The 144179-nt window shown below is 38.8% G+C and overlaps 2 protein-coding genes across 5 annotated transcripts; both read right to left on the bottom strand.

Moving 5' to 3' along the window:
- Positions 1-55910: 55910 nt before the first annotated feature.
- On the bottom strand, positions 55911-56117 carry LOC129067082 (40S ribosomal protein S27-like). Its single transcript, XM_054568812.1, has one exon. The coding sequence runs from the start codon at positions 56115-56117 to the stop codon at positions 55911-55913; it is 207 nt and encodes a 68-aa protein (XP_054424787.1).
- Positions 56118-77306: 21189 nt separating this feature from the next.
- TFAP2B (transcription factor AP-2 beta) lies at positions 77307-104244 on the bottom strand. 4 transcript variants are annotated; one of them, XM_054568809.1, is made up of 8 exons: positions 104164-104244; positions 99448-99906; positions 94608-94668; positions 86963-87182; positions 85177-85295; positions 82858-82999; positions 79634-79893; positions 77307-77329 (listed from the first exon to the last, which is right to left on the bottom strand). In XM_054568809.1, exons 1-8 carry the CDS (start codon positions 104242-104244, stop codon positions 77307-77309), a joined length of 1365 nt encoding a protein of 454 aa, XP_054424784.1. The 4 variants fall into 4 exon arrangements, with proteins under 4 accessions (XP_054424784.1, XP_054424785.1, XP_054424786.1 ...); XM_054568810.1 differs by lacking the exon at positions 77307-77329 and adding an exon at positions 93659-93673 and having other exon boundaries at positions 79411-79893; positions 104164-104211; XM_054568811.1 differs by lacking the exons at positions 77307-77329; positions 104164-104244 and adding exons at positions 93659-93673; positions 101142-101168 and having other exon boundaries at positions 79411-79893.
- Positions 104245-144179: the final 39935 nt, after the last annotated feature.

Raw genomic sequence — 144179 nt, 5'->3', positions numbered from 1 at the left:
TACAGTCTTTGTTCTGCATTATGTTTTCCAGATCCATGCCAAGTACTTAGTAGGCCGAATCCAAGTCAATTACCATCTCTGATTATGATTAAATAGATCCAACACACTGATTAGGGTTTCTTCCTATACTGCCTGCCAAGCTTGATAATTTTCTCTTGTCAATATTCCCCTTTACCTTTCATGGCTTGATCCTAATTGGGCATCATTTAGATTTACTAATGATGCCTCATATTATGGTGGTAATCTTTTCCCAAGTAACATAAACAGAAAAATTCAACTAGAAAAAAAAGATAGTGAGGGGACACAAGTGTGTTGAAACCCAGGGGTACACCTGCATTCTCCAGTCTGAGATCCAACAGATGAGACAAATTTCATAAAAATAAACTAGTTTTCTCCATGAATAATGTATTTTATGGTTTATAAGAAAACTCAAGTGAGATGTACTATTGCAGTTCTTTTTAGCAAATGGTCTGCATGCTGCCATTCTGTAGACACAGATAAAGTTAGACATTATGTCTGTGCCAGTGAGTTACAAGCACAGTTATTGTGCTAAAAGACATTAACTGTCACACTTTTTTATTTCCATTGGGGGTAAAAACTGTTCTAGCTTTATTTTAATGATGAAAATTGAAAAAAAAAACTGGAAAAATCATAGTTCTAAATGGTAATGCTAATAGTAAACATAACATCTAAATAATTATTCTAAAGTAAATAAAGGAAAAAATCCTAAGCCATTATGTAGCTTTTAAAATAAATTCAAGTAAAGACTCAAAAATTAGACCACTTCTTCAGACTACTAGAGCAAATAAACTTTGTTTCTAGTCACAGTACCTTTGATTGGCTAACTGTGGGCCTTTGTTTCCACTTCAGTTCAAGAAGACTATGTATTCTTTACCTGAGAGAGAAAAAGATAGCAATTCATTAATTAAATAGAACTTCTCACCAATACATGTATATACCAATCTCAGTATCCTGGGCTTCATACCATGGGTTATAATTACAGGAAGTCCTATACACCTAAGCTCACCAAACTTCACATAAACCTAAAAGCAAATCAATCTTATCTTGCTCTTAAGCAAAATATAATAATAATAATGTTTTATCTTTTATATGGTGTCTTGTATAATAAATCACCATCTTGATATGATATACTATACTTATCACAATCAAGATTTTAGAGAATTTTTTGGCCTGGAATGGCCTGACTTCAGGAAAGGATTTTTGGGGGGGTGGGGGGGTGGGAAGAAGGGTGGATGCTGCTTATTTTGTTCAATCCCAGACACTAAGGCTGTGTAATTATACAAAAAGTCTTCTTGGAAATTTGGGAGAACCTTTAATGGTTCCAAATTGACTTATTATTTTAACATGGATTGACATGTTTTATTCATATGTGTATATATATATTTTATACAAAGAAATTAAGCATGGAAATGGCTAGGCAGAGTCTACACAGACCAGAAGTCAATTTAAAACCATGGTCTGTGTAGTAAGAATGAATCAAGTTCAGTCAGGACACTGAAAGAATTAATGCCAGCAAAACTTTGACATATTTGCCTGACCCAATGGAAAACCTAAATTATTGGTACAGGACAAGTGGTTTGAGATGCAGGGATCCATTGACAAAGTAAAACAGAAATCGTTGCATATAGGTAAGTAACCTACATATAAAAGAAAGTGAGATTTAAAAGATGGGGTTTTGTCTTAATTATTTGAATGACTACCTCACACTTTAATTTCTATGTGCAGATCTAAATTTAGAGTGGGTTCAAATGATTTGTTTAAAAATGTGACTGTGTCAATGTTGATTCATGAAATCTTGTGGCATTTAAAAATTATATGTATGTATATATATTGATAAATAATATATATTATGTGTGTGTATGCATGTATATATATATTTAGATCAAGCACCATATCGTAGATGTAAGTAACATGTTAAAATACCTGGCAGATCCCCTTAAAGGGCCCTTGCACAGACTTAACTCAGACTTGCTCCCAATGAGCTCCAGGGCTGGGGCAGCATATTGAAAAGTGTCAGAGACATACAGGGAGGAAGTGAACTGTCCAGTATTGGGGTGAGAGCTTGGGGGCAGCTTTCTCCCAGAGACAAGCACTGGCAGATGCCATCATTCCTTTCTTGAACCCTTCCCCCATAGAGCCAGCAGGCAGGACCCATACTTGAGACTCCATCAGTACGGCTGTTTGCCCCACATTAGTGACTCCCTGAGGTCCTGCCCCATTCAACTTTTGGGACCACCCAAGCTGATTCCGATAAATTTTCCATATGAATAGCTTATCTTGGCCAATGCCTCAGATTTTCTTAAATTTGCTCAAACAAGCAGCATCTGGGACAACTTCAAGCACACCAACATTCACATCAATGGGGATACCAGAAAGAGAAGAGAGAGTGCAAGAAATTGGAAACCTATTGGAAAAAAATGACAGAGAACTTCTGTAATTTGGTGAAGGAAACAGACATACAAGTCCAGGAACTGCAGAGTCCCAAACAAGATGAACTCAAAGAGGCCCATGTGAAGACACATAATTAAAATGCCAAAGGTTAAATACAAAGAATCTTAAAAGCAGCAAGGAAAAACAGTTAGTGACCTACAAGGGAGCTCCCATAAGACTGTCAGATGATTTCTCAAAAGAAACTTTGCAGGCTAGAAGGAAGTGGCAAGAAATACTTAAAGTGAGGAAAAGCAAGGACCTACAACCAAGATTACTATACACAGGAAAACAGTCATTTAGAATCAAGGGATAGATAAAGTTCTTCCCAAACAAACAAAAAAGCTAAAGGAGTTCATCACTACAAAACCAGAATTATATGAAAAGGTAAAGGGTCTTTTTTAAGAAGATGAGCCCTGGCTGGTGTGGCTCAGTGGATTGAGCATTGGCCTGTGAACCTAAAGGTCACTGGTTTGATTCCCAGTCAGGGCACATGCTTGGGTTGAGGGCCATGTTGCTGGTTGGGGGCATGTAAGAGGCAGCCAACTGATGTTTCTCTCTCACATTGATGTTCCTCCCCCTCTCTTTCTCCCTCCTTTCCCCTCTCTCTGAAAATAAATAAAATCTTTAAAAATATCAAAAATATGAACAATAAAATGACAACAAACACATATCAATTAACAATTGATTTAAAAAAAAAATAAGCAAGCAGAACAGAAACAAAATCACAGGTACAGAAAAAATTTTTACGGTTACCAGATGGGAGGCAGGGTCAGAAGGATGGGTGAAAAAAGTAAAGGGATTAAGAAGTACAAATTGGTAGTTACAGAATAGTCATAGGGATGTAAAGTAAAGGATAGGAAATAGAGTGGCCAAACAACATGCATGCAGGATCCATCGGCATAGACAAAGATGTAGAGATTGCCTAAAGGAGTAGGGGGAGCTTGGTGGAGAAGAACAAAGGAGGAAAGTTTGGGACAGCTGTAACAGCATGAACAATAAAATAGAATTAAAAACAAAAAAATTATGCCTGGACTTCCATGTACAGCATTTATGGAGAGAAAAGATTCAATCTCCTGCCTGAAACAATCAAAATAGATCAAATAAGGTTTTCAAAATATGGAAAGGAAAGTTTTCAAAACACTGGACATCAAGCAATGGTGAACATTGACCCCTAAAAAGCAGGAAACACAGTGAGCCCTAGAAACTCTACAGCTTACGGCATTGAGAGACTTTCCAGGCTCCAGACAGGGAGGTATAATCCAGAACCGAGGATCTGGGTAGACCAAGGCAGCTAGAATTCATAGGACAGTCATAAAGAGGAGATAGATGCACAGAGAGAGAACCATGAATATCTATAGAAACAAAAACCTTTAGTATTCAACTAAGTACTGATAAGCACATGCATGTAAGAAACCAACAGGGAAAATAACCACAGGAAAGAGTAAGAAACAACAGTACCCAAAACCCACACAAAGTCAGGTGTAGTTCCCAGCAAACCTTAAAACTCAAAGGGCCTTAGGTAGGGAATACAGTAGTGTCTTGCCTCAACAGCAGAGAATAATTAACCCTTGAGTGAGCACTACTCCATTCATACCCTTTAAATCTTTAAAGACCTGAAAGAACCAATATATTTTCAAATAACTGCACTCCAGAAAAAAGCTCAAGAATATTTATAGGAATATAAAAATATCTAGTAACAAACAATGTGAAATTCACTGTCTGTCAAGCAATCAAAGATTATTAGACAGAAGCAGGAAAACAAGACTCATAATGAGAAGAAAAATAAATCAATTAAATTTGGTCCAGAACTGACACAGGTGTTGGAACTAGTAGAGAAGAACATTAAAATGGTCCTGATAACTGTATCCCATATATTCCAAAAGTGAAGTAGAGACATGGAAAAATTTTTAAGACTCAAATTGAATTCTCAGAGATAAAAACTACAGTATGTGAGAACAAAAATGTACTAGTTAGGATTAATGACAGATTAGACATTGCATAAAAAAAGATGTTTGAACTTAAAGACATAACAAAGAAAACTATCCAAATGAGTCACAGAAGGAAAGAAGAAAGAAAGAAGGAAGACGGAAGGAAGGAAGGGAGGGAGGGAGGGAGGGAGGGAGGGAGGAAAACGGGAGAGGGAAGGAGGAAGGGAGGGAGAAGGGAAGGAAAGAAGAAAAAAATAACATTAGTTAACTAGAAAACATCAAGCAGCCTAATGTGCATGTAATTGGAGCTACTGAATTGAGAAAGAGAGTAAGGTAAAGAAAGTTCCTGAAATTATCCAAACTTGAGGAAAATTATAAACCCATGGATTCAAGTTACATGAATCACAAAATACAAGAAACTTGAAGAAAACCATACAGAGGTATATTGTAATCAAACATTTTTAACCAGGAATAATAAAAATATCTCAAAACTATCAAGGAAAAAAAGACTGCCTATATGGATATACAAAACTACACAAAAGAATGAATATCAGAAATGGTAACTACATCAGTAAGCACATTACTTTTTCTCTTGTTACTTAAATGTTGCAGAAGAGAATCTGCTCTTTAAATAATAATAACAATCTAGTGTTAAATTTATAATATGTTTAGAAGTAAAACATATGAAAAATAGCACAAAGTTGGAGAAAAAGGATGTAAATATGCTATTTTAAGGCTGTTAAACTAATATAAAGTAGTATAGTATTAGTTGAAGGTAGTCAAAATATATCAAATATATTATAAACACTAAAGCAATCATTAAAATAGCAAAATAGTAAAATATAGTTAATAGGCCCCAAAAAAGAGATAAAATGGAATCCTTAAAAAATACAAATAAATCAAATTGACAGGAAAATGGGAAAAGGGTAATTATGAACAGATGGGACAATTATAAAATAAATAGTTAATTGACAAACAAATATAACCATATCAATAATCACATTAAATATAAATGGTATTAATACCCAATTTAAAAAGCATATTTTCAAATATAGGCTATGGCAAAAGTAGGTTTACAGTTGTGAGCATGCCAAAGAGTTTATTCTTGTATTATTATTTATTAATTGTTGCATTATTTTCCATTGGAACAACTGTAAACATATTTTTGCCCACCCCCTGTAAATAAAGACAAAAAAAGTCAACACCTAACTACAAAAATCACACTTGAAATATAAATACACAAATAAAAAGTAAAAGTGAAAGAATGGTAAAAGATTATACGTACTAATGCTAATTTAAAAAATGGCCATACCTGACAAAGAAAATTTCAGAGCAGAGAATACTGCTACAATAAAGACAATATTTTGATAATGATTAAGGGGTCAGTTCATCAAAAAGATATAAAAATCCTAAATCTAATAACAAAGTTCAAGTAAATGAAGAAAAAACAAAAAGGATAAATAAGCAAATCCCTCTCTCAATAAATGGCAGAGCAATCAGATTAAAAACCAGTAAGGGTACAGAAGATTTGAACAACACTAAAAATCAACTTGACCTAAACCACTCCGCCCTACTGCTGAATACATACACATTCTTTTGAAGTGCACAAAGACTATCTACCAAAACAGACCATATTTTTGGCCATAAAATAAGTATCAATAAATATGAAAGTACTCAGATCATACAAAATTCATTCTCTGAATAAAAATAATAAAATTAGAAATCAATAACAGATATCTGAAAAAATTCCTCCAAATAATTGGAAAATATGTATATGTGGATCAAAGAAAAATTCAAAAGAGAAATTTTGAACTGAATAAAATTTAAAGGATATGTCAAAATTTGTGAGATAACACTAAAGTAGTTCTTAGGGAGAAACTTATATTATTGTACTAATGCCTATATTAGAAAAAGAAGCTCTCAAATCAATAACCTAAATTTCCAACTTAAGAAACTAGAAAAGAACAATTAAACCCAGAGTTAGTAGAATAGAAGATATTACAATAATAATAAAGAGCAGAAATCAATGAAAGTCAAATAGAATAAAACAATAAGACAAAAATCTCATTCTTTGAAAAAAAAGAATGAATAAAACTGAAGAAACTCTAACCAGACTAAGAGAAAAAAGAGAGAAGAAACAAGGAAATAAGAGATATGATGATATAATAATATCAAGAATAAGAAAAAAGATATATTCTACAGATATTAAAATGAAAATGAAATATTATGAACTACGTTATGCCAATATATTTCACCACTTAGAAGAAAAGGATACATTTCTTTTTTTTAATAGTTTACTTTTATTGTATTCTTTCCATTACCATTTATCCCCCTTATACCCTCTCCCACCTCCACCTACCTCTTCCCCGCTGCTATCACCACATTATTGTCCATGTCCATGAGTTCTTTTCCTTTTTTTCTCTATCTCTTCACTCCCCAACCCTGCCTTCAGAACTGTCAGCCTGCTCTCTATCTATGAGTCTGTCTCTATTTTGCTTGCTGGTTCAGTTTTTCATTTGATTCCAAATATGAGTGAAATCATATAGTATTTGTCTTTCTCTGACTGGCTTATTTCACTTAGCATCATGTTCTCCAAGTCCATGTTTACTGTTGCAAAAAGTAAGATTTTCTTCTTTTTTATAGCCAAGTAGTATTCCATTGTGTAAATGTTCCATTGTTGTTTTATCTACTTGTCTACTGATGGACACTTGGGTGGCTTCCAAATCTTGGCTATTGTAAGTAATGCTGTAATGAATATAGGGGTGCATATATTCTTTCAAATTAGTGTTTTGAATTTATTTGAATAAATTTCCAGAAATGGAATTGCTGGATCATAAGGCAGTTCCACTTCTAATTTTTTGAGGTACCTCCATGGTGCTTTCCACAGTGGCTGCACTAATCTGCATTCCCACTGGCAGTACAAAAGGGTTCCCCTTTTTCTACATCCTCACCAGCATGTGTTTGTTGATTTATTGACACTAGCCATTCTGAGAGGTGTGAAGTGATATTTCATTGCGGTTTTAACTTCCATTTTTCTGATGATTAGTGACATTGAGTATCTGGAAAAGGTTACATTTCTTAAAAGATACAAATTATCAAAACTCACTTAAGAAGTAAGCAATTTCAATAATCTTTCATCTATTAAATTGGATTTTTAGTCAAAAACCTTACCACAAAGAAAACTCTAGAATTGGTGAATTCTACTAGACACTTAAGAAAAAATACCAATTCTACACAAATTCTTCCAGAAAACTGAAAAGGGAAGGGTATATGCTAATTCTTTGAGGACATCATTATGCTATACCAATTCTAGACAAAGTTATTACAAAAAAAGAAAAAGAAGACTAGAGACGAGTAACATCCATTAACCTAGGTGCAAAAACTCTAAACACAATTTTTAGTAAATATAATCCAGTAATGTATAATAAGGATATTGCATCATGACAAAGTGGTGTTTATATCAATAATACCAGGTTAGTTTAACATTTATAAATGAGTCAGTATAATTCAACATACTAACACTCAAAAAAAGAAAACACATGGTCATCTCAATGACACACAAACAGAAGTATTTGACAAAACCATATATACATATCTGATAAAACTCTCCACAAACTAGAAATAGAAGAGAATTCTCTTCAACTTAATAAAAGGTATCTACAAAAAAACTACAGTTAAAATTATACTTACTGATGAAAGTTTGAAAATCTTCCCCCAAAAATCAGAAAAAAAGACATTATGCCTGTTATCATCATTACAATTCAATATTGTATTGATGCTACAGCTTCTACCCAGAGCAAATAAGCAAGAAAATAAATAAAACCATAATAAAGAAGTGAACTTTTATTTGTAAAAATCATGATTCACAAAAATATATGTAGAAAATCTCATGAAATATACAAAGAAAACTATGGAACTTATAACAGTTTAGGGAAGGTCTCAGGACACAAGATCAAAACATAAAAATCAATTGTATTTTTATAAACTATCAATGAACACTCACATATTGAAGCTTTAAAATAATATCATTTGCAATGGTATCAAAAACAATGAAATAATAAGGAATAAATCTGACAAAACATGTAATGTTATATACACTGAAAGTATTAAAACATTGCTGAGATAAGACCTAAGTAAATCAAGATATAGACCATATTCATGAGTCAAATGACTCAATACTGTAAAGATATGATTTCTCCCAAAAATGATCTACAAATAAAATGAATTCCCATTGAAAATCACAGCAGTCTTTAAGAGAAAATGACAAACTGATTCTAAATTATAAAGAAAGGAAAAGAACCAGTAATAGCCTAAACATCTTCGAAAAAGAAAAAAATTATAGGACTAACACCACCTGATTTTAAGGCTCATTATAAATTTACAGCAATCAAAACATTGTAGCATGCCATAAAGCTAAACATTTGATCAATGGAAAAGAATAGAGTTCAAAAATGGATACACACAAACAACTGGTTTTAACAAAGGTACAAATGCAATTTTATGCAAATAGGAAAATATTTTTCAAAAAATGATGGTGGAACAACTAGACATCTTTAGGCAAAAACCAAACTTTAACCTATATTTCACATCTCATACTATACAAAATTTCTTTTAAAATGGGTCATAGGCCTAAATACAAAATTTAAAATTGTGAAATTTCTGGAAGAAAAAAAACTTTTACAAATTTGGATTGGGCAAAAATTTCTTAGCAACAACACCAAAAGAATGAATGAATTGATAAATTTAACTTCATCAAAATTAAAATATTCTTCAAGGGTGTCTTTGAAAGACACTATTAAGGAATGAAAATAAAAACTATATACTGTGATAAACATTTGTAATCACATATATGTTATAGGACTTGAATCCAGAATATATAAAGAATTCTTAAAACTCAGTAATAAGGAAAGAAACAATAAAGATAGGAAAACTATAAATAAAAGATATGAATAGATACCACCAAATACAATGGAAAATAAGCAGAGAAAAACACACTCGATATCAATCATTAGGGAAATACACCACAATGCTGTGGAGGCACTGCTACACATCCATTAGAGTAGCTAAAGTTTTAAAAATTGTTCAGACAAAGTTTTAGCAAAGAAGTGGAGGAACTAGAACTCTCATACATTAACTGATGGAAATATAAAATGTCACAACCACTTTGAAAACAGTCTAACAATTTCTTTAAAAGTTAAGCATATGCCTACTATATAATCCAGTCATTTTGCTATTACAAATTTACCCAAGAAAAATGAAGGTATATATCCATATAAACACTTGTACATAAAGGAGCATAGTAGCAGCTCTATTTATAATAGTCAAAACCTGAAACAATCAAATGCCTATCAACAGGTGAATGGATAACTTTCTAAGAAATGAAAACTAACCAACAGTGAGAGAAATATGGTTGCCTGGGTAGGACAGTGTAGGAAAGCATAGGGAAGAGAGATTACAAAGGAAAACAAGGTAGCTTGTGGGAGTGACACTTATTTTCATTACAGTCATAGGTCCCCACGTGGGATTGGTTCCCAAATCGCCCATGGATACCAAAATCCAAGAATGCTCAAGTCTCTTATATGAAATGGCATACTATTTGCATATAACCTACGTATATCCTTCCATATTCTTTAAATCATCTCCAGATTATTTATAATACCTAATACAATGTAAGTTCTATGTAATAGTTGTTATACTATATTGTTTGGAAACTATGACAAGAAGTGTCTGTGTATGTTCAATACAGATGCAGCCATTTGTAGTACTAACTACATACATAGTACATGTCAACAACAATGTTAACATCTTTTAAAAAATATTTTTGATCCAGGGGTGGTTGAATCACAGAATCAGAACTTGTGAATACAGAGGGCTGACTGCATCTTATTTTGGGCAGTGATTTCATGTGTTCTATGTGTCAAAATTTACCAGTTGTACACCTTATATATGTACAGTTTACTGTATGTCAATCATATCTCAATAAAGCTACCTTTTAAAAAGTGATCTGACTTCAAATCTCATTCTTTTCTCCACTGCCCCCCTACATTTGGCAAGTATGTATTCAATTCAATAAGTATTTATTCACCTTGCTATGTGCTCTGACCTGGCACTAAAACGGTGGCAGGAAAATGGAGACAAATGTCTTTGAACAATAATAAATACATACATACATACATACATACATACATACATACACAAAAAATAGTAATAATAATGTGAACTACTAGAAAGTTTATTTTCAAAATAAATAAACTTATATGTCGATCATATGGTAAACATTGTTAAACTCCTTTTTGTGGTTCCGCTTTATGCTCCTGTTTTTTTTCTTATTCTACCTAATTATGTTTTCTGTATCCTGGCTCCTCTTTGAAATCTCTCTAAAACGGGGGAGATATGAATAAATATAAATAATTAAGACATGATATTTGCCCTCTAAGAGTTTTCAGCAAAGAATAATCAGTCCCTCTCTTCAGGTACTTTAGTCCTAGTGAAGGGGGCATACATGTACACTAATAGTTATGCTACGATTTAATTTGTGAGTACTACAATATCATCAATACATTTAAACTTAACATAAATTTTATGAGGGGGAAGCACTGGAGAGGGAATGTTTATTCTGATAAGGCCAATAGAAGTTCATAAAGAAGAGATAGCTTTCAGTTGGACTTGAAGGATGTGTTGATTTTTAATGGGCAGAGGTGGAGGAGGAACAGTCTAGGCAAAGAAACATCATCAACAGAGAAGTGTGTGTGAGGTCAGCATGTATCCTTGGGCTAAAGGGTAGTCTAATGAAATGAGATAAACAACCGCAATACTGATCACAACTGCTTAGTATTTGGAGTTATTCAGCCTCTCCAGGTATAGTGCTCTCAACTATGAACTGGGGTTCTTAAAAGAACTAAAAGGGAACTAGTGAACATAAAGCTCTCAGCCCTGTGCCTGGCATATGCCAAATGTTTACAAAACCGGTAGCAGTTACTATTAGTGTGAGGTTAGAGTCCAGAGAGGCAAAGAGGTAGAAAAAAATGTATCTCATTTATATTTTTATAGTGACAAGTCGTTTCCCCCAATAGTTTTCTGGTTTCACCTGGTTTATCAAATAATTATTTAAAATGTGAGGAGTTGAGGGAGAAGGGAAAGGGGATTGCAATTTCATGCTTGAGAATTCAGTCCTTCTCATTTGAGTTGAGAAAATAAAACAGACTCTATGGATTCTCCCCACCCCACCAATGTGTCTTTGACTATTTAAAAATGCATGTAATAGTTTCATCAGGATTTAAAGTTTTATGATTTTACAGAATTCATTTGTAAGTTACATAGAAGCACGTTTCTGGAAAGAATCATCTGGCTAAACCTCATATTGTCGTGGGGAATGCTCCTGGATCTGAGGGTTACTGTCAGGAGCCAGCTGAGGAGGGAGTGGGGCTCTGAATCCTGCAGAGCCTGTCCTGGGGGTGTCACGGATGGGGGAATAAACATGAGTGGTCGCAAACACTTCTCTGTCTGCCAGGAGAGGGGACATGGCTGTTCCCTGTAGTGAAGAAGGCCCCGAGCCTTCTAAAAAGCCTTCTAAAGGCTTTTATAAAGAACCATATGCACAGGGGTATGGATACAAAGCTCATCAATCAATGAGCTTTGATCCAGTTTAGGGCTCTACTTACCTTTAGTATTGTTTCAAGCCTGAACCAGGTGGTCAGGGCAGAGCCACCAAGAAATAAGGAGACTTATTTCAGACAGAATGAGGACCCCAGCCATGTCCAAGCTGAGCCAAGCAGTGCAGGCCTTTTTGCTCTTTCTCCGTATTCCCAAGTCCTTGTCTGCTGCCCATAGCAGTTGTGTCTGTCTTAGGTCGTCCCTCCTTGTGAGAGATCTTACCTGTCTTTGACTAACGAACCATCAAAGGGCCAAGCAGGGGGATGTGAGGGAGGCAGGGGCTGCACCCTTGCCAGGGGGACAGGTTTCACCTCCTCAATGGCCTGTTTTCCCACGTCCTCCTTGATTATTTCCAGCCTTGGGGCTCTCTCGCCTGTCATCAGGGCTGCAGTCCCTGAAACCAGACAGGGCATTTCTCAACATCGTATTTTTAGGCCAATAATACCATAAAGAAAAAATCCCTTGTACAAACCACCCAAACAGCAAATAAAAATCTATTTGCAACTTGTCACACACAACTTGTGATTTCATTTCTAGGAGTATCAAGCAGAGAAGATAGCCATACCTCCCCAAACCATTGTGTTGTTGAAAACTAAACATAAATTGAGAATGGCCACAACAAAAACTGAACAGACGTTCATGTGCTTGGAATAATGAATTACAACATAGCCAGAAAGCAGGGATATTGAGGAGATCAAAAAAGTAATGGAATTTATTTGCTCTGCGAAGGCTGACTACCAGTATATGCCTAGTAAGCAACTCATATGTTGTTAAACATTTACATGTTCACAGAACTAGAAGTTACTACAGCCATGTTAATGTATGTTTTTCTCCCAGTTCTATCTTTGCATCCCTATTCCTACTCTATATGATGCCCTGGAAGCCCTGCTGATCAAATATTTTAGGACTGGCCATCCAGAGACTATCAATTATCAATTATTAGTCAAAAATTAGCAGAAGCAAATTTTTCTTAAAAGAACAGTAAGTGACATACATCCTTTTAATATGTGAAAGGGGGTATTTTATTTTACATGAGACATTGTATAGATAGACTTGAAATTTTTAAATTATGAAGAAGGCAACAGGCAAGTAAAAATGTGTTAATAATTCAGAAAACTGATTATCATGATTAGCTTTAAGGTACCCAGAAGAGGACATGAGAAAATGAAGAAAGAGTTCCAAACATAAGTGAAGGCTTTGTTTCCAATGACATTTGTTTTCCCAAATGGAATACCTAATGTAGATAGACATAGATACAGATTTTTTCCTCATTAGGAAGTTTAAGGAATCTCTCTGGGACTTCCCATATTAGTAATTAGGCTGAGAGACTGTAGAACTTAGTGAAGTGAACAAAATTCCTATATCCCCTTATACACACAATCTATTTCACTGAAGACTTGAAAGATGGGTGGGATGTAGGTTCTATTCAAAGCGGGATAAGCAGAAGAATCGACAAACTATTTTTTAAAACAATACATAATAATGTATACATATCAGGCATAGTAACAAGCATTTTACCAATACTATCATTTAAATTAATCCTTAAAATGACCTTATGATGAAGATTCTGCTATTGCATTCAATTAATTGTCAAGAAGACAGAGACGCAGCAAGGTTAAAAGACTTGCCCAGGTTCACACAACTGTCAAGTGGCAGACTGAGCTTTGAATCTGGCCTGCTTGACTCCAAAACTCATGATTGTAATCCCTTCACAATGTTGCATATTTTTCGTTGAAGGATCTTCTATTTGGGTAAATTTAATTTTTAATATTTCTGGGTTTTTTATGGAGCCCTAAAAAAATTGTTGCTGTGTTGTAGAGACCATTCCACAGGAAAAATCAATATTTTTATGGAATAATGTCCCTGAGAAAAAAATGTTACCTGTGTAATACGGTCCAATCCACAGGAAAAAATCAGTATTTTTATGGATTTTTAGAGTCTCTAAAAACTACTTTAACATATCATTTTAATAACTAATAACTTTAGAATGACTGAAGAATTAATAATCCCATACTTCCTTTTAGGAGGGATAGGTGTAAACTTCAAGTATATGACCTCATCGATTTAATAAACGTTTCTTGGAGCCAAGAGACAGGTGAAAACATAGACAGAGCTGTTTGGTACCTTCTGTGTGGCAAATAGATCCCTTTACAGACAGATCCTAGAAAGGGCAATCAGAACTCAGTGTAATGAATGAAGCAGTTGGTGAGACTTCTCTTCTTCATCCATCCTATTCCTGTGGAAGAAAGCCTGGTATAGTCTATGATTCTTCACAAATAAGACTTTCTGAAGTAGAACCATCATCAGCAATAAGACCATGAACAGCAAGAAAAAAAAATAGCTTTCTCTACGAAAGCTGGTCCCATCAGCAAAATGAATGATTGTGGACTAGACAGAGTTGAATGTAATTGGCTTCTTCTTCTTGGTGAAGGTCAATGCAGTCCTCAAAATGACTGCACTATTCAGGTTTTTTATACTAAATTGAAAAATATGACTCAGATAAACACCCAGAAAGACTTGGACCCTAATTTCCTAGGTTTCCTTAAGGTTCCTAGAAAGCAGTACTCTAGTTTTTCCCAAGTGGTTTTTTTTTGTGTTTTTTTATTTTGTTTTGTTTTGTTTTCTTTGCCTTTCTTATCTTTCAACCCAAGAGAATAATATGTTCTCCTGTGAGTAACTGTGTATTTGTGTACACATCTGTAGATTTATATAGTCACCCCACTTTCCAGACATCAAAAATAAATTGACTGCTAAAAAACAAAAACTAAGCAAAATCAGGCACGTGAGATTCCACTCAAGTATCATTGCACTTTGAGATGAATGTGAAAGTTATCAGTCTCTCCTGATTGCTCGTCTTTGCACTAATATTCCTAACTAAATGAACATCCAGAGGATGGTGCTTACTCAGGATTCCACTTCAGATTCTAGCATTGAGCTATCTATATGAAGTATGAGTAGTCATTTTTGCCCTAGGCTTATTATTCCTAGTTGTATTCTTTGGTTGCTCTGCTTGATTCAGTAAGCTGATGCATTAATTGTGTAGCAGCATAGAAAAGAAAATTTTAAAACATGTAAGTTTAAGCAACAGCTTCTTGACTTCTGTCCCTGAACATCTCCAGAGATGGAGGTCGGTTGAAATGAGTGGCAAAGATAATGCAATTTTCAGTGAGGTGAGGGTGATCTTCTCCAGGTTTCACTTATCCTGATTTCATTCCATAGCAAAAACTGCAATGTGGTCATCGTTTTTAGGTTTCTGATCACATTTGGGCCTTAGTTTCACTTTGATTATAGATTTACTTGGAAGCAGTATTCAAAAGTTTGGAAACTGTTAAATAGTCAATCTAGTGAGAAGTCTTAGAATAAATGGACTCCCATTACTTTCTGGATAAAACTGGAACTGCCATTTAAGGCTCTTGATAATATGGCCACTGGTTAGCTGTCCAGCCTCAACATTAACATACTCTCTTCTCTTTCAACTCAACCCAAGCCCAACTAAATATGGAGTCATTTTGCCAACTGGGACAAATTATGTAACAACTATAACCACAATAAATTGTACTTACACATGCTGTTTGAATTAGTGATAGTAGGCTAACTGACATAACAAACAATCCCAACATTTTGGTCACTAACACATCAAGGATTATTTCTCAAGTAACAATCCAATGCAGCGGTTTTCTGCTCCATTCGGTTATTCAGAGACCCAAGGCCTTTTCTACAGTAGGTCCAATATCCTCTAGGGCAGCCTTTCTCAACTGGTGTTCCATGACACACTTGAGCCCTAATCCCCTTAGGCATCCACTGTATACGATGAATTAACCTTCTCCTACAGATTGATAATTATGATAGCTAAGTACCATCCTTGCAAGAATTGAGAAAATAATCACTAAATCATTTTTCTACAAGGTTTAATTCTCTACGAATCCTTTAAGAAAGGCTGTTCCAGCTCAACATTGGCTTAATGTTGGAATCACCTCAGAGCTAAAGCTGAGAGCCACTGATCTGAGGCCTCAGAATTTTTAGTTAGATCATCTATACCCAGCCCACCAAAGACACAAGAGAGAGAGAATGAAAAATGAATGCATAGAAGATCATTCAGGAATTTTTCTTACGGGATGCACCTGGAAATATGTGAATCGCTTCTGTCCACAGTCCATTGGTGAGAACACAATCACATAGCCCAATGTAACTGCCATGAGGTAGGAAATGTAGTTTCCTCTCTGTGCCCAGAAGGAAAAGGAAGTGAGGCTTGATATACCCTTAGCAGTATCTGCCATGCTCTTTCCTTTACCCAAAGAGACATCTCCTTTCCCTTCCCCCAGCTCTCCCCAGTTATTCCACTTGGTAGCTAGCTCTTTTTGTCCTCTGAAACCATAGTAACCTGCTCTAGAGAAACTTCTCCTTCCATGCACCCAAATCTCCTAGGATACAACCTGTGAACCCTGAGAAAGAAGATACCTACAAAGAAGAGCTCCTGATATCTAGTTACCGGTAAGCTCAAATTTAAAAGGAGGGCCTAGCAGCCATCCCTAAACAGGGGTCTCTCACTCAAACCAATGCTTAGGGAGAAGCCTGCACTGAACTACACAACTCCCATACTGAACTGCCTGCCTGCACTGTGTTCCTGTCTTCTGAGCCAGCCCTCATAAAGGAGTTCCTGAAATTCTATTTCAGCCAATAGGACTAAGGATTTCCCCATCCAATCAGAGCTTAGCAGCTACATCAACAACATCACCATTGTCATTGACCAATCAGTGTGGCTCCATTCTGAGTGCCTTTTGCACCAATCAGACTGTAAGGATTTGAAGTCTCTATTTGCATGAGGATAGACCAATCAGGGGCCAGGGGCTGGGACTTTATTCTATGTAAGTCAGCTCCACTCTATCTTGGGGAGTGCACTTTCCCTTTCCATTGAAGACTGAAGGAAACTTTCTCCCAATTGGAGATGAAACATAAAAAAATGAAACACCAAAGACATCTCATGGTGCACAGCAGGTAGAACAGAAGAGGGCAGGGTAGAGCAAAGCAGAGTTGTCTAGTTGGAAAGGGGCCTCATGCCAGGGCCACCTTGTCCCAGGACCACCTCATAGCCATGCTATTCCACAGCCTTGCCACTTCATAATTGAGTGTAAACCTAGTAATCTGTTTCACACCCATGCTGTTCTCACAGCCCTGCTGTATCACAACTAAGCTGTTTACACTGAATAAAATTTCTTTCTTCACCACACCAAATTGGGGATTCCTGTTAGCATTGAATTGGTGCCAAGAACTATCGGTTGACAACCTTCATAAGAGCTCTTACCACACTGAACTATCCTCATTTAGCTTTTGTGTACTGCAGTTTCATCTGTGTATACTGGTGCCTGTTACAGGTGAAGATACACAATATATTTCAAGAATGAATGGATGAAAGCAGCAAAAGTAATTCACAGACATGTGCTTCATATTCTTAACAAACTCTTCATATCCTTCATATGTCTTAGATTTAGGAAACTTAGCAGCCTTACAAGTAAAAGACTTGTTCAAAAGGACAAAATGACAGAGATAGAGGTGGTTTTATACCTAACTACATAACGATTATTTAATTGTGCCTTTTGTGTTTTATTCTTCCTCTTCAACTTTAAAATAAAATTGAATGATAGACATATTAGGAAAAATACTCTATTCCTTTTTATGCCACAAAAAAAACTCTTCTTGTTAAAAAAGTAAGAATACATTTTCTCTTTTCCAAAGCTCAATAAAACACTGGACAAGCTATGAAGAGGAAACTCAGTTCCATAGCAATGCTTATATCTTTTCCATTTTGAAAGTTCCATTCCAATGCCTGGACAGAATTGTAGCATCCCTAGGTTTATCAAAACTATCTACCATTTCTAAAAGAACATTCTTACATCAGATATAACCAAGAATAATCAAGTTTCATAACAGCATAAATGGGATTTTACACAGTGAGTCTTTCCTCCCTTCCTTTATTTCTTTCCAGTACCATTGCCTACTCTTCTGTGACAGCTCAAGTAAAACGCTACATTAAAAAATCAATCTGCTTCAGAAGGTAACTGACAATACCTAGTTCTCAGTCTCCAGATTCAGAAAACCTGTGGAGATTTTGTTTCGATGAAAAGGTTGATGTTAAAATAAGTAAATAAAAATAAATGTTAAGCCAAAACAAAGAAGCTGGTGTTAGGCACACACAAAGATTATGGCAGCCAGCTGCAGGTGCCTGTGTAGGAGGAGTTGGTTGCAGACACACTCAGGGGCAGGGGTGAAAGCAAGCAGCAAGGGCTGGGGCCAGCTGCGGCTGTACTTGCAACTGCACCTGCCCTAGCCGTTGGTGTGCACTGCCATGCTGCTGGGTCTTGTCATGGGCGTTATGCCATCCAGTTCTTGAGCTACATATGGTTTATTGGTACTCAGAATTTCTTCCCATCTTCTTCTGTTGTCCCGTACTTTATTACAAAAGCTGGAAAGTAAAAAGTTATACTCCTAGGTTCCCCTTTCAACTGGGAAAGCATATCTGCAAATTAGGTTCCACCAATTAGAAGTACTCCCTGAAATTTAGAAAGTGAAAGTAATATCTAGAGCACATTCCCGTGGCTTGCAGCGTATTTTCTTCTGACAAGCAAGCCTGTGAAACGACTGCCCATGGCTTTGCAGATAATGATAAAGAGCAGGAGCACCAGTATCTGGGCTCAGTTTCCCAATGCTCAAGCAGTTACAGATATACAGTAGTAGTGACAGTGACAGTAGCAATGACAGGCTTCATTCAGCAAGTTACTGACTCATGGTTCCAGTGACAGCCTCTTGAATCTCTGCCTTCCCAAGTGTGACAGAGACAGCAGTTCTCCTGGAAGGCCAATTCAATAAATAACCTAATTCTAAGAGGCTTTATTAGAGGTCCAACCTAGTTTTTGCTCCCCGACCTTCCAATTTTATAAGCACAGAACTAATCGGTATTAAATATCTTACTATTTAAAATACACAAAGTGGTTTTTGTTTAAAGCATGACTCTTAATTGATATGAACCTCAAAATAACCCTGTGGGATTCTATTATTGTACCTCTTTTCCATATGAGAAAACTGAGGAACCAAAATATTAAATAAAAAATAAATTATATGGAAAGACAAGTCACAGACTAGGAGAAAATATTTGCAAAACACATATGTGATGAATGAACTGTATCCAAAATTTACAAAGAATTCTTAAAATGCAATAATAAGAAAACAACCAATCTAACTAAAAAGTAGGCAAAATATTAGAGCAGAAACCTTCCTAAAGATGCTATAAAGAAAGCAAATAAGCATATAAAAAAGATGTTTCACAATATGCCATCAGGAAATTACAAAATAATAATGATGATATGCTACTACGTGTCTATTAGAATGGCTAAAATCCAAAACACTGACAGCAAATGCTGGTGAGGATATATAGTAGCATGAATTCTCATTCATTATTGGTGTGAATGTAGAATGATACAGCCATGTGGGAAGACAGTTTTGTAATTTCTAACAAAACTAAACATACCATTACCATTTAATCCAACATTCTTTGTCCTTAATATTTACACAAAATTATTGAAAACTTAGGACCCCACAAAAATCTGCACATGGATAATTATGGTATCTTTATTCATAATATCCAAAACTTAGAAGCAACCAAAATGTCCTTTGATAGATGAATGGATAAATAAACTGTGGTACAACCATATAATGGACTAGTATTCAGCAATAAAAAATGATCAAGCCATGAAAAGGCATGGAGGAAGCTTTAATATGGGTTGCTAAGTGAAAGAAGCTGGTCTAAAAATATTGCATACCATATGATTACAACTACATGACATTCAGAAAAATGGAAAACCATAGAGATAGTTAAATGACCAGTAGTCACCACATATTCCTGAGAGAGATGAGATGAACATTTGGAACACAGGATTTTTAAGATAATAAAATTATTCCTCACGATACTATAATAATGGATACGTAAGATTACTCATTTGTTAAAACCCACGGTAATGTACAATACAAAAAGTGAACCCTAACATAACCCATGAATTTTAATTAATGATAATATGTCAATATTGGTTAATTAATTGTAACAAATGTCTTATAATACAAGATTTATTAGAGGAAACTCTATGTGGGGGCAGACTATATAAAAAAACCTCTGTGCTTTTTACCCAATTTTTTCTTCAAATAAAACTGCCCTTAAAAAACCTGTTAACTAGGTCCTGGCCAGTGTGGTTCAGTTGGTTGGAGCATTATCCTGTAAACCAAAAGGCCATGGGTTCGATTTAGGTCAGAGCTCATGCCTAGGGTGCAGGTTTGGTCCCAAATCTGTGCGCATATGAGAGGCAACCAATGGATGTTTCTCTCTCAAATTGATGTGTCTCTCTTCCTCTCCCTTCTATCTAAAATCAGTAAGCAAATCCAAGGATAAGGATTTTTTAAGTCTATTAATTAAAAAATTATATTAATTAAAAAAATAAAAGGTCATCTATTAAAAATCCATATCTATAATCATACTTATTAGTGAAAGAGTGAATGCTTTTACCCTGAGATCAGGAAGAAGACAAGAATGTCTATTCTTACCACTTCTATTCAGCATTATACTAGAAATTCTAGTGAGGACAATCAGACAGGAAAAAAAAATAAAAGAAATCTGTATTAGAAAAGAAGGAGGAAAACTATCACTATTTACAAGTAATGTGATCTTGTATATAGAAAACCCTAAGGAATCCACTAAAATATATTAGAACTAAGCACAAGTTCAGAAAGATTACAAGACATATGGTAAACACAAAAATCAATTGCATCTCTATACACTAGTAATGAGCAATCTGACAATTAAAGTAAGAAAACTATTCTAATTACAAGAGTACAACAAGGATTAAATACTTAGGAATAAATTTAAGGAAAAGAGTATAAGATTTGTACTCTGAAAATCACAAAACTTCATTAAAAAATTTTTAAAAGACCTAAGTTAATGGAGGGTCACTCCATGTTTATGGATGAAATATTTATTATTAAAATAGCAACACTCCTTAAATTGATCTACAGATTCAACACAATCCATATCAAAATCTCAGGTACATTGTTTGAATTATTTGACAATCTGATCATAAAACTCATAAGGAAGTGCAAGGGACCCAAACTAACCACAATAATCTTGAAAAAGAAGAACAAAGTTGGAAAACTCAAACTTTCTGAATTCAATACATACTATACAACTGCAGTATTCAAATAAGTGTAATAGTGGCCTAAGGATAAACATAGATTAATGGAATAGAATTGAGAGTTCAGAAGTATACATTTCATTTACTGTGGATTTTTACACGAGGTTTCTAAAACAATTCAATGGGGTAAGAATTGTCTTTTCAACAAATGGTATTGGGACAATATACTCACATATTCACATGCAATAAAATAAAATAAAATAAAGTTAGACTGCTTTCTCACACAATATGATAGTCCTAAATGTATGAGCTGAAACTTTAAAACTTGTATGGTTGTCACAGCTGCTGTAACAAATTACCACAAATTTGGTGGCCTATAATAACAGACATTTATTCCTTTACAGTTCTAGAAGCTAGAAGCCAAATCTTGAAATTTACAGAGGTCTACTGAAGTCTTTACCTAAATACAGATCTATGTATGTTTCAGAGGCCAGTAAGGAATCAGCAGAAAAAGGTATACTGTGCAATGTTCAGAGCCCACATAAGGCTGAGAGAGTTCATACAAAGACTCCCTAAGTCATGGGTCATTGATTAGAGTTCTCAGAGGGATATCATCTAAGTAGTAGGGTTAAATTAACATTATAGTATGCTAAAAACTTCTCTATACCCACCCTAATAAGCTAACTTTAAGATTTATTTTGGTAACCTTTTATCCTCATCCAAGGACATTTTTTTCATTGCTTTTAGAGAAAGATGCAAAAGAAAGGAACTGATCGGTTGCCTCCTGGACACGCCTGGACCTGTGATTGTGTGCCCAGACCAGGAATTGTATGTGCCCAGGCCAGACATTGAACCCACAAACCAATATGTGCCCTGACTAGGAATCAAACCTGCAACCCTTCAGCTATGGGATAACACTCCAACCCCTGAGCCACACCAGCCAGGGCTATTGTGGTAACTTTGTAAACTGAGAAAACAACACACTGCTTGGGAAAGGTAAGGGATATGGAAGTCAGGCCCTGGGTAAAAATTATTATGACAGCACCTGGAGTTGCCAGGCCTGCCTAGGAGAGAAACACAGGCACTGCCATACCACCACACGGGGCAGCTGCTGTCTGAAGCTCAGCAGAGGAAAATGTGAACCATAACTCAGAATAATCAATTAAAAGAATCAGAGAGATTACATATATAACAGAATTATCAGAAAAAATGTTACAACAGTTAGAACATATACATTCAATGTGCTGAACATATTTCATATGGTCAAAAGGTAGATAGAGGAAGCTATACATATGATAAAGAGAGTAATGAAAAATGTTAAGAAAGACCTAAATGGCACTTCACGAGGTATTGAAAAATACAATATATGAAAAGATAAATACACTGGAAGGGATTATGAGCTGATTAAACACTATAGCAATACAAATCAGTGGACTTGAAAACATAAAACCCAAAACTGTCCTAAAACAAAGAGAAATAAAGATTGTAAAAATAAATAAATAGGAAAAATGGGGAAACATGAACAAAGATCAGTGAGCTAACAAATGGTCTAAAATACTCTAGTATCCAGAGGAAAAAGAGATAGAGGAGTAACAATAATAAAAATTGAAGAAAAGTTTCAAAAATCTACAGATCTAAGAACTTCAATAAACCCTAAGCCAATAAACGTAAAGGAAATTACACCAAGTTTACTCATGTCTCAAGATCAATTTGCTAAATATCAGTAACAAACAGAAAATGTGGGAGCAATCAGAGAAAAAAAAAAGATACATACATCCAAGAAGAAATCACAAAGAGAATCAGAAAATGTTATAAAGTAGATGAACATATATCATATAAAATTATGTCATATTCAGCTAAAGCATAGTGTGTAGGGAAATTGATAGCTTTAAAGTGCTTATAATAGAAAAAAGGGATCTCAAATTAATAATATTAAGATATTTTAGAAAGAAAATATTAAATTCAAAATAATTGAAGGAAGAAAATAATAAAGATTAAGAGGAGAGGGAAAAAGAAAAGAGGACAGTTATAAGAAAATTTGTATCCAATTGTTTCCCTGGAAAAAATGATAAATTTTATAAACCCCTGTACAGATTAATCAGAAAGAAAAGAAAGAAAACACCATTACTAATATCAGAAGTGAAACTATTGGTATCGCTACATATGTTTACAGACATTAAAAGAATAGTAGCCCTGACTGGTGGGGCTCAGTAGGTTGAGCATCAATCCACAAAGCTAAAGATTCCTTTCCCCCCCTCTAAAAATCAAATAAATTTTTTTAAGATTTTATTTATTTATGTGTTTGTTTGTTTGTTTGTTTTTAGACAGAGGGGAAAGGAGGGAAAAAGAGAGGGATGGAAGCATCAATGTGTGGTTGCCTCTCGCACACCCCTTACTGGGGACCTGGCCCATCACCCAGGCATGTATCCTGATTGGGAAGCAAACTGGCGACCCTTTGGTTCACAGGCCAGTGCTTAACCCACTGAGACACACCAGCCAGGGTAAAATAAATTGGTTTATAAAGAACAATAAAGGGTTATTATAAACAATTTTATCCCCCCAAAACTAACAATTCAGATGAAAGGAAAAATTCCATGAAAGATACAAAATACCAGAATTCATTCAAGAAGAAATACATAACCTGAATAGTCCTATTTTTGAGAGAGTAAAAGATTGTGTATAGTAAGTAGAACTTTTGAATCTGACCTCAAATAGGTTTTTTTTTTTTTAGGCCCAGATCAAGTAGTCCAGCACTAATCCTGAATATTGACTTCAAGGGCTTATATGAATTAAATTGGGAGCAAACAAGGCCATTTAAATCCAGACTAAGACAACCTTATCTATGTAACTGTAGACTTGCAAATGCCCAAGTGGCAAGCCACTCAACTTGTTTCCAGGATTCCCAAAACCTCTCTTCCCTGTCTGCACTCTCCCCAACAAAGTTCAAACATGCCATAAGCCCAAGTCAAGCCAGGCAGTAGCATATTTATGTGATCTCAAGAACTCTCCCTTAATACATTAATAAATCTCCAATAAGACTTCAATGGCTGATTTGAAATCACATTTTCCAAAGAAGTGTTTGTGGTAAGGGTGAGATGAAACACCTGCAGAAGCAAAAGAATGGCAAAGAAAGTAGAAACTAGTGTAGACATGGGAAGCTGATGCTGCAACAGATTCCAATAACCTGAGCTTGACAAATGTTAAGTTTTACCATTGCGCAGGTGCTGGTTGCTATAACACTGCAACCTACTCTATTGTGCAGGAATTACTTAAGGACTACTAGGTGAGTCTTCGGGTTAATACTTGACACACATTTTTCCCGCTTTGTTACTCATCTCAATCTTGTGGAATCACAGGGGTACTGCTTCTAATGCTGGCTGTGTTATTTACTTGAATAAAGTCATTTTATTCCTAGTTCAAGTCTAGTTCTTTTTAACTTTAACTGCAAATGGATACAATACAATTCTAAATAACCTTTCTGGCTCTTTCATCAGGATTAAAAAATACGTGACAATGTTTCTTAAACAAAAGTTCCCAGTACTATTTTTCCTAGGAACAATGAAAAATCTATTTTCCACATCACAATATATTTTCCCATGGAAATGAAAGTACTTAATTAATAATGTTAGTGTCCTGAATTAATTTTGTCAGTTTATATAGAGTCAAAGAGATATCTGGCATTTAAAAAAATTATAACAATGTAAACAAAATGCTACCAAAATTGTTAAAACTATTTAATTAGATGTGATGTAAAGCTCCCTTAAGTAATTCACTACCTAGGTCATTTAAAAAGACAGACTTTGCCTATTCCCCTTTTATAGGCAACTAATAGGAGGCCATTATTCTTTTGGAGTGGAGAGATTTATGCACATACCTTCCATTAGCATTAATAGGTGTCCACGTAAATCACCAAGCACCAATAGCTGAAGAGACCTTCCCCCATCTATTGGGTAATTGGCTATCTCAGTTAAAAAATAATTTTGGGAAGAAGGAAAAAAAAGTTACATTCTTAAAGTAATTATCTTAGGTTCTGACTATATTAAAATGGCATAGTAAAGAATAATGGGTGACCCGACACTTCATTTGGCTGTTATTTTCCCTACTTCCTAAGTTAATCATAAGCGTAACAATAAGCAAGCAAGCATAAAGGTAGATTAAAGTGACTGCTTTTGAAAAGACAGGAAAGTGTATTATATAATATGTAAGCACATTAACATAGATCATTAAATTAACAGAATGGAGTCACAATAAAAGCATATTGTTCCCTTCATATGGCAAATGTTTGCTACACTTGTACCTTAGACTAACATAGGATTTGCTTAACGTTTTAATTGTATTATTTTAAGAAGTATGATGTCTTCCAAATGTTCTATTACTCTGCATATTTTTTTAGTTCTGTATTACTGTTCTTGCATATGGGCTTCTCAGGGTCCTTGGCACAATTTTACGTACCTCAAAATATGCGCAGATGGTTACGTTTTAGTTTTTTATTCTGCATATATAAGAACTTTCATGTGCTTAATGTAAAGCAAGGCTTAGCATGTCAAGTTGTCTCGTGTGACAAATAGTTGCATATAAATAAACTCACCGGATGTACTCTAAAACAAAACAGAAATAAATGTTTAACTTCTCAGAAATAGGGTATATAGGGAGTCTTTCCCACATTTGGTAGATGATTTTGTAAGACTCAGGTTCACTACTGGCAAAGTAAGTTTTATCTTCATGGTTTAGACAGATGAATACCACGTATCTCTGCTCCGATTTAAAATGCATGCCTCTGTAATATACATTTGCAAATCTGTCTTAGAAATGTTCTGCTACAGATCAGATGCCTTGTTATTGAGAAATCAAAGTTCTTTAAATAGAGGTTGAAAATGAGGCAGAAGCTAATTTTTGCCGTGCAAAGCTAATTGTGTGTTTTATTTTCATTTAACAGATTAAATATAGTTCTACCCTTTGCTTGGATTCCTCTCCTAATTCTTATAAATGCAACATGATAGTGTCAGAGTATATGTAGATATTCCACTTAATTAAAAAAAATATTCACACACACACACGAAAAAAGAATATTAGGAACAATAAAAACAAAACAATTTATAGGGTTTCTAGTTACTGGCATTTAACAAAAAGCATTTCTAAGGAATTTTTAGGGAGTTATTTTATAGTTCTCACAGTGGATACTATATATTCCTTTATTTGTACAATGTTTTTATTTTAAAATCAAAAGTACACAAGAGAGCCTGTAAAAATGGAAACCAGAAAAGAAGAAATGGATGACTGCCTCTTTGTGACATATTTTCTCCCTCAGCCTTGCATATTTGCATTAAAGTGATTGTGAATAATGTACATTTGACCAGTGCTGTCTGCAGAACTAATGCCTATTAAAGGGATGGGAAGTAGCATATGTTGTGCCTAGGGCAGAGAAAGTCCAATCACCCCCACGGTGAGAGTCTCCAACTAAAACACAGGACAGCCTGGGATTTATCCTAAATGAACCCAGCAGGGAGAAACAGGACACAGTCCCTCAGTCCACATTTAAGCTTCTGAACTAAGATTCTTAGAGTTTGCTTCCAAAAATAACCCATTATCTCTATCATTTCACTCACACAGAGAATAAAATGTTTTGCTCTTTTGTCCTACCTACCTCTTCTACAAACTTTCAAGGGAAATCATTACAACAAGAAATCAGACACAATCAGACACAAACAGAATCAGGATGTATGGTCTTTACAGCCAGTTTAGGCTCCCTCTCTTCTGCTTGAGCTATTCCACAGCATTATCTGACAAGGCACAATTTTGTCAGTAATTGCAAAATGTTTTGGGTTTGTGGTTTCACTTTTATGTTCCTGCACTTTACTAAATGCTCTGCTATTTAAACACTTCACAAAGCTTTCTCAGTCCTGTTATATAATCTTCCTGTGACCCCTAGCATCAAGTCCAGATTCAAACTAGCTTTCCTTCTACCTGTGTTGACTCGATAGATGAGAAACAACAATTTATAAAATAGAGGAGAATAACAAAATAGGCTGACCTATGGAAATAGAAGTTGCCAAATTGCTGTGTTTAGATCTGTAGGGTTGGCTTTTGCCTCATTAGCTTGGGACACACATACACACATACAAAGACACACAGAGAGAGAGAATATGAGAGAGAGGGAGACTGGAAAATATATTTTCAGATCATCAATTTGGTATTTATGTAACCTGAAGTGGGGGAGGTGGGTAGTAAAAATAAAATACAATTGGAAAACTTGTAAAACTGCATCACAGCATGATACAAAGGAGTCTGTGTAATGCTGAAAATAACATAGAGTAGCTATGATTTAGCTTATCTTTTCCTCCTACTCTCTTAGTGTTTAATTTCTATTCAAATTACTGTGAAGATATTGTCATGTTTCAGATGGAAGAAAGCTCCAAACCATTGATCTTAGTTTATTGGCCTACTCCTTGGGGTGGTGGGAGGGAGTGGCAAGAATTGCTGTTTTGGTATCTTATAAGAACTTCATTCTTTGAATGTTTAGATATTATAGAGGGTTAGACACTCTGACAGAAATTAAGTTTTGGATGTTTAATTTTATTTCTTTGGGATCATAGCCTGAGTTTTACAGATCAGCGATGTCTGTTGTCCCCCTGGTGACCTCACCCTGCAGGTTTATCAGAGGCCCACGAAGATCTGTGCAACAAGCTGGGCACCTTCACTTCTTCCCATGATTTCAGTCCCTGTGCTGTTGCCCAGTGACGTTCCTTTACAGTGTACAATCACTGTACACTATGGGACTTGGAGCAATTTCATTTGGGGCCATGATTCAACACCTTGGATTAAGAATATATTAACCACCTATTAAGATTATGGAGCAGCTTCAATCTGTTCTATAGAAATATAAGCACTTATAGATTGTAGAGAATGAAGTTAATAAAGGGGCAATCTCCAAAACCTGCTATCAGAAAACGTAACATAGCCCTGGCTGGTGTGCCTCAGCGGATTGCGTGCCAGCCTGCAAACTAAAAGGTCACTAGTTCAATTCCCTGTCAGGGCACATGCTTGAGTTGTGGGCCAGGTCCCCAGCTGGCAATGTGCAAGAAGCAACCAATTGACGTTTCTCTCCCTCTCTTTCTCCCTCCCTTCCCCTCTCTCTGAAAATAAATAAATAAAATATTTTTTAAAAAGACATCTCTTCTCTAAAAACAAAAAGAGAAAAAGAAAAAGTAACATAAAAATTGCCCAACTCAATCAGAGGCTCAAGATAAATTAATTGAAGCAGATAACTCTTCATTTTATATATCATCATTTTCTGTCTTAATTTTACTCTTGGTCATTTATAAACTGGAGGCTGGAGGAAGGAAAGTGTGATTCATTCATTCATTCATTCATTCATTATTTTGCAAATATTTATTTGGTACCTGCTATGTGCTGACATAGATGAAGTTAGAGGTCTCCATTTCCACTAAACCTAAAGCTAGTGCTGGAGATAGACAACTTATAATATATTGTGATTGTGCTATGATAAAGTAAATAATACAAGGTTCTATGTAGCAATGCAAAGTAAAAAATGCAAAAGAATATATAAAATTTAATTATTTTTAGAATAGATTTTCCAGCCTCAGTTACCAAATGTGCAAATTGCTTTACTGTCCTGCTTACATGATGATTACCTTGTTGTTATTGTTTTAACAGTAATAATAAGTTATAGCTGACTCCTTTCTTAGGCACTCATACCTTAATACCACAAGTATTGGTTTGGCCAAAAAGTTCATATGATTTTTTTCCATAAAAGACTCATTTTTCATTTTCACCAATAACTTTATTAATTTGTATATTTTGAGTATGTTGGATATCTCCCATTTGATATAATGTTGATTGTTCTCAGTTAATGTCTCAATTTGATCATTACCAACTTCAACTGATCTACCCGACCATGAAGCACAGTCCAGAGAGAAACCTCCAGCACGAAACTTCGCAAACCACTTTTGACATGTTCTATCAGTCACAGTCTCTTCTCCATACACTGCACAAATCTTTTTTTTCTTTTGCATTTCAGTTGCATTTTTACCTTTCTTGAAATAATAAAGTATAATATACCAAAAATGTTGGATATTTTCTTCCTTCATCAATATTAAAATAGCTATACAAAAATTCACCAATTTTGATGCTTTTTTAAATGCATGCTGATATGACAGCTGTCACAACACAATCTAACAAAATTGCTTTGAATAAAGTTAAAGACAACTAAGTTCTACTAGAGCCAACTTATAGAAAAAAAGGAACTTTTGGGGAGCTTGTGAGCTGTTCTCTACAGAAATATTCATACTGCTCCTCCTAGGCTCGCTTTCAGAAGCTTTAGTCATCTCGTATTTTGCTGCTGGAGCTGAAAGAAGTTTGTGTTGCAATGTATTACATTTATCATCATTTGCCCCCAAAACCCCCTCCTCTTCTTACATTGTTTTATTGAAGCATGAGTTCTAAAATCCATGAATCTTGCTGTCTTCCAATAGCCCCCTTTTGTTAGTCTGTGACCTGTGCATAATTACAGCTAATAATTCATACTAAAAAGAATAAAAATTATAAAGCAACTGGCTTGCTTCCATATTCTACAGTGACATTTTTAAAGCTTGAATCAAATATTTTAAGCAATAACCTTTGTGAGGCAGAATAAGGATGTATGTGGCTTAGTAAGAAGCCCTGGTTTCTAGTTTCACTTCTGCTAGACAATCAAGGCAAGCATGAGTCAGCCCCTCTGGAACACAGCTCCCTCATTTCTTAATGGAAAAGACATGTACTACAAGATCCCTCAACATTAATGTCAACTCCAATATTCTATAAATAAATTTTAAAATAACCTAGATGAAGTTTTTATTCTTTTAATATTCAAGTCTTTCATCTATTCAAACTTGTTGAAGAACATAAGACTTCAGAGATCATTCTAACATATGCAAATGGATGAGAAATAGCATATATTACACTTTTCTGAAATAAAAATTCTGAATACCCAAGAGTTCAAGTGATTTTTCTAAGAATATACAGTGACTCAACAGAGGACTATGAAATCAAATCCCCATTTCTCAAATGTACCACACATAAAGCACAGATTGATGCTCCAACATCTGCATTTGATGGTGATAGTCGCCACTGGCAAGGAAAGCTAGGCCAGGGTATCTAAATATCAGGTCCTCTCTCCTACCCTCTAAATGCTAAATATACATCACCATTTGGTCTGCATGATTTTGGTCTGCATGCTTGACTGTTACCCCGAATAAGATGGCAAAGCAACTACATCGCTTCCTAAAGATGAATATATTACTCTCAGAGTATCTTTAGCCCTCAATGGAACATTAAGAAAGGTCAGAATTATTTTCTTTTACTTTGTTTGTTTTTAGAGAGGGGAGAAGGGAGGGAGAAAAAGAAGGAAACATCTATGCAAGAGAGAAACATCGATTGGATGTGTCTGGAATGTACCCTGACTGGGAACCAAACCCGCAACCCAGGCATGTGCCCTGACCGGGAATAGAACTGGTGACATTTTGCTTTGTTGGATGACACCCAACCCACTGAGTCACACCAGTCAGGGCAGTCAGAATTATCTTAAATGTCACAACTATATGACCACAGAATCCAAAGACCTTAGATTCCAAAGAAGTAACACAGATAATCTGGCATAATTCCCGTATCCCTTGCCTCCATCTTATCTTCTGTATATTTTCAAAGTACATACACATTCAGTTAAAATCCACACCAGGAAAAGATCTCTAATAAATGCTGTATTAACTTGTGAATAGGAAATGAGGTTTAGATATAATTTATTTCTTGATATTCCGCCCAGGCATCAACTCAGTCCTTTCAGAGTCACTTTTTCCTGAGTTGGAATTCAGTCATCTAGAAAAGGTGACTGCTTAGCATTTGGAAGTCCAAATATTTTCAACATATTTTCAGTGGCAATTATCATGTCACACATGTCAAATGTATCCATTTTGTAACTAGTTCAAACCTAGAAGGTTGTTTTACCTTTTGTGATTCAGTTGTTGTCCAGTGCTTTGATCTTGCCAAATCCCCACCTCCTAGTCTGTACTAAATAAGATTAAAGCTTGGTACTGGTCGCTGTGATGTTTGTTTGCAAGTAGAGACAGTCAAGCAATAAGTAAATTCAAAAGAATAAACTTAATTCCAACTTTCCTTAGGCCAAAATAAAAAACAAAAAAACAATAAAACATACAGGTAATCAAATATATTAATTCCTTTATATTGAAAGCATTTGTAGTATAATTCTATATTCATTCCATGAACAGAAAAAAAATGGAACTTTGAGGTTTTCTTGTGTTGAATAAGCTTTTAAACAAGGTCTCATTTTTAGAAACAGAAAATTTTATATAATTACTTAATAAATGTTATATAGTACTTATTATGTGCTGGATAATATTCCTAGTATTTTATAAAACTTAATTTATTTAATCCCCATAATAACCCCAAGTGATTCTATGATTATCCTCATCTTACAGATAAGGAGACTGAGAAACAGAGGTTAAGTAACTTTCTGAATATCAACTAGCCAGTAAGTGGGAGAGTTGGGATTCAAATTCAGAAAGTGTGGCTCAGGAGTCTTCATTCTTAACTCTCAACAAGGTGATTTAAATAACAATAAGATCATGTGAAAACTGGAAGCATTTTATTTCCAATGAAAATTAAGTATCATTTAATTTATGAACCCTGAACTGAGCTTTCTCGTGATTCTTTTTCAAATATTTGAAAGAGTATTCTGGGAAAAGTGCTGCTGTTTCTCAAAAGTAGTTCCATAGTCCTTCTCCAAATCTACAATAAGAATTGATGCAACTTTTACCATTGAATTTTAGGAACTGGATAAAGATGGGGAAAGATAATTCTCTGGAAAAAGAAAAAGGGGAGCAATTCTTATTGTTTGTCATCTTATTCACCTGGTTGCAATGAAGAAAAGCAAGATAAGGCAAGGTAAGTCACAAGAAATTACCTGGAATAAACTTTTATGAAAGTTATCAGACCTATTTTATAGAAGAGGTTCTGAGGCTCAATAAGACTGGGTTGTGTCTCAGTTCATAGATCTCTAGGACATTTACAAATAAATATACTTATTTTCTCTTATTGGTACTATGAATGTATCCAATAATCTAGAGAATTTTTCACTATTTATAATTGCCATATACTTATAAAACTTAAAATGGTTCAGGCATAATTTTTGTCAACCTACTTTTTCTTCAACATTTCATATAACTATTTCCTTTCTGTTTCTTTCTAAACTTAAAACTATTGGTTTCTCATATCACTTCTGAATTCAAATAAATTCAGTTTAGCCAATATTTAATGAATAATTGTGCTAAACCCTAAAAAATGCCTATTCTGTAGATTTTAAATCCTTAGATCTAAAAGATCCTGATGAATAAAAAGAGTTGATGATTTGTGAGTGAACGTGAAGACGTAAATAGTCATTCTGAATGGTGCAGGTCATGGCCCTACTTACCATCTGGTCTCAGATCCTATAGGAATTAGTGCATTAGGAACACTTTTGAAGATTGTACTATACGTAGGAATTATCAAAGACATATAAACATACACAGCCTCAACCACTCTGATCTCTACCCTCTGGGAACTTACATTCTGATTATGGAGACAAGATCAAATTACTTTAAACATCAGCACACAGTAACACCACGCAACATAACACATCGAGGGCTACAGACTCCTAAGTGTTACACAAATACAGAAATAGAGAAATGGATAAGGTCTAGTGCTTATAAGATGGCTTCAGGGAATCAAAGAGATTCTAGTTTAATTCCAGTATGGGAAGAATGAAGATAGGTAAGAGGGAAAGTAATACGCAAGAAAAACTGTATGACTGAAATCAGGAAGTTTGGGATATTTCTGTGAATGATCCCTTTGGGGAGGCTACTTTTCCATGAACAGTCCCTAGATCCAACCATGTTTCAAACTCTAGAACTTTACGTTAGAGTGAAATGATTGCTTCAGCACCTGTTTTCACCTAATAGGTCATAACTGGAGTACTATAGAGTTCTTCATGGACTCAGAACCTAATTAGGGTGAGAATCTTTAAAAAAAAAAAAAAGGTGGAGGGGAACACCAGAATTGGGAGTGAATACAGATTCCATAGGTTTTACAAGTTTTTAAAGGGTGTTTTTTAGGGCAGTGGAATTATACTGTAACAGTGGATCCATGTCATTATACATGTGTCACAATTCATAGAATGTTCAACACAAGTAGTGTACCCTAATGTAAACAATAGACCTGTGTTAATATTGGCTTATCATTGTAACAAATGTACCATTTTAGTATAAGATGTTAATAGAAGATAATGTGTGTATGTGGAGGGGTAAAGGTTACATAGGAACTCTCCATACTTTCCACTCAATTTTCCTCTAAATTTAAAATTGTTCTAAAAAATAGGTGTATTAATAGTTTTTTTTAAAGTTTTCACCATCAATACTTACTAAACATAATTTGGAATGCTTCCATCACCATCTCTAATGTTTGGAAAAAAAGGATTCCTCTGAGATTTTCCTCATTTGCCTTCTAGTCTTTCAGTGTGGTCCTGACATCCAACAGGAGTCCTTCTTATAAAAAGTTAGCACCAAAATACCTGCCATTATTATACTGCTTTCATTCAAAAGGTAAACAACTGTCCCAACTTAGCTAATATGCTAGTAAGTGATCCTGTGAATGGGGTAGTGGGCTCATACATGTTATCAGCATGCACAGACTAGCTAGATCTCTCCCATCCTAGAAAATGCCTTCAGTTCACCACCACAACTATCTGTTCTCTGCTCTAAGAACAAAATGCTTATTTAATTTTTGTGTTATGAAAGTAATTCATGTTCATGGTGCAAAATTTGGAAAACATAAAACAGATTCTTTTTACTCATCCATTATTCCATGTTTTAATATATTTCGTTCTAGAATTTCTTCTCATTCATTTTAACACATAATATTTTACATGTTTTACTATAATTTGTGATCTTGATTGTCAGAGTTGTAGTGATTGTTTAAATTATAATAATCTAAATACATTGCTTAAAAGTCAATTTTTTGTGATCTTGTCTCCAGTTTCTCTGAGATTGCCTCCAAGTTTCACTTATAAGTAAAATAGCACATGGCAAGTCATAGCATCCTTTATAATTAAAAAGATTTTTGCAAATATGACAGTTCTCCAGAACTCCTAAAGCCAACTTTTAGCAATATACAAACACTACAGCTGAAACCACCTCTAAATTACAAGTAACTGGATTATTTTATCAGTGGAAAAAATGTTCTTTAGTGACTAGAACATTTCTTTAGTATACAAAGGCCTCTTGACCAGAGTACAAATTTAGAACAAGTCATTATTTTATTATTAGTTTCTACCAAATATTTCAAACCTCTAAAAAAGTACATAACCAGCATATAAAATATGATCCAGTGAACAAGATTTTGAATGAACCAATGGTATCATGTTGCAGAAATTGAAGTGGAAATGCAGCAAGCCCACGATGTGCCATAGTGTATCGAGCACAAGAACAACTCCTGCAAAACTGCCTGCACTGAAGGCTACTTGGTGAGGAACACAGCCAGGACACTTTTCACCATGGGACAGGTATAAAAAGCATAGCTCATAAACGTATAAAGAAACAAAAGAATTCAATGATCAAAAATGTTAAATAATATAAAAAGCCAATCAGGTGGCAGAGGAGTGAGTGGAAATTAAACTAACCTCCTCCTAGGACCAATATGGAATTACAACTAAATTGTGGAGGAATCACCTGAAACAAACAACTGAACAATAGTGAGAGAGAAGCCTTATAACCACGGACAGACAGAACAATCACCTTCAGCACAACGTGACTGGTAGGGAGTGCAGAGGAGACACAAGAGTGCTGGCTGGGCACCCACAGATGGAAGCTGAAGCATAGGAAGGATATTTAAGCCACTGGTTCAATCCTGAGAAGTGTGGAGTCTAAACCCTAAGCTGGGATCCCCAGCCTAGAGCGCCAGAGCCAGAAAGGTACAAAGTTAACATCCAGCTGCGAAAAGCATTAGGATTGCTCTCTGTCAAAGGTGGGCAGCTGGGGACACAATGAGCTATTTAAAGGACCAACATATAAATCTTCATTTGCAACCACTTACCCTGGGCTCTGGCAAAGGCTGGGGCAGAATGGACCAGAGACATTTGAGGAAAGACTGGGGACAGAGGCTTTAGGGAGAGAACTGAGAGAATAGCCACCAGGATCCCAGTGCTGAGTCATCCCCCAAACTGCAGCAGCCATCTTGCTCGGGCAGACCACTCCCCTCTCAGTGGCAGGAGCTTCAGGGGAAACAATACCCCAACCCCAGGAGGGATTCTACCCACCCTGTGGTGCTTAAGCCTGACTGCTGAGTGCAGAGTGTGTAGATTAACAACTCTGAAGGAGTCAGCCACAGACAATAGATCCCTGAACGTCTTGAACAGACTGCCTAAGGCCAGACAGGGTCACCATCTGACATCACCAGAAGCAGATCCAGAGAGGAAAAACAGTGATAAATACTAGATGTTACTGAGAAAAACTCCACCGAGGTCTTCTCCATGATTTGGGATATTTTCTTTCCTGCATAATTTTTTAACATTCATGTCTTGTCCTTCAAGTTTGTGCATATTAGGTAACTAGATTTTATCCTATAGTTTACTTCAATTCATATATCTTGTGCCTCCCTTCTCTTACCTCATTTTACCTTCTTCTTTCCTCCTATTATTTTTGTTTTAAATTTTGTTTTCTCTCTTTCTATAACTTGTTTCCATTGCACATTCTTACTCTTTCTCCCCTGTCCAGTGTCTCAAAACTAATTTTCTTGTGAATTGTCATCTAACCACTCTTAAAATACCTATGTTTTCTCTCCACCTTTAGCAAGCTTTGCTCGATGGTTGTGGATAGGGTAGTTGCTATTGCATTTTTTTTCAATTTTATCTCTAAATCGCTAATTTTGTATTTCAAATTTCAAATTTTACCATTCCCCTCTCCTTCTCTTATTTGTCTCAGATTTTAATTTTGCCCTGTTTTAGTCTGGTTTTTTTTCCTTTTTTTCTCTGTCATCCTTCCATTTTTTTCTTTTCATTTTCTTCTTTTTCTTTTTGTCTCAAATTTTAATTTTTCCCTGTCTTAGCCTGGTTTTCCTTCCTTACTCTTAGTAGTCCCTCTCCTTTCTTCTCAAAATCACTTCCTTTTCCTCAGAACATCTCTTAGGCTTTTCTTTCTTTCTTTTTTTCCTCTTATTCCCATCCCAACTATATCAATGGTAGCTCATTTGTTGTTGATAGTACTGTGGTGGATCTTTCGAATTTGGTTGCTATTTTTTTATTATTTTTTTCTTTTTCGTCCTCCCTCTCACTTTTTATTTTATTTTATTTCAATTTGTTTAAACCTAACACTATACACTTCCCTTCTCTTACTCCATTCCACCTTCTTCATTCCCTTTTCTATTTATGATGTAAATTTTACTTTGTCTCTTTACATTGCTCTGATTCCATACTCTTATTAGTGCTTCTACTTCTGCCTTCTCAAAATCACTTTTCTTTCAGTAGGTCATCTTATATTCACTCTCCTTTCTTATAATAGTTGTAATCTCCTTACACCCTTATTAATACTGGATCATTTGCAGTTGATAGTGGGATTGAAGGAGGAGATACTTTTGCAGGTGTTGGTTTGTTTCCTGGGCTTTGTGGTTTTGTTCTGGCAGTACCTGCACAACACCATACCAGACATGGTGGGTGGAGTGACCTTCAGTAAACCAGCTGGAAGGAAGGACCACCAAAGAATGACCCAACAACTATCAAAACCCAATTACATCTAGAGAGCCAACATAAATGGCATAAAGGGCACCCCAAGCACATCAAGTTTGGGAGATCAAGGAGACTGAGCCACTGAATCTCACAGATCTCCTACCACAGAAGTTCACACCACAAAGACAGGGAGTCAGAACAGATCAATTTAAGAAGCAGAAGCAAACAAGTAGTGCCTCCTAAAAAATGGGAAGACAAAGAAACAACCCCCAATTGAAAGGAAAGGAGGAATCCTCAGAAAGAGTGCTAAATGATATAGAGGCAAGTCAACTATCAGATATTGAGTTCAAAACTATAGTTATAAGGCAACTCCATGAGTTCAATGAGAATTACCAAAAACTACAGGGAAGCTAAAAGGAACTTACTATAAACTATGTCAGCACAAAAAAAAGGACATAGAAACTATCAAAAAGAGCCAGGATGAAATGAAGAATACAATTTCTGAATTCAAGAATACAGTAGAAAAAATAAAAATCAGGCTAGCTGAAGCAGAGGATCAAATCATCAAGCTGGAGGACAAGGCACAAAAAAAATTATCAGAAAGAGCAAGAAAAAGATTCAAAAAGAATGAAGAGGGATTAAGGGAACTGCAGTACAACCTGAAACATAATAATATCTGTATAATAGAGATACCAGAAGGAGCAGAGGAGGAGAAAGGGATAGAAAACCTATTTGAAAAAGTAATGATGGAAAACTTCCCTAACTTGATGAGAGAAAAAGTCACAAAGTCCGGGAAGCACAGAGAGTCCCAATCAAGATAAATCCAAAGAGGACCACTCCAAGACACATTATAATTCAAATGGCAAAAATCAAAGACAAAGAGAGAATCTTAAAGGCAACAAGGGAAAATCAAGAAGTAGCATACAAGGGAGCTCCGATAAGGCTAGCAGCTGATTTCTCAACAGAAACACTACAAGCCAGAAGGGAATGGCAAGAAATATTCCAATTAATGAAAAGCAAAGGCCTGCAAACAAGACTACTCTAGCCAACAAGGCTCTCATTTAAAATGGAAGGCAAAATAAGAAATTTCCCAGACAAAAGAAGGCTAAAAGAATACACCTCCACCAAGCCAGCATTGCAAGAGATGCTAAAGGGCTGCTCTAATAAGATGAAGAAAAAGAGTGAGAGAGAGGAACAGAGGAACAAAGGGGGAAAATGGCAATGAATAAGTACCTACCAATAATAACCTTAAATGTAAATGGATTAAATGCTCCAATCAAAAGACAAGGATAGTTTACTGGATAAGAAAACATGACCTGAACATATGCTGCCTACAAAAGACTGACCTCAGAACAAAAGACCTATACAGACTGAAAGTGAAGGGTTGCAAAAATAACATTCCAAGCAAATAGGCAGGGAAAAAAAGCCGGGGTAGCAATATTTATATCAGATGAAATAGACATGAAAACAAAGATCATAAAAAGAGACACATATGGACACTTCATAACACTCAAGGGAAGAACCTATCAAGAATACATAAACTTTGTAAACCTATATGTACACAACACAGAAGCACCCAAATATATAAGGAAAATCTTGAAGGACATCAAAGAAGATATAGACAGCGACCCACTGATAGTAGGAGATTTTAACACCCCACTTTCAACCATGGATAGATATTCCAAACAACATATCAACAAGAATATTGTGGCACTCAATGACCCACTAGATCAAATGCACTTAACTGACATATATAGAACCTTTCATCCCAAAGAAGCAAAATACACATTCTTTTCAAATGCACATGGAACAGTTTCAAAGATAGACCACATGATAGGACACAAAACAAGCCTCAACAAATTGAAGAAAATTGAAATCATACTAATCCTTTTCTCATACCACAAGGGCTTGAAGCTAGAAACCAACCTCAAGGGAAAAAAAAACAAAAAAAATCAAATTCATGTAGACTAAATAGCATGCTATTTAAGAATGAATGGGTTAATAATGAGATCAAGGAAGAAATCAAAAAGTTTCTGGAAAAAAATGAAAACACAATACTCCAGAACCTTTGGGACACAGTGAAGGCAGTCCTGAGAGGGAAGCTCATAGCAATACAGTTCTACCTAAAAAAGATAGAAACATTTCAAACAACCTAACCCTACATCTAGAAGGACTGGAGGAACAACAAAAACAAAGCCCAGATTGAGTAGAAGGAAGGCAATGATCAAGACCAGAGCAGAATTAAATGACATAGAGACTAAAACGACAATTCAAAGGATCAATAAATACAGGAGCTGGTTCTTTGAAAAGATAAACAAAGTTGACAAGCCTTTAACCAGACTCCTCAAGAAAAAAAGACAGAGGACTCAAGTAAATAAAATTTAAAAAATGAAAGAGGAAAAATTACAACTGATACCACAGAAATACAAAGGATTATAAGGAATTACTATGAACAACTATATGCCAAGAAATTTGAAAACCTGGGAGAAATGGACAAATTTCTAGAAAAATATAACCTTCAAAAACTAAATCAAGAAGCAGAAAGCCTGAACAGACCAATAACAGCTGGTGAAATTGAAGTGGTAATCAAAAAACTCCTGGCACACAAAAGCCCTGGACCTGATGTTTTCACAGGAGAATTTTATAAAACATTAAAGAAGAGCTAACCCCTGTCCTTCTCAGACTATTCCAAAAAATCCAAGAAGAGGGAAGACTCCCAAACTCTTTTTTATGAGGCCAACATCATCCTAATCCCAAAACCAGATAAAGATACACCAAAGAAAGAAAACTACAGGCCAATATCGTTGATGAACATAGACCCTAAAATCCTCAACAAAATATTGGCAAACCGCATCCAGCAATACAATAAGAAGACCATAGACCATGATCAAGTGTGATTCATCCCAGTGATGCAAGGATGGTACAATATCACAAATTAATCAACATAATATATCACATAAACAAAAGGAAAGATAAAAATCACATGATCACATCCATAGATTCAGAAAAAGCATTTGATGAGGTACAGCACCCATTTATGATAAAAATACTCAGTAAAGTGGGAGTAGAGGGAGCGTACCTCAACATAATGAAGGCCATATATGAGAAACTGACAACCAACATCATACTCAATGGGCAAAACCTAAAAGCTTTCCCACTAAGATCAGGAACAAGACAAGGATGTCCGCTTTCACCACTTCTATTCAACATAATATTGGAAGTTCTAGCTACAGAAATCAGACAAGAAAAATAAATTAAAGGCATCAAAATTGGAAAGAAGGAAGTAATACTGTCATTGTTTGCAGATGACATGATAGTGTACATAGAAAACCCTATAAACTTGATCAAGAAACTACTTGACCTAATAAGTGAATTTAGCAAAATAGCAAGATACAAAGTTAATATTCAGAAATCAAAGGTATTTTTGTACACCAATAATGAAATATAGGAAACAGAAATTAGGGGCAGGGGTAGAAATCCCATTTGCTATAGGAACCATAAAAATAAAGTGCCTAGGAATAAACCTAACCAAGGAGGTAAAAGACCTGTACTCAGAAAACAAAACACTAAAGAATGAAATTAAGGAAGACACATATACTGTGTTCATGGACTGGAAGAATTAACATCATCAAAATGTTCATGCTACCCAAAGTAATTTATAGATTCAAAACAATCTCTGTTAAAATACCAATGACATATTTCACAGATATGGAACAAACATTTCAAAAGTTAATATGGAACCATAAGTGACCTGGAATAACCTCAACAATTTTGAGAAAAAAGAACAAAGTAGGAGGGTTCTCAGTACCTGATATCTAACTGTATTACAAGGTCATCATAATCAAAACAGTCTGGTACTGGCATAAGAACAGATGCCTAGATCAATGGAACAGAACAGAGAGCTCAGAAATATGGTCAATTAATATTTGACAAAGGGGGCAGGAGCATGACATGGAGTAAAAATAGTGTCTTCAACAAAATGTGTTGGGAGATCAGGACAGCTACATGCAAAAAAAAAAAAAATGATGTAAATAGGTTTCAAATGGTGTAAGTAGACCAGCAACTTATACCATATACAAAAATAAACTCAAGATGGAAAAAGGCTTACATATAAGTCATGACACCATAACAGTCCTAAAGGAGAACATAGGTGGGAAAATTTCAGATATTCCATACAGCAACATTTTCACCAATATGTCCCCTAGAGCAAGGGACATAAAGGAAAGAATAAACAAATGGGGCTACATCAAATTAAAAAGCTTCTGCATGGCCAAAGAACACAAAATGAAAAGGAAACCAATTATATGTGGAATATTTTTGTCAATGATACCTCTGATAAGGTTTTGATCTTGTCATGATATATAAAGATCTCACATGACTCCACACCAGGAAGACAAATAATCCAATTTAAAAATGGTCAAAGGACCTGAACAGACACTTCTCCAAGGAGGATATACAGGGGGCCCAGAGACATATGAAAGGATGCTCATCATCATTAGCCATCAGACAAATGCAAATTAAAACCACAATGAGATATCACTTCACAGTGGTGAGAATGGCCATCATTAACAACCAACAAATGACAAGTGCTAGTAAGGTAGTAGAGAAAAGGGAACCCAAGTATACTATCAGTGGGAATGCAGACTGGTGCAGCCACTGTGGAAAACAGTATGGAATTTCCTCTAAAAACTAAAAATGGAACTGCCTTTTGACCTGGCAATTCCACTGCTGAGATCATACCCTAAAATCCTGAAACACCAATTCAAAAGAACATATGCACCCCAATGTTCATAGCAGCACAATTTACAATAGCCAAGTGCTGGAAGCAGCCTAAGTGCCCATCAGTAAGTGAGTGGTTCAAACAACTGTGGTACATTTACACAATGGAATACTACACAGCAGAAAGAAAGAAGGAACTCCTACCCTTCATGACAGCATGGATGGAACTGGAAAGTATTGTGTTAAGTGAAGTAAGCCAGGCAGTGAAAGACAAATATCATACAATCTCACCTATAATTGGAACCTAATCAACAAATCACACAAGCAAGAAAAATAGAACCAGAGACATTGAAATAAAGAGCAAACTTACAGTCACCAGAGGAGATGAGGGGGGTGGATAACAAGGTAAAGAAGGGGAAGGGTCCAGTAAAGAAACATGTATAAAGGACCCATGGACAAAAACAATGGTGGGGGAGGATCGAATGTGGAAGGTGGGGCATGGATTGGGCAGGAGAAAGTAATGGGGAAAAAGGGGACAACTGTAATTGAACAAAAATAAAAACATATTTGGGAAAAAGCCATGGAAGCATTTTTTAAAATGTGGATTATGGTCTTTGGAAAACATTCCCTCAAAAGGGTATTACTTAGAAAAATGATCGTTCCCCATGCAGTCTCTAGATGAACAGGTGAAAGGGATCAGATTCTTTGTATGCATTTCTTTCTTCGTATTGGTAAAGAGAGGCAGGATGGCTCCTTGGTATGGCATGGTGTAAATTCAGTGAATCAGAAAAGAGGCAGAGAACGAACTGGTTCTAGCCCACATGACCACAGGAAAAAGTAATGTAAACTCTTTGAGCTCCCATTTCTTCAGTTTCAAAGTATGTATTGTGCCCCACTTTTCTCTAGTCTTCTCATAAGTCTTTAACTGCCTTCATTTTTCTTCTAGCCATAGTGAACTACTTATAGTTCTCAGAAAGCACCATGTTCTATTCTCACTCTGCTGAGAGTTTTTATCATAAATGGGTGCTAGATTTGTCAAATTTTTTCTCTGCATCTGCTGATATGATCAAAAGATTTTTATCCTTCATTTTATGTGGTGTATCATGTTAATTGATTTGCAAATATTTTTATTAAGTATATTTTATTGATTATGCTATTATGATTGTCCCATTTTTCCCCTTTGCCCTCCTCCGCCTAGTACCACCATTCCCTCCAGCAATCCCTTCTTTAGTTCATGTCCATGGGTCATGCACAGATTCTTTATCTTCTCCATTTCCTATGCTGCTCTTAACATCCTCCTGTCTATTTTGTACCTACCAATTATGCTTCTTATTCCCTGTACTTTTTCTCCTACTTCCCCCCTGCCCTCTTCCTCTTCCTACTGATAACCCTTCATATGATTTCCATTTCTATGATTCTGTTCCTATTCTAGTTGTTCGCTTAGTTTTTGTTTTTGCTTTTTTAGATTCCATTGTTGAGAGTTGTGAGTTTATTGTCATTTTGCTGTTCATAGTTTTGGTCTTCTTTTTCTTATATAACTCCCTTTAACATTTCATATAATATTGGCTTGGTGATGATGAACTCCTTTAGTTTTTTCTTGTCTGAGAAGCTCTTTATCTGCCCTTCGATTCTAAGTGATAGCTTGGCTAGGTAGAGCATTCTTGGCTGTTGGTCCCTGCTTTTCATCAGTTTGAATGTTTCTTGACAAATGCTTCTAGCCTGTAAAGTTTCTTTTGAGAAATCAACTGACAGTCTTATGGGAACTCACCTATAGGTAACTCTCTGCTTTTCTCTTGCTGATTTTAAGATTCTCTTTTTATCTTTAACCATTGGTATTTTAATTATGATGTGTCTCAGAGTGGGCCTCTTTGTATCCATCTTGTTTGGGACTCTCTGTGCTTCCTGGACTTGCATATCTATTTCCTTCACCAAATTAGGGAAGATTTCTTTCATTATTTTTTCAAATAGATTTCCAATTTCTTGCCCTTTCTCTTCTCCTTCTGGCACCCATATAGTGTGAAAGTTAGGCCTCTTGAAGTTTTTCCATAGGCTGCTTATACCAGCCTCATTTTTTTTTTTTTTTGACTCTTTTTTCTTCTTGTTGTTCTGATTGGTTGTTTTTTCCTCACTTATGTTCCAAATCATTTATTTGATCTTTAGCTTCATCCTCTCTAGTATTGTTTCCCTATAAATTGTTATTTATTTTAACTAGTGTATCCTTCACTTCTGACTGGATCTTTTTTACACTGTTGAGGTCCTCACTAAGTTCCTTGAGCATCATTATAATTAGTGTTTTGAACTCTGCATCTGATAGATTGTTTATTTCTATTTTGTTTAGTTCTTTCTCTAGAGTTTTAATCTGTTCTTTCATTTGGGCCATGTTCTATGTCTCCGCATTTTGGCAGCTTCCATGTTTGTTTCTATGTATCAGGTAGAGCTGCTATAGCTCCCTGTATTGGTATGGTAGCGTGGCCTCATGTAGTAGGTGTCCCGTGGGATCCAGTGGCACAGCCTCCACTATCACCCAAGCTGGGTACTCAAGGTGAACTTTTGTGTGGTATATATCACCTCTTGGAGTTGAGCCTTGATTGCTGTTAGCTGGTCAATGGGGGAGATTTACCCAGGACAGTCAGCTTCAAGGACTGGCTGTGACAACTAACTACCAACCCCCACTCTCCATGGAGGATTAGCTGTGCAGGGGCAGAGTAGTAGTGTTCCAATGTGGTCTGTAGCTTTCCACTGGTGGGAGGGCTCTGAGGTTTCCTGGGTGGTGCAGACCAGGCTCAGCCACCACCTATGTTTTGCCCAGGGCCACCCAGTATGAGCTACAAGCAATCTGTAGATGATTACTACTTGTGCTCAGCTTGGAGGTTCCCAGGCAATGCTAAACTGTGATCCAAAGTTGACTGCTGCTAGTGCCAGGCCTGGGGCCACTTAGCCAGAGGTATGGGTGCGGGGGGCTTGCTGCAGCTGGTTGTTGCTTTTTTGAGAGGATTTAGAAAGATGTAAAGCCTGAGCCTGGAGCCTAATGACCAGCCATTCATATGGCAAAGTCATCATTAGCAAATTGGGTGGGCCATAAGTTGGGTGGGGCAGAGCCTCAGGGATTCCCCAGGGCAGAGCAAACCATGTGTGCTAAGTTGATGGAGTCTCAGATATGGCCAGCATCTGCTGTCTCTGTGGCTCTGTGGTGGGGAGGGTTCAGAAAAGGAACAATGACCTCTGCCCACCTTTCCCTCTGGGAGAAAGCTGTGTTCCAGCTCTCACCCTGATGCTGGACATTTCAGTTACTCTCCCTATGTCTCTGATGCCTTTTAAGCTGCCACCTTGGTGCTGGACTTCATAAGAAGAGAATCTGAGGAATCCAATGTGTGGGACCTTTAAGAGACACTTCTTGGGAATCCACTACTTCCTTTCACTGACTCAAACCTCACTGGTTTTTACAGCCAGAAGTATGGGGGCTTATCTTCCTTGCACTGAAACCCTGGGCTGTGGGTCTTGGTGTGGGACTGGGACACCTCACATCTGAGATATCCCTCCAGAATTTTTATCCACCATATGTGTCTGTGGGATCAGCCTATTCCATATGTCCATGATTCCATGTCTCTATATCTCCTACCAGTATGGATAGATGTGGTTTATTTAGTTTCGTAGTTGTTGGACTTCCATTTGATTTCTGGTAGTTCTGAGTGATGGTTGTTCTGTAGTTTAGCTGTAATTTTAATGTGGCTGTGAGAGGAGGTGAGCCATGTTTACCTACATCTCCATCTTGACTGGAAGTCTCCATTTCAATTACTGTATTCTTCATTTATGACTGGCTAGTGAGTGAGTGAGCCTGTGCTCAGGCCTTTTAAGAGGATGCCTGAGTCTACAACAGCCCTCCATCTAGCCTGGACTGAGTCCCTGCTATTTTCACACTCCCTGGTGCGCAGGTTAGGGAGCCTACTATGGGGCTAGGACTCCTCACTCCTTGCGAGGAAGACTTCCACAGCTGAGATATCCCTCCCAACTCTTAATCTCCACATGTGAGTGTGGGACCAGCCTGTTTTGGGTCTCAACATGGCTTCTTCTTTACATTCTTAGTTATAAGATTTATGTTCAGCTAGTCTTTAGGTAATCCTCAAGGGTGGCTGTTCTATAATTTACTTGTAATTTTGATATGGTCATGGAAGGAGGAAAACAAAGGATTAACCTACTCCATCCACCATTTTGATCAGAAGTCTCACAAGAGGTTAGTCTTGAAATAATACCAACAGTGTACTCCTGCAAGGGAGTCTTCAAAGAACTCATGGGCCCCCACATGCCATTGACAGCATTAGACTCTTGAAGCTACAGAGGGTAGACATCAACCAAGAGAATATATAACTAGCACAAGGTGAATGAAAAAGCATTTTCCCCTTTCCTATCATCACTTCTCAGACTCATGGATCAGCCTTGAATTGGGAGGCAGGGAACAGTTTAAATTGGATGAGAGACTAATATTTTAGATTGGACTTAACTTTTAAATTTCTGAAAATTAAATGCTTTAATACATATGAATGACTGGAAAAGAAATAGCATCTACTCAAAAGAGAGACAAGATATAATGAAGGGGGATTTTTTTTCAGAACATCTTTGAAAACAACAATAGTAGAGGGGAAAATATATTTTCTATTCACACCCCTATCAACTGCACCTGGGTTACTAAACCAATTGGTTATATACATTAACATTAAGACCAATAACAACTAACACATCCTAAATAATTACTATGTGCCATGTCCTTTTCTTATCACTCTTATGTACTTTTTCTTACCCTATCAGGTGGGTACTATTGTTATTCTTAGTTTACAAATGAAAAAACTGTGGAACAGAGAAATTACATAATTTACCCAAGGTCACATAACTACCAAGTCACAACCTCTGTGTAGATGCCCCTGGTTGATGCCTGTCTTAATCAGCTCAGGATGCTAGGACAGAATACCTTTAAATAAGTTCTGAGACCAACTTCAATTGAGGGGGAGAGGTGTTCCCTCGCACCAACAAATAATTCTCAAATGCCAACAGGATATTCAAGAATTGAATTGAACTCAAGCCCATTCTTACATTATCTACCTGTAGAAAGCATCAGATTACACAGTTTAGGACTTAGACCCACAAGACTGCAAGCCCCCCAACCCATCAGATGCCAGTCAGAAGCCCAGGTTGTTGTTACCTGTGCTTTTGACCAAATGAGTACAGGCTGCAGGTTCCCAATACTTTGTCTTCCTTGGATTAAATTGTTTGGTACTGTGACTCACAGAACTCAGAGAAATATTTTACTAGCTAGATTTCAGGTTTATTATAAAACGATTTAACTCAGGAACAGGCAGATTGTATGGGAAAGGGTGCAGAGTTTCCATGCCCTCTTCAGGCATAACACTTCCTCACATCTCCATGTGTTCACCTGAAAGCTCTCCAGGCCATGTCCTTTTGGGTTTTTGTGGAGCTTCATTAAGTAGGCAAGACTGAATATCGGGGGTGTCCAACCTTGCGGCATCTCTGGCTACACTGGAAGAAGAAGAGTTATCTTGGGCCACACATTAAATACACTAACACATTAAATACAGAAAAAATTCTCATCATGTTTTAAGTAAATTGCTTGGCCACATTAGTAGCCATCCTGGGCCATATGCAGCACACAGGCTGTGGGTTGGACACACCTGGATAATTGGCCACTGAAAATTGATTCAAGCCCCAGCCCCTCTTCCCTCCCAGGAGACTAGGGGATGGAACTAAAAATGTCAACCCTCTAATCACTAGTTGGTTCCCCTAGCAACTAGCCCCCATCTTTAGGTTACCTAGGAGCTTTCTAAAAGTCACTTCATTAATCATCAAGCAGCAAGTGTTGGTGAAGTTGTGGAGAAAAGGCACCCTAGCACACTGTTGATGGGAATGCACACTGGTGCAGCCACTGTGGAAAACAGTATGGAATTTCCTCTAAAAACTAAAAATGGAACTGCCTTTTGACCTGGCAATTCCACTGCTGAGATCATACCCTAAGAATCCTGATATACCAATTCAAAAGAACCTATGCACCCCAGTGTTCATAGCAGCACAATTTACAATAGCCAAGTGCTGGAAGCAACCTAAGTGTCCATCAGTAAATGAATGGATTAAAAAACTGGTACATTTACACAATGGAATATTATGCAGCAGAAAGAAAGAAGGAGCTACTACCCCTCAAGACAGCATAGATGGAACTGGAGAGCATAATGCTAAGATAAATGTCAGGTGAATACTATCTGATCTCACCTATAAGTAGAACCTAATCAACAAAACAAAGAAGCAAGCAAAACAGAACCAGAGACATTGAAATAAAAAACAAACTGACAGTAACCAGAGAGGAGGAGGGAGGGGGTTAACCAGGAAGAGAAGGGGATGGGTCATCAAGGAACATGTATAAAGGATCCATGGACAAAGCCAGAGGGAGCAGGATTGAGGGTGGAAGGTGGATGTGAGTGTGGGTGGGGGAAGAAAGGAAGGGGGGAAATGGAGACAACTGTACTTGAACAACAATAAGAAAAATAAAATAAAATAAAAGCCACCTCATTAACATAACAAAAGGTATTTTTGTAGCTCTTATAACAGAAAATTCCGAGTTTTAAGCCAGGAACTGTGGAAGAAAACCAAATATATATGGGAAATACATTTTGGTCATCTGAATTACCAAATATATATTTCTTATAAATCACAATATCACAACCATAGACTTGGTGGTTTTTAAACAACAGAAATTTATTTCGCATGGTTCTGGGAACTAGAAAGTCCAAGATTAAGGCACCGGCAGATTCAGTGTCTGGTTCATAGATATCCTCCTTCTCCTTGTAACCTTACAAGGCAGAAGGGCACAAGGGAACTCTCTAGGGTCTCTTTAATAGGGTATTTATAAGGCTCCACCCCCATGACCTAATCACTGCTCAACAGCCCCACCTCCAAATATCATCACACTGTGAATAAAGTTTCAACACACAAATTGGGGGAGGGAGGATGACACTCCCACTTTATAGCAATGCCCCCAGTATATTTTATTGGGTTCAATCAGCACTTTTGTCTGTTTGTTTTAATTTGAATGACTTTAAACTGGGTACAACTCTTCAGGTCAGCACAATGCCACCACTCCTAACTGCCTTACATCACTAAATGCCTGCCCACTTCATTAATTTACATTGCCTACCTAGCTTACACAGCCATTTGAATTTGCAACATCGGACAATGAGTCTAATCAAATTCCTGGCCCTTACCCTTGCCCTTTACCCATCTGTCTATTCTTATCCTTCTCAATCTGAAAAATCCTTCATAGCCTTCTTTCTAGATCAACTACCATATTCAAACCTAGCTCAAGACCTGTCTGGAAGTCTTCCCAAATTAACAGCAGTAAACAATAACCTTTCCAATCCTTTGAATTCTAACAGCACTTGCTAGTTGTGAATTACTCTCTTGCTCACTTGCTTCTTCAATGCATACCTTATCTTCCTCCCTCCCCTCAATCAGAGTGTAAATGTACTGTGACTGCCTGTTTGATTTATCAACTTTGCTAGGCCACAGTCCCCAGTTATTCAGTCAAACACTAACCTATACGTTTCTGTATAAGAATGTTGCAGATAGATTTGGCATCCTTAATCACTGAGTTAAGTTTAAGTAAATTATCCTGGATAATCTAGGTGGGTCAGAGTTGATCAGCGGGAGGTCCTGAGTGAAGGTTGAGAGAGAGAGAGAGAGAGAAATATTCCTACTATAGGCAACTGCTTTGGCCTGTGCCCACATAGCCCCACCTGCCCATGACTGTCCCTCCCTGATTGCCTGCTCTGCAGATTTTGAACTTAAACCAACCCTCACACTAGTGTAACAATTCCTTGTTTTACACATACATACGCACACATGCACACATATCTGTCCTACTCATTCTACTTCTCTGGCTGTAAGACGGGATAGAAAGAAGTTAGGGTAAACTGCAGACAGTGGAATGAGGAAGGAGGACCAGACTTTGCAGGCTGATAAGCTGATAGATCCTCTCACCAGAACCCCACCTCCACAGAGGATCAAAAGGAAAAAAGCTCATGACAGGAAACTCCTGCAGTGGTCCAGAAGTCAACAACATCAAGGACTGGCTAAAACCAGATCAACTCTAGGTGGAGAAAAAATTGGCCAGAGAAGAGCCTCAAAGCACATTACAAAATCATTATAATAAAAACTGACACCGCAATAGAAAGGGGACCAAAGGGAACAAATATCATGACACTTCTGTTATGACCATTTTAGGAACAAGACCCCCTCCCAACCAGAAGGCAGAGTCAGAATTTGGCACCACAATGTTCAAACACAACTCACCCTTGGAAATACATAGAATCCGCAAACTGACTGACCGAGTGCACAGCTCACTCACGAGTTTGCCCACGTACACTCAGACGTGTATTTTTACCTCTTTATCAGCAGCACCCTGTGAGCCTTGCAAGGGGAGCAAGCAGTGGGCAGATCAACCACTGATCCTGTCTCCAGGAACCTGGGTTCTAGCCTCTTTGTCTCTACTTGAATAAAACTTGCTTTTCCTTCACTCAGACTCTCACTGGGACTCATTCTTGAATTCTTCCCTGTTTTTGTCAAGAGCATGGAGGTCCGGACCCAGCCAGGGCAGGGCCCGTTCCCCCACACAGGACTGGCCTGGTGACAGTTGAACCCGGACCAATACACACAGTAAGTGGAGGGAACGATCTTTTCTTTTTGAGACTCCCACCATATATAACATACACACATATACATATAAACTCTTACTTGGGTAGTTGCTATCACTGAATAAACCTAAGACATTAAGATTGTGACAAAATATTATGTACATGAAACAATATGTGGGATAAACTGGATAAACAACTGCTGAGTAATAGAAAAAAATTATGAGTAAACCAGTATAAATCATGAACCTCACACACAGAAAAATTTTGAAATAAATTCATCAAATAAGTTTTAAATGCAGACTGGTCAGGATAACAGTGGAGAACAAAATGATAAAAATACTTCTGAAATATGGCAGTAAAGTAAACAATGAACCATATGTATATCTATATATTTATATGAAAGGAGTTCCAAATAATTAAACTGCAACATGTATTTTACCTAAGTTCTCAAATTTTTAGTTCATTCTACCAAGCTGTCACAGTGATAGCAATAATTGATGTTTACCATTTTAATATTAAAGTTTTCTCACTAATGGTACTCGATATAAATGACTTTGATTTGTGATTTTCCCCCAACACTGTGCCTTTAGAATACATGACATGATTATGTATGAAATGGGAATTGAAAATTCCCTTAATATCCATGAGCATGTATTTATGCAGTCTTTAAAATTTAGAATTATGTAGGTTGCCTAAGCACTGGATTCAAACATTCAAGTATAAACGATTACATATATATGGTAATTGTCCCATATGTGAAGATATTGCAAGGACCAGAAACAGAAGCAGTGAGTACAGAATTTCAAGGTTATGACTTGCTAGCCATGCCACCGTCTACACAGCATACACATTTTAAAAATATTCTAAAGCTTCCAGTTAGCTATGCAATGAATGATTCAGAACTGGCACACAACATCACTAAAACCAAAAGATTTGGTTTGAAAATTGGTTTCTTGTGTCAGTTAAAATTCAGAAACACATTTGCTACTCCAACTTCATTCCCCGCTTGACAAACTATTATGTAAAATTATTTTAATCAAATGAAACTATGTAGATCAAGCTTAACTTTTCACCAAGTTATAAACCCTGAGTGCAAGATGTTATAGTCTTTTGATTATATTATTTTAGGAGCTGAAGAAAAACTCCTGCCCCCAAATATTAAATTTACTTCAAATTCAATTTAACAAACATATGTGAAGTGTCTACTATTTACTAGCTGCTGAGTTGACAAATGTAAATAAAACACAGTTGTTGCCCTCAAGAAGATCACTGTGTAATAGAAATAACAATTATCAAACAATGTGACAAGCATAATAACAGAGATCTATACAGAACATCATAGGACCAAAAAATAGTCTCCTAACCTGCAAAGTACAGGGGTGTCAAGTGTGACTTCCAAAAGTGGTTATCCCTGAGCTGAGACTCAAAAGAAGAGACTATAGCCAAGCAAAGGAAAGAAAGGAAGCCCTTACAAATAGGGGCCGTGTGTCCTAAGTAGAACAAAAAGCAGAGCCAGCGTGGTTTACTCTACTGCACATAATTCAGGGTTGTTGGAGCAGAAGAAGTGAGACAAAGAGGGGCAAAGGGCAATAAACACCAGTACACTGATTTAAGTCCATACTGAACCATATATATGAGGAATAACAAAACCTTTCCAATTGAATAGGGGTACTTGGTATTTGAGAGTGTGGAGAGAGGGAAAACAAGTACCAAACATAAGCTTAAGATGTTAAAAACAAGCATTGCACCTTTGTAATTTTGGTTAGGCAGGTCCTGAACAGTTGTAGAGAAAGATAAACAACTTCCCCAGGACTATCAAAAAAACACCATTCATGTATGATTAAGCTTGCCTACAACATAAACAGTGAAGCCACGGACGCACTCAGACAATCTCAAAAATATGAGCAATGTTGTGACTAAGCAAAATATTATTTTGATGGTTGAATTCATTCTCACTACAGAAAAATTGTCCAAGGTGTATATCTCATATACTATTAAGTCATTATAATGACAAATATCTCCCTAGGCATTCGATTCCCTCATTGTTTTCATGAAAAACAATGACAATGCATGTGACAAGTAACACTTTCCTTCAATAGACCTGAACTGTTACATTTGATGTTACTAATATGGGAACTACCTGTGGCAGGAAAATCTACTTGTTATCTTAAATTCTAGTAACAGTCCAATGGTGGATAGGATTGAATAGATGTAATAACACAGCACTATACAAAAGACTCCATTGGAGAACAAATCTATGGCTGATAACTAAGAATGTGAGACAATTTTGCTCTTACCTACCTTCTAACTATCTTGTACATTGGTAGGTTTTGCAGACATGAGATTATCCTAAGGAAACTACGCAATTATAGAGGAGGATTATAACCTGGTAGTTAAGTGGAAGGCCTTGGAAATTAACTGACCTGAATTAAAATCCGTCCCCTGCCTCTATTAGTCCTGCGACCTAAGGAGATACATTTAACTTCCCTAAGCCTGGTGCAAAATGAAAGATGTAACATTTCATAAGGCTTCTGAAAAGTCCCAGCAGGATCAAGCCCCAGTCTATAATTCTATAGATATTATAACTTGCATATAGTTTTATATATTTATAGTTATTAATATCAAAATGTAAATGAGTTAGACAACAGAGTGGAACAGTAATAATGAAGTTTAAATAGAGAAAATGTACAAAAAAAGGACATGGTTAGCAGGTAATGGGTTTTATGTTATCCCTCTCAGCCACTAACAGAAGGTCAGTTGGAAGGAGTAGTCCATGGTTATTTATAAGCTATAATCAACAGGAATTGAATTAGTTTATCCTCCTCGCAACAGAGATGGGTGGTCCTGAGGAAGAAAACTAGAAGAAACAGGTACTAATAAGAAACAAACAGGTGAGAGATGTTAGGAACTCTGCCCACCAGTATGGGAATGCCATAATTCAGAGCCCAATATAGTGGCAGTGCTAATACACAAATTGATTCAACCATTGCTGAGCATCATAACTCTTAGTACACACTTCCTTTAATGAGTGAAGTTTCCATTGGGAGGTGGGAAGGAGGGATTGGTGTAGTGGGAATTTGCTAAATTAGTATGGACTTGAATTCTGTAATTTGCCAGACATTGTGGTAAATGGTCAACACTGCCTACCACTTAGCTGTTCAGAATATTACTATAAAGTAAATATTACAAACCCATTTTGCAGGTGAGAAAGCTAAAGCCTGGGTTTTAAGGAACTTTCCCCAATACCAAGCAATTAGTAAGTATTCAAGCCAGAAAGCCCTGATTGACTCCTGAGCTGTTCTTCTTCATTACAAGGATGCTCACCTTTTTTTTCTTTTTCAAGTCAGGGCAAATTATTACAAAACTTCTAATTTATATCACATTTTTTATGTGTGGAAAAGTGTTTTCTCTACAAGGATGCCAGAAGTGTTCTATGTAGCATCTAGGTAGCTTAGTAACAAGAATATTTCTTAAACGTTCCAATATTGACACAGACATTTAGAACTGTAGACCATGTTTCTGAATTAAAGTGAATTACACAGAAATTGACTAAAATAGCTCTGAGTTAATGACTTTTGAATACAAATCTAGAATTAAAGAATTAAATTTTTTAACTTTATAAATTAACAAAACTTTTTGGAGTAATAAATAAACCTTTCCTTAAGAAGAGAGAAGGCAAACATAGGAGGGAAAAAGTGTCATTTCCAGACAGATACTGAGCAGGGAATGAAATTGCAGCTCCAGATCTTCAATCATTCTTTCTAACTCTAAGACCACTCTCCAGAGAATGATCTGGAGGGCTCTCTGCTCTGAGCAAATCTCTTTGGAGACAGCTCTGCATCTTCCCGCTCAGTTTCTTTCCTTTCTAAAAATGTTTCAGCTTGTCTTTGAAATATCTGTGGCATTAAAATGCAATTCTGTCTTCCCTCTTGCCTTTTTTCTGAGCAGCAGTCCATAATTACTCCCTCTACCACCACTCATAAACCCTTAGAATGTCTACATGTATAATGTATCATGCATGTGCTCAACAGAATGCTTTTTCTATGTAAAGAAAGCCTTGGAAATCCAACAAAGTCTTCGAGTTTCTCTAACAGAATTTTAAGCACAGTATCTTTTTTTCCTGCATTTAATACTGACCCTAGGCATCTTCTGTGGCTTTAAAGTCTCCAAAATTATTATTCAACTTACATTCTTATGGTTACATGAATGCCAGTTCCTCACAGGCATTGTGCCTGGCTTGTCCTGGGATACTTGAATGGCTTTATCCCCATTTCTCTTGCAAACTTAGTGAAGACTTTCCAAGTTCATAATTTTTATTAGCCTTTTGGATGTTGTGTTTCATGGAGTGCTTCATGCATAGCTTGGAGTTCTAAACTGTGTGCACAGTCACCTACATCACTGACATACGCTACTCTGTTTTGGGCATTAAATCACTTGGAAAAGCTCCAGGTAGAGGAAAAATTACCACTATAATAATATAGTATGAAGTTATTTGTAAAGAAATGAATTACCTGATACCTAGCATGGATATTAGGGTGGATTGGCCTTGTATGCTGTCTAGCGAAAGAAAACTACTTTGTAATAGGACAATTATTTTTTATATCTCTGATCTCACCTGCTGTATTTCCCTTCCATTTTGCTGATAATTTCATACACTTTTATGAAGAGCAATCCCGGACTCCATTATTGTTCCAAGCTCTGACATGCTCATAGAAAATGAAAAACTGCCATACCTTCCGCCCCCTATTCATAAAGTCCTAGAAGACGTGGATCAGACCAGAGAATCTTCTGACGTAGGGTAATTTTTTTCATTCTTTCATATAAATCCCCCAGGCAGGAATACGAAAGAAGTATTTGAAACCCAATTCCAAATATTTCATTTGGAATCACCCCCTGAGAAGAATGGAGCAGCTGCCAATTAGCATATCTGTAAATCTTCTGAACAAACTCAGTAATATTTTCGTTAATAAGTTCACTGAACAAAGCCCCTAGCTGTCATCTGGGTACACCCAACAGAAGAATTTAAAGAATAAAATAAAGAAAGTCATAGGATTAGTTCTTAAAATGCCTTTGTAAGGCATGGAGTCACAGAGCTAAAAGGGCCCATCAAGTCCAACTAGTCTACCCTAGCTCTCTCATTTCACAGATGAAGAAACTAAGACCAGAGGAGGTAAGAAGAACTGTACAAGATCACAGAGCCAGCACTGGTGCGCTAGTATTTTCATCACTGATCTAGGCTTGTTTTCATACTGATAAAAATAATCTCTAATATGCTCTTTCATTATGTTCATAGCTTAGAAATTTAACACAGTGATTTGTTTTGTTTTTCTTAAGAGTTTAATTATATACTTAGTAATCACATATTATTACCCTTTCAGATATCCATTTAAACAAATGGAGTGTCACTAAAATGTAAATGCTATGGTTCCATTCTCTTTTTTACCCTAAATGTGTTTTTGCAATGGTCTCCCATGCATCTTCATTCGGGGGGCTTTTAGCGCTGTTACCTTCTCAAAGAGCATCCTCTTGTGAGCCTTCATTTTCCTCTTGCAGGCTGGGAGAAGACAGTGGAGGAGCTAACATGCAAAACTGGCCTTTGTCTATGGCTACTGGAACTGAGGATTTTATAGCATCCTGGGCATTTCACATCCATGAAGGAGGAATTGGGGCTCTGTACCAGGCACTTCTTGTATTTCCTCTTTTCTTCTGGAAGGGGATAAAAGAGATCTTTTATGAGACACATGTTGTTATGGGAAGGTTGTCACAGCCAGCAAGGTTCTCATCCCATTTTCTTGATAAGGAAATACTGACATCATAATCACAGGCTTAGTCTACACTCTCTCCAAAATTCTCGTATTATGGAAGTAAAACTACATAATAGACCATCACATTATCTAGTTTTCATTATTTCTTATTGCTCTCTGATTATCTCATGGATGCAGCAGTCTTTTATCATGTTCTCCTTTTCGTGCATAAACTTTGACCTGTAATAGACATTCTTTTCTTGTTATAATAAATTGTATTCCTACACAAGGCTTCTTTGGTGTGCAAAAATAAATAAGTAAAGTCGTATGTTCAAGAACATTTGAACATCCCTTGAATGTTTGAACATTAGAAGAGATAGGAAGGTGCAAATACAGGGCCATGAAAGTCTCTGGAATGGCCATGAGTTCAGCAGCTCCTATGTCAAGCTTCAGAGGACCCCAATTTGTGGAGCCCATTTCAGATGCACCAAGAGCAAAACTATAATGTACAAAATATAGCTAAATGAAAGAAAATGTCTTTCTTCAGAAAAACAAGTTTTAGTATTTTGTACTACCATTAAAACCCTTTGAAAAGAAAAGAGAAGAGAAGAGAAGAGAAAAGAAGGGACGGCAGCCAAATCAATGTAGGATGCACCCAAACTTAAGTCAAAAAATAGTCTTTTTACCTGCTTAGTCATGAAATGGCTCTCTATCCAGAGATTCCCAGGGCACCCTGAGCGGCCATAGCTCCCTCCCTCCAGAGTGCCTGCGACAAAGGGAGCGGTCAACAAACTGCAGTGTTCCCCTAACTTGGTTACCCTCAAAAATCGCACCATCTTTAAATTGCAGTGTTCCTAGGATACCCAAAACTCAAATTGAGATGAAAAAGGCCAATACCAGAGGAAGTCTTTCTGAGCCCCTTAAATAAGCAGTTAAGAAGGGCCTGGTGAGAAACAATGTCCTAGATGTAAATTTGCCCAAACCAGAAGATGGACTCCAGGTTTAAAAGGAAAGGGGGTTATCTCAGGAAATATCTTAGCTCAGTCTGCTATGAAAAAAATATCCTGTGGCTTATTAACAACAGAAATGCTTTTCTCACAGGTCTGAAGGCTGGCTGAGTTCTGATGACGTTCTCTTCCGAGTTACACACTGCTGACTTGTCCTTGTATCTCCGCATGGCCAAGAGCAGAGAAGGGAAGCAAGCTCTCTCTCGTGACGTTTATAAAGGCATTAATCTCATTCATAAGGGTTCCAACCACACAAATTCATCTAATCCTGACTGCCTCCCAAAGAGCCCACCTCCTAATATTATAAGGAGTATAAAGTTTCAAATAGAAATTTTCAAGGACACAAACATTCAGTCCGTAACAGGGAATGTTCACTCAATTATGCCTATATAATATGAAGTTTAAAGTACTTCAAATGAACTTAACCGTATTAGTCACTTAAGTTCTTTGGGGAAAAGGGGAAATCTCAGCAATTAAATTATCATTCTTTAGGAAGAGAATATACTATTTAATCTTTGGATTTCTTTAAATTTTTGTTTTGTGCCCTGTATTTTAATCTTCTGATACTTCAGACATTGCCCATCATCTGCTCCAATTCTGTAAAGCTCTTATCTGTACATGTCAGCACAGACAGAACTCTTCATCAATAGTTTTGCTATTTTTTAATGCTTCTCTACCTCTAGGATACAAACTCTAAAGTAACCTATGAATACCATAGAAAAGTAATAAAATTAAAATATGATATGGTTAATATCATATTACCAAAACCTAGAGAAAGGAAATATGGTATACAAAATTCAACCATTTACCATGGCACATATTTTTAGATTAAAAAATTATATCTGTGAGTTCTAATAGTTTACAAATTACCCTTTGATGACAGACTTCAGAGACTGAATCAATTGGATTTTAGTAGCAGTAGGTACTGCGATGCTGTGTTAATAGAAACAGTAAAGTGGTCCCTTCTTTTAACAACATCCTCTTCTTTTAACTTAGTGCCAAATAAACACAACTCCTAGAATAAAGACTTAATAGGAAAAAAAGGGAAAACTTTCCAACAAATAATAGCAGCAGCACTTAAAGCACACAGAGAATTAAGATACATTTCTGCCACCAGATTAGTAATGAATAAACAGGGGCCACTAATTTTTATTGTGGTTGCAGTAAAACAGACCACACAGGCCTTCTCTTCTGGAATCTGTAAGTAGTGCTTTAAAACCCTTACAGAGCGTTAGCACCTGTAATGACTTAGGATGTCCAGGGATGTCCAGAGGAAAAGGTACTCAGCATTTTCTTACACATGCAGTTAAAAATAATTTCCTGACTGTTAGCTACTGTGACCCAGAGAACAGCTTCAGGCCCAAACATCAGGGTTTTTGGGTTTTTTTTTCTCTCTACTCACCTATTATCTACATTAGCTTTTTTTTTAATGTGACTCATCAATTACCTCTACATAAATTCATCCTCCAGCCCTAATGATTGATATAAATGTTCCCCATCCATGATAACATAATTTACAGTACTAACTTCCTTTCATCTACAATTCTGCATAGGTTTTTGACTTGTACTAAGATCCCACATCACTTTAATTTTTCATACTGAATTCATTTCAAGAACTGCACCCCGGGATCCCCTCACATGACATCTCATTTTCAGGACAATCTGTAAACACTATGGCAATCTGTAAGCCAACCTGATAGGAGGCTATGTTTATAGAGACCCCAAGGAACTGCTGCTGCTGCTGCTGCTGCTGCTGCTGCTGAAGGAAGAATCTCTCTTACTGTGTTGCTGCCCCCATATTTGTGACAGTTCCTGCTAGTGGCTGTGTTCTGACTGATCTGGTACCAAGCTAACTCAGATATGGCAGAAATCACTCTCTGGTGGAGGTTTGGAGAGCTGTACATCCTTTAGTTTCCCGGGAAGAGGGTAGGATCAGGATGTATATACACAGGCAGAAAACCTCCATATTTCCCTTTCCCATCCCCAAAATTCCCACTGCCATTCTACTATCCAGCTGTGTCTGTGTTATGGTAGGAATTTGACAGTAAAGAATTTCAGAGGCATCCCACGGATTCTGTGCATTTGCTACTTTTTTCCTACAGTTCAATTTTAAACCTGCTGGTTTTAAAAAATAGGCATGCCTTTAAAAATTGTTGTTTCTAGGACCTATGTCATAGAAAAACCTGCTGAAATGACTAGAAGGCATATATGTGACATATTTAAGTGGGCATGAAATAGTTAAACAGCAAAAGTCTATCAAGGCATCCAGTGAACAGCTTTTAAGCAAGGGCTGCTGATGTCATGGAGGGTTGCTGATAGCAAAACACAGGAAGTAACAATAAAGTAAATGACTTCTGAGTAGTGAGGGAGACTTTTTTTAAGTAGTGCTCAGCCTGAACTTTCTTCTATTTCCCATCCCTGGAATCCAAGTGAATCTTCAAAACCTCTCCATTGCGATTGTAAAAGAAAGATATTTATTTCTAGGAGGTTGTAGAATAACTGAACAAGTACCAAATGGGAAGCTAAGTCACATTTCCAGCATTAACATGAATCTATACAGTAGGAGATAGAAAGCAAATAGCTAAAGCCATGAAAATGAGTACATGGGAGTTTGTATTTCATATGCTGCACTTTGTTGTGACAGATAGAATATGAATTCTCCATAATTTTCTATCAGCCTGGACACAAATAAGTGACCATATCTATATGGGCCACTGTAAGATGGAATGCATCAACATGGGACGTGGATCAATGGGACACCAGGTAATAACAGAAAAAACAAGTGGCCAGACTTGAACAAGGGCAGAGACATTAGGGCAGAGATGTCTGCAGCTTCTCGTAGGTATAGTGAGAAGAGATTGAGAGAGAACACAGAACTGCAAATATCATTATTTCCAAATATTACTTAGAGTTTGATTTTTCTATAGTTGTGCATAGTCTAATGATTTAGTAGGCACAAATATTTCCTTCTATTGTAAGCATTTAATTGCTAAATTTTTTATCTTTTGGAGACTATAAATATTTTCAACCATTCCATGTGACCACTTTTAAAGAGGGAAAGCTAAAAAAAATGTCCCCAATTAGGTTTTCAAATAAGACCCTTATGTCCAGGTAAGCATGTTAAACAAAATGATGTTTGACCTAGTCCTAAGCCCTGTGTGATAGATCTTACATTATGTTTTTATGCTTAGGACTATTATTTCATATATTACACATGTATGAGCTATGCTGTATGACCAAACTGGACCTTCAAAAATTACTAGCATTTTACACTTTATGTAAAGAAATTATCTAAGCCTATTACTCTTATTCACTACTGAAAGCTAAGTTATCAGTTATAGAAACACAGCCCAAATGCATAATTCAATTTTCTTCTCTTCAGCAGAAAGAAATCCTATCTGAAAAGAAAATGCTTCTCCGCTTTTTAAAACCATTTTTATGTAGAAATATTATCAAACTTAGATAATTATTAGAAGAATAAAAGAACTTTCACAGTCACCCAGATTCTCAGTTTTATTACATTTGTTAACTTCCTCCCTCTCTTTCTCCCTCTCTCTCTCCTGAACTACTACTTGAGAATAAGTTTCATACACCATGCCCCTTATCACAGTAAATTATCAAATCACAAAACAACACTGATGCAATACTGTTTTCTAATATATTAATCATATTTAAGTTTCATCAATTTCTCCAATAAATCCTTTTAATAGCAAACTTTTCTTTGATCCATGTTCTAATACAGAATCCTAAATTTCGTTTGGTTGCATGTCTCTTTAGTCTTCTTCACTCTGAAACAGCTCCTTGGCCATTCTTTATATTTCACAACACTGATAGTTTTTAAGCATACAGACAGATCGCTTATTTTGTATCATGTCCCTAAATTTGAGTTTTTATGATGTTTCCTTGTGACCAAATTTAGATTTAGATTATGCATTTTTGCAAGATGTCAAAGTGTATAATGACAACACAAGTGACTTCTTCTTCTCAGATATCATATGGGGGCGGGACATGGAACTGGCACAAAGAATATTTTCTTATAAATACTTTCTCTATATCCAAACAGAAATAAGCTGAAATCATCATCTGTGCTTCGACTGAAAATAATTTATACTATGTACTGTTTTATCTGTATATTTGTATTTTAATTGTTTATAATAAAGAATTAGAAAACTTTGCCTGATGTCAAGGAGATTTCTGGCATCAAAAATCAAGTAAAAGAGATATTTAGAGGAAAGGCAGATAGTCTTTTTATGTTTCAGAGTCTTATTTAAATGTCGGGATAACTCTAATTTAAACATAATATTTTAGGGTTCTAAAAATCAGGCTTTTAGTAAGAAACAGCTGTGGTATTGCTAGCCATTTCACTCACTTGCTCATTCCTTAATCAATCCTTTCCTTTATTTCTTCTATCTCTCTCTCTTATTTTCCTTTCTATCCTTATAGTCCTTCATCGGACAATCATTTAACCTATTTTTTGTAATCCTGTGCTTCAAAGCCCTGATCGTTAAATGCCAGAAAACAGTGATGTCTCTCAAAAATCAGCACCCTTTCTTTCTCCTATACCACTACTTGACTACTTATGACTTGGACATAAAACCCCTCCTTAGGTACTAGATGATTGGAACATACACACACACACACACACACACACACTTTAAAATCATCTCATTCATTCTTACATTATTCACCTAAATAGTTGGAAGTTGATAAGTGTGCATTTTCTATCATCATTTAGAGGAGTCTGGTATAGCAGGATGTCCAGTGCCAGTGAGAAGACTAGAAGACATTCTGAGAATTAGGTGAAAATTTCTTCATTGCTTGTCACTGGGCGATCCTATTAACGTTATCCAACCTCCTTTTATTCAGCCAACTCTATGTGATCCACAGTATTTCAGAGAATTTATTGTGGGGGGTTAAATGAAACAAAATTTGTAAAGGCACACTACAAATTGTAAAAAGATAAACAAATATAAACTTGTTTTCATTATATTTTTCAACAAAAGATTTTCCTTTGAGTTTGCTTAAGGCCCAGGCTCACATGAATACTTGTACACTGGTTCTGAAGATACCAATTAAAAGGAAAAGACAGTGTCTCAACTGAAATGGTAAAACTTCAAGATAGTAAAAGTACATTAGATTTCTTTATGTACATTCTAGAACCCTACCTCTAAAAATGAAGATTTGGTTACCTCAGAGAAAAAGTAGACGAAAATGAAGAAAAGCATTTTATATATCTATATCTATCTATCTTTACACATAGATTATATATATGCATATATGGAGAGATAGATGATAGATGATAAGTAGGTAGATAGGTTGATATGTAGGAAGAGAGAGAATGATGGAGAGAGAGCTTTTCTTGGCTTCATTTATTATATCTCCCTCAAAAAAAAAAAGAAAACAATGAAGGAGAAGGAGGAGGAGGAGAAAGAGAGCACTATAGGAAAGAAGATCCTGGGCGTGGCAATTATGACTGAAAATACTCTGAGAATTTCTTACATAACAAGCCCAACTTTAGTGCTGCTTCTACAGTATACCTGATGACCAGTGTCTTTCGATGAATATTAAGTTGCATGTTTTTCTTCCCTAAACAAAGAGTTAAATGCATTGCCTGTGATTTGCTTTCCTTAATGCCACTATTGTTCAGGGATTCGCTCAGCAAGCTAGGGAAATAGCATGTGGATATTGAATACAAAGAGGCAGCAGGTTCCAAATGCAGCCTCCAAAAGATGAGGCTGTCCCTGCACCCTGCATGGGATAGAATGAAACTGTTTTGTCCAAAATTAAAAAGCCTGACCTGAGGGTCTTTAGAGGAGAAAAAGATTTCCTACAAGGTGACATCTGGATTCTTTCCTTGCTTCTGCTACTACTGCTGTTTTTACCACCATTTTCTATATTCCCATTTCTTTGCTGCAACTGTCAAAATTTAAGTTCGAAAATATTTTATTCAGCCCTTTTGCACTAAACAGTTTGAGAAAAGGGAAAGCTTATGATTTCTCAAGTGGATATATTTTTAAAGGGTTTAAAGGCCTCATCACTTCTTCCAGAAATTTTAATAAGCATATAGAAATAGCCAGCTGGCTAATCCTGGGAATATCCCTCCTCCCTGTTCATTTTATAGAAAGATCCTGTGGTCAGGAAATATAAAGCTTTCAACACATTGACCACAGCTAGGATTATAGCCTCATATGGTGGAGATTTTTCCCACTGCCTTTTTCTGGGTGTTGGCAATATCCAGCGGTCCTCTCATCAGTGTTGAAGTCACCTTCACCCTTCACTCACCGGGGAGAACTTCGAGATTGACTGCACTAATGAGGGAGTCTGGAATTGAGACATTACATGTAAATCCATCAGTGTGATTAAACTTAGCAAGCACACTGTGTGTGCTTGGTACTTTCAAAGAGCCTGGCTATTAAATGGCTTCATATTTTTATACCTTTTGGCACCTTCATAAAAGGACTTAAGGAAACAGAATTTTTCCTTCACTGCTACAGATGGACTAAGGCAAATCTATGCTAAGAAGCTATAAAGTAATTTGAAACATCTCAGGTTCATTGATAAATCCAGTCAGTAACTCTGCAGAATATTTTTAAATGTACAAAAACATATATTAATAAGGTTATATGTGTATATAAAAGCAGATATATGGTGCAAAAGCTATTAAGTTGCAAATAAAGTAAAACCTCATTAATTCAGACTCACTTAAATCAGAATTTCTGATCTAACAAAGGTCTGGCTGAGCAGAAGTTTGTCTTTACCATATCAATGGAGAAAAGACTTACTGAACAAATTACTAGGGTAAATAAAGATTACAGGGAGAGTACATAAATTGTTTAAGAGAATACACTGTTTTTAGTATCCTCAAGCATTTAGGAGCACCCATTTACACACAAATAATTGAGAGTATAATTACAAAGCAACTTAGTACTCTTTAGACTTCTAAAAGAATCTTTCATTACTGCAGATCCACTTCTATACACTTGAAAGAAGTAAAGTTGCATCCTTGTAAAATATTATATAGTTCAAACTTCTCACAAATGTATGCACATCTTTGTCCAGTTGATATAAATCAGTATGTTGATAATCTATATATATATATATTATTTATACATTAATATGTCATATATATATTATTTATATGTTAATATGCTATCAGGTTGGCCAAAAAGTTCGTATGTTTTTTTTCATAAGATGGTTCTAGTAGTACTTAGTTGTCTTTAACTTCATTCAAAACAATTTTGTTAGATAATATTGTAACAGCTGTCATATCAGCATGCATTTAAAAAAAATCAAAAATTGTGAATTTTTGTGTAACTATTTTAATATTGAAGATGGAAGATAATATACAACATTTTTGGCATATTATGGTCTATTATTTCAAGAAAGGTAAAAATACAAAAAAAATGACTTGTACTGTGTATGAAGATGGTTCAGTGACTGAATGAACATGTCAAAAGTGGTTTGTGAAGCTGCCTCCTGGAGATTTCTTGCTGGACAATGCTCCATGGTCGGGTAGACCAATTGAAGTTGACAGTGATCAAATCGAGACATTAATTGGGAACAATTAGCATTATATCATGCAAGAGATAGCTGATATACTCAAAATACCCAAATCAATAAAGTTATTGGTGAAAATGAAAAATGTGTCTTTTATTTTACGGAAAAAAACTAAACAGACTTTTTGGCCAACCCAATACATTTGTTTTTGTTTCCTTTCAAGTACTGTAACAAAACGTGGTATTTCTGCATTTCTATGGTATATACAGATATATACTTACATTTGTAATGTAAGTATGGCAGTATGGAACTGTAGAAAGAGCACAACTTAATCTGCTCTGCCAACTTCCTGCAAGGTAAACTTGGGTATCATCCAGGGCCTACGTTTCCTCACCTGTAAAATCAAGAGAGGTGCTTTAGTACTCATCTTATATCTCTATCTTGTTGCAAGGATCAAATTAAATGATGTTATCTAAATAAATGAAAGTACTTCATAAAGTAAAATGCAAAGTAAATGATGTTACCTAAATAAATGAAAGTACTTCATAAAGTAAAATGCAAATATCTATATAAAAGATACTTCTCTTTGACTTACAAGAAAATGTTGATGAGGCATACCATACTAAAATATCCAGGTATAAATTTCAAATTCCTTACTACCTGAAAGATGTGCTATGACCTAGCCTGGGGTAAAAGGAGAGTGAAGGAAATTGAAGGAATCTGTAAACACCCACTCATTCTATTTATCTTCTAGAGTGCAGCACTAGGGATTGAAACCACAAGGTATTTTAGCAATTTGTAGAAACCTTTTATATTTTAAAAATTGTGTATGTAAGTGGGATTTAAATAAAATTCTCACAAAGATACAGTTTAGAAAACACAGGATGGGTCAATCCAAAGGGCAGATAAAACTACACACAAACCTGGAGTCCTTGAAGCCTGGTTCGTCTGTCCTAATGTAGCCAGGACCTAGCACAATTCTAGGGTGTCCAACCAGTGGCCAATGGGCCACATGCAGCCTAGGATGGCTATGAATGCAGCCCAACAAAATTGTAAATTTACTTAAAACATTATGAGATTTGTGTGTGTGTGTGATTATGTGTCACAATGTATTTAATGTGTGGCCCAAGACAACTCTTCTTCTTCCAGTGTGGCCCAGAGATGCCAAAAGTTTGGACACCCTAATTTAGACTCTAGACTAGACTCTCGAACATAAGAGGTACTCAACAATTATGTTGTTGTACTAAGATGCCACTTGGCCAGCTATCAGCTAATCCTAGGTGGAGTCACAAATTCAGGATCCACATATTTGCCTTCAAGGATAACAGACTATAAATTTCACAAAGTAAAAAACGAGTCTGTCTTGTTACTGATGTAGCCCCAGATTCTACAAGCTGCTCAATTAATAGCTACTCAATAAGAATCTATTAAATAACTGAGCAACTACTATATGCCACATTTTATATAACCTCATTAAGATGGTCTTTTACCTTTAGTGTTAATAGTATGAGGTGGCCAGAGAAAGACTTATAATAGGGTAAGTGCCATGTTATGGAGAAAATGCTCTGAGAACATAAATTATCAATTTGTTATCCCAATTGTACATTAGAATCCCCTCTCAGATCAAATAAACCAGAGGATGGGGCTTGGACATCAGTACTTTTTAAAACTCCCTCTAGGTGATTTTAATGTGCAGCTAGGGTTGAGAATCATGGCAAGAGAAGCTTAAAAGAGTAATTATAACAGGAGGTAAAGGAGTTAGGAAAGAAATTTTTCCTAGATGAGGTGACAGCGATATACAAAGCCTGTATATCGCTATGATCCATAGAGCCCAGAGAAATGCTAAGATTCCTTCCCCTTCTCAATTTCCAGCAGATTATCTCTTCTTCAGGGACTATGAGGACCAGTTCCTCCCACACAATGTTCTTCCAGATCCTTTGAGGTTCTAAGTCCCTAGTATTTAAAGAGGCCCCAGAGAATCTTAGGAATCCTAAACCACATTTCATTGGCGAGTAAGATTCAATATCTCTATGTGAAGCAAGGCTGGAAGAAAGATGAAAACTAGGACCTTGTGATTCTCAAGTGGATGAACTGCCTTATATTGGCTAATTTTCTTCACTTTGGGAGTTTACCACATGTAGTCATATTCAAGCACATGTGGTTTCATGAGCGAAAGAAGACTGGAGTGATCTGAGAAGACATTATCTTTATCTTCTGTAAGTTTCAATCATGATCACAGTTATGTTAACTTGTATTCTTTTTTTATAATAAGTAAGCCTGCTGCATCATCTTAGGAAAGAAAATGATGGAATTATCTTATTATCCTAACCTTCCAATCCCAGCTAAATTGGAGGAAAAATTTTCACCCTATTATAATTAATGTCAAAAATTGTGATGCCAGAAAGTATTCTTTGTGCCCTGACTGGTGTGGCTCAGTGGGTTGGGCATTGTCCCCCAAAGTGAAAGGTCACCAGTTTGATTCTCAGTCAGGGCACATGCCTGGGTTGTGGGTTCAGTCCCACAACCTACGTAGGTGTAGGGGCATCTATGAGAGGCAACCAATCAGTGTTTCTCTCTCCCACCAATGTTTCTCTCCCTGTCTTTCTCCCTCCCTCCCTTTCTAAATGAATAAATAAATGTTTAAAGAGTATTTGTTTTTGTAATGGATCTCCTTTTAAAAATACTGTATTTCAGTCGTACTGGATCAGAAGTTTTTATGGACAATTCTTAAAACTACTGAAAGCTATGTAGAAAAATATTTGACACTAATATCTAGAATAAAAACCAAAGCCCTAAGCTCTTTTGTAGAGGAAAGAGCACTCTGGAACTGAAGTTCTAATTGCAGTTCTTCCAGGAGCTACATGCATAAGGTTGAGCAAGCCATTCTCTAAGCACCTGTATAATGAAGTAGTCAGGTTGATGATGTTAAAAGAGCAGTTTTCCATACTAACATTCTGTTCTATTTTAAATTCAACATATTGACAACAATTTCCAAATGCATTCAAGGCAGACAAGAGAATATCCTGAGGTAAGAATAAGCCAAGCCTCCCCCTAATGCTTTCAACCTTTGTTTACAGATTCCAATATTGAAAATCATTTGAAGTTTGATCTCACCACCACCACCTTTGGATAGGGCCTTTAATGTGTCACTCTAAGTCTCTCAGCACCAAGGCAGTTCTATCCTGACCAAGTTCTAAAGAATCCTGGAAGATTTTTTTACATATATAATACATACTTACATTTATTATGTATATACATACTACTTTTATGAGCATGGGAAGCCTGTAAGGACTTTAGCAGTCCCTAGAGACTTTTTCCTGCACAGCTATTGCTCATCTAAACTAAAGAATCATAGCTCATATGCTCTAGTTCTCTGCATAAATAAGGCTATGCATGGGTAAAATGAAGGGGCTGTTAGGTGGAAGCAACATACAAAAATGATTATCATTACTGTTTTAGGTCTCTTTATACTTATTCAAGGGCTATAAATCAATGAATAAAAATGACACATGAATAGAATGATAGGACAGGTCAATCCTAAAGGCAGTTATACATTCAGGCCCATTGTCAATGGATCCAACAAGTGTAACTGATTCAACTGTACACTTACAGGCCTAACAGAGCCTGAAAAAAATTTATGACCACTTTTGCCTGTGTAAATTCAAAACAATGTGCTTCTGAGGTAACATAAACTCCTCTCTCTATCCCTATATATTTTGTGGGCCCTTCTCTCATATTAACAAGATTGTGGATATTACCCACAGGATCCCTAAACCCTTTACTACATGCCCTTTGTGGCCAGGTGCTTAAGGATCCAAAAACTTGTCCAAGAACCAGTTGGATAGAAAAGGAATTTAACATGCATTTTATCAGCACCATGAATTATGTTATTAAACCAACCCAGGGTATGAATGATGGCAGGTCCAAAGGAGAATTAAAATCACCCAAATCTTCCTCATAGCTGAGAAGGACCACAAAGGACCTAGCTGATTGTAAGATTAGAAATTACATTTTAAATTTCCCATCTGGAGGCATGTTTGTTTCTTGCTGTGTAAGTTTGCTCCTGAGTTCTTCAATGTTCTGCTTTGAAAGGATGAGACTGACTGAAACAAATGCCTCTATCTTAGGACTTAAAAAAAAAAATCACTGAAAACAATGTAGGATATAAATGTCTGTGCCCACAGCCAAGATAAAAAATGCAAAGTCTGGGCCACCTTGCCTTTAATTTTCTAACTGCTGTTTTGTAAGGCTGTGTCATGCTTCTCAGTTCAAACACGCTTTGGCTCTTTATTATTCATGGACCTTTTTCTCAGTCAGTGGTGTTGAATAATAAAACAGCCCAGGATCAAATGGGCCAATTCTCCACGCCTGACACCAACTGCTACTGTTCGCTGGGCTCTGCCAAGCGTTGCCTCTGATAATGAGTGGGATTTGGTTAAACAGTAAATTAATGAATAATGAAATATCCAGGTTGATCAGTTAGAGAGCACGCTTGCTTTGCCCTGGGCTAAATGCTTGGGGCAGAAATTACTCTCAAACGGCACTTGCCTGGCTGCTGGTCTGGATAACTATTTTACAGCCTATTGCTTGACAGAATGCTGGGGAGGGGGGAATCAGTGGGGGAGAGAAAAAGAAGGACAGAGTTATTAACAGGAAAAAAAGAAAGAAAGAATAACCTAGTTATCACCTTGTAGGTTTCTAAACTGCATATGTAAGAACAAAGTCACAAATACGATGTAGAGCAGTCAGAATTCCAAAATTTCCAACACATGTTTAACATCAAGGAGAAATGATGAATGAAAACAGTCTTCTGCCTGTGCCTATGCACATGTGTGATTAAATAAAGGACAATTCAACTGCAAACTCATGTTTCTATATAGACATTGGAGTGATAACATGCAGGGAAGTCATCAGTGTCCAGTTGACAGGAAAATACTGCTCTCAATTTAAAGTTTTGTTCTCTGGTTTTCAGATATGCCCCCTTCTACAAATTTGAGAAAATTAAAAATAGGATGGGCTTTCCAAATCATCATTACAACTGAGATCCCAAGAGATAGATATACAGATATAGACCTAGACATAGATATAGCTTCATTTTTCAACTTTAACATCATCCAAGAGTTTTAAATTGTTACATAGTTTCACGCACACATAATTTGGCTCATTTAAGATCAGAGGTATATCCTCTACAAGAAGCAAGCCTTGGGTCATAAAAAATCCACAGCAAAGTAGCATAAAGACAAATTATACTAAGAAAATATGTTACTTCACTCTTGGCATTTATTTTGGTGACACATCTCTCTAAATGGTTATCTCTGGACTATCTACTTCTTTCAGAACTTCAAATGGCATCAGGATTGATGGGTTTCACAGTTTTATACACTGGAAACTGAAATATTTTTCAATAAATTTGATTAATGTGTGGTGAGTGTTTGTGTTTTGGCAAGTTGTTTGGCTCTGGTTTTATTTTAGTTTGTTCTTAGGTAGAAGAGAGAGAAGAGCCTGCACAAAAGTGGGGGGAGAGTGAGACTATATTCAGGCACCAACTGTAACAGTCCTCACAGCTGGAAGTAAATGCAACAAGGCTGGAGTGAGGTAAACATTATATTCCTTTCCTGGTGTAGAGGTGGCAAATGATAGGAGTGTAAAAAAATTGCCCACAGTCTAATAAGGAAAGGAGCATTATGAAGTACCTGGAGTTTCAGTGCCCATGATTCCCACCCAATATTCCCCAGGGTCTGCAAAGCAAGGCTGAATGGCTGCTGTCCCCTCCGTTTCACTGTGCACAACAGTACCATAGACAAAGTTTGGACCTCTCCACACTGGCACCCAAACCCTTCTCCCCCAAGAAGAAAATAAAAAAACTCTGACTATCTTTATTACTTTCAGACATTGGCCACCAAACACAGATGTTCACTACTGAGAATTAAGGGAAGGGGGAAAGGTCACAGGGACCAGATCAGCTTGATTCTTCTTTGGATTATTTGGTTCCTTTGTCCTGAATGGCCCTTATCTTTGAAGAAGAAAATAATACTTAGATTGAACATGGAAGTGATAAATAACCATGTGTCCACTTTTTTTTTTTTTTTGGTAGGGCCCCTGTCTATAAAACCACTCATAAAAAACATGAACTGCGCTCTGCCTCAAATCTTGGACATTTCCTATTTTTAAGAATATCTGGCCAAAAGAATTCTATCTTGAAAGCAATAGTGCTAATACCCAAAAAATGAAAAAATCTTTCCTTCCTTCCTTAACACATATGAATCTCATGACAAAGAAAAGTCACCAGTAAATGTTGTTTTGTTGTAGTGGTTGTTCTTTATTTAGTGCAGGTATTGGGGTGTTCCCCTATTGTGGTAGTGTACATGTATGTGTGTAAACAGCCCTAACTACTACCCCAACCAAAAACAGTCTCTCAACTAGTTTCCTGGTAGAATGATTTGCTTAGAAGGATAACATACACACAAAATTCATTCTGGTTGAAGACTGATACCTTGATCTCAAAATTAGTGCTGGCACTTTTAGAGGGGAGGGTACAGGATAAGGGGTGGTTGGCTAATAGGGCACTGAGCTTTGGTTTGGTTTTATGCTTGTTTTCTTTGTACTGACTAGGATTTACCCAAACATTTAGTACAATACCGCCCTCCCCCCGCCCCCCCACGACAGCTTAGCAGTAAAATCCACCTCTGTGTATAAACTACCAAAAATTCTATTTCCTTGGAAACTTGGATTACAGTTGCACTCACTTTGCCCACTTGAAGAGCCACAGGTCTCTCCTCGTGATTGGGTGTTTCCCAGCTACCGGCCTCTGGTTGCACATCCTGACGCAGACGAGCTTAGAACTCACTTGCTTGACCTGACCCTCCACCTCAGCCTACGTCAAGGGGTCTGATTTTGGGTCCTAGTTTCTACACCGGAAAGATTTGCACGCCCAGTCCCAGTCAAGCTCCCCTCCCCACATCTCTAGTGCCTCCTTTTCTCCAGACATTTGATAAATGTGCAAGTCAGAACATTTGGCTGTTCCATAGAACAGACTCTGACCTCCCCAAATATCCTACGCACATATGTCACGACCATTTCCTCCTTCCAGTTAAGTGCGTTAGCTAATGACATCTGACAGCCACATCCTTGAAATGTTTGCTAATATCTCCATGAGCAGGCACGTTCAGGACGTTAACTGGTGGTCGAGTCACAGATGACTGCCAGAGCTGCCCTCCGTGCAGCCTGGGCATGTCACGCTTTGCTAAGTCCATTGGCTATTATGCTGCTTTAAATTATTTTTTTTAAAGAACATTTTTATGCAGAGGCCTCTCCCGGCAACAGGTGTGACCCCTTTTTGGGTTTGGACCCCTGTCGCCTGAGTTCCCACTCCAGAAGGCTGCTGCCCTTGGAAGAGAAGGAAAAGGGGCGAAGGGGGGCAGAAGTGGGGTTTCGAATAAGTGGCAAAAAGTCGCGGCCTGACCTTGCCAGCTTCTGACCAGCGTGGAACGTGCTGAACTTGTGTAACAAAACTGCTCCCTCATTCTGAGCATAAACAGCTTGCCCACGTGGCAGTAGTTTGCAAACTCTGTGCCCTGACCCCTGAGCTCCCAGCAGAATCCCTGTGGGGAGGCGGGGAGGAGCCCTAGGCCATCTCAGGGGCTGGTAATAGCAGCCGGTCCCGGGCGCGTGCGTGTGCAGGCGCGCGCGTGGGCGTGCGCGCTTGTTGAGCCGTGCCCTGCAACCCGGGGAGCGTGCCCAAACGCGGGCAGCGCCTCCGTGTGCGTGTGCTCAGCGCAGGCTGGGGCGGCGCACGCGTGGTCCGTGCGCTTCCAGACGCTGTGCCGGGCTGTGTCACGGTACTCAGCCCAGTCTCCGCAGTGCTGTCTGTAGCTGCGTTTGGAAAACATGGGGCAAAGGCGGCGGGGGTGCTCCCACCTCTGACTTGGGGGAGGGGCGAGGAGGGGTGAGGAGGGGCGAGGAGGTTCTCCAGCAGAGAAAGTGGACCCGGGGAAGCGTTTTACTGACCGCATCCTACGGAAGCCTTCAGGTTATTTATGAGGACTGTTTTTAGAATAGTGGCTGCCAGGAAAGTGAAAAAGGAGCTCACCCCAAGCTATGGAGGAAGCATAGTTGCAAGAATGCTGTGTCTGACGATACACAAATCAACGTGGAAATTGTGAGAAGATATATGGAGAACGTGGGTTTGCGATAGAAACAAGAAAACAAAGTCAAGGAGGAAAAATGAGTTTTCCTTTCCTGGTTTCGCCCCACCCCCTCGCCTCGCAATTCCTCCCTTCTCCGGGAGCCCACGATTCCAGCGGGGAAGTTGGGGATGGGTGAGCACACCCCGTCATTGGTCTCCGGTAGGGTCTTCTCTAAGTTACATAAGACTTGTTAGCGTGCGAGGGAATACATGTAAACAACTTGGAAGATTTATGGGAAGGAGTTCAGTTTTATAGGACTGTATTTATAGAGCCAGGGCTGGCTCACTTATAAATAGATTAATGGGAAGCTAAAATTAATGGACTTGTGAGCTGCACGTTTCATTTCTGAGGTTTCATCATGACAGACAACCGCCCTCAAAGTCCAAGGTTGGCAGGCAGGTTGTGTTGAGGAGTCGAGAGGGCCCTCAAGAAGGGACAGGTCCCTTTGGGCCAACATTTCTCTGGTTACTTTCAGCTCAGGTTGCCCGGGATCCGAGACGCCACGGGGCTGTTATTTGCAAATGAAGACAAAGAATGTGGCCTCATAAAAAAATAATCGGGTCTTCCTCCTAGTATTGTTTTTAATCACGGCCCTTAAGCCGCTAATACCGGCGTGCGGGCTTCTGGAGCACTGTAAACCGCTCACCAGAGCCCGGCAGGCTGGGGCGGCAGCAGTACCTCCTCCAAGGTCACCTAGTGTCCCCATGCTGGGCCTGCGGTCAGGGTCCGCAGCCTAGCTGTTCCAGCTGCGGCTCTTTCTTCACTCCCTCCGCAGCCTGGTAAGACAGTAACAAAGAGGCTGAGGAGCTGTGACAGGCGGCCCAGGGCCATTTTGTTAGCCAAGGCTGCCTCAGGCTTTCCTACCCCTTTCCCATTTTTTCCTTTCAGATCTTTTCTCCTGGTCGCCCCCCACCCCCGCCGCCGCCCCCGCCCCTCCACCTCCCACATTCAGGCCCTTCTGGACCTTAAGCTTTCCCTAGCAATGGTGATTGTCTCAGATCCTCTGCCTGTCCAGTGGTGGTGGTGAGGGGGCAGTCCATAATTTACCTGTGGGATAATAGATGGCAGATCTCTTTCTCCAGAGCTATAGAACTAACTCTTCTGTAGAAAAATTTGCCATAGGATATGGAAATTACTCACCACCCCTCTATAATCCCAGTGGTAACCAAACCCTCACTCTCCAAATGAAAAAGAACACTCAGTGTAATACAGTTGAGCCAGAGACAAATACAAATACTTATACCTATTTTCTTTCTAGATAAATGGATTGAATGCCCTCTTAATTACACCTCCCTTGGTTTTCTTTCCTTCCTTCTACTTGCCTTCCTTTTGCGGGGGGAGGAACTTTTCTTTGATTCAATCATTTATAGTTCTAGCCATGATATGCCCCCCTTTTTAATTAATAAGGAAGTCATGAAATGGGAAATCTCACATAAAGCAAATTACATTGTCCCTTCTGTCTTTCCCTACAGGGAAGTCCAATTGGAAATGATTACCTGAAAAACAGAAAATTGATGTAGAAGGCATATTATTAAGTAACTGTGTGTCAACAATATGTTAAGTACTCTCATAACCTGGGATTACCAAGATTTAATTTTACTGATTATCCTCAAATGGATATACATATTGCTGTTTCTTCTTTTTATAAACTAACTAATGTTGATGTTGTAAAGGACCTTAGGAGGCCCATATTTTATAGATAATGACCTAGAGTTACAAAAAGAAAGAGCGACTCATCCAAACTGTGTAACATCTCAAGACAACTTTATTTTCCTAGCCTCGAGGAAGACACCCAAGCCTTGGGATGAAATACAGATTGAGATGTTTGATCACTGCAGCCCATTAACCCAAGTGAGAAAAGCTCTGGCTTCTCTAAGCAGCCTCTGAGCCTAAGATGAGCGCCACCCTTCTAAGACAGCTATGCCTTTCCTCTTCTGGGTCAAGGGAGCTTTTTCTCATTTGTTTATGGAGGGCCTTGCACTGCTGGTAAGGTCAGGGTTGGGTTCAACCCTCCAGTGAGCCAGTTGGCCCCTCCAGATTCCAGGGTTTGGGATGCAGCGTCTCTCATGAACCATTTCCTTTAAGGAATACTGTGCCAGAACACTATACTACTAGCAGTGGGGAGGGGAGCATCATCTTTGGCTTGCATCCAGAGCCCTTTAGTTACTGGGACATGTAACTGAATTTACTTACTGGGAAGTAAATTTAACGCCTCATTTCGTAAAAGGGCAAAATAAAGCAAGAGATAAACATGAGCTTTTATTGTGAATCTGGTTAGAAATAGGAGAGTCTGGAATTTTTAAAATTTTTTAAAAAAACACTTCCTAGTGAAAACAAAAGTGTCCATTTTCCTGAGAAGCAAAATTTATTGTATTTATGATGTAACAGAAACGTTGCCTATGTTTTGATGAGGGGGGAACAAAAACAATAAACCTTTTAGCTATAGTTGTTTTTTTTTCTGTCTGTAGAATTAAACAATATCCATATATCCATATTCAAGAAACTGAAGATGAAAACGCAACAAAAACACAACGATCTTTTATTTATGTAAATCAGATCAACACTGGACAATAAACCAATTTCTACCCATTACCATAACAGCTTGTCTATAAAGAACAGAAAAATTCAGATAGCATTCTATCTAGGGTCAAGCGTTTTTTTTTGTTTGTTTTTTTTTTAACCACCCATTCACAGAGGTATAGATTCACAGATAAATAATCCCAAACTACTTGCTCGCCATATTTACACATTCCCATTAAATTAAGCATAAATAAATATATACAAACTTAACATGGATACCTTCCAGAGCTCTTCTCCTGAAGAGTCAATAGATTGATATTTCTTGATTGTGTGGCAAAAACAATGTTAGTGAACTAGAGACCAACTCAACAGAGGAGTCAATTTTGGCATTTAAAGAATAGTTTTCATTCCACTTTTAAAAGAAAACGAAATGAATGTTGATATTTTTCTTCTTTCTTCCCCCCCCCCCCCACCGACAATTTAACAGACATTGGCACAGGAGGGAAAACACTATTTGGGTTCTTGAGGCAACATCAGATGGTTTAGGTTATTTCCTTTCCATATAATGTATTGTGCATACAGCATATCAGATGTGATGACAAATTCTCTATAAACACTCTAAGTAGGAACTCGTTGCCCTTTCAAGTAAGGCTTTGTACCGGAGGAACAGTGTGGAGGTAAGTTCAGGGTTTCAGGTTTTCCATTCGATCAAAGTTTTCTTAGGATATGAAATAATTCCTTGAGAGAAAGTGTTTTCCTCGGCCAAAGAAAATAAAAGAGCCCAGTATTTCAAAAGTCTCCTAGGTTCTTTATGTGGGGGTGGAGAAAGCTAAGGATGTGGAGCCTGACCAGAGGAGAGAAAATGCAAGATAATTGGGGTGAGGCAGGAGTGGGATACCGTCCCAGTTTGGGGGAGAAGTTCAAGATCACTTTGATATGGAATCCTCGCCCAGCAGGGCCTTTTGCGGGGTGGGGGGAGCTCCCCTTGACCCCCACAATTCCTGTAGGAAGAGGCAGTGGTGGACAGAGAATGGTCAGAAGACATGTAGACCTCCAAAGGAACTTGTAAAGTGGAATGTGTGAGGGCAGCGCTGCCACATCCTGACTCCTCCTTTCTCTCTTGAGCCATTTTGGTTTGGGACGGAGCGTTTGGGAGCGGGGCGTGGGTCCTTATAAATTGTCTAAAGAGTGAGGGGTGGAGGGAGAGCAGCAATTCACCTGCCTGGTTTGAAAACAAAGCTCAAAAAGGCTTGCTTTAAACGCCTCCCTTGATTTAAAAGGCAAACTCTTGCGTTAATCCTACTGTTTATTGATTTATGGGCCCAAGGAAACCAAATCTTTTAATAACTCAATTATCAGATAAACATAGTGGGCCTGGCTAACAAAAGCAATGGGGCGGGGGTCGTACATATACATAAAAGGAGAAGTGAGGGAGGGCGAGGAAGCAGTGGGCTGCCACCACTGGGGGTGTGGTGGGGCGCAGGAGACCCGCACCCAGCTCTGCTTCCCGGGGTGGGGTAAGCGGGTGCATGCGAATGAATGGCGAAGGTCTATGGAAGTCTGCACAGCCATGTAAGACCATTCCTAACCCATCACCTGCCTTTAGGAGCCTGAGGATGGAGAGAGTTTTCGTCCTGGCAAAGCCGCGGGAAGCGTCCGGTTCTCTGGACATTTCTAGGGCACTCGCCCTCCGGGAGCAGGGGCCCCGGGGTGGCCGCTGGTAGCAAAGGGCCTGGGCAGCGCTGAGCCCCCTCTCCGCCTGCAGCACTCGGGGCGCCGCCCCATTACCTACTGGAGAATGGGGCTATCTCGGTCGCCTTAGCCCTTAAGATGAGACCGAGAGCCGCAAGGGCCTACGCGGCCCGCGGCCCCTGCAGCGGCTGATTCTATGTCCTCAACACGACTGGGCTCGAGTGGCCCCCACGCTCTCAGGACCTGCACAGTAAGAGCAAGGCGCGTCCATCGCGTCTCTCGCACGTCACACGCGTGGGGCGCGTTGCCCTGCAAGGAAAGGAGACGATCGTTTTCAGTGTGGTTTCTCCCGGCCTTTCGCAATCAGAATATATCTAATGCAAGCGGCCAGGCCCTCCGACTAAGGCGCAGGCTTCTGAGCTGGAGAGACAGAGTGTCTACATTCGCCATGAGGTCTAGTTCCCGACCTTTGTATTCCTTCAACTCTTCTAGGGCTGAGCCCCCCAAAGGAGCCGGCAGTAGATGGGCAGAGGTGTGACACTAACCTATGCTTGGGCCTTCCTGCTGACCTGAAACCAACTCCCTAACTCCCTCCCCTATAAAAATGTCAGAGCAAAAGGTCCCTAAACCCAGCTCTCCACCCTCCATTCCCCACCCCCGCCAAGGCCAAGACTCATCTGGGTGGCAGAACTGAAAGTCCCAGAGCGTCTTAACTGTAAATCCTGTGGAACAGATATCTGGATCTTTATCTTCAAGGGGTGTTGCAAAGTCCCTAACGTCTACTTTGTATAAAGAGGTGCCTGTATGGATACTAAATTTAGAGACCTAGCTCACCCACCCCTCCCCTGGGGATTTCCCACTGCTTTTGGGAGGGTGGGGACAATGGGTTCCAGATTTTATTTCATGATAAGGCTCAGATGAAGCCTGAGAAAGGAGCGGGGCTGCCAGAAGTCAGATATGAAATGCATGGAACTTTATCCACTGGGAATAGTCCCAGTGTATCTAAATGGTAAATTCAAAGCTGCAATGCTTCTTCTTTCACTTTGTATTATTTTACCATTATATGCCAAAATAAGTGCACGTCTGGTGTGGGGGGGGGAGGGTGAAATGCCTCATTCATATAGCATCTTGTAAGAAAGCAATTTTTGCTGAGACACAGAAGCTTGCCCCACCCGCCTCCCCATGACCACTCCCAAGGCTGCTCATTTCCCTGCCAAAACTGCCATCGCCTAAGAGCCCAAGGAAACAGAAACCATTTTAATGGCAAGGCAATACTGTTAAAATACTGAACCCCAAGAACCCTTATTCTTCCCTAAAATTCATTTTGCAGCTTACCCCATCCCCTAGAATTTTGTGTTGAGGTATCTGTTAGCAACTAGACTCAAAAGCTGCTTCAATCTCTTATTGGCCACTTTCTAAATTATTCCCTTTGAGCTTCTTTAAAGAAGTGCACCTGCAGAATGCTGACACACAGGCTTTGATTAAAAAGGGATCAGATTTTTTTTTTCTCTGTACCTTATAGTTTGTGTAGGAAGCCCCAGTCCTCTTTGAAGAAGCTCATAAACCATGCGGGCAAAGCTTTGGAAAACAGAAGAGAATTGAAATAGTACATACCCCTCCGAAGGAATTACATACTAATCAACGTATTCATTTTTTTTTTTACTATTATTCTTAAAATTGGTAGATGACACAAATATTATAACAAATGCAAGATTCTCTGTATGCCGATGCTGGCAAGGCTGGGAACTAGTAACATTCTGAAAGGAACTGATGATGAGTCTGATCAACTTATTGGTCCGGATTTTCCTCAGCTGCGGGAGCCTTTGCTTGGCTGCGGGCACCGAAAGCAGCAGCCACGGCCTGCATCTCCCGGGCCTCCTGCCCCGCCCGCCCTCGCCCTCCCTAAATATGCAAACAGCCGGGGGTTGGGGCGCGGGGAGCTGGGCACCGGTGAGTTTAAAACGCGGGCAAGGCGGGGAACCGAGGCGACTGAAACGTAACGCAAAAGGGCTAACCACACTCTCGTTCATCCCGGAAGACTCCCGTGACAGCGTGAGGAGGGGAGGGCAACGCAGGAAAGGGTGGCTGGAAGAGGGGTGAGGTGAGGGGAAAGGGCGGGGACTGCAAGACAGTTTCCTAAAAAAATATTAAAAATTAAAAAGTTCGTGCGTCTCAGTCAACCAGCTGTCAAAGCACTGACACCAACAGTTCTCCGATTTTCTTCCAATAAGTTAGCGTTTTCTCATGTTTAGTCTTATGTTTATTTTCCAAAGGGGAAAAAAATCATGGTTTTCTTTTATTATCAGTATTACTAAGCTCGAAAGAACCGAAGTGGAAAATCCGGACGGTTGTCTCCAAGTGTATCTTGAAATAGACACTGAGAACCGATATTGTTGCTCCGTTGTGCGCCTCAGTTTTTAAGTTACTTAGCTTTTTTTTGTTTTAATTTTGATTGTATGTGTATTCTACCTAATATAATTCTTCCAAAGCCAATCCAATATTTTAAAGCTAAAATTATTTTTTTCTGTTTTCCTTTTGTATTTAAAACATTTTTTTTCCTTTTTAAAATTTTTCATTTCCTGTGTTTCTCCTCCTTGTCGCCAGTTTTACTACCTGGGCCTTCCCCAGACGTGTGCCTGTTAGTGGTGGTGTTGTTCAAGAACATCTTGTCCATGCCTTTGAGCGCCTCGGTGAGATAGTTCTGCAGGGCCGTGAGCGCGGCGCAAATGGCCGGGGCGCCGAAGCCGTGTGTGATGAGGCTGAAGTGCGTGAGGCAGCTCTGGATCCCCGGCTCCAGGATGGGGCTGGGCCGGCTGTTGCCTATCGGCGTCCGGTCCTGCGCCAGCAGATCTGTAAATTCTTTACAAAGTTGCCTGCAGAGGGGTAGGACAGGAACAGGGGGGGGAAAAATCACCCTTAGTGTCTTTGTCGCTGACATTAGAAAGGAGAGGCTCACACAAGCCCAGAGGCGCCCGCTCACTGTCGAGCCGAGGAGGGAAGCTAATGCGAGCGATTCCACTCTGTCTCCTCTACCGGCGCTCGCCCTTCTAAAGCAGCTGGGGATGGAAGGAAAGCAGGCGGGGGGCGAGGGTGGGGGTGGGGGTGGGGGCGGGGGGGGGGGGGCGGAGATAATGCACCCTTCGCACCCCAGGGTCTAGCCTCCCCCCACCCACCAACACACACACACACACACACCTTCCAGTCTTTTTTCCTTCATTTCAGAACCGTATAACTCTGCTTTGGGAAATCCGCTAGGCTTTGGCGATTGATTTTGAATATTCAGTAATTTTTTGCTCTAACCTGTCAATTCTTTTAAAAGCCCTTTCTCCTCCTCTCTCTTGCCTCTCTTGGTGATCAGGCTCAAAGAGCCTTGAAAGATTTAGGCCCCTTAGCCACAACCCTGTCCCTGGCACAGAAGCAGATTGCAGGAGCCTTGCATGGCCCAGGGCAAGCAACTGTTTATGGCAGTAGAGAATGCTGATTCCATTCAAAGCAAAAAATCTGTTTACCTGCAGTATTTGGGAAGGGAAGCATTCCCCTCCCCCCCTCTTTTTCTTTCAAGTGTAGGTGACTGAAAATCTTTGTACAAGAGAATTGTTGTCAATATAAAAGGATTCCTACATTGTTTAAATAAAACCTAAAGGTAGATGGTTAAGACACTGGGGAGGGTAGGTTTTTATTTGTTTAAGGTTTTTTTATTTCCTCAAGGCACCTACCATTTACAGGAATCTCCCAGCCTTAGAAATCCTGTGGGCCTAACTATGGATTGAGTTTATTTGAGAAAGTTTTAATATAAGAGGTGGTCTGGAGAATTTTAGCCCTGAAGGTGCAATGGCTTCACACTGCTGGCAGTCAGAGGCATGGCATCCCAAAGGCCACAGCCTTCCGCTGATGGCCAGGCTCATCCCATCAGCCTGCCTCTGTCAGTGGTGAGTGATGAGAAAAGAGAAACTACAGAAGACCAGTCCCAGGCCCCAATGGGATAACCTGACACCTGATGACATCTGGCCTGGGCAACAGGTAACAGGGGCAGGCATCTGGAGGACCAATGTGAGTGACCTTCAGGCATCCTTTCCCAGGAGATTACCACCAGGAAGAGGAATGGTTAACTTAAAGAATACCTCCTCCCCTCCTCCCCCCCCAGGTGCAGCACTGAAAGGTTTTTGGTTTTAAGGCTGGTGGGTAGAGAACACTAACAAGCATCTTCCCTCTACCCTCTTTCTCCTGGTGTCTCCATTCAGAATGCACACATATAGTTTCACATCCAGGAAGAAACCGGTAACAGTTGTGACCTGAAGAGGGTGCTTCATAAGTCAGAGGTACCTCAGGATCACCCATGGGGTTCAAATGTACACATCCAGGCCTTCACCTCCACTGATTCCAATTCAGGAGGCTTGGGTCTAGGTTCACAAATAAATATCTTGAAAAAACTCCCCAGGTGACTCTGATACTCATCCCAGGTTAAGAAGTGCTGGCCTAAGAGAAGCCACAAGGCTTCAAGGGTGAAAGCTACAAGCATTCCTTAGGGAAATGACAGTCATTTGTGGAATTCTGTCATCTAATTTATACAGTTTGGTTTTATTTTCCCCCCAAAGTACCTTTACCTTTTTATAAAGCACCAACTGGTCCACCACCACCAGACACCAGGGCGGGGAGCAGGAAGGTAATTTACCGACAAAGATCTATTATATTGCTAGTGTTACATCAGAGGAAAACCTTGTAAAAACAGGATGGGTGCCAGGTTTTGATCGTTGGAAGAGATGGTTAAAGTCTTTCCTTAAGTTTGTACTCATTACCAAAGTGCCAAAAAGGAAATTCTGAACTGGAGAGAACAAATGCTTGGAGTCAAACATTTTAAATCTTCAAAGCCTAAACCAGGGTCTGTAAGCAATTAAAGTTCTGGGACATTAATATTTTTTGACCCTGCGGAAAGGGGCAATCAAATTCCAATCACGTCTCAAAAACATCTGGACAAATTTGAGCAAATGATTTTTCAGCCTTCCATATATTTCTTTAAATTACGCTGTCAACGGAACAAACCGCGTCCTCCAGCACTAAATAAATGAGCGCCGCTGTTTGGGCCGCGCCTGCGAGAGAAACGTGCGGGCGCACGCAGCGCCGCCCACTGCAGGCCTTCGCCGGCCATAAAACACCAACAATATGACACGGAAGCCAAAGACAGGAGTAAATCAAATAAATAGAAAACCCACTGTAAAAGTTCAAATGAGCTCTAGACCTAAATTTAGCCAGAGATTTACTATTTTCCCCTCTGGAGTTGTAGTAAATTTTATATCTGTGGAAGATGCCAAACTGCAACGTTGGAAAGAGAGTAATTAGAGCTGCGGGTAGAGATGGGCACACGTGGGTGACAGAAAGACACTCAAGCGAGCACACGTGGCTGTGTGGTTGTGTCGCGGAGAGGTGAAACCCAGGCAGAAATACGCATGGAGCTATCCATGGAAGAATTGGAACAAGGACCCACGTGGAAAAGATCTTCCTGACATCCCCAGAGTTGGAGAAGAGAACTCTAAAAAGCCTGAATTCATATTCCTAAAGCCACCCTCCTCCCGAAACTTGGAAAAGGTAGACAGGGACAAACCCACAGCCCACAATCAACTGGCCGCAGGGGGATGGGAGGGTGAATGAAGTTCGGGGGAGGCCAGTGGGCTGAGCAGGGAAAGCTTCCTAGCCAGCAATAAATAGGCTGCCAATCAATGCTACTTCTACCGCTGAGCACTTTCTGTGCCCAAAAAAGGAGGTCTGCACTGCCCTGTCCTCCGCCTCCTCCCAAGCCAGGTGAGTCAGCTGGGTAGAAGTCAGGGATTTGCGACACTCACTTGGTGGCCAGCAGCATATTCTTTCGCGAGTGTAGGTCACTGGGGTCCGTGTGCTGCCGGTTCAAATACTCAGAAACAGCTTTGGCGGGAAACTCTGTTTCGCAGATGTACCCAAAATCCCGAGCTAAGTGAACGGCTTCTCCTAAAAAAAAAAAAAAAAAAAAAAAAAAAAAGTACAATAAAAAGCAGCAGAGGTAATAATGAGCACTCAGTCCCTCAACATCCCAGGGCAGGAAAGGTTCCCTGGTCAATTCTTATTATTTACAGAAGAGACCAGCTGTTGGGGGGCAAAAGCAAAGTTGTGACAGATGCCTGAAATAAAAATGATTCTCAGGCTATAATTGAAGTTGATAGAAGAAATTTTGCTCCTGCTTCTCTTCCCAGACTTTCCCAGATCCTCCGTTCAGCCAAGTCCTAGTTAGACATTTCCTGGAGAGTTGCAGGTCTCCCACACCCCATGCTTTGTCACGGGTAACTGGACTGATATATTCAGAGGCCACCTTACAATTGCACCTAGACACTGGGCTCTATATTCAAGTCAGATACCACTCTTCTTAGTAGTATCTGTTATACCATTTTAAATAAATGTAAAAGTCTCCCTATCTTTTTTATCTTCCTATAATTGTATTAGGGGAAATCTCTTAGTAATAACTAATATATTCAAACATAGTTTGTATGTGTAGATGTCCACATACATAAAAGAACATGTGCAAAATGTATATGGAATGAGTATTTCTATCCAGCAATGAAATATTTATTTCTCCTTGTCTGTTACCAGCTAGTTACTTTTCAGGTTTCTTCTCTTCAGAGATCCCTGTCATCATCCTCCTACTTAAGGACTTTCTACTGCACAAAGGTGACAGGGAATTGATAGGAAACTTAGATATCTGAGAGATTCCTCAGCTTATGTGGAAGCCTCTCTTATATAAGGCATTATTACCCTTTAAAGCACAGCCTCGGGGATTCCAGGGAAGATCCCTGGAACATGAAACATGAAAAAGAAATATGTTGAATTATCCCGTAGCTACATTATTTTTAAGGATCATATCTCACTTTAAATCATCATTATGGTAGTAACAACAAAAGATTTCAGACATGTGCTTAAAGAGATTCATAAAACTAAAAACTGCCAACCAAATATTGGAATTTCAGTTTCCTCCCTTCTCCATCCAAATCCCTGTCTTGGGCTGAGATTACTTTGACTGCTTTTCAAAATGGGGATTGTGATATTACCAGTTCCCTGAAGGGTAAAGTGTAAAACCCCCAGGCTCAGAGTCAACTACTAATAAGTGTGGTCTGGATATTTGGTGACTGTTGCCCCTGGAGATTAAGTCTAGGCCAGGCAACTTTGCCTTAAAGCTGGCAAAACACAGTGCCTATAAATGTGATGACTCTATGGTTGCTGCTTAAATAATCTGCAATCTCCTCCTCCAAAAACCAACTCCTCAGAAGAATGGCATAATATCACACACATGAAAATAGAAGAAAATAACCTACATGTTAGACGCTTGAAAAAATGCTACAACTTCCCCCATTAGGACCATCTGGCTATATTTCCTATCCTTTCCCCATACCACAAATTCAAGTAGATCCTCTTGTTCTAGACTGTGCAGAAGGTCCTCTTTCTTACATACCATAAATATCACCCACAACCTCAAAGTGACGAGTAAATCGTAATGTGTTTGTTTTCATTATGTCCCTCTAATTCACAACTGATGACTCTACATTGAAGATCATACATGACTCCCTCCATGTTTCTGTACCTCCTGCCCAATCTTGTAGGCATCATGGGCCTTACTAAGTTGTATTTCAATAACAGTAAGTCCCAATTAATCAATCAGCAGGATATAGGGCTCTGGGAGTGACATGAGTTTTAAAAGAACCATTAGGGATTATGAATATAATGTTTCATAGACAATGTGTTTTCTACTACTAATTCAGAGGTAAAATGTGGGAAGGAGAAGGGGTATAGAATAGATTGCTATTTACACAGTTACTTTTGTGAGAGTTCAGAGTGTATTTCAGACCCTCTGTCCTGCACCTGGCTGCAGAGGTGACCCCTGCGCTGGCTTGGAGGCTGCACCTGAATACTCTTCACAGCACAGGGACCTTCACACACTCCCTTGGCCTCTCTACAATTGCTGGCCTTCCTCTAAGTAAAAAGGCCTTTGAACTTCTCTCAAACAGTCGCTTGACATCCACTCACTAGGGCACAACAATTGCAGTGATTTCCAGTTAATCATGAAATGTGTAAAATGTCAGTCTTCAGCTGACAGTTAAGCTCAGCTACTTCGTGAAATGGCCACACGTCTTGCTTACCTTCCACCAGGGAGGTGAGTAACGTGACATTTGCTGCTTTGCGCCTGCCCGCGGGTAAATTCAAACCGATTTTTTCTAGCCTTTCTCGCAAAGATCTCCCCCCATTTTTCGATTTGGCTCTGAAATTGCAAGAATTAACATTCTGATTAACCTCGGAGTGTTCCTGAAACAAAGTTTAGACTTAGCAATCTAAAGCCCAGTGGAGCTTGAAGAGGTTTTAACTTGAGGTTAGCACATTTCCTTCCCCCCACCCCACCTTCCTTTTGGTTATTTGCTGATAGTTTGCTGAGGTTTGCTTAATTTCTGCAATACAGAGCATTAAAAAATTGAGTGTTTTCTTTTTTTATCTCATGAGAAAAATGATAGCAGATGGGAATAATTATGGCATAGGTTGTGGGTCTAGAGAAGGTAGAAGTTACACATGCACACACACAAGCTCTTTCCTTGTCATGGAGCCAGTTAGGTGAGCAGAAACTGGCCGAGCACAACCATACAGAAAAGAGGAAAGAACTGGGTCGTTCAGAGATGAGAAGGCACTAGCTGAAACAGGTGGGCTTTGCGAGGACGGGGGCAAGAGTCGCTATAAAATGGAGTTGGGTTAAAAGAGAAAGGAAAACTGAAACATGAAACTAATGATGATGGTAATCATAACAGTAAAACTAACACTTTCGCAAGTTTAGTTATGTGATAAGCACTTTATATTATCTCACTTAATCTCATAGCAAGTTTTATACACACATGCTCAAGGCCTGGGGGTGATTGAAAGAAACTTCCACACTCTGGAGCTCCAAGGACTCACTTGAAAACTGAACCAAAGTAGAGCACAACTGGATTCAAAGTGCGAAAAGCCTGTGGATCACACCCTTACTTCCTCCCAAGGCTCTCCCTGTATGTGCTAAGGTCGGGGCAAAAATACAAGAAGAGGAGCAGTTACTTCGACCCCTCTTGCTATACTGTTCACAGAGCCACTTTCAGGATAGAAAGGGACTTTCAATACCTGAAACTGGCTACCTAGAAAAGTCCGTCTCATACAGTATCACCTTCATATCAGGGACATTACCAAAGGCGTCAAGCTTTGGCAGGGACTTTTGGGAAGGCTTTAAATCCTAAAAGTCATCTCTTCCTCCATTTTCCACAAGTAGTCAATGGATCATCTTCCTCCAATATTGGGGAGCATCTTAATAGTCCTAAGGAATAACTATTAATATTTCTAAAGTGGTATCACTGTTATTTTTGGTGATACTATTACTGAAGAAACAAGGTCACAAGTCTAAAACAGTGTTTTCCAAACTGTGGGGTACAGTGCATTGGTGGGTTATGACCAACTTAGCCGCCAACTACAATTTAATCAAAACAGAGAGATTAATCAGAGTACACCGGAACAGGTTACTCCGTGAAACTTGGGCTTTAGATAAGTGTGTCTAGCTTCTAGGTGACAAAGTAGAAAATGCCCTGGAAGTGTTCTGGGGATAGGAGAAAGCCCGACGGGACGCCCGGCCGAGGGATAGAGGAAGGGGAAGGGGCAAGTTCCCACTGCCGCAGCGCCGGGAGGGGCGGAGGGGCGGAGGGGCGGAGGGGCGGAGGAGCACGTGCGCGGCGCCGGCCTGCAGCGCCGGGGTCTGAGACCGCTGGCTGCACGCTAGGCCCCAGCGAGCGGCAGCCGCTACTCTCCTCACGCTCCGCGCTTCGGCCGCCCGGTTGCTAGGCAACCGCGTCCAGCTTCCCGTCGGTTTCTGCGTGAGTCCTCTCATACCACCCCATAAAAACTAGTTTGGGGGAGTTTTACCTTCTGAGGACGCCGCCGAGGAGAGACGCATTGAGGCATTCGGGGGGCGAAAGCCGTCTTTGAACTTCCCCCACAGTTACTTTGTACTTTGAAGTTGAACTGAGCAGAGACAAACGGCCGGGGACTGAGCAAAACACCTCGCCGGTGTTGACGGACATGCCTCCCAGGAAGCCATCTTTATTCATCATCAGGGAAGTCACAGATTTGGGAGGAACCGGAACTAGAAAGAAAAAAAAAATGCCATAAAGGTGACCGGGTTTCAATTCTGGTGACCGGTTGATAGAATGTGTCGGTGTGTGAACAGGGACGAGGCCACAGGACCGGCGCTAAGTGGAAAGCTGGAGGAGGAAATGTTTGTTCCAGTGGTGCTTTGGTGCGTTCAGAGCACTGTGTACAAATGGAAAAGCCATCACTCCTCTGGAAATTTACCCCATGTGTGTAGACACGAGTGTTGTTTCCCACAGCCCTGCTCGAACCACAAATAAATAAAACATGCAACCCAGAGTTTAGATTGTGCTATCAAACCAGGCAAATCCTACTCCATCACATGCTTGGCTGTGTGGCCTTAGACATCTCACTGAACATCTCTGAAGGTGATTATCGCTATGAATGATAGAAAATGGTCTTTATGGGAACCCCTCCCTATTTTCCCTTTGGAGAGAATCATCGGTGAAGTGGATCAGGTGGGTAGGCCCATCAGATTCTGTGCCCAAGAACAGCCAAGTAATGCAGTTAAGAGTGGATGCTGGACCCCAAAGAGCTGCTCCTTCCTCTAAAGTGGATCCCATTCTTTCCTACGTCATCACAACAGATTCATTTAGAAATGAACCCAAATGCTCCTCTCCAGTGAAAGCAATTCTGCAGTGACATGAATCTTGTTTACAAATTAACATAAAACAAAGCGCCGGCTGGTGATTGTTTGGAGCAGTTATGATTTACAACAGGTGCCCTGATCAATCAACCAATCACTCTAATTCATATGAGCTGCGGTCTTGCCTTGCCCCAGTTGTTTCATTTCGGCAAGTAATTGATAACAAACCGTATTCAAGGTATGTTTTATGCATAAGTTAATAAGAGCTGACAGCTGGTTGCCACTGCTACCCAGGCGCACTCAGTCTCTCCAGCCTGTGTTTCTGTTTGTTTCAGTGTCATCTGTACCTCAGGAAGAGGTGGAGCTCAGGAGAGCCAGAAGGCTGGGAATGAGGAACAATGAATGGTCAACCTTCCAGTTCCCAGGGGACTCTTGCCCCCTTGGACTTCTACACTGCTCGAGCCTGTTTTCTTTGTGCAGGCTCTAGAAGCCACTGGGCAGGTGACTTTTCCTCCTGACTTTTCCTACACCTTAGCTTCTTCCATTGGGTCATGAAGCCTCCAAATATTGAAACAGTATTTGTTGATCACCAGACCAGGGAATTTCTTGAAACACATCTGGCATGAAAAGGAGGCTTCCGTTCCCCCTTTTTAATAAAGACTCCATCTCACCCTACAATCCTGGTAGTGTAAAGAGATGCTCTTTCTGGCATCTGGAGCCTAGAACGGTATATGTCAAAAAAGTTGTATAATTTCTTTGCATAGAACAAACTAACCAACACAGTATTTTTGTAACAGCTTCTTCTCTACCACAGATTCCAGACCTCCACCAATGTTTGGAGACTTCTAAAAGCCAGTTAGTCCCCAAATCTTTTAGATACTATTAATTGCATTCAGCATTTTACAAAGACCTTGTGGAAAAGGGCTTTCCTAGGACAGTAGGTGTGCAGACTGAAGCATTCCCTTTTGCTGCTGCTTCTTAGCAGATATTTTCAGATTTCTGGCTCTGTCCATGGAGTCCAAGACCTTATTCCACAGCAGATAAGTGATATTAGGTAACCATGTATTTTGTGCACTGACATGGTGGTGGTGGTGAGTTACATACGGCTTTCTTCTCACTCATTCCATTTATCATGCTCTCATCAGTGAAGTTGCTCCCCATATGAGAGTGAACCAATGAAAACTGAAGTGTGAATATTAATTAAATTTGAGTAAACTATGGAGTTAAATTCACTTAATAGACAGCGATTGGGGTGGGAACATCTATCATTTAATTCTTTTTAACAGCATCCATATCTGCTTAATCTATCTCCTTCTTCACAGCAGTTCTGATATCCATAGTTCAGATTCACATTTGAGCACTATAAACAATTTATGATCATAGGAACTGACATTAAATAGCATTGGAAAACTTTTCTTCAAAATATAGATAGCCCTTTGTATTTTCAACATGGTATGAACTATAGGAATAAAGTGTATAAAAGTCTCATATTTGAATTCAGCAACATTTTTCTACTTAAATACTACTTAGAACACTTTAACAGAAAAAAACAAACAAAAACACTAAGCTAAAAGCAGTCAATTTAGTTCCTAGTTCCCAGATAACTAAATATCTCCTGAGGATTGGAACTTTACCTGCTTCTCAAAGTTGCAGATGCCAAATCTCTTAAAAAAGCCAGGCCTTTAGAGACACTTTATAACCTGCCCTCTAATTTCACTATTGCTAATTGCCTGATTTACCTGACAAGAGCTATTTCCTCTGGGGAATGTATATTGCTCCCTTCTGTGGTCTGTACCTTCCTTTCTGCATATACATTATCACCTAAATATCACCAACCCAGTCAGCTTCTGTCAACATACTGCTGCCTGGGGGTGGGAGGGAGTTTTTTGGGTTTTTGTTTCTTTTTCATTCATAGACAACTATTTGAACGGACATGCTTCAGATATTTCCATTTTTAAATGTAAGCACCAATCATATTCCAATCCCCTATTTTTTTTATCTTCAGGTTATAAGCCTCTTTTCCACCCTGACCTTAGCACTGGTCCCCTGGGCTAGGGCCTAACACATTCCTTGTCCCAACTTTCCTTTAAGTCCATAGCACTGTTACCATCTACCTTCCCCTCCACTCTCAGATCTGTTTAGCTCAGCTGATTAACCCTATATTTTATTCTTGGTGTTTTCCCTTCTGCTTTCCTCCAGTTTATCAATAAACCCAGAAAGCAACAGGGCCTGGTTGATTTGTTAGTAATTATGACCATACTGTTCCTGCTCACGGAACCCAGAGATGACTAAGATAGGTTTAAAGCGACAGCAGGAAATGGTAAGGAAATGGAGCATAGCAAAACTCAGCATGAAGCTTTCAGTTCTTTACATGTTTACAATTTTCTGTGCATACATTAAAACTGTTTTCTCCCCCCCTCTTCAGTTCTAAGTTGGATAGCATGGCTAACTTCTGGATGCAATGCCCTCAAAATTTGCACTCCTCTTGCATTTTCCCTTGCATTTTTGGGGGAGAGAAGAAAAAGGTTTAAAAACTGATCAATATTTCATTACAGTGACTAGAGTTTTATTTAAAAAAGAGAAGAAAAACTGATTAGATAAAATATAATTTACTAATGGAGTATATAGAGCCGAAGTATTAACAGGCCAGCTCTTAATTTGTATTCTTTAGACTTAAGTATGAAATTGTAGCTTTGAGATCTTTGTGTTTGTCTGGAAGCAGACCCTCTGTGAATATGATCTGCTGGTGGGAGAAAAGAGAAGAAATAGATCCAAGGGTTACGTCCTTCTAAAAGGTACACAGACTTAAGTCTATAAACTACACCAAAAAGCCTCCAAGAGGTTGAATATTGCTTGAAATAATATAGCTTGAAATTACAGAGAGAAAGAGAGAGGGGGGGGGAGAGAGAGAGAGAGAGAGAGAGAGAGAGAGAGAGAGAGAGAGAGAGAGAATGAGAATGAATAGCTATAAGTACTGAAATCCTGGAAAGAAAAATAAAAGGATTCCCACAAAGAAAGTTGGAACATAAAAAAGCTACAAACATCCAGTGTTGGCAACCTTTAGGGGTAAAGTCTTAGAGGCTGGAAATTGAGGTTAGTCCCATCACTTACTTGCCATGTGGGACCTTGGGAAAGTCATTTTTCTACCCTGCCTCAGTTTCCACACTGGTGGTGGTGGTGGGGGGGGGGTAGTGAAGAAGAGTATATAACCTTTCTAGCTTTGAAATTCTATGAACTCTGATTACTCCCTGGGTGGCTGGAATGTATCTCAGAGTTCTTACTGAAATGCTTATTGGATCTAAGTCAGCTCTGGAAAGCCAAACTTCTTCCTCTGAGAGGAAACTCATATCCTTTCCGAGGCACTGACAGACTCTCAATACTTTTTACCTTTTAAGTCATAAGGAAGAATCCCAACAGAACTCACTGTAATTCAAATTGGCAATTTTTTTATTCTCCCCCCACCCAAAAGAAAATCCACACCAATTAACGTGTGTATGTGGGGAAGGGGCCAGAAATAACAGGGGAAAATTGGGAGAGGACAGAGGTTGAACTGAGTCTAACCAAACAGGATATCCCTAAGACCAATGAAAATGCCCCCCAGTCACAACATTTGAAACTTGGACTCCAGCCACGCTAGCCTTTCCAAGAAATCCCAGGGGGTTTTGTTTTGTTTTCTTTTTGTTTTTTTCTGCCTAAGGTGTCAAACCGATTACATATTGGCCTCTGATGGCACCAAAAACTTTTTCATAAAGTCTAGGTGAGCCTCTTATTTTAAAGTTAGATTGTAGGGTGTTGGCAGTGATCGCGATATTAGCTAGGCACCATCCTGCCTCCCCCAACCCCCGCAACAGCCCAGATTCCCAATCTTAACGGAACTGAGAGTTAAGAATGATTTTTTAATGTCTCGTTGGATTTTTAGACTGCTAATGTACCGAATCCTTCTCATTATTACTTTATTGATTGCTCATTGACCAGCCCCCTTCAAATCGTATTAACCACCCTCTGCCGGTTTAGATTAGGAGAGTTTAAAAAGCACCTTTCATTATTCCCCCCAGTCCTGCCATGGAGTTGAGACTCTGAGATTTGGCAGCTTAATGGGAGCTCTAATGGGGCAGCTAAGAGGAGAGGGGCCACGGTCCCTGCCGATTGCATTAATAGCTCAAAGGGGGCCAATACAGAAAATTAGCCGTAAACGAGCTCTGGAGATCCTCAAATGAAAGAGCCATTTATCACGCTGGCTACCTTCACTCCACTCGTTTGCTCTCTCTACTGGGAACAACTCATTTCCTCTTAACTAAATTACTTCAGAAATGTCAGCTAAGCCCAGATAGCAAACATAACAAGAGACCTAGCCTATAATCCATGGTGTGATATCAACACAGGTGAAAGATTGGACTGGTTAAATTTTAGAAGGGGGTGCTTCCATAATGAGAGAGAGAGAACGAGAGCAAGCAAGTAAGAGAGATCCTTTATGCCTAAATTTCTAAATTTTCTGGTTTCATAAGTGCAAGCAGAGACACCAGAACCTGGGCCAGTTGGGGAACTTTTATCAACAAGGTCGAATTTCTAAAACCTCTTTAAAAGCCCACTGGAAAATAAATTAAGCAATTCAGCCCCCTGCTAGCTGCTGAAATTTAGAAAATATCGTTCAGAAAACTTTTTTATCTTCTCTTTTATGAAATTAATCTTTTGAAAATATCCCTCATAAAGGTGGAGGGAGGAGCAAAGACAGGAGACCAGAGAGCAGGGAAGGAGCTAATGAATCCATAACATTATTTTAAGTGGTTCATAGTGACTTAGAAAAATAAATCAACCACCTATTCCCATTTTGCCCATGGCTCTCTAAAGATAAAAATAAGATATTAGGATCTTTTCTTCATGTAATAAAGCAAATACCTAAAATATTAAATAATGGAGTTGACCTAACACTTCATATTTATGCCATACCCCATAAATCAATAAAGCGACAGGGGTGCCACTTAGATGTTTTAAGCAGCACATTAAAAAAACTTTGGGGGTCATAATGCACTTTTCAAAACAAAACCAGTAACCTAAGTCAATATTTTCCTTTTCTTATTCCTGAGCATACCCTTATACATAAATATGCACATTCTGCTGACAAACACATGCAAGCCCTGAAAGGAAAGCATCACACACCCAATAATATTTTCATCTCCCTTTGGTTAGGCAAACTAAGTTCCGAATATTTTTATTGGCCTGGCTATTTATAACATTTCTGATTGGTCATCAGTTGGGCATGCCCACTGCCAGCTCAAATGCTATTTCTAGGATATGGACCCCTGAGCTAAGAAGTTCTAGCTTTTCATGAAAATGGAGGGGGAACTAAAGCAAAAGAAGAAACAACAACAGCCAATGGAGAATTGTGTCCCAGCCCTACCCCACCATTCCCTCATCAACTAGCAATTACTCAAAAGAAGAGACCCAAGAGGACATGGGGAAAGTGAGTTGTCAGCGCAGTTGCTAATCTAAGCACCAAGACACCCAAGCAAACCCAAAAACTGGCATTAAAAACTGAAATGATACTATCTAAAGAAGAGAGGAAGAGATGTTTGAAGCAACACTTAGCTTTGCCTCAAACCTTACTATTCTTCAGATATTACATTCCAAAGATGAATGTCATCATTTTAAGTCCAGCTTCTACTTCCCACCTCTCACCTCTCAGAGATACGTTTCTCTGTCTTTGTAAAAGGTGAAAATTTAGAATACCTCACCCTTTCTGGAATCCTTACTTCACAACCCTCCTACTACACCATCTTGACTCCATATTATTTTCCAAGACATTTCTTCTTTTCATTGTTTTTGTGAAAGTCATGTGGCTCCAATGAATTATAAATGACTGAAGCTAGGGATTGTTGACACCAAACATAAGGACAGGTCTCCTCCAGCATGGATAAGAAAGGGTTACTGTAGTTAAAACTGTATCTCCAAACACCAGTTCTTGCGATAATTAAAGATTGTTCTGTTTACAAATTCAAGCTCCTAAATTTGTGGCATGTGAGTGACATTTGGGCTTTTCGACAGCCACACTAATCGCCAGGCATTCTCTCAGTGACTGTCAGAGAAGGGGGGGGAGAAATTAAGCAGCTGCAATACGCCCGAAATGAGTTATTGTAATTACATTTAATTAGTTTAATTAGTTAATTATTTTGCTTACAGCTGTACAAGAGACTGCAAACATTTGTTAATATCACATGCCCTTTAACAGTATGGGGTGATTCCACAGTCACACTAAATCATGAACGCATATGTAGGAAGATTTAGAAATGTGCATAGGCTGTCTCAGCTTCTCAGGATGCGCATATTTAGCAACACATTTGGCACAATTAAAAAAAAAAGAAACAACTCATGAAACACAGAGTATTGGGAACAAAATTACCACCAAAAAATCAAATACAAAAACAAGGAGAGAAGGAACTGTCTCAATGACATAGGGTTTAGTTCAGCAAACTCCAGTTATCAATGAAATAATTATAGTACATTTTGAAAGCAGTGCTTCCCAGCTAGTTCCATACAAGCTGGTAATTCAGTTATTTAAGATAGTATCTAGAACTGCTGCCAAATGTACCATCAGAAAAACAGCAATAGTTTCTGTCCCTGTCTGTCTCATCCGGGTTTCTACCTGTGGTTTTCCCTCCTCCCTCCCCATTTCCTTCTTCCCAACATACCCGTTCAGCCAGACAGCTGCTGTTCTGTAATTGTGAACAAACATTTGTATCTTATAAAATAATGAATTCCCCCCAAAGTGAAAACTCATCATATAGACATGAATGCACAGGAAAACTTTGTTTACTTTTGGAGGGGAATAATCCATACCTTTTTTTATGACAGACTGGTCCAATAGATTCATACCGCTGTTATTGGCATCTTCAACTGACTGTGAATATAAAAACATCACTATTCAAATTGACTGGATATTAAAGAATCACACACATAAATCATGTCATTCCAAACTGGAGTTTCTGTTATTTCCATTTATATTAATTCACAAAGGGAGGTTTTATTATTATCATTATTATCTCCAAATCGACACAGAGATGAAATTCACCCAAATTATTCATTCTTCCAATGGAAGAAGAGGAAAAAGGAAACTGTGAGAGACATCTGGGATGTAATATTGGTTTAGTTATTATATTAAACAGATATTACATAGACATATAAACTTTTATATTATTTGCTCTTATGAATTATGAAAATTTGGCAACAGCTGAAAAATTTTCACCAATATTAAGAGCAATTTCAGTTTCCTATTCTATCCCAGTGTATCTTAACTCCAGAGTCATTTTACAAATACATAATAGTTTACATTATGGGATTTTAATTAAAGTCTGAGCAACTTGGAATGGAATGCAAACAGCAACACATAGGAACACGTTTGCAAGGCGCCAGGACCACACACCCACTGAAGTTCATACACATCCCTGTGCACTAAGAACTTCTTGCTGTACAACAGTCCCTCAGAGGAACCTGCACAATTTGCTCCCCCTCCCAACCCTGCTGCGGCTGCTTCCCAGCAAGGAGCACACCTGTTAGGAAGGCAGTAACTATAGACACAGACACATACAGGGGCCCGGATGCTCCCAGTCAGCACCTAAGTAATGGCAAAGAGCATTCATCTTCTATACCAGTTTCATCCCTCCCAAGGAAAGTTTCCACCCTGAGTGCTGGCAGCACTTCTGAAGGGAAAGAGCTGTTGGAATGAGTCTCCTACTGTCTGGCTGTGCATACCAGGGCCTCCCAAGACAGTGAATACCCTTCCCTACACCCGAATGGAAATAAAGGATGGTTCTTCCCAAAATATACAGCTGCTTTCCCTGACCCACAGAAATCTAAATTTGGACCAATTTGTCGCCCACTCTACAGCGAAGTAAAAAGCAAAGGGATTGAGAATGAGGTGGCGTTTTCACAGCACCTCCCACCCAATCATGCTGCATCCCCAGACAAGGTGCGTTCCTCGCAAGGAACTGTCTCCCCCAAACAAGCAGCATATTAGAAACGAGATGATCTAATCATGGAAGGTGCATGTTCATTGGTTTCTTTTGGTTTTTAATGGTCACTCTTCTTTCCTCAGAAACGTGAGGAAAATTGCTATTCTCAGTAAGAATCATGTTCCATGTTGAGACATGCCATGTAAATCTTAAACAGTGAAAAGCCTTTTAAAAAATGACTTCATGTAACTTGTTAGAAACTCCTCAGGAGACCCCACCACGCACACACACACGATTCACAACTCTCTCTGCTCACATGCCTGCACTGGCAACATGTCCACGCAGGACAGAAACATTCGCCAGTGTCTGTGGGAGGTCAGACCCCCGATCTCACCGGCTTGGACCAGTGCGCCCCCACACCTCACGCTCACGTCCATACGTAAATATATATACACGCCTCATCAGCGACGTGGGGTAGTTGTGGTAGTTAATGAGAAGGCTCTTGTCTGATTTTCTATCTAATTACGGCCGCCTGCTGGGTTTTTGTACAGGATATTCACGCAGCATGCTGGCGCTTAATCGTCACGGGGAGGATCGTAAAGATTTAATTAGGACTGCATGCGGAAGCGCAGAAAAACAACTCAGACTCGTAATTACTAGACTTCTTTAGTTAAAAGTGATACCAGGGGTTGCTTTAAGACACTAGGGTGTGTTTGAGTGTGTGTGTATATATATATGCGTGTGTGTGCGCGTGTCCGTGCGCGCGAGCGTGCGAGCGCGCGCGCGTTGGGAGGTTTGACTTAACACCCTTATGCTGTTTTCACTCATGGGTGGTAGAGGTGATGAGAGGTTAGAGAGCAAAGATACGAAGAAGAAAAGAAGTGCTCCTGGTAGCTAAACAAACTCCAAACTAGGTGTCATCTCAGTCCCTCTTTCTTTCTCATTCTGTTTTTCTGAGTTTTTGACACTGTCCTCTCTCTCTCTCTCTCTCTCTCTCTCTCTCTCTCTCTCCCTCTCTCTCTCACACACACACACACACACACACACACATGGGTGAAATGTAGCATACCCAGAATCCAACCAGTGATTTGCTAGTTTAATAGCCCCTGTGAGTAAATTGAAATAGAAATTGACAGGGTTTTTATAGTTTCATTTAAAAAATATTAGTAGCATTTGGTTAATTAGCTCTCCTTCTCTCATGGCTGGGGCGGTGGCTATGCGTTTGTGTTTGTTGTCACACAACAGCACCCCCCACCCCCGCCCCGCCGCCCCCAGGTGAGTACTCAACGTTGTGAGGCCCACCGCCAGACAGCACCTTTGGGATCAGTGTGGTCGGCGGCTGGGGTGGGGGTAGAGGGGATCTGGAACACACACTAGGCCCTGAGATCGAACAAGTGACTAAGGTCCAGGCTCAGGCACTCTGGTCGCTTTTAAAAACCCAGCGCAGCCAACCCATTCCGCAGCTGCAGGGAACGATGAAACCCCGACCGGTTATTGTAACTTTAGCCCCAGAGCTCCGGATCTTGAAGTCCGAAGTGGAACCTCTGTATTCGGAGTCTGGTCCTACGTATATCTTCTCTCCCCTGTCTTTCTTTGTCACCTGGCCTGTGTCAAGTCAAGCACACTTCGGGGAGATCGTCAGTGTCTGGGAAAGGCGAGAGCTTGTCTACTCCTCGACCCTTTGCACCGGGCCTTCCCACTTCACCGGAAGACCGGCTGAGGTGCTTCTAGGAAATGAACGGGGCAGAGATGTGGTGGGGAGGGGAGCTGTCGAGGCCTAGGCTTGCAACCTCTCCTTTCGGCTCTCTTCACCTCTGCAGTAGGTGTTCGCGGCCAGCAACAACACAAATCGGCCTGACAAGCCTCTTTGACAGGGACATTCTCTCAAATGCACAGACCTGGCCCTGTTTTTCTCATGCCTTTCGCATTTGGCCAAATACTCAAAACTCCTCACAATTTATATTTACACACACACACACTTATGTGTATACACACACGTTTTAAATCCAAAATCAAATAAATCCGTTTCCTTTTTATAGGGAATTCCTATGTTGGGTCACCTGAGCCCCCTGGGCCAGAGGGTGGGGGTGACAGCCAGTGTTAACATTGCCAACAGCAACGGTGATGAACTGATCCACTTTCATTATCTAGCACTTTGAACCTTACTCAGGAAGGTTAATTTAAAAACTCCCCCGCCCCCCCACACATATTACCCCAATGCATTGAAAAATCCACAACTATTAAATATTTCCTTTCTCCTATGATATTCTGAAATGAGCAATATCTTTAGACAGGGATAGCCAAGCTCAGTTAAATCAACAAAACTATCATTCTTATTACTGTAAGTAAATTCAGCCACAAATCAGGTGATATCATCATTTTTGGAAATAATAACTGAATTTCCTTTAAAACAATAAACCATTGCAGACTATGCACAGACAGCATTTGATGCTGCCACCACATTTTAACTGTTCAAAATACATTTTCTCATCAAAATAGAGAAGAACTTGTGTACCATTTTCCCTTTCCTATTTTGTTTTCCTTTGCTTCAGATGTATGTCTAAAATGATGCATAATGTATACAACTATGCCAATGAGACCAAAGTGTCAATTAAATACCTTTCAACCATATTTATCTTTTCTGGAGACTATTTAAACTAAGGAGCAAAAGGAGACCTGCTCAGAATCACCCAGACAGGTTTTTAGAAATCATTTCTTTGATGTTTCTTTGTTTAGTTTAATCAACTATTCTCAACCAAATCAGGCTCCATTGTGTAGGTTGCAGATGGGATAGTGGGTGGGTAGGGGGGGAGTGTTTTGAGCCTTTTGTTTTAAGAAATAAACACGTGATGCCTTTCAATTGGGATGGCGGCAATAAGGAAAGGAGATTATTAATGGAAGGGGGGATACTGAACAGGGATGTGGAGAATATTGCTCCATGGTTGTTTAATAGACCAAAAGGTGAAAAGAATCTCTAAAGTGGTAGTTGTCCCCATGGACTCCCAGACAGAATTATGGCTTTCTGGGCCCCTCCCCACAAATATTCCATTTCTCGGGTGATGACTCTGGAACTCCGTTATCTTGGAAAGGGGCTCTGCAGCTTATGGGGCATTCAGAGTAGTACCTGAGTTGGACAAACACAGCACATGTTTTTATTCCAGTGTGCACTGTCATGCTTAACAAAGTCTTTGCAAAACCAGGAGGAACCTCTGGAGCCTACAGAGGACCCTGTGCCTCTCTGCAGCAGCCCCAGCCCTTAAGCAGCTGGGTCATCACTTGCCAAGTCATCTGGCCAGGCCCACTATGGGACGTGTTTGGGAGGAGGGGTTCGGTACATTGGGGAGGGTACCCAGCTTGCTCACACAAAGCGAAAGAGAATAGGAAGGAGCTGGTAGCTAAGATAACACAAAACCATCTACACTTAATTCTGATGATTCTGAATTACCAAACCACACACATATACTTTTCTCCTTCATGATTTCATTTCTAATGGCTCCACCTTTCATAACTGGACCTCCAGAAATCTCCACCATAGAGCCATACACGTACATACACACACAAATTGTTGTATATATGTGTCCAGAAAGTCCTGTTCTAAAGATGGAAACCACCTCCTGCAAAGGAGACAGAGCTGCCCCAGCCTCGCTGCTCCTCCCTCCCAGAGCATTCGCTATTTATTTACTGTCTTTTTGGTTGGTTTGTTTGTTTGTTTGTTTGCTGGTGGTTACCTGGACGTCTTCCATTCCTGGATGGCCGAGGCCGTGCAGCGAGAGGCTGTCACCCATGCCTGCGTCCAGGCCGTGATGAGCCGAATGCAGCAGCACGTCCGGCCTGCGGACCGAGTGGTAGTCCCTTCGGGGGTCGAGGCCGGAGAGCTGGGGCAAGGCAGCCCGAGGCTGGGGCAGGAGAGAGCCGGCTTCGGAACCCACTTCTTGCCTCTGCCGTTGGCCCCAGGGATGCTGCTGGGGTTGGTGCAGTGGGTTCAGGGAGTAGGGGTCGTTGACGTGGGAGTAGGGGTCCTGGCTCTGGTGGTAGGGGAGCGGCTGGTAGGGGGGCGGGAAGTAGGGCGGCTGGAAGTCTGACGACGGTGTGTGGGACAGTGGCGGGGCGCTCGAGTAAGGTCCTTGGGACACCGAGCCCAGCTGGGAGAGCCGCGAGCTGTGGCTCGGGACGCCATCGTGCCGGTCCTGGGAGCAGAGAGAAGGAGAGAGGGAGAGAAGGAGAGAGAGACAGAGCGAGAGAGAGAGCGAGAGAGAGCGAGAGAGAGCGAGAGAGAGAGAAAAAGAGAGAGAGAGAGAAAGAGAAAAAAAAAATACAAGCGACAAATGGAGAAGCCCGGCTCCTGTAAGTTCTTCCCGAACAGGGAAGCGAGAATCTGAAACTTACACTGCCAAGTTGACTCAGAGGGCAAATGATTTTTAGCAATTCCAAACGCAAGGCTTTGGGGAGGAAAATGGGGAGAATCACCCACATAACCGACATCTGAGCCTTCAGTGAAGAGTGCAAAGCCAGCAAAAAGGGAGAAGGGGAAATAACTATGGAGGGAGATTCTAAATTCTTTAATTAAAAATTTAGTGATCTTATATATAGTATTTGTTCTTCTGAGTGTTTTAACCAATTTTTTATAACTCTTCCAGAGTTCCAAAGCATAACACATAAAACTTTAGACTATTTGCTGTGCTGCTCCTCCAGCTCAACATCCACTTCTGCCTTCACCGGAAACCCAGTGGGCTACCCAGGAGCTCCCTACACAACCCAATAATTCCAGGAGCTCCCAGGAATCTGCCTGATCTGAGCCCCCAGTCACCCCTCCCTCCGCAAGAGGAATTAATTTAAGTAGTGTTTGATTGAAATGGATCTCATTTGAAATCATCTCCTAAGCCCATGTTAAGTTGAATTGTGGTTTTAAGGAGTTATTTCTAAGGTTGCTTTTCTATATCTAATGGGATTATACTCCAGAGTGTGTTAATGAAGGACCTGAGGTTGGAAGGGGTTGAAAAAGCCTAGACAACTTAATGTTGGTCCTATCTGGAGTGGTAAACCAAGTGAAAAAAATGAGGGGTGAGTGTGTGAGGGATGTTTAAGTTTCTCCCTCTTCTCTGTGGAAATGCCAAGGTAAAGTCTCCATGGTTCTTTTTGGAGAAATAGACACCTGAATTTCCAAACTGCAATGGCAAATAAAAAGTTTTCTGTTTGGCCTCCCCCCTCCCCAGCTGACTCAAGGAGCTCAGACGGAGAACACACAATGCAGAGAAAAGCAGCTGCAGCCTCGTCCAATTATGGTGCTAAATTACCAAGCCAAAGGCGCTCAGAGGAAGACAGAGACGGAGAGAGTGAGACACGCACACAGAGACGGAGAGACAGAGAGAGACAGTGAGAGGAGGGAGCATGCAATTCTGGTACAACGTGAATCCAAACTCACCATGGATGAATAGGTGTGGACTAACATCTGGAAAAAAAAGCCTGGTTACTGCTCAAAATCAAACAATGATTTTTAAAAAATCAAGGAGTCCAGCAGGGAAACGAGCTGGACACAGAAGCGGAGCTCGAGGTGTTTCCAGGACAAGCCATCAAAAAAAAAAAGTTCCCCCCGCCAACCCCCAAACAAGATTGGCGCTGCCTGTCACACAGACGGAGCTGTTCATCGGTCCCTTGCTGTATTTTTGGCCTTTTTTTCTTCTGCCGTTCTTCGGGGCTCCAGAAGCAGTCCTCTTCCACCCGAAGCTGGGCTCAGACTGCTCCGGCGCCCCTTCCTCCCTCCGCTTGCCTACACCGCCTCATAATAATTGATATTCATGACTATTAATATTACACGAGTACTTTAAAGGGAGAATGGAGGACAAATGGAGCGTGAAGCAGCAGCGAGCGCAGAGCTCCCCTACTATTGTAAATGACGTTCATTCAGTGGAGAATTACTAGATGTAATCAGACGAGGGGGCTGGCAAAGGCAGACTGGGGAAAAAGTTTAGCAGGAAAGAGGCAGAACTTCAATTAACTGAGCTGGGGACACGCGTAAAGCAGCCTCTGCTTCCTTGGACAGGGCAGTGAGGGAGAGCATCGCTGGGGGCTTGTATAAAACGTGTTCCCAGAGAGGGACTTTCCTAATGGGAAGAATTGATCGCCCTAGGTGCTTTGTGTGCAGATTAAAAGAACAAAATAAAAAGGCGTTGCCTCATCATTTGGAGGCAAGAGAAAAGTAAACCGGTGGACCCCAACTCCGTTGTTGTTTACAGTGACGTTTACAGACCTTCGCTGAATATTAGCAAATATGCTTATTTGTTAAAGGACAGAGGCAAGATGGGGGATTTTCATCCCCTGTGCAGCCTTCTCTTTAATGCTCACATAGTCTGTGATTTTTACCTCAATTTAAAATATATGCAATAAATCTTCAGGTACACTAAACTTATCCTTTCCAGGCAAAGCCAGGGGCAACAGAAAACCTTTTCGGATATTTCAGGAACCCGTTCAACTGGCTTGACTGCCATTTCTGTTAAAGTTCAACCTTCCTCCCGACTTAAATAGGCTCCTTCCACCAGCCTGCTGGTGTTCCTATATTTTTGAGCAAAAAATTTAGGCAGCTGGAAATACCTGCACTACTCTGTCTCTCTTTCTCTGTCTCTCTCCCTCCCCCTTTATTTCCTACCCCTCTTCCACTCCACCCCTTCCTTTTCCTCTCGCCCTCCCTTCTTTCTTCTCTCCCTCCCTCCTTTCTCATGTAGGCAGTTTACTTTTCATAATCAAAGAACGAGTTATATCCTGCTTACTTTTTAGGACTCGCTGATACCTCTCCATGTACGCCCTAAGCTGTTTACACCGTGGCATCATCCCCGCCAGCGTTTTGCCCACTTCGGCCGCTCACTTTTTTTTTTTTTAAACACTAGCTCTAGCGTCTTTGACTTTGCCGTCATCCCGCCTGTTAAAGAAAAGGAGGCCGAACCGAAACAAACACCACAAGGCGGAGGCGCGGCTTTTCATTACAGTCAATACCTAACCACAAAGAGGAAAGAAAGGAAAACTCCAAGCATCATTCGCAGGAAGACCCATCTCTCTCTCCCTCCCTCTCTCTTTTTCTCTCTTAATCTCTCTCTCTCTCTCCCTCCCTCCCGAAAATTAGAAGTCAGGGCATGGCAGAGCTGGGGGAACACTGGGCGCTGCTGCTGCCTGCGGGGCGCGGCGGGCGAGCCCACCCGTCCGGCAGGACTGGGCTAGCGGCGTCGGTCGGAGGTCGCTACCGCTTCTGTGCGCGGCCTGTGCCCAGGATCCGCGGGGCGGCTCGCGGCCGCGCTTCCGCGAGTTATCCCGCAGCGACGGCCTCGTTTCCCCCGCTGGTTGTGGGAACCTCTGCGCGTCCCACCACGACCGCTTCATCCTGCCAAGCCCTGCCCTCGCCCGTCGTCCGGGACGTTTCCCATTCTCCCTCCAACTCTCCCGTTTTGCAGTCTGCACGGGTCAGTCTCCAGCCCCGACCTTTCACTTCCCTAACTCCTCTCCGCCTTTCTCCAGGCTTTTCTTCCCTCCCTCGACGTCTCCTCGGAGCCTTCGCTTCCCTTCTTCCCCTTGCACCTAATTTGGGGCCTCTGGGTCCAGCGGCTGGGGAGTGAGGCTCCGCAAGCCGCCAGCGGCCGTTCCTTCTCATCGCGCCGCGCGCCGCGCGCCCCGCACCGCCGCCCGCCCGGCCGGGAGCCGCCCCGCCGCGGCACTGCTCGGCGCTGGAGACGCAGGGAGCATCGCGGGCGCCGATCGGCCGCTCCAACTGCAGGCGCCCCGGGTTGAGGGCAACTTCCCCAGACGGAAGGAGTTACACTAGAGAATCGTGTGCACTGAACAGGAGCAGCACATTTCGTTAAAAATGCCCAAACACGGGGTAGTTTGGACGCTCTGACCCTCCATGAAGTAAAACCCAAGAAAAGAGAAAAAAAAATGTGACTACTCCTTGGCTTGTGTTCTACCGACACCCATCTAGCTATCTCCTTCCTTCTAATTTTCCGTCCTCTACTTGGATCCGTTTGTTATCGATTTCAGAAATTTTATTGAAAATAAAAATTAAAAGCCCGAGTCTGTTACCAATGAGGCTTGAAAACCTAATTCTCTCCCACACTCAAAACGAGGAGAGCCTCTGCCTTTAACAGTCTCTGTTTTCTCTGCCCACCTTCCCCACCGGAGCCTATGGGGGGGGGGGGGTTCGAGGAAGAGAGAGGAAAAAATAAAAGAAAAAAAAGAGAGAGAAATCTTCTAAGTTAAAGTAGTCAGCCTGCCACCTTAAAGTCCTTTCTTCAGAACAGCAAAGTCTCGCCAAACCAGCTTTTCTAAAAGTTAGAGAAAGCTGAAAAAACCGACCGGAAATCTGCGAGTAAATAGCTTAAAAATATGTATCAGTTGGGGTGTCAAGAAGCTCAAATTCTCTATCTGCAAAACTCTAAGATGCATCTGGGGTGTCGGCTCACCTCATAGATATCTTCGTACTTGACATTCTCCACGAGCTTCCAGAGCATGATGGCAGCCTGGTCTCTAGGAGGTGAGTGCATTCATGTGAGGAGCAGATGTCTGGCTTCTCAGGACTCTGCTGTCTGTAATGATCCATCTATAATTGGAAATGGGGGATACACACCAAATCCGACGCTCCTCTCCCATCGCAACTTATATCTGTTGTCTCAAACAATAGGCTGGAGAAGTAAGCCTCAGCAGAGAGAAAAACATTATTACACACGCAGGAGTTAGTTAGATGCAACCCACAGACATATATATTATAAAAATCATAAACACATATTTACACCCAGAGACCCACATTTAGCTATATAAGCACCCCTGGGTCACACAGTCTACAGACTCTAAACATGCATTTAAAGGAGAGATGGTTGTTCCGTGTGATTAATATGAATATACACATTTAAAAACCTCTATATTGAAAATGATGAATCATTGTAGCCATTAACTAAAGTCTTTAAAATTCATAATGAGAAACCAGGGGGCCAACACTCTCCCATTTTCTATCTAGATTTTAAAAGGGAGACCATTACTGAGATTTTAAAACACAAACTCCTATTCATGTGTGTTCAGCAGGAGGGTATTTTGAGAGCTGGATTTGGGGATTTTAAGGGTGATCTCTCTGTGCTGATGGTTACCCAACTTTTTCTTTTCAACTGTACCTCTGTCACTATAGAACAAAAAGCCAGCTCATTTCTAATATTTTCTGGTCATTTTGTTCAACACATTTGGTAACTTAAATACTGTATGAACACCCCGGTCTATACTGTTTGTCATTTTAGGGGCTGTTTGTATGTATTTTCAAAACGTTTCACGTGCTCTTTTTTCCTTGGTTGGAGTCTCCATTTTATGAAGTTTTATTTCTTTCCTCTTTTTATCATATGTTGGGAGCAACCTAGGCTCGAGCACAAGTCTTCACAGTGAGTGAATTTGGAGCCTTCTTCGCAGGGACATTGCACATTCTATATTTACATCTGCCATCTATAACGAACTTTTAAGTGGTTTTAATCATGGAGAATCTAGAAATGGTCACCTAAACCTTTGGAAGTTTTGAGCAGAATATTCTTTAAAAACATAGTGAAAAATATTTTGGGTTTTGTTTGCTTTGAGTATTTTTTTTCATAGTAAGGTGATTTGAGTGTGTGTATATATATGTATACACACACACATATACGTATTTTTAAAAAGGAAAACGTAAACACCGACAAGAACAAAGTTAACCAAACCTTAAAAATGGGCTCCCTTTAAGGCACAGGGTTTCTGGATTTCATCACTTGGTGAATATTCACCTCATCCCCCTTTTTCCCACCCCCTCTTTCTTTTTCCCATCCCTTTCAGGGTGCTGAAGGATCTCCGCAGCCAGAAGGAAGTCCAGTGGAAGATCTCTGCCTCTGGGGCAGAAAATAAATGACAGGAGGGAATGAGGAGGGACCGGGGTAATTTGGGGTGGAAGTTATTAAACCTGATAAGAGTGAATCTGCAAAGGGTGATTGTCTGTAAATCTCAGGACTGCTGAGCGCTGCCGCGCGAGCTGGGACGGACACTCTTGGAGAGGACGCCGGACAACCGCGGTGGATATTGACGCGATAAAAGCCAACCAGATGCTTCATATTATGCAGAATGAACTATTCGTCAGATTTGTAATTTAATTTTTAAATGACAGGTGAAATCTAAGGAACACAAAGAAGGTGCTTCAGAAGAAACTTTAGAAATAAATCCTATCTTCATTTTCAGTTTTAATTGTTATGCTTTGCCTTTCCTGTCCTCCCTCCTTTCTTTCTTTCCTTCATCCTGTTTTCCTCCCTCCCTCCCTTCCCCATTTCCTTCCTTCCTTCCTTCCTTCCTTCCTTCCTTCCTTCCTTCCTTCCTTCCTTCCACCCTCCCTCCCTCCCTTTTCCCCTCTACTTTAAATATTAACACCTTAAATTATATAAAAGCTATACAGATTTTTCCACTAGGAGCAGGAGCAAAAATTTTCTTTGCTCCCAGAGCTGGTTTGGACGTGGAAAGACATTTTTCCTCATTTTATTGTGTGCCGGGACTTGAAACGGGTTTTATCCTCCTTTTCCACACCTTTCAGAACTAAAATAAGTCCCAGATCATTACTTTGCAAAATAAAGATTATAGACTTTGAAATTCAGATTCTCTAGACACAATTTTATTAATGGGAAGAATTGCCTTCTCCGTTTCAAATCAAAATCTCCATTATCTTATTTTTAAATCTAAAGATCATCCTTACCCAAAATAAATTAAGATTTTCCCAACTGCTTTTAATAAATTTTCCGTCTCTTTTTGGTGTATCATTGATTGGTCTAAAATAAATAAACTCTAAAGCTTAAACCAAAAAAACCCTAAGATATTAATACTTCATATATAAAACCACTTAAAAATATATTGGTATAATTACTTTATGGTTTTACATGTGTATAATTTCAGATTTGCATAGGAACTTTATTTCTTACTAATAGTGGGTATTTTTAAAACAAAAAATGCCTTCGGATTCTTGGTTAAAATTTATAAACATCCTTTAGGACAACTGAAAACTAGCCAATCTGGTTTTATTGAGAATAAAGCATAAATTTAAAAATATATAAATACATATAAAGATACTTCCAAAGAAATATATAACAATAATTAAAACCGAATCAATTTTTCAACGTGGGCATTATTCAAAAAAAATTTTCGAAATTGCAAGGGAAATTTTTCCTAGGGAGACTTCTCTAAGTCATTGAACGGGCAACAGCGCCCTCTGTCGGAATTTTGTATAAGCAAATCCAGCACGGCCACCAGATTCCTTTTTCAGCGATTTCTTTCGGTTCTTGAAAAACCTGTTATTGCTAAGGGCATTTAAGTTGAATTCGTTATATCTACTACTTTTAGAAACAATTGCTTCAGCTTCCAAAAAGTATAAACACGTTAAAATTTTTACAAATAAAATCTCACTCTCTGCTGAGAAAATTTTCTACCTTGAGCTGAGTTTTATTGCCCTTAATTTTCTGCATTTCGCTTTACCCTCCAATTATGTAATGTAGGAAAAGATTCCCGTAACAACTCAGTAAAGCCAAACGCATACACAGGACAAACTCTGGTCTCGAAAAGAAGTTAAGCGACTAAAACACGCATTTTCATCATTTCGTTTTTTCATGTTGTCTTGCCTTGTGCCCATACATCACCTGTCCCCCGTTCCTCCTCCCCAACCCCGTCACGCACAGGCTTGCCTAAGTCCAAGCGTACTGGATAATTATATTCGTATTTTCCTTTTTCATTTATATTTATGTCCGTTTATAACAGCAGACAGGACTGTTAATAATACCCTTCCTGTATCAGCCTCAGATAGAGGGGGTATTTTACGAGAGATGTAGGTGCTCTTTATGGAAAGCAAATGCACCTAGCATGGAGCCCTCTGCCGGCGGTTTTTGGAGTAGGTTTATAACTAAAAAGGAAAAAAAAATGTTACTGAAAAATACAGTATCGTTACATTCAGTCAAGCTCAACTATTAGCACTGCCATGTCTTCTTTCTTCTAAAACTCTAATTTTGAATTATCTAAACTTCCCAGACTTCCTTCCCCTTTTCCTAACCTTGGTGCCTATGATTTAAGGCTTCATAAACTGTCTCCTTTTGAGGCTGCTGATGGACTGCCTATTTTACACATTGAAAACGGTTCACAGGGTTTCCCTTTTTATCTCACACCCTCCCCCCAAATAATAGAATAGCAAAAGACAAGACTTAGAATTACTGTGTTAAGACAGGACCCTGACCCTTATTCTCAGGGATGGGGCAAGCTACTTAAGAGCGTGAACTTTGGTGTACTGAGCTAGGAAATGGGAATGATTGTGAGAATTCATCAAAACAACCCTTGTGAAGGAATATTTGATAATGTCACCTTGTACAACAATTTAATTTCTCAGCATTGACTCAAAACACTGTAGCTGGGTGTCAACAAAGTGAAGACTTCCATCAGCCAGGGGCTTGCTAAGCTCCTGGTTAGAAAGTGAAGGTCAGCATCCCAATCGAGGTCTTCCCACTATATCCTCAGAACTTCCCCGCCCCCCAGCTGTCTTCCTTCCTTCCTTCATTTTGAAATTTAGAATCAGTATTTGGGGATTATCAAATATTCCCAGAGTTATTTTTTTCCTGGACTTATAAATAGGCAAAGGTAGAGAGAAAGGGGCACATTGACTTACTTTTTGATGTACCCAGATACTACCCCCATCTCTTACCCATCAGGAACATTTGTTGTCCACTGAGTTGATTCATAAGACATGGCAGCTACATTTTTCATTGTGAAAACCTGACTCTATTTTTCTTCCATGTTTCTAGCTTCTCAGTTTCTCACGATCCTATTTTTTGGGAATCTCAATTATGTGTTTTATCATCAATTTGGAAAAAGTATTGTTGAATGTGTGAGACTACAATTCAAGCACCCGCCCTTGGATTTATAGGGCTACCACAGAGGTTTGAGTCATCTGGGTTTGAGGAAACAAAATAGGAGGGACTAATGTTTGCATTAACAGTGTTTAAAATATTAAACAGGGGTGAAATTATCTCTAGATTGACTCTTCATGATTATAGAGACTGAGGCAAACATTACAAAGGAAATAACATTTCTTACTTTAACCATAGTACTTCATCAATGAACTTGTAAAGCTGAAATCACTTGTGAGATAGAAAATCATCAGGACTGTGGAAACTCCTACTTTCTCTTGGACTTTTGAGGAACTGGAGTAATTTTATTATATGTTTTTGGTGTTCTGAAGTTCGTAGGCTTTTCTGTTTAATTGTGAGGTACAAAGTTGCCAAGAGGACAGTTTTTAAATTCCTGTCTCCTGGAGATAAAGCAGTTAAGGAATGGAAGATGGCAGGGTGGTGGTGGTTTGGAATAAATGGAATAAACAGCCATAGCACAATTGTTTCCAATACCAATGGATATTTGACATACAAAATGTGAGAGGTATGCTTCTTTCCTGGCGTGACTAATACAGGAGGACAGGTATTTCCAGCATTGTGGACATTTTCCATGTTACTGCTTTAAGAAGGAGCAATCGCAAAGGGTGAGAACACTAAATATTCTGGCATCAAAATGTAACCAATAGACCAATACATATCTGTGAGGAAAAATTTGCAAATAAAGACGTGGAAAGATGTAGAGCAGAAATATAACCTTTAAAGCATGGATAAACACATACAATCTGCAACATCAGAGCTGAAGTATCTCTTAAGAACAAGAGACATTTAGAATAAATTAGCATTATGTTAGAACTACTTCCAAAAATTCACATTTGTGAATTTTGATAAAAATAGAGAATAATATTCACTTTATGACCCCTTTTATTTCTTTAACATAAGATAGTTCCTTCACTTACCAGCTAAATAATCTTGGGCAAATCTTTTGGCCTTTCTAGGATTCATTCTTTTTTCTTTTTGTCTATAAAATGAGATTAATTTACTAGGTGATATACAAGTATTTTTTCTTAGAAATGAACTTTATAAGATTTATGAAAGCATCAAAAAGAAATTAAGGAAAAGTTTAAAATGGACATATTTCTTTATAAATACGTTGTCACAAAATCTCAGCTCTGAAGGGACAGTTTAAGAGAACTGACTTGATCTTTTGATAAATGCTGATCACATACTCACACAAAAAGTTTTTAGGAATACCATCTTAGAAGAAAGCAAGCAAATAAAAGATAAGAATACAACTTGAGGGAAAAGGATATCATTTTAATAGTTAGTACCTAATAGACACTCTGAAAGAAGTCAAGCATCTAGGTCTAGAAGAATGACATCCTCATGTAGTAAAAGAGTTTGCAGTTTTGATCTTGGAATTACAGTCAGTAACCTTTGATTAAGTATGTGAAAGGGAAGCATTGTCTGCTTGCTGAGGCTGGAAAACATTTCACTTTCAGAAAAAGGGAAAAAATGGGTACTGGATACAACAGGCTAGGAATCATGCTATTGTTTCCCCCCAAAAATGGCAGTGCAGGTTGTCAAAGTGGTCAGTCCTGCACTCTGAAAGGGAAGGAGATCCCTAGAAACCGGCACGATTCAGGCAGAACAGGTTATTCCATGTTCTCCTTTCTTTTTGTTACAGATTTACTAGACAGGGGAGAGATGCCCCTGAAAATCACAGAGACATTTCAAAAATTTCTCGTTGGTTCCCCGATTTGAGTTGAGTGATGGTTCTTGGGGGCGGTCTGCCTTTTGACTAAGGACATGAGCTTCAGAGGGGAGCAGATGTGTGTGAATCCCAGATCTGCCACTTACTCTCCTGGACATTTAGAAGATTACTGAACCTCCCTGAGCCTCAGTTTCCCTATATGAAGCATTTGAAATATATCACATATGAGAATCATTCATTATATGAAACATGTACATAGCAATAACCATTGCATGGGCATGGCCATGATGAGGAGATAATACATATACAATGCTTATCATCACCTCCGGCAGAAGGAAACCACTCAGCATATTGAATCTCCTGTTACAATAATAAATTTACAACTATTTGAATAATTTTCTCCCCCAAAAAGTTGACTGATAAATAAAAACAAATCTGAGGCAATTAATTTAATAGGTAGTTTGCCATGGAAATTTTTCTGAGTCTTATTCTTCCTAATATTTTAAAAGAACTGGTGACTTGGAAGAAGAATTAGAAGACATGTTCATTATTTCACATGTGTTAAACATGGGGGGGCAGTTAGTACACTGGATTACAAAATGAAGATTCAAAAATATTTTGACAGGCTAATACTATGGGACAAGTCCCAAAAGCTATAATTTAACAAGGATAAAAGCAACAAAAACATAAAGGTAAAAGGGAGGATCAGAGGCTGATAGAGAAAGACATGAAAATACCTCCAGTTTTCCACTGCTCAGTGTTCCCATTGTTTACGGAATACAATATTCACAACAGCATCATACTCACCAACTTGTTGAGACTGATAAACACAGATAGTGAGTAAAGTCCCAGGTTGCATTAGCAAGGATTATATGTTCAAATTTAGAGAAGTTGCAACCCCACAGTCCTGTAAACTGGACAAACTGGATTTCTGACATTGTGTTCAATCAGGGTGGCATGCTTTAAGACTGCCTCTGATAAACCAAAGGCTTCTAAAAGGAAGTAATGGGTGTAAAGATCTGTAAGCCATGTTCACGGAGAAAGGGTCGAGAAAACTAGGATAGTCATCCTAGAACAGAGAAAACTTGGGAATGTGAACTCTGTCTTATAATATTTGGGATTGATTTTGGGGAAGAGAGAGTAGAGGAAAAAAAATAGCATTTGTTTTATTCACTGCTATATTGTCAGCACAAAGCAAAGTGGCTGACCCAAATTCACTCAAAGCAATTTAGGTGAAAAAAAAATCTCTTTCCCTCTAAAGATATAGGATAAAGATCAATAGAGAGTTATTACTAAGAGGCCAATTTAACTCAGTGTGAGAAAAAAAAATTTTCTAAAAGTTGGAAGGACTGGACAAGGCAGCTTTGATTGTGGTGAACTGCTAGTCCCTGCAAGATGCTAGCAGAGCCTGGACCACTTCTGTCAGAGGTGGAGTAACACTGAACAGGAGTTCTGTGTACATAACGCTGGGCAGAAGGCCCTTTCCAATGCCAAGATACTGTGATTCTACTTTACAGGCTCAGCATTGGGAGTTTGCAGATTAATAATTGTAAAGGACTGGCATTGAGATGTGCATGTGCAAGATCCCGTGATTTCCACCTGTGTATGAGGTCTGTCTGGAAAAAGTCTAGCCATTGTTAATGTAATGAGAAGAGTCTGCACGACATGGATGTAACAATGTTACCTGGCAGTCAAGGAAAGTGGATTGAAATGCACATGTGTGAACAATGTAGACTTTGCTGTACTAGTCAGTGGGAGCAGTAGACTCCATTGAGTGAGCATGTACACTGCGTGGTCGTCACATTCAAAATGACTAAGAGAGAACCGCAACAAATCTGCGTCAAATTTTGCATGAATATTCCTCCTCAGAAACTACTAGGATGATTCAGAAAGATTTCAGGGACAATGCAATGAGCTTAGCGCAAGTTAAGTGGCATGAACACTTTAAAGATAATTAGGAATCTGTTGAAAGTGATCCATGTTTTGGAAGGCCTGCAACAAGCGGAACATCTGAGAATGTTGAATGTGTGCGGGCTGCAATCAACAAAGATCGGTGACTGACAGTTTGAGAATGAGAAGCTGATCTGAGGATTCCAAAAACTACTGTGTCCAAGATTTTGATGCAGGATCTTGGCATGAAACATGTCGTGGCAAAATCATTCCACGGCTTATGTTACCAGAGCAGAAGGAACATCGTGCTGCAGTTGCTAATGACTTACTTCAAACTGCTATCAATGAATCAGACTTCCTCAATAAGTTTATCACCAGAGATGAATCATGGGTCTAAGGCTTTGACCCTGAAATGGAAGGTCCAGTCATCCTAATGGAAGTTGCCTGGTTTTCCACATCCGAAGAAGGCATGGCAAAGTTGCAGCAAGATCAAGACCATGTTAACTGTGTTTTTTGATTGGGACAGCATTGTCCATCACAGCTACGCCCTTCCAGGCCAAAAGAATTAATAAGAAGTACTACCTCAATGTTCTTTGTCCATTGAGAGATGCAATACAATGAAAATGGCCACAACTAAGGGCAACTGGTAATTGGCAGCTTCATCATGACAACATGCCCTCTCATGCATCACATCTCATGCAGAGTTTTTTGGTGGAACATCAAATCACCCAGGTGACTCAGCCACCCTACAGCCCAGATTTGGCACCCTGCAACTTCTGGTTTTTTTCCAAAACTAAAATCACCTTTGAAAGGGAAGAGATTTCAGGCCCTCAATGAGATTCAGGAAAATGCAACAGGGCAGCTGATGATTATTAGGAGAACCCTGTTAGGTTCCAAGGTGCCTATTTTGAAGAGGACTGAGGCGTCATTGTCCCATGTACAATGTTTCTTGTATTTTATTTAATAAATGTCTTTTCTCGTAGTGCATGGCTGGATACTTTCTGGACAGTATTATCTGGGCAATTGTTCATTTACTGAGCCCATGTCCTTATGTAGTGCATATGCTCTCTGATTTCTATTAGTAGAAATAACATCAGAGAGTAATTATATACCCAATAGCCTTATTGGTCTGTCAGTTTCTGATTGTTTTGCTTCTGTCATTATCACTTTTTCCCATATTTAATAGGATTTCTGTGGGTGGCTTTAAAGGATGAAAAAAAGGACATTTATTTATTTAGGGTATGGATGAAGAGCCTTTTAGGCTTTCATTTGCAATCTTTTTTTTTTTGAGGGACATTTGTTTGATTCATAAAAGAAATAAATCCTTTGTTGAAGATTTATCCAGTGATCACACTCTAAGCCAGACTCCCTTCAAGCAAGTTTTAAAAATCTTTAAGCTAGTTAGTTAAGAGCTTTGTTGCTCTAAACAATGTACAGAAACTTTTATTTCTGGGGTTTTTTTTTGTATAAATGAATTTTTTGCTCTTTATTCTACAGTAATACTGTGTCACTGTAACTCACCAAAGGTATATGAAGTAATTTTAAAACAACAACAAAAAATATGTAGGCAATTTTATAAGCGCCCAACTAATGGAAAAGCAATTCTTCCTAAATCTTTTGTTAATTGCAGAGGAATGTAAAGATTCTTTATAAAATTTTCACTCTTATTTATAAAGAAAGTATGAAGTATTTTCTTTTTCTTGCTGTATTATAAAATATTTTTATAACTTTACCATCACAACCTAAACAAAATGAGAAAAGATTTTAAGACCCACCTAAGCTTGGGCAGTCAGTGTTTAATCGGAACTTCCTTCAGAATTTTGGTCAATACATTAAATGTGGAGTTTTCAGCATGAAAGCTATGTGAAAGCTTCTCAGGAACTGAAATGAGAACTTCAGTTAGGTCATGTTTACAGCTCCTGAAGCCATCTGATGCTTTTGTGGAGCTCATTCTTTCAATAAACACTTACTAAGGGCCTATTTTTTGCAATGCAGACATAAAGATAAATCAGAGACATAGATTTCTTGAAAAGATTTTTTCTGTCTTAGAAAAGGAAATGAAATATTATAGGCTGAGAAGAGTTTGTGATCTTGACTATGAAACTATATTAAGTGGTATTTTAGTTTCTAAGTTAAAGTGGTAAGTAACTTATCACATTCTATCTAGTGTTTAGATATCCTAATATTGACAAATTTTACTTTGTTGTTTAGCAGTTTTAAGTAAAAATCATGATTACTGTTAGTATGTAAAATACATAGCTGTGTGGAGGGAGGAGGGCCTATTTTTTCTCTTTCAAGCTGTAAGATCTAAAACTTTATAAAAAATTAATTTATTGAGGTGATATTTGTTCATAACATTATGTAAGTTTCAAGTGTACAACTGTAAAGTACACCATCTGTCCATTGCATTGTGTGCTCACCACCTCAAGTCTATTTTATTTTCATCACCGTATATTTGACCCTCTTTACCCTCTTTATCCTTTCTCCCTCCCCCTTTCCCTCTGGTAACTATCATATTGTTATCTGTGTCTGAGTTTGTTGTTTTGTGGCACTCTGTTTTATATCCCACCCATGAGTGAAATCCTATGGTTCTTAGCTTTTTCTGATTGACTTATTTCATTTAGCATGATATTCTCAAGGTTATTTTGTGGCAAATGGCAGTATTTCATCCTTTTTATAGCTGAATAGTATTCCATTGTATATATGCCCCATGTCTTCTTTATCCATGTCTTGGTCACCATAAATAATGCAGCAAAGAACATAGGGGTACATAGATCTTTAGGAATAAATGCTTTCAATTTTCTTTTTGGTAGATACCCAGAAGAGGGATTGCTGGGTCATATGGTGGCTCTATTCTCCTTCTTCTCTTTCTTCTCCTTCATCTTCTTCTTCTTCTTCTTCTCCTTCTTTCCCTTTTTCTTCTTCTTCCCCTCCTCCTCCTCCTCCTTCTTCTTGTTATTGAGGAACCTCCATACCGTTTTCCATAGTGACTGTACAAATACACATTCCCACCAGTAGAGCATGAGTGTTCTTCTTTCCCTACATCCTCTCCAATACTTGTGATTTCTTCAGACCTTTCATTTCTTCCATATTCTGCCTGTGGTGGCTTTGTGCCATAGAACCCTCACCCTAAGCATTCCCAGGTCTTAATTTATGCAGTCACCAGTGAAAGCTTATCTTCAAGGCCACATCTCTTATCATCTTTGTAGCTCTTGGCCCTTGTCCCAAGGAAAGCAAAGAGCATTCAATTGTGAACTGATGAGGTGGTTTGTCTTGGCCTGGACACCAATGTACTATAGGGTGTTGGCTGGTCTTTTACCTCCCTAGGTCTCAAAATCCAGGATAAGGATTCTGTGACTGAGTGTGTCCATGTGTTGAATGACAACTCATGGAGAGAGCTGGATCAGGCAGTAAGTTGTCAGTTACTTAGAGATGCTAAAAAGGATCTGTTCCAGAGCTTATAGTTTCACCTGGTAGAAACTTTTCTGGGTGTCACAAATATGTAATGCAAGCCTGACCATGATCCATTCTTAACCTAGTATCTTGGGGCAATGATGCTATTATTGATGTTATTTTTTAAAATACTTTTCATTCTAGTTCTAGTTATGGGGACAGTACAAAAAAATGAGGAGCACAGTTTTAGACCATGGATGGTGTTGGCTGCAAAGTGACCTTTTGGCTAAGTGATTCCAAAGAAAAAAGTGACATGGGCTACAAAATGAGACCAGAGATGTAAGGCCTTACAAGTCATATTAGGTGTGAAGGGAAGCAATGTATTAGCTTTAGCATTTTGAAATCAGGGCATTTTAAAATTTTTCTCCAAACATTCTTTGTTTCCAGCTAACATTTTTTCTTTTTGTCTTCAAAAGAAGAAGGGAGCCATTACTTTTGGAATGATTATTACACAGGGGTAAGCAAAAGTAGGTTTACAGTTGTGGGTACACAAAACATAGAGTATATTCTTATATTATTATTTATTAATGTGTTATTTTCCATATGAACAACTGTAAACCTACTTTTTCCCCATCTTGTATTAATATATGCTAGCATGACTGACTTACGTTTGAGAATAAATGCAGTTGTTCTTATGCAAAATGCCATATTACAGACACTTTGATTAAATTAGCAATTTTTGGATATAACTGGGCAGAAAGACACACAGGGTAACCATAATTAACTTTGCACTTTACGTTACATTTATTTTCTTTAGACTGATTATATTCTATCTGTTTTGATAACTAAAAATAATAATGCTTTAATTTCTATTATGAGCTTGTCTTAAAATCTCTTCACTGTCATTAAAGTATAGCTTCCTTTTTTTTTAGTAACCTAGTATTATTAAATAATAGTTGCCACCCATTGAAAAATTATGAGGGCCCATGCCCTAAGCTAAGCCCATTAAACATTTTAGTTCACTTAATCTTCAAGAGGTTTATGATAAAGGTATTATTCCTCTAGTTTCTTAGGTGAGAAAAGTCAAGGCCCAAAGAGATCAAGCAACTTTCCCAAACTGTCATGGACCATTAAATGACAGACATAGAACCTGAGCCCCACATTGACTTTAAAGTTATTCCCTTAGCCATATAGACATTTTATGGGTGTTCATCAAAGCCCAGAGTGAGCTCCCCCTCTCCCAACCCCATGGGCCAGTGGTTGGGATAATGACAACACTAAACCACATGTAGTAGAGTCAGAAAAAAAGAAATGAAGAAGAATAACAGGAAGAGAAAAACGCAATCAAATTGAGTACTTGAAAGATAAATGAATGGAGAGAGAAAATGGGCAGAAAGGAAAGAAAACACAACATATGGTAGGCTGTTAACTTTCTATCTACACAGTGGTTCTCAACATGAGGATAATCTTGATCTCCGGAATTCATTTAGAAATTTCTGGAGACATTTTTTAATTGTCACAGTTTGGGGTGTGGGGGATGACACTGGCATCTAGTGGGTAGAAACCAGGGATGCTGCTAAACATTAAACAATGCAAAGGACAGCTCCTTCAACAAATAATTATCAAAAGAGCAATGGCGCTGAGGTTGAGAAACCCCAATCTAAGGTTTGCTGGTTCAACTCTTAAGATGGGACATTTGGAATAACTTTGTAATTTTCAAAGATGTTTTAAGTTGTAATCCTCAAACAAATCTAGGGTACATAAAACTGAGAAGTTTTAGTATTATTAATATTTTTTTCTGCAAGATTTGAGAGAAAAATAATTGTATAATGTAATTTTAGAATAATACATTTTATATTTTTATATAAATTGAAAATACACATTATTCAATATAAACTTCAATTCAATTAAATTCAGGCAACTCTAAGAAAGCAGAATGGGGTTGAATAATCAGCTCTAATTGTTCTGTCTGAAGACTCTGGAGGGCCAGTGTTAAAACTGGGGGAAGCATGAGGAACCATTATGCTGGGCCCATCATTTTGCAGAGGAGGAAGGTAGGGCTCACGAAAGTGAAGTGACTTGTCTAGGGTCATATGTGGGTCAGGACAAAACCCCACTTCTTCTACTATTTAATTCTTAGTTCTTTCCCCTCATCAAGTTTGCTTTTGCAATTTACTACTACCTCTCATTGTGGAAACACCTTAAGCATCTTTCTCTTTAATTCCTCATGTCTGTTGGTTAAAAGCATCCAAGGACAGAAGTACATACTCTGATCCATATACAATAACATTTACAGACTCCCTTAAAAGTTTTGTGATTACCCCTGGCCAGGTAGCTCAGTTGGTTAGAGCATTGTCCTAATGCATCAAGGTTGCCAGTTCGATCTCTGGTTGGAGCACATCCAAGAATCAAACAATGAAGCATAAGTAAGTGGAACAACAAGTCAACGTTTCTCTCTTTCTCTCTCCCTCCCACTTCCCTCTCCATCTCTCTAAAATCAATTAGTAAAAATATTTTTAAAGTTCTGTGATTAGTAATAAAACATTGGCTCTTTCTTCTGAGAAGAGAAAAGCAGTAATAATAAGGTACTGCATTTGATAGTACCATATTACCATATTATAGTTTTGCTATGATGGTAGTTTGTGAACTTTTGTAACGTATAGTTACTAAAGAAAACACAACTAATTCACCATTTCTCTTCCTTTAATGCAGTTTTCAAGTATGTCTAACTTTCTTATCTGCATCATTTAACCATGGGAGAATGGAGCTCAACAATTAAAATCAAATATGTGTATAAACTGTGTATCAATATACAAACATTTTTTAAATGCCTGTTACTTGTTTTCAGCACCTTATGACATGATATCCTTGCTAACACTTAACAGGTGCTTCTCTGTGCTAGGCAAAGTTCTAAGTGTGTTTGTTTATGTGTTATGTTATGTACTGCACTAGCCCAGTGTACAATTAGGAGATGAGAAGAAATTGAAATAAGATTCCTTTGTCATTTGGGAAAATGCATATGAGGCTAAAACCTACTGATATATAGAAATATCTGACCCAGTCCAAAAAGGAAATGGATAGGAGGGAAAGCCAGTACTAGTCAGAATATGAGCTTATTCAGAGAGGATTTCTAGAAGGTGTGTGTACAGTTAAAACTTAAAGGAAGTGGAGGAGAAAGAAAAATACAAAGAGAGATACAGAAAAATTGGCTTTCAAGCCTTGAGAAAATATAAAGAACCCCCCTCTCAACTGCAACTAGAAAATCATGTTAATGATATTAAAAGGTGCATTTGACTCATAGATATTTTTCCATGATTATATTTGAAGATGGAGTTCTAAAGCTAGTGAAATAACTCAAGATAAATTGGATTCAACTTGACGCTCCTGAACTTGGTACATGAAGCTTTTCTGTGCTAGCCAGGGAGAAGCCAGCCAGAGCCATGGCAGCCTCTGTGCAGAGGGACTCACAATCTTTCCTGATATATAAATGAATGAATATTTCTTTCCAAGATGGTGCTAAGGAGTCAGTTCGCATCTCTAAGTGCACCTAGAAGTTTGTTTCTTCATCCAGCCAATAATCTCACTCAGGGGAGGAACAGAATAAAAAGAATTATTCAATTTCCTGGAGACAGAAATGTGCTAGGGATGATGAGTAAATTGGCTCACTGATGTACAAAAATATTTTTGTTCAGAGGTATAATTCACTTAAATATTATATAGAGTAAGTTGACTAAAAAAAGAAGCAAAAATACTACCTTTGTTTTACTATCAATACTTAATTATAAAAATATTTTAGAGAAATTGTAACAAAATACAAAAGCCTAGGTATGAAATTCCATTATGTATTTCATTAAAAATATGTTAAGAATATACTCTACTAATCTATCACAATAATTTTTGGGGGTGATACCTCTAGTTGAATAAATATAGAGATGCCTGGTTTTTTTTGTTTGTTTGTTATGTAGGGAAATAGAGCAGAAAGATAAGGTTAAGGGACGATCCTGGGTATATGCAGTGAGTGAGAGACATCTCTTGTGTCATCAGGGAGTACACTATTCTGTTTTGAAAGTAAATTCTGCTCTACTTTCACTTACTGATTTATGTTTGCTTTTATATCTTTGATTTTTTTCCCGCAGTTATCACTTGCCCTGTTCCCTGGGTCATTAACTCATGTAATCTTTAAGAGGAAGCTATCTGTTAAAAACAGTTGACACTCCTTGTCCATAGGATTTGAAGTTAGGAATAAATTATATTAAAATCATATTTTAAAAGTTCTGTATAAAGGGGATTTGGAACTAAAATCACACATTCCAGATTAATTCTTCATACAAAATTAAACAAATTAAAATGAATGAAATACGGTAAAGGAAGGTAAATAACAAATCCTGATAAAGAAAATATGTTTCTTTTCATTATTATGTAGCTTTGGTTTCTTGAGGAATGAAACCTCATATGGTTCTGAAAATTTACATGTTGGCATTGGTTGCTATTAGACAATGGGAAAATATAGCTTTCATTCTCTATGCCAATAATTGCAATATTATACTTTGGACATTCATGGGAAAAGAGACAGAAAAAAATCATTTTAACAAATACTTTAAAATCTTTTTTTTTTTGACATTTTGATTTGAGTGAAGAAGCCTAAATCAAGTTTGGGTATTGGTTCAAAAATAACACAATGAGAAATATTGCTCTTTCTTTCAAATTGTGTAACACTAGATAGGAACTAAATTTTTCCTTTAACTTTCCAGATTCTGGGTCTACATATTTATATAAAAAGGACTAGTGACATAATTATGTTTCTAACATAATTGGTTAGATATACACAGGACAGAGGAAGTTATGGAAGCCTAGAAATCCAGATGTGATCATGAGCGAAAAAAATTATACTTGGTGTTCTCTTCTAAGCACACACCTTTCTTTTGCAAACTATCTAGATTTTGAACAAATAAGGTTGTTGACCTCAGTACTTGTGATATAAATGCACATAGTTAATCATGCAACTAAAGCAGGTAGATGAAGGAAGCATCGAAGTTGTTTTTGAATGGTTTTATCATATTACAAGGAAAAAAATAATTAAATTAAACTCAGGTTATGCATTTTTGGTGGAAATAGCATAGAAATTGTATGTTCACCTGGTATCATGTCAGAAAGCAAATGATGCCAATCTTTGTGAAACTCTTCTGTATTAAAGGAGATTAAATAGATATGCCAACTGAGTGCAATGCATAATCTGATATTTTCTTTTGTTATAAGTGGTGTCATTAGTATAATTGTCAAAATCTGTATAAGGTTATAGATTATAAATAGTATTCTCTTAATACCAAGCTCCTGGCTTTGAAAACTGTGTTGCGGCTATGTAAGAGAATGTCTGCATTTAGGAAACACACACTGAATTATTTCAGAAAAAGCAGCACTACATCTGAAATTCATTCTCAGATGGATGTATATAAAGCAAGAGAAGCATTGGAGTATTTGAGTGAGTCTATCTATGCCAGCATGCACTTTGGCAATCTCTAAGGCAGGAGAAAAGGCTCAGTTTTAGCACCAGTCTGTGTTACAATTTCTTGTCTAATCCTGGAAAACACACTTTGACATCTTGTTCTTTACCTACCTCAACTATTGGTCTCAATATTTTTCACTTTGCTCTGTTTCTATTTGTAAAGACTTTATATTCAGACTTTCAAATGCAGTTGCTTTATGGCCTTAGTGAGCTCAGTTTTATAGACCTTGCTGGAAGGCTGTCTTTCCCAGGCTCTGCTGGTCATATAGTCACATGGCCAGTGAAGCCTAAGTGCAGTGTAGGGTGAGACTTCAGGAAGGGTGCTCAAAGAGAGCAGACACAGCTGGGAAGGGCACATTTAGAGTTTCCTAAAGTCTCTTTTCTGTTCCTCTTGCCTGTATTGTGGGTATGATAGCATCATCTTGGATTTTGAATTGGATCTTAAAGAGAAAAGCCAGGGCTTGGATGGAAAGAACCTGAGCCATTGACAACTAGAGTCACTACACCAACACTAAGCTGCCTATCTCTGGATTTCTTTTATATAAAAGAGAAATAAACTTTTATCTCACTTAAGCCATTTAGATTTTCAGTTAAACCTTTCCCTTACCTCTTTGAGATTCTCAACAACATAGTTTCTCCAGACACTCACTATATTAAAGAAGCCAACTTATATTAAGTAGATTTTCACCAGTCTTTCAATTTTGACATGCCTCATTCAGGCATATGACCGAAGACTAAGATATTCTATTTTAGCTTGATAGAAGTAGGTTGAGTAAAAACTTTTACTTTAGCATTTGGATTATCCCAAATAGGTACAGGTGGAAGACCAGAGGTGTAGTGATGACGGTTTTCTCCTGAGACACAGGGATACATATGTTTCTCCCCTTCTTCCAAGACTTCAGAATATTACTAGGTCTGGAAAAGGAAGGCTTCTGATCACTGGGAGAGGCTGAAAATGTCAGGACATGCTTTTTCTTAAGTGAAATTTACCAGAGAATCGGCATCCAGCGCAGACCCTCCTACAACAGCACTGTCAGCATCTCTCCTTCATGCTTGAGGATTCGACAGATCTCTGTTGCATCACCTCTTCTGGACTTTAAGGCCTCCACAATGTTTTCCACTCCCTTTACTTGGTTGATTAGTTTTCCTAAGCTCATCAAGCAACTGTCATCATTGTACCTCAGGCTCATCATTCCAATTTCTCCCTCTAGACTTTGCTCACTTTCTGATTTTAATATTACTTAGAGCCCAGTCCAAGTTCCCCTTCTCCTGGAGTTGTCCTCCAATTAGTTGATCTCATTGATTTCTCCAATTGCAGTTAGAATCATCAGCGCACAGTTTAGTAATTAATCATCATTCTCTCCTTGACACAGCCATCTCCTCGGGCAAGATGAACACTTCCTTGAGGGTAGACAACGCGGCTTATCCCTCAGTATATTCCACAGGTGGCTCTTATATTCTTTTGTGTACATAGTGTTTTCTATCCATGCTATCTAATTAAATGTCAAAACATCTGAATCAAGTGGGTAAAAAGTATTTTAAAAAATAATAATTTAATAGGACAGCTATGAAACTAGGAAAAGTAAAAAGTAAAACAGAGAATAAGTTGAAAAATAAGGGTTAGAACACAAATCTCTTATTTTCTAGATTATTCTCTCCCATTAAACAAGTTAGAATGTAGGCACTATGAGGGCAGGGATGGTAGTTTATCATTTTTTTTTAAATTTGCTGATATATCCCCAGTGTCCAGAAGAATGTCTAGAACATGGTAGATTCTCAGTAAACATTTATTGATCAACTGAATGGGGGCTTTTGAGCCTGGACTATAATTTGGCTCTTTATTAACAAGGACTATAGATATATAGCTGAGAAGTTTAGTCTATTTGACTGTGGGGGGTAAATAGAATTATAAGGTGCATTTATAACAAAGAAAAATATGCACAAAATAAATATATATGAAGTACCTATTTCTGTCATGTTCTTATGTAACTAATAAAACAAACTTTCAAAAACAGTTTACTAAAATTGCTCTTTCTTGTGTTTGTGAAACAAAGCCTGTACTTTTAAAATACTTGAGGAGGTCATTTACAAAAAAAAATGGTCATTTATTCTGAGAAGTGAAGAATCCCCTATAAATTGTACTTTATTACTATATAAACTTGCACATTTACATGACAGGTTTGCTTGAAGTATGGCAAACTGAAAATGGTGGAGTGAAGACTAGATTTTTTTCCTATCAATCTTCTACAAATATTATATCTATATTAATCATTCCTCCTTATTGATAGATGTAAATATCTCCTAGATGGAAATATTTACAGTAGTAAAAACTTATGTAGATATTTTTAAAAAATAGAGATATCATAAACAGCTGAAATATCCTAATGGGTACCATGAAATCTAACCTTAAGTTAAATGGAAACCCCCTGAAATTTTCCAACTTAAAATCTTAAAAGCCTATTTTACCAGAGGGTTTAGGCATGAACCATATAATTTTGTGGCTCACAAGTAAGGTATCGTAATGACACCTTCCCATTTGTTATTCACTCATACAGGTTGGAGCAGCAGACACATGAGGAAAGATCTGAAAAATATCATTTCGATCTTTTGGAGGAACCACATCAAATAGTCAAGGCAACCAAGAAGTGTAAACACTCTGTACAGGAACCGACATTATGGACTGGAATATAGAGTAATCAGGGCTGAAGACATGCTGCAAGGAAACAAGACATCCCTCCTGAAACCACTGACCTGCAGGGGGGACTCCTGGGTTGCCTCGCAGCCCTCCATGAGTCAGGAACAGGAACTCTAAGGTATCCCTCCTGCGGTCTCTGGGCCTTGCATTACTTCTTAATAATGACTCATGAAAGTCATTATTAAGAAAGTAAATTGACTTTCACTTGTTCTATGCATATGGGACTTGTAGAAGCTTATAATAACTAATTAGTTCAAATAGGGTGGGCTGGTCCATATCTTGGTAAATTGTGGGATTGTGCTCATAATTTAAGTAAAATTGGGGATAGTTAAGGTGTGACGGCTGGAGTTAGAAAAATGTCACCTTTATAGACACTCTAGTTGTTTACAAAATGTGAGTTTGGTAGGAGAAGGGCCTCATCTAACCAACCTGGACATGGATAGGTGAGGGGGAAAGAAAGCTAGGGAAGCTATAGCATGTGGGAAGAGAAGGGTGTTTTCCTTTTCCTTTCCAATGCCCCATGGGAACTCCATTTTCTCCCAGCTGGCCACATTCTCATGGGTCTCCTCTGCCTTATCAATCAGCCTACCTCTATCTTTCCTTTAGCATGGACTCTCTGGCAGTGCTTGAACTCCTGAGGGAGGGAGGTGTGCTTTTCTGTGCTTCTTTTTGTCCTCTGATTTATTTTCTCAGCAGGCTGGCCAGAGAGTAGTCCTTGAAACCAGCAGGCCTTATAAATTCCTAAGATGACCTTATTCTGGGTGATTAATTCACCCAGAGCTGGCTAGTGATTTCCATGGCGATTTTCCCAGTTTTATAAAGAAGTTATAATTTAATTCTCAATATGTTGCAATACATTAAGAAATGTGGTTAAAGCCAGCAATCCTCAGCACACACTTACACACATCCATAAATACTGCTCTGACATCCATAGGCATCTTTTTAAGTACACAGATCCCATTTTTACCAAGAAGGGAAAAGGGAAAAGGGGGAGAAAGACACAGAGAGGCAGAGAAAGGGACACTATGGTGGGAGGGGGTGGAGGCGTGGTAGGAGCAGAGAAGAAAGTCAGGGAACCTCGTCTTCCCAGTCCTGGGGGTGCAGGCTTCAGAGCTGCACTGTGCTGCCCCTGTGTATGACCTCAGTTCTCGGCTCTGAGGAGGCAGCTTTCAAACTTTCAGGTGCTTTAATGGGAAGAGCTGAGTTAACACAAATTCTCAGGCTCCACTCTTAAAATACTGATTCAGCAAATTAGGAGTAGGGCCTAGGAATTTTCCTTTTAAAAAAGACTAGAAATTTCAGATTCAGGTGATTCTATGAAATTTTGTAGGGTGTGTGTGTGTGTGTGTGTGTGTAACTTCCTTTTGAATAAGTGTGATCATACTGGCAATTCAGGGTTAATTTATCTTGACAAAGAAGAAAGGACATTTGAATTGAGGAAAGAAGGGGGCCATGAAGTCTAATCATCTAACAGGAGAGATGTGCTGTAATTATTTTTCTGTTGTGCTTTTTCAGTTGACATGTAATTTGATTAGATTTAAGATCTGGCAAAAAAGGCAGTCTAGACTTCTTCACAAAACTTTCAGAGGTGGGGATATTCAGAAAACAATCTATACTGGGAAAAAACAGTGATAAAAATTACGAAGCATTCTGACAATGATGAGTTTTGGGGTCCAGGTTTGGCGCATCTTGGGACAAAACTTTTATGTTCTCTAGGCATCATTGTTCTTCTGAAAGGAAGGTTCTGGGAAGGATGGTCTTTGGTTCTCTTCTAGTGCTGCATTCTGCAGGAGGACTTTGTAATGGCCTTATTGAGTGAATCATTGCCATTAAAAACTGGATACAGGCCAGCTAGTCCACAAGTACCAAGTTGTCAAGGGACAAAATACTAGCAAAAATTTTATTCAGTACCTACTAGATACTTTATATAAATGTCAGTGCTTCATACTTTATATAAATGTGTGTATATATATGTATGTGTGTGTGTGTGTGTGTGTGTATTCCTCAATCTTCTCCCAAATCCAGAAAGCTGAATTTTTTTACTATCACTTTATAAATGAGGAAAATGTATGTGATTCAGGGAAGGAAGGTGATGTAATTTTAGGGCTTAAGAGCAAAGATTCTATCTAGTACCTTGAGCCCTGGGCTTGAATCCTGACTTCGCCACTTCCTAATTCTGTGACTTACATATTTGAGTTATTTAACACTCTGTGCCTTATTTTTCTTATTGGTAAATGAAGATTATGACTGGTACCTCCCTCATGGGATTCTTATACATGGAACATATTCTGCAAGTGTTTGCTCTAACAGTTATTACATGTTTTTGTTAGAGCAGAGATTCAAACCCAAGTTCCTGTGAATCTGAAACCCATGCTAGTTTCTTGCCCAGTGATTGGAATAACATTGCCAAGCCAGTGTTCAAGCCTGAACGCAACCCCAGTGAGTCAAGAGGCATCACTCAGACATGAAAGCGAATGTCAACAATACCTGGCAAGGGAGGTTACAACATGTTCCCCAACTAGGACCCATTAACTTTTAAGCTATTACATTTCACATAAACCTTCTGAAAACTTTGAATTAAATCCATGATCCAAATAAAATTATGAGTTAAATATAACATAAGTATTTTTAAAAAATTCACACACACACTGTTTGTCACCCTCAATAAGCCTGTAATGTTGAAATCCAAACATTAAGGATGGATGAATTAAGGTACAGAGCAATGCAAATGTTTACTGAATGTTGTTATTAAGTGCTCTCATGGACCACACAGTCCCATAGGCTCACAGTGAGTAGATATGTGCAATAAAGAATTATACTGCTGTTATGAGTTCTTCTTTACCCACTTATTTATTCTTTATTTGACACCAATTTTTCTGTTTCAAGCTAGATCTTTTCCCTCTACTGAGTAGCTTCATCAGTTATCTGCACATTGGTTAAAATCAACTCCTTCCACATTCCCTACTTGTCAAATGCTTATGATTTTTAAAGGAGTATACTAGTTTTATTTTGCAGGTTTGTTGAAGTTTAACTTAGTTCTGTAGATAATCTAATTGCAGCCTTGTCTCTGAATAATATTCTATTACCTATCATCTATACTTACTTATCATCTATAAATAATTATTATCATAATTATCATATATATATATCTGTCATCTATATTTGATGGCATATTGGCCGGCAGGTGGTAAATAACTAGATGTTTAATGAGTTATGGGGAGGGCAGCCATTTCCTCCGCGAGCTCTAGCAACAGTTGATGGGTGATAACTCTCCACCTGCCAGCAGAGGGCAGTAGAATACACTGTCTAGCTTACCAAGGCCTTAGGAGCCACCTCTGATACTTTGAAAGGAAGTACTGTGTTCAGATACATTTAAAGAAAGAGAAATGTGAGAGTTTTCAGTGAAAAAAAATTAGAGGAAAAATGGGGGTTATATTGATTCTTGATATGAATCAGAATAAAAAATCCTTTTTCATTGTAACTTTTTTCTTCAACAAATTGGTAACTAGTATGTAACTCAAAAGCATTTATCAGTATATAATACTGTACTTTTTAAATACCTTTGTTAATTATCTTTTATATTTAAATAATATTTTATCCATATTGTATTTCTTTGTGAAGTGGGTTTATAGGGCCAATAAATCTGCCCCTATGTTTAATTATTTATTTAGAAAGATAAATCTGTGCCTTATAGTTACTAAAATATTTAGTAATCAGATAAATCTGTGCTCTATAATTATAAGTTTATTTATTAGTCAATCAAGTAACTTTTTAATGACTTTAAATCTTTTTTAGGACAGAGATCCTTTTCCAGAGTCCTACCTCTACAGATAATTTTTTTTGCTAAACTTGCTTGTTTGTGGTATACCTGTATACATGTTAGGATGTGCAGAGAGTTCTCCCAACCCTCACCCTTTGATCTTTCTACCTGTTTGATCATGTCTTCATACCCTGTCACGCACATGTACACATCCCTTTATCCACAAACATCCACACTGCCCTGTCCCTCTTTCCACTGTGGTTACCACTGTCTGTGCCAATTTTCAGTTAAGAAGACAGAAAGTGAAGGGAATGAGAAAATCTAAATGTTCCCCCAGATCACAACTCCTCGAGGTATTCTCATGCTGGAAACAAGCAGCTGCTTCTTAACCATGATGAATTGTAAACCGGAATTAGGGAAAACAATAGGTAGGAGAGAAAAATGGGCCACAACAGAAGAGCGAGGAAGAGCTTGCTGAGCAAAGTAACAAACACAGCATTCTTAAATAGCTGTCCTGAATAATATTTAAAGTCTGTGTCATCTCAAGTATTGTATTAATTCTTATTTTTAGGGCTAAGGTCATTTTATTACCTCTGTGGTTCATTCCAACTCCCAATTCTTTAAACATCACCTGTTACCTGAGAGTGCGTCTGAGTGGTTTGATGTAACAATCTTTGTCAACAACTTTTTCTGCTGTCTCAGGCATCGTAGGCATTAGATAGATGAGGTTGTTTCTCTTTTGTGGACTTTACAGCCCAGTAGAGTTCACAAATAAAAAGGAGAATGAAATAAAAATGTATAATGTCCCTCCATTTAGCCTTTGTTTATTTATTTGACTAGTAAAATATTTATTGATGACCTACTCTGTGTCAGGTGCCCCACTCCCATGGAGACAGGAAATACATCACTAACCAAATGAACAAGATAATTTCCAACAGCATTATTAAAAAAGTGAACAAAGTAATACAGCATGGAGTGAATGGGAAAAGAGTGTGCTCTGACTGCATCCAACCTTCATTTAGATGGTAGTTTTGGTAGCTCTGAGGAACACCACAGAATGCTTACCAAAGAATGTGATATGTAAACTAAGACCCAAAGGACTCAAAGGAGTGAGGGGTAAAGGGGAAAGTGGTGGGTGGAGACCATTTCAGTGCATGCCAGATCTAGATAGTGCGACTTGTCCTCTCAGGTTGTTGAAACAGTTCAGAATCTTCCCAGGAGCTCTGAGTGAATGTGGTGGGCGGTGGAACTGAAGGGAGGTTAATGGGGCAAAAATAAGTCAATAAATAAAATTAAAGGGTCCCTATGCCTTGTTAAGGTATTTGGACTTTGTCACAAAAGTAGTGGGAAAAAAGAATATTTAAATATTCATTTAAATGGAATTGCTTAAAGTTTTAAGAAATATTTTCTGAATATGCTTTGGAACAGGGTGCTGTTGTCTACTCTGTAAACTTTTACTTTTGGGATGGCAGGGTGTTTGTTTTCTTGTTTGCTTTTGGTAAGGATCCTGTATTAAACATGTGTTGTTCAAAGAATACTTTAATTTCATTCATTTATTTATCAATATTTAAGTGAACATTTTATGTCAGGCAAGGTTTTGGGTGTTGGGGCTATATCAGTGAACAAAACAGATTAAATTTCCCCACAATGGAGATTCCTTTCAAGGCATAAATCAGAAGAGAATTCCTTAAGGGTTGGTTTCATCAAGAACTGTGAAAGGACTGAGATTTTACCTTATGGGAAAGCTGACAAGTTAGCCTGCCAGAGTTTCACCAAAGCTGGTGGAAGACACAAGACTCCTAGGTCAGAGACAGAGGAGTTTATTACTCATGGTAACAGCTGTAGCCAGAGTGTAGGCATTTGCATAGTTCCTGGTTTCCATAGGACAATGTGAAGAGGACCAGGTAAAACCTACAGCCCTGGCCGTTGTGACTCAGTGGACTGAATGCTGGCCTGTGAAACTAAAAGGCACAAGTTCAATTCCCAGGCAGGACACATGCCTGTGTTGCCGGCCAGGTCCCCAGTTGGGGGTTTGTAAGAGGCAACTGTTTCTCCCTCACACAGGATGTCTCTCTCCCTCCATGTCTCCCTCATTTCCCCTCCCTCTAAAAATAAATAAATAAAATCTTTAAAAAAAAAAAACCCCTACGTATAAAGCAGGTTGTGTGAGAAAGGAGGAAACCTGAGCTTATGAAACAGATCTTTTTAAAGGGCGGTAAGCAAAAGCAGGACTAGCTCCTGCTCCAGAAGAAGATGTGATCTCTACCTTCCACTGGTGGTTTACAATATAAACATCCTTGAAGAGATAATCCAGACCCAAGTAGCCAGTGTAAATGATACATAGAAACACAAGAGACCCATGGAGAATTGTCTTCTGACAAGTTGGTTTTTGTTATACTCAAAGCATGGGCCACAAAATCATTGCAGGGCCAAAATGAGACTGAACCTTTATTTGCTACTTTTATTAGAAACAGTATATCTGGATATATCCCTAGTGGGTTTGCATAGGTGAGCTTTTGTAAATAGCTGGCCTCAGTGCATTAGATCTGTAAGTTTGGTCCTGTCTACAGGCATGTATTCACGGCACTTGAGGGGTTGAGGGTGTTATACACTCTCATTTATGTCTGCTTGACATCTGTTACACTTTCAAGGCTGCCTTTTCCGTTTATGAACTTATATAAACATAAGCATATGTTAAAAGGTAAAAACTAGGTATGAAAAAATACAGTCAAAAATAAATTTCTTCTCAAAAATTAATGTGTAAAACATCAAGGTGGTAGCTCTTAAGATATTGTCAGAGAATTTTTGGCCAAAATCGAGGATCCTTTTTGATGGCTACTTGTCAGTGCCTTTAAGGGATTTTCAATCATATTTATTACTTTGAACCATAGAAGTCTAGTTAATTTGAAATTTAATATTGGTCCAAATGTTTTCATAAAATATATTTAGTTCCTTATGCAATAATTACTTTGAATTTTAAAAATGAGAAATGCTACACTTGTCAAACATACAAAAGTATCAATTGTTGGGGGTCACATAATAAAAGGATTCTCAAAATGTTAGAGGAGACAATACGAAGGGCCTACTTAGGTTGACATAGGACTGTTTAGAAAAGAAATCACAATTGAAAAATTTCTTTTGTTTAAACCATTATTCAATCCAAAACAACATTCAACTTCACATAGCATTTTTCTGTAAAATCTTTGTCTTCTCTTTTTTTGGATAAAAAAATTACATGGTAAATATGTTACTTTTACCTCAAGGATTTAAATGGCAGTAGCTTTTTCCTTTTTTCTCTCTAAATGACAACAGGTTTGGCATTTTTGTACTGATGTCATCAATGTTTATATTTCTTGATATTACAGAAATATTCATAGTTCTAAAAACTAACATATCATGGGCTGAAATACCTTAGGCCAGCCTCAGAGTTTTCCTGTTTATTTTGTGCATCAATTGTGGTGACGACCTCATTCATGGGAAAACATTAAACTTCACCTGAGCTCTATGTTCTTGGAAATTAGCAACAGTTAAGAAATCCTTCCGCTCTTTTCCTATATGACTTAGAGGCCCTATGACAATGATAAATATGCACCCTCCCAAATCTCATTCCTTGTCTCATAAAGGGTTAGTCGACTTGGTGGTACCCACTGACTAATATGAACCAAATAGCTGACTTGACCAAACTGTACTTAAGCTGCTTTCCTTCCTCCTCACCCCTGAACCTGAACTCACTCTCATCAGGAGCCAGTGTACACCCCCTCCTTAAAATGGCTAATGCAAAGGAAAGCCTTTCCTGAGTTAACTGTCTTTTTAACTCAGACCAGATTCTTCCTACCTTTGTTTACCCCTCCATATTAAAGGAAAGTCTTTTTCTGCTTGGTCTTTGAAACCTTGCAAGTCTTACAGTTAGGTTGTTCTCCCTGATGCAACGGCCCCCTTCCCTTCTTGTAATGATCCCTTTGAATGAGTTTATTTCCCCTTAATTAATCCTAGATTAGTTTTTATTTCACACATATTAATAATATGTTAACATCCTGTTCTTTTCACCACTCTGCAAGAAAATTGTGGATCCTGTCTGTAGGGAAAACTAAGTTTGGTTCTGAGACATGTTCAAAACACTTGACTATGAATGATGATGGAGGTTAACTACACTTACTGTGGTGATCATTTCTCAGTATATACAACTATCTAATCATTCTGTTGTATACCTGAAACTAATAGAATGTTAGGTCAATTATATCTCAATTTAAAAAATAAAAAAACATAACTATTCTTTTCACAAGTACTTGAACACATGAAATGCCAAGTTCCCGCTCCAAAGGATCCACACTGAAGACAAAACATGACACCACAGAGCCCTGAGAATCAGCTGGTCATGAGGTCCCTTACCAGCAGTCCTCCCCACAGGCGACAGAAACCTTAGACACTGAAAGGGGCGGCTCCGTGATGATCTTTGCTTGGGTGTCACCCATGAGGGCTTCAGCAATCCTTGCTGTTGAAGATGAGGATTATCTTGCTTACCTCTGTGGCTGAGGGTCAAGACGGGTGTCGGGGGCACGGCAAGTATTAGAGCCTCCTCTCAGGATCTTGCCAACGCTCCTTGTCTCCCTGGTCACATTGGCACACACCTGGTTCTTAAGAAGATTTTTTAAAATTTGCATTTCCCTTATAGCTAACTGAACTTGAGCATCTTCCTAATAAGATTTTAAAACATTTATTTCCAAGCTCCCCTAATCACCTAACTGTTTCTCAACTAGAAAGGAGATTGAAGGATAAAAAAAAAAAAAGGAGTGGGATAAGGGGTCTAAATGTCAGATGTTAAGAGGTGTTAACACCTCTTAAACTGAAGGTGAAACTTCAGTTTGAGGACTGAAAACCCCTGTTGGTTTCATCACTGTCTGAATTAAATCCCCTTACTGGCTCCCTATGTACTTACAATGAAATACAGGATTTTCATTGGGGCCATAAGACCTGAAACATTTCTGCAGCCTCGTCTCTCCTGCCATCCCTGGCTCACCTTCTCCTGGCTCACTGTATGGCAACCTCGTTGACCCCTGACAATTCCTGCTTCAAGCTCTCTCCTTCCTCAAGGCTCAGCATGTGCTATTCCTTCTCCAGGAATGCTCTCTCCTTTCTCTTTGGACGGTTGAATACTGCTCATCTTCCAGGTCATACTCCCTTTTATCAGAGAGGCTTGCCCTACCTCTCTTTGTCTAAGTTAAATCTCTGTCATTTTGTCTTCATAATAGGACTGACAAGGTGAATATTTGTTAATTAATTTAAATGAAATTATAGGTAAGTGAGTGTGTGTTTACTGTGAGTCAGGCACATTCTAAGTACTTTGCATGGTTTATCTTCTTTAGTTCTCCCTGTGTTACTTATTCTACATTCCACAAGTTTTTAGAGAAATTATAGAACCTTCCAAGGGCACACAGGAGGGAGAGTGATTGAACCCAAATTCCAACTGAAGTAGTTTGACTCCAGCACCCCTTTGCTCCTGACTCTTTCCAAAATTACCTCCAAAATCACTTGCTCTGTGCTAGGCAATCTGGTAAGCAATTTCCATGCACTCATTCAGCAAAGCCTCACAACAATCCTGGAAGGTAGTACTATTAGTAGAATCATCCTCATTTTACAGATATGAAAAACAAGGCATGGAGAGTAATTTGCCTAAGGTTATACCCATGTTTGGAAGTATGTATTTGCACAGCTAAACAATTTTTCTGGAAGTGACCACGCCAAAACCACCAACCAGGCAACTTGATCCCGGCTCTGCTGTAAGCCAGCTTGTACATGGCCCCCAGTGCTGCTCTCCTCTCTGGCTCCTGGGGTGTCTATTGTGTTTAACCCCCCAAATCCAGGACAGTCCTAAGGTCAGAGGAGTACATCGATGTATATTTGTCCTGTGAATGAAAAGACGTTATTGGTCTTTTCAATCATGGTTGAAAATTTTGTTTGCTCAAATAAAAATATTTTTATCATCAGAAATTATTCTCCAAAAACTTACTAATACATTTTTTCATACTAAGCTGTGAGACAGTTTCTCCCCTCATATTACTGGTCCACTGCTTTAGACAAGTATAGCGAGCATTTTCAGCAGACATAGTCAGCTCACGCAGAGCCACCATTTGTTATTTCTTGTAGGTCTAAGGGTTGCCTGGGCTGTTCTGCTGATCTGAGTTCAGCTCTGCTGTGCTTGATTGGTCTTGCTTGTGCATCTGGCGTGAACAGGGTGCGTGAGCAGACGATCACCAGCATGCTGGCTGGTAACTCATCTTTTTTCCATGAACTCCCTTCTCTTCCAGCAGGCTAGCCTGGATTTGTCCTTCTGGCAGAAGCAGGGGTGGGGGGGTGGCGAGAGAGAAAATGCACTTTTTAAGCCTCTGTTTGCATCAAGTTTGTTACTTTCCCATTGGCTACAGAAAGCCACATAGCTAAGACCAGAGCTGGTGCGGGAGAGCACTACCGAAGGGTGTGGGTACAGGAAGGTGGAGAGATTAGGGCGATCCATACAATCAAAAAACTCAATTTAGGACAGTATTTACCTAGAAGGACAATCATAAAGTCCACTGCAATCCAATCCAATGTCTATCAGCAGTTTAACTGAGAGCAAGTCTTCTTAAACTCCTATCTGATGGGTATCAGTTTGTTACTCTAAATATAACCCAGAATCAGCCACAGATGACTAACTGGACTAGTGTTCTGACCTTGTTTTCACTGAACTGTGTTTTGCTATAATGTCTTTTATCTAAGCAACAGTGTTTCTCCTTGATGGATCTGTTGGCTGAAACAGCACCAGGCGCTAGACTGATGGAGTCAGACTGGACCTCAGTTCAGCAACCTCAGTACTTGAGTTCTGGCTGAGAAATAGCTTGAATCTTGGCTCTGAATTCTAAAATAAAGTTTATTTAGAAAGTCACAGAGGTAGACGTGAACTGTGGAAGAAATGGGCTCAGAAAACAAGCTACAGAGGCAAAAGAAGGGTCCTTGGGGCTTGGGCACTGGGTCCCCCATTCTGAAGGTTTTTATCTGGAGATCTCAGGGGAGGATCCTAATAGAATATTCGTCGGCTTTCCAGGTGTGTCTCCTCAGGTCATGGTCTCCACTGATTGGTCAGCACCAAGGGGTTGTTAGTCTATGCATCTTGTCCTGATGTCAGCAATGGCATCGCTAGCCATGACATTGCTTCACCTGGTTTTGCTGCTTTTCCAAGCCTAGAGGTAAAACACAGCTGAAGCCTAGATGTCATCTCCAGGTATTAATTCTTAAGGGAGTGGGCGTGCAAGGGTTTTTAGTTTTGCTCATTGCTAGGCACCCAGAGTTCTCTGCCTTGGTGACCTTCTGCACCTGGCCTATCATTCCTACTCTGCTCATGCCTTACTACCTACTACGATCTACCTCAGTGGTTCTTAATGGGCAAGGCATGGTGGGGGGAGGGCGAAATTTTAGCCTCAAAGGGACATATAGCAATGTCTGAAGGCATTTTTGGTTGTCACAGCTGGGGGAGGGGTGCAACCATCACCTAGCAGTGGGAGTCCAGAAACTGGGGCTCAATACCTTACAAAGCACAGGACATCCCCCAATAGCAAAGGGTTACCCAGACAGTATGTCAGAGGTGCTGAGTTGAGAAATTCTAATCTGCTGTATGTTGTTCATAGTTCTTTTTCCAAGGAATTTTTTTCCTAACCTAAGTGCCAGAAATAGTTGTATTTCTGCTGAACAATTGTTTTGGCTTAGTCTTAGGCACAAACACAAAACCGAACCAATGATCATTTGGCAATGACTATTATAAAGCTCAGAGTTTAATTGGTTACTCACTTGTATACACCAAACACAACTCTATTTTTTTTTTAGTTTTTTTTAATTGTTCAAATACATTTGTCTCCATTTTCCCACCACCACTTTCCCCTGCCCCACCCACCCCCACCTCCCACCCTCACTCCTTCCCCACTTTGGCTTTGTCCATGGGTCCTTTACACATGTTCCTTGACTTGACCCTTCACCTTCTATTCCCCATTACCTCCCTCCCTTCTTCCTCTGGTTACTGTTGGTTTGTTTTTTTCTTTCAATACAACTCTTTCATTAGCCTCATTTGTGGCTCTATTTTATAAATTTACCATTGATTTTCCTTTTTATTTCTAAGTTATTTCTAACTTACCATATTTTATTATTTGTATAAGTTTCTGAAAGCTGCATTCAATCTAATTTTTGAAGGCTCTACAAGCAGATATAAAAAATGCATAAAATAAAGAATTTCTAGTCTGTGATGAAGGACTTAAAAAATAAGTACATAATGAAAATTGCTATTTATAGCCACTGGAAATGAACATAAGCTCCTAGACCTGAGACTTGAACTTAATATGAATTTTAAAGAAACAAGACCAATGAAAACAAAGGATTGAGTAAAATTTAAAGTTCTAGTGCTGAATTTATTCAGCATCTTCTATTTTATGTTTGACCTTGTGACTGGCATATACTAAATTCTAAATAGGTATATTTTTTGAAAAAAGAATGAATGAATGAATAGATTTAATTGGTCTTCATTTGGATAAAAACTGTGAGGTTTTATTTTAAAAGTTTCTGTGTTCAAAAGAGTGTCTTTTGATTTAATATGATTTGTTGCTGATGGTAAGAATTTTAACTTGACTAATTTGCAAAGAAATCTAGAATTTCTAAAGTTACCATTACGTGTTCTGGGAGTTTAATGTTCATATAACAATTAAATTCATGCTTTCATACAGGGTAAGTATAGCCAGGAAATAGGGGGAAACTTACCTGCAGTATTCTCTGCGCATAGTACTGCCTTCTCCTCCATGTTCTGAGGAAGTCATAGGCAATCTTCTCCAAAACCCTTTCAATAAAACCATTACAACACTCTTCTGTCTTGAAGCCATTATAATAGCTTTATAACCTCTAGGATGAAAAGCTATAATTTCCAGTGGAATCCTGTCAATTCATTAAGAAACCAAAAACTTATCTACTATAAGATGGAAGTTAACTAATTAGAGGAAACATTTATGAAGCCAGAAAAGAAATGCAGCTTTTCCTTATTCCCTCAATCAGTCTCAGGAAAAAAAAAAATCCATCTTGACTGTGCTAGTAAATAGGCTTCAGATAGATAATTAGGATCATTAGAAACAAGAAGCATTTATACCCATTTCAGTGCTATTTGAGGATATAATATTTGTACAAAGAATGCTTTTCTGTAGATGAGACAATAAGTTGTCAATTTTATTTTCCATTATTCTTATTTAAATCTTAGTTTTAACAAGGTACTTACAGCATTTATGCATTGGAGACTATGTGATAATGACTTTTTGTGTTAAGGCATGAGATATTTTGCACCTATCACTTTTCACTTGGTACTGTAAAGCTGAAAACAGATCTATGACTTGCAGTAATTTATTATTGTCTCCATTTCTTTCAAAGAATATTACTCTATAGTCCTTGGGTTAGCCCTTGAATTCCATATTCATTTGCCCATCATTCATTTCTGCCAGGTAGGAATATGCCAGGAAGGCACTGGGCTAACTGCTAAGAATACAATGATAGGCAAGATACATGGATTCCCTGTTCAAAACCTAGTGCTATTTAATCCTAGCAATTTCAGCATTTGCAATAGTATAAACAGCCAGCATCATTTGGGCCCTTACGATGTCTCAGGCAATGTTGTCATTGTTTTACACAGAAAAATTCATTTAATTCTTATAGCAACCTATCAATGTTCATGCCACAGTTATTCTCATTTTACTGTTTGGAAACTGGGAGTCATCTGTATTAAGCAAATAGTTATAAAAATGTCTTTAAAAAATGACATGACTGGGATAAATGGTGGTAGAGGAGCACCACTTCTAACAGAGAAAAGCACCCTGGTTTGGAGAATCAGAGAAGGCCTCTGTAGTAGGGAGAATTCTAAAGATGAACTCCCAAGGTTTCCAAACCTAATCCCTGGGACTCTGAATATAATGTGATGTCACGTTTATAATTATGTTATCTGAGGTAACAAAGATATTTTTCAGATGTAATTATTGTTACTAATATGTTAACTATGAGTTTGTTAATCCGAAGGAAGATCATCTGGGTGGATAGAGTCTAATCATGTGAACTCCTTAAAAGGAGAGCATTTTCTCCCCCTGGTAGCAGAGGGAAAGTCTGAGACACTTGCTGGCTTCAATGCACCATCACTGGCTTTGAACATGAAGGGGGCTGTGTGATAAAGACCTGAGAGTTCTAGTCACCCCTCGCTGACAGCTGGCAAGGAAAGGGGGACCTTAGTTCTACAACCACAAGGAAACTAACTTTGCCAACCACCTGAATGAGCTTGGAAGGGGATTCTTCCCTAGAGGGTTCCAAGAGGCTTTATGTTGAGTTCGGCTTTATGAGACTCTAAGCAGAGACCCAGTTGAGCCTGGCTGGACATGTGGCCTACAGAAGTATCCACTAATAAATGGATGCTGATTCAAGCCACTAAATTTGTGGTAATATGTGATGCAGCTATAGAAAACTTATAGAGTTGCACTGATTTAGTGACCTTTAAGATGAATAGATCTTGGCTTGGTGAAGGAGATTGGGTAGAACATAATGTTGCTAGCTAAAAGGATTATATAGGCCAAGTCTTAGATCATGGACAGCTTTAGGAATTCGAAGCTTAGTTTGACTAAACCATGGAGTTTGTAGGTGGGGGGAGAAGGGAAGGTGATGAGGGAAACAGGTAACAAGATAAAGCTGGAGGAGGCTGAGGGAGAAAGTGAATGTCAGGTCAGGAGGTTATTATAAATCCTCCAGAAGAGTTTGACTTTATTTTAAGGGCAACAGCCAGCCACGAAGAGTTTTACTTGAGATCTGCAAATCAGATTTATTTTTTAGAATGATTCTCTGCAGTGTAGAGAATGGAATAAAGAAGAGCAATCCTGGAGGCAGGCAAACCAGTTAGGAGGCTGCCGCGATCATGACTGGATGGTGCCCTGAGCTAGGGGGATGGCTACCTCTCACCATCAATCACTAAGCACTAAAAATAATTTATTATAATATTATGATATTAATTTGTCAGAAAGTAGTGATTAACTATAGGAAGGGATAGAGAGAAGGATAAAGAAAGAGTTTGCCAAAATTGCTATAAATATATACCTAGGACAAAGACCCTAAATGGACTTTGTGAGATGGCTATTGGTCTTTGCCACAAGAAAAGACATGATAATTGAAATTAAGATAGAAGATGATATTGCCCAGGGAGAACATGTGCGGTGAGATCAAAGGTCCAAATATTTTTGCACAGAGTTAGCTTTTATTGACAGTAAGAATATCATGACTGGACAGATATTTATATCTAAATATAATCTTAAATATCATTTTAGTGTGTATTCTTCAAATATCTATTGACATGAAAGAAACAATTAAGGAAACAATGTTAAAGGAAGAGTAACTTTGAAAACTTATGTTAGATTTTGGCAATAACTCATATCCATGATTACTTATTTTTATTTTTTCTGCTTTTATGGATAATTGTTGAGTTATTTCAAATTTTCTTAAGTGTCTTGGCTTTTTTGAATCCTCTTTGATGCAGATGGGAAGTAACTATAATATAGTTTTTAAGTGCAGTATGAATGTCTGTCTTCCATCTTGTATATATGAGAAATGTCACTGTATTTTCTATAACCTGACATTATTCTATATTTGAGCCTCATTTTAAATGTGGCAGAGGTTTAATCAATTCCATTTAGGGTATTCTTGGGTTGCATCGATATCCCAGAGGAGAGTGGGTAACGCTTTATGTAGCACTGATTTGTGTGGGGAGACATGTGGCCTGAATCTTCATCTACTGATGTTGACATTTGTAGACATGCTGAGGCTGGAAGTCTGCAAACTATCTTTCTCTTTATCCTTTGTCCCCTGGCTTCTAATCAGGTTCTGAAAAATGAAAGAAACTGGTGGGAATTCAAAGGAAGAAGGAAAGGAAAAGAGTGCTTCATGTACTTCCAGTTCCTGTCAAGATTGCTCGAGCAGAAGAAGAAGGTAATGGCTCCAACCTCTAGCTTCTTCTGCATTCCCAGCCTTAGCTATGGTCTACCCCCTCAGAGGTACCACCACCAGGTTTGAACAACAGCTCTGGGGAAGAGGATGCTCTCCTCCAACCTCCCAGATGCAGTAACCTCAGCTCCTTCCTTTGGATTTCCCATCTATATGAGAGGTCACGATTTTTTTCAAATTACTGAAATTTGGGTGATTCAGCATCTCATTTTTGCTCTCTCAGTCTCCTAACACCCATTTAACCTGTTCTTTTTAACAAGTCCTTTCTCTTTGAAATCCCTAGAGAGGATTCTGTTCTTCTTATTGGACTCTGATACAATGGAATTTGCATCTGGTCTTTGATTGCCGCATGTCTCAGGTTTCTCCTGTATGGCTGGAGTCCAACCTGTGAGCATGCTGCATGCTTGTCACTACCTGGGTTGCTCCTGGATGTGCATAAAATATGCTTTTGCTGTTTATTTGCTTTCTGCTTAAATCCATGCCATCTTGGTCTCTCTGTGCCATGTTGAGATAAACTCCTTGGGATAAACCTCACAAGGCTGTCTGAGAACCATCTGCCTACACACAGCATAGACACCACTTCTGCTTCTTCACTGCATTGTATGTTCTTCCTCTCTGAGCCTTTCTCTGAAATGAGGACAAAGCTCCCTCTGTCCCCAAACTTACCACCAGGAACAACCCCTTCTCAGGGAGATGCAATGAAAGCTAAGCTTTCTTTCATTAATCTCTTACTTTTTCCTTCTTCTCCCCACCTGGGAACTAGGGAACTATAGTCTCGTGTGTGTGTGTGTGTGTGTGTGTGTGTGTGTGTGTGTGTGAAGGAAAAAGGTCCTGAAAGATACACTTTTAAACCTCAAGTCCTTCTTAGGGCCTAGGATTTTGAAACTGAAAACTTGTACAAAAGTTCAGTTGCTGTTGCCTGCATTCCACTGCATCCCATTCCTGCCCTGAAGCAGACCAGACAAAATGTTAGCTGCCCAGAAACAGGGGAGGAAGGTGGGAATGGCCAGAAATACTAGGTGGATCTGTTAGTTTTCAAATTAGCATCCTGCCCCAAGTGTTTTTAATTCACTCAGGACCATAAAGTCCTTTTATTACTGATTTTCCTCTTTCCATTCCCTGATCACAACTCCCTTGATTTTCTATCCTCCTCTCTACGCGTCAGGCCCTCCCCCTAACTCCCTGGACCCTGGTCTTTAGGTTGGGACAGCTTGTGCACGCTGTCATCGTGGCGCTTACCATAGGCTAATGTCTGGGGTCTTCATAGGAGACTGTGAGAAACTTGTAAGAAAAATGTTCTATTCTACTCTGTATCTCTAGGACAGAGCCTGCCATATCGATGGGGTTCCAAAAACTGAGGAGAAACTGATATCTAGGTAAAAGATTAGTCTAAGCATTAAAGACAATAGCTAATACACAGTGTTAACCATGCCCCTGTTCTGCTCTCAGCAGTTAAGATATATTAACTTTTTGATTCTAACAATAATTTTGTGGGTAGATATTATTACTCTCATTTTACAGAAGGGAAAATGGAAGCATAGATAGGTTCAGCAAGGTCACACAGTAGGAAATGAAAGAGCCATGATTTGAACCCAGGTAGTTTGGCTTCAGAGTCTATGTTCTTAGTCACTTGGCCATGGCAGCCCTCCTATGTTAACTTGGCTTACAGTTTGTAAGGAGATGACATGCTCTTTGTGTAGAATATTCTGATCCATTTAAAAAATTGCACTCTTCTAAAATTCCTTCAAAGAAGCATAAAATGAAAACATACAGGGAAATGAAATAATATTGTTTTACCATTAACAAGAATAATTCATTGACACAATTACCTTGAGAGAGCCAGGTGAAAAAAGGTCAAACTCTCATCACTGTCAACTAGGGTCAGGACCCTCACAAGTGCGGAAGGGTCATATTATGCCCTGGACACTGAAGAGAACATAACCTTAAAAAAAGGGGAAAGGAAAAAAAGGAACCGCAAAGCCAGAAGGAATTATCCCTATTTTTAAGACATCTGGAAGAAGTGAGCAGAAGAACAGATGAGGCATCTTTCTAGTCCTCTCTACTTTCCAGAGAAGAAAAAGGAGAACAACAGTTTTCATTTATTATTTTAGAACCACCAAACTTAAATGGTAATGCTAACGAAATAGCTGTAGAGGTGGCTCTCAAATTGATTGTTGAAACAGAAAAACAAACATTTCTTTTTTAGAGGAATTTTACCTAATCTTTCATTAGTTTAAATATAAAAAATTTACATTGTCATTATCAATTCTGTGTAATTATGAAACGTTTGCACAATTTTCTGGATAAGTAATACTTAATCCAAAAAGCTTTTTTATTGCTTTATTACTTATAACGCTGAAAATCAGGTAGATTTTTGTGAGCTACCTTTCATTACTATAAATCTATGATACTGATAATGATTATAACTTGACTTCTATTGAAATTGTGATACATATCTAATTTTCTTTATTGTTCTATATTAACTATATCTACTTGCCAGTAATGTGATATAGTGGAAATATTCCCTTATTCAAATAAAAAGAGCTATCCATAAATTACCATGGAAGAAACAAGCCAGATTGATGCACTGACTATTAAAAAGGAATCAAAAGTAAATGGTCCTTTGGCCCATTTTGGACAAACACACACACATTCATTTATTCATTTATTTAAAAAGTGTTGAGTACCTATTATATACAAGGCAAAAGTTGGTATGTTAACAATGTCTATTAGAATATGATAATAAATAATGACTCTAAACATGACCAGTCCATCAATTCATTTCTGTCCTAATGGCTGGTTAAGTTAAATGATGGGTGTTGTCCATTTAAGGCTCTTAAGACACCCAAAATCCTGGTAAGTAATATGCACTGTAATTACTTATAGTTATATTCTTGTTCCCAAGGCTAATAAATAATAACATCCCATTGAGGTATTAAGAACCCCAACTAGTCACAACTATGGGTGGAGAAATAAGCTGGTACTATAAGCCAGATCTAATTTTTCATCTGATTATTGGTGAACATTTGACATGGTATATAACTACATTAAGTACCTAGCAGATATGCATATCAAAATGCCATATTTAAATACATATGCATTGTTAATAATAAAAAGAATGAAAGAAAGTTAATATGGAAATTTTATTAAGGAAATAATAGTGGTCCACATGATCTGTATATAGCTTTCCTACTACTTATGAAACTGAAATATTCATCATTTTTCATATGTATATTTTACAATATGGAAAATTTCATGTAAAATGGAATAATTTACTTTGTGATGAAATTTGGAGCTGCAGCAGAATCTCAGCTTTATTGTGTTTTATTAAAAATTTTAAGCCTTAAATTATGGAAAATTTAAAAAATGGATCTAAACATATGAAATCACAATTCATTTCTTTATTTTAAGCTTTTCTCCTGTGTAATTATAAAACCCCTTTATTATAGAATTCCTTAGTAATGTCACTTGTTAATTGGATTTAATCTAGAAAATTTAGATTTTTATTGGTTATGGTTCTTCTTTTCTGTACAAGACTGAAGATAAAGGTCAAATAATTTTAAGAATTATTGTTAAGTAAAAATATTTTTTGTGATCTCTACATAAAAAATCTTGAGCAAATTCCTTCCAATTAAAAATAATACTAATATTCCCCGTGGGATTATATTATGGAAGAAATTTAGCCAAAGTAATTGAAATATGTTAATAAGAGGAAGATATTTTCATGCTACACTTATAGTGTTGGGTGTCCACATATTATTAAAATATTTTTCCATAGATGATGACCTATATCTTTATTTGCTTAGCAGTTGGAAAAGATTAACAGTAGAAAGATTAAAACAATGTGGTACCAATCAGGTTTCTTGACACTTTCCAGTTTAAATGGTCCTAACTTTCACTCAATTATCCTCTGACATTTGCAGCCTAGAACCTCTTGTTTTCAGTGTCTTAACTAAACATCAATGAAGCTGTAAGAACAAGCCATTAAAAAAAAGGAAGCTTCTTAAAAGCAAAAGTCTGCTTTGATTACTCTGGGTGTTTTTCTTTTTTAAAATTAAACACAGACTGAATGCTTCTTCGCTTCTAAAGGTTTACAACACAGCTATTGGGCAGACAGAAAACGTACAAAGGTAGAATGAGAGCTCTCATTCTAATCATACAATCATTGGCCACCAGCACTTGAGTGGACCTCCAGTGGTCCCCTGGGCCCCTCTCCTGTCCCTGACGGACAGGGCTTCCTGGAAAGATCGCTGCTCCTATTCTCATGCTTTTCCAGGCAACACAGTCCCACTGCTTTCCATCGGGAGCCCAAGAGTGGCCAAGCTGCCTTTCCCTGTATCCATGCTGCCCTGACCCATTGAGCGCAGTCTGTTTCCTTGGACTGTTAGGTTGGGCATATGAGGAGAACGGGTAGAGGAATTCATTTATTACTTAACTCTCCGATATAATGCCGACTCTGTTCTTAGCTATTGGGGAAAAATAAAGAAGGACTTAGGGTGAGGTGAGAATAGTCATACATAGAGGGGACAGAGTTTCCTGGAATTTTTCAATACCACCAAGGCACTGGTAGTTAAGTGGGCTGGGGGTG

Source organism: Pteronotus mesoamericanus, unplaced genomic scaffold (assembly GCF_021234165.1).
Source record: "Pteronotus mesoamericanus isolate MK-2021 breed Mesoamerican mustached bat unplaced genomic scaffold, CSHL_Meso_final contig_20, whole genome shotgun sequence".
NCBI lineage: Eukaryota > Metazoa > Chordata > Mammalia > Chiroptera > Mormoopidae > Pteronotus > Pteronotus mesoamericanus.
The sequence above is the reverse complement of the archived record's forward strand: the minus strand, read 5'-3'. Positions and strand labels throughout refer to the sequence as shown.

Coding starts and splice junctions, on each gene's coding strand:
- LOC129067082 (XM_054568812.1), bottom strand. CDS start 56,117: ATGTGTCTCATAAAAGATCTCTTTTATCCCCTTCCAGAAGAAAAGAGG.
- TFAP2B (XM_054568808.1), bottom strand. CDS start 104,244: ATGCACTCACCTCCTAGAGACCAGGCTGCCATCATGCTCTGGAAGCTC. Junction 85,296..86,962: donor CTCGGCGGCGTCCTCAGAAG/GTAAAACTCCCC, acceptor TTGCAATTTCAG/AGCCAAATCGAAAAATGGGG. Junction 79,894..82,857: donor AATATGCTGCTGGCCACCAA/GTGAGTGTCGCA, acceptor ACCCCTCTGCAG/GCAACTTTGTAAAGAATTTA.